General features: G+C 35.8%; 6 protein-coding genes across 6 annotated transcripts in view; 4 read left to right on the plus strand and 2 right to left on the minus strand.

Annotated features, from left to right (window-relative positions):
- Positions 1 to 13,605: 13,605 nt before the first annotated feature.
- Positions 13,606 to 32,912, plus strand: LOC120114275 (QWRF motif-containing protein 2-like). The gene is made up of 6 exons (XM_039135241.1): positions 13,606 to 15,290; positions 16,333 to 16,452; positions 17,216 to 17,332; positions 17,466 to 17,555; positions 32,084 to 32,191; positions 32,292 to 32,912. Exons 1-6 carry the CDS (start codon positions 13,803 to 13,805, stop codon positions 32,409 to 32,411), a joined length of 2,043 nt encoding a protein of 680 aa, XP_038991172.1. The 5' UTR covers positions 13,606 to 13,802; the 3' UTR covers positions 32,412 to 32,912.
- LOC120114277 lies at positions 15,406 to 34,352 on the plus strand. The gene is made up of 3 exons (XM_039135242.1): positions 15,406 to 15,411; positions 23,171 to 23,176; positions 33,961 to 34,352. The coding sequence occupies exon 3, from the start codon at positions 33,963 to 33,965 to the stop codon at positions 34,278 to 34,280; it is 318 nt and encodes a 105-aa protein (XP_038991173.1). The 5' UTR covers positions 15,406 to 15,411; positions 23,171 to 23,176; positions 33,961 to 33,962; the 3' UTR covers positions 34,281 to 34,352.
- Positions 34,353 to 34,653: 301 nt separating this feature from the next.
- Positions 34,654 to 37,063, minus strand: LOC120114278. The gene is made up of 4 exons (XM_039135243.1): positions 36,930 to 37,063; positions 36,534 to 36,804; positions 35,734 to 35,794; positions 34,654 to 35,484 (listed from the first exon to the last, which is right to left on the minus strand). The coding sequence occupies exons 1-4, from the start codon at positions 36,986 to 36,988 to the stop codon at positions 34,889 to 34,891; spliced, it is 987 nt and encodes a 328-aa protein (XP_038991174.1). The 5' UTR covers positions 36,989 to 37,063; the 3' UTR covers positions 34,654 to 34,888.
- Positions 37,064 to 44,472: 7,409 nt separating this feature from the next.
- LOC120114240 lies at positions 44,473 to 45,652 on the minus strand. The gene is made up of 2 exons (XM_039135205.1): positions 45,109 to 45,652; positions 44,473 to 45,017 (listed from the first exon to the last, which is right to left on the minus strand). The coding sequence occupies exons 1-2, from the start codon at positions 45,592 to 45,594 to the stop codon at positions 44,832 to 44,834; spliced, it is 672 nt and encodes a 223-aa protein (XP_038991136.1). The 5' UTR covers positions 45,595 to 45,652; the 3' UTR covers positions 44,473 to 44,831.
- Positions 45,653 to 49,155: 3,503 nt separating this feature from the next.
- LOC120114209 (endo-1,4-beta-xylanase 5-like) lies at positions 49,156 to 52,202 on the plus strand. Its single transcript, XM_039135185.1, has 5 exons — positions 49,156 to 49,216; positions 50,409 to 50,572; positions 50,648 to 50,746; positions 50,834 to 51,613; positions 51,831 to 52,202. Exons 1-5 carry the CDS (start codon positions 49,156 to 49,158, stop codon positions 52,191 to 52,193), a joined length of 1,467 nt encoding a protein of 488 aa, XP_038991116.1. The 3' UTR covers positions 52,194 to 52,202.
- A 90,409-nt stretch (positions 52,203 to 142,611) lies between these two features.
- Positions 142,612 to 144,179, plus strand: part of LOC120114259 (protein SOB FIVE-LIKE 6-like) — a gene marked incomplete at its 5' end in the record, with an annotated part of 7,901 nt that continues 6,333 nt past the window's right edge. The window contains one exon of the mRNA XM_039135226.1: positions 142,612 to 142,628. Coding sequence (XP_038991157.1) covers positions 142,612 to 142,628 — 17 coding nt within the window. The remainder of the gene's footprint in view (positions 142,629 to 144,179) is intronic.

The raw sequence follows: 144,179 nt of genomic DNA on the forward strand, positions 1-144,179 counted from the left end.
TTTGTTTCTTTTTGTCTTTGCTCTATTTTCGTTACACGATAATGGGCAAAGAGGGGCAACTTTAGTTACTTATTTTAGTTCGGGGTTTTATTTAGTGTATATATATATAGATATAATATATAATTTTTTATAAAATAAAACTAATATATTTAGTTTTTAAAATATTTGGAAAACATATATATATATAGTTTTAAAATATTTTAAAATATATATAATATATAGTTTTCAAAAATATTTTGAAAATATATAATATATATTTTTGAAAATATAATATATAGTTTTTGAAAACATTTTAAAACATATATATAATATATTTTTCGAAAATATTTGAAAATATATAACATATAGTTTTTGAAAAATTTTGAAATATATATATATATATATATAGTTTTTGAAAACATTTTGAAAAAATATATATATATATATATATAATATATAGTTTTTGAAAACATAAAAAATATTTTGAAAATATATCATATAATTTTTAAAAATATTATATTATATTTAATTATTTATTATTTCATTTTCATTTTATTTTTATTTACTTATTTTTTTTCCTTTGTTTTGTTATTTGGTCCAAATAGGGAGTCCAAAAACAAGATCCAAGTCCAACAGTCCAAAAGGCCCAACAGGGAGCCCAATCAGGCGGGCAAGCCTGACCCAGCAAACCGACCCGGCCAAGAGCCCAGCAAACCAACCCGACCCAAGTTCTCTTGACCAAGTGAATTAGGGTTTTCAATTCAAGCAAAAGCATCGCAACACCAGATCCATTTAGCACCGCACGGAGAAACATTGGTCAGCCTGAGGACTTTTGGAGAGTCCTCGTTCCAGCAACAATAATAACACAAATAATTCAGCAAAAAACAACAAAACAAATCAATGTTTCAGTCGAAATAGAATTCTAAATCAACCCAAAATAGTGGGTTCATAAAGCTATAAATGCATGTAAGTGTAAAACAAAACAAAAGTAAGATCGAAGCAAGAGAGCACTTGTAATATTCAAAAGAAAAGCATAAATAAACAAGGTATTTTTTATCCTTCTCGGTTGGTTTACATGTGTTTGTGTTTGGAGTTTATACTGTTTTATTTCAAATTTGAAAAAAAAGAAGCCAAGGATCGAAATGGGGAATATTTTTTTCGAAAGATCTTTTTCAGATCTAGCCTTCCCCAAGGCTTGTTTGTGAAAAAAATGGATTTTCTAAGAAAGGAGATAGAAAGCTTTCGAAAAATGGGTTTTTTTTGTCTCACCACCGATGAACGGCGGCCGGCCAGAATATGGGTTGAAGGATGAATGTTCTTCGTGTCATGAAGAACACGAAGAACAGTTGAGAGAATTTAAGATTTTTGGTTTTGATTCGTTTGAGGGGGAAGGAGAAAATTAAAAAATGTTTGTGAATTTGAGCTTTATAGTTGACCCGAAACCCTATCGTTTTCACCCCATGATCTGCGTGTTTTTGATCGGGTAAGGGCTTATTGCAGCCCTGGTCCCTCTATTATTTTTAAAATCCATTTTGTCCTTTAAATTTAATTTTAGTTCCGATTTTTCTTTTAAATTCACCACTTACTTTAATTTTTCTTTAAATTCAATCCTTTTTAAATTCAATTCACATTTTTCACCTAATTGTTTTTTTAAGTTACTATATTTTATGAGTTTTTGATCTAATATTTTTTATTTATTTCTTTTATTTTATTTTATTTATATTTATATTTTTATTATATTTTTATTCATTTTATTTTTTATTTTAATTTAATTAATTTTCATCTTTGTTTGTAATTAATTTTGCAATTGACCTTTTATTTTTATTATAATTCAATTAACTTTTTCTTTATCTTCTTCATCATTTTGTATTTTTAATATATACAATCCTTCTCTTTATTTGTCATTAAATTGTCCTATTTATTTTTTAACATTTTATTTTGTTAATTTTATGTCCATTTATTTTTCAGCATGTATGTACCTACGTATCTCTTTTCCTTTCTTTATTTAAAGTATTAAAATTTAATTTTTGTTAATTATTCCTTTTGAATCACTCCATATTTTATTTTTATAATCTAACCTCTTTATGATCCTTTTTTTGGTACTTTAAATCAATTAAAGGTAAGTAATTTGGATCAAATTTTTACTTTTTAATTTAACTTGTAATTTTCTTAATTTAAGACAATTGGAATTTAAATTAGTACCGAAAGGGCAATATAAGGGTGCTAATCATTCCTTGAATGCAACCGACTCCCGAATCCGACATATTTATGATAAAACGCAAATCAAGTAAGATGGTGTCCGATCAACCTAAATATTTTGTAAATGATTGGTGGCGGCTTTAACCTATTTATTCAAGTCGAAGCCCCATTCCGAACCCAACTCTAAAGAAGACTGCGACAATAGTTTTACATTTACTTAGAGTTAAAATAAATATATTTTGATAGTCAAAACAAACTATCTCCTCTTCATAATTTACACAACAAAATAATCCTAATATATATATCCAACTAAGGTTGTAAAGTAGTAGTGGCTCCATGAACCTACACATCTACCCAAATTCTAACATTGGAACCATCTTCAATATTAGGGATGGACACTAGAGCCGAATCCAACAGGTTCATATCTGATTTGAATTGATCATATTAGATTTAAAAAAAATTAAATTCGGGCTGAGTTGAGTTCAGGTTTATGGTAAAAAAATATCCGAACCGACTCGACCCAAAAAATAATATAAATTTACCTTATATATTTAGGGATAATTTCAATAATAATTCTCTATATATGATTTTTTTCAATTAGATCTCTATTTTTATTGAGTTAAAATAATATTTTTATAAATATATTTATTTTGAGTGAGATTCGGGTTTTATCTCAAAAAATGAGTCGGATTCAGGTGGGGTGAAATCATCCCTAAACTCCAGTCGAATTGTGTTTCGGATGGATGGTATATATTTTCGAGTCGTGTCGGATTGGTCGAAAACCCAACCCGACCCATGCCCGGGGATTTAAATAGCGGTCCTTGATCGCGATAGCACCCATTATTGTATGACCGTGGTAGTGGTGCCCTCCGCTATCGTTATTGTATGATCGCGATATCCGCAATCATAATAATAACGTCCGCTATGTCGGCAATCACGATAAACACGATGTGACAAAAAACACGACCGTAACCGTAATTTGAATCCCTATCCAATATGTCTATAAACTTCGACGTAAGAATCTTTTAACATCCCAAATGCTACACCAACTCAACGAGTGGTTTTGAGGTAGTTCTGTTTTGCGTCGAGAAACTTAAGATTTGTTTGTAACGGATTTTAAATTAAAATATTATTATATTTATTATAAAAATTACATAATTGATAATAATTTAAATTATAATCGAGAATATTATACTACAGTAGATTTTAACCTAAAATATTATCATATTTATTTTAAAAAGTTGTACAATTGAAAATATTTTTAATTAGAAAATGTTACATGAATTTCTTGACAATAATTTTTTACATTATAACCATAATAGTTATGCAATTTACATAAATTATTATGAAAATGTAATATTATCGGATTCAACGTAAAATATTACCTAATTTACTCTAAAAAGTACTCACTTAATAAAATTTTACATTACAAACGATTACACATCCTTTTCGACCTATATAATTAATCAATTATACTTTAAATTCCCAAATTTCGCACCCAACATGTTTACACAATAATATACAATTAAAAGCTTTAAATTCCCCCAACCCCACACGGCAACATCTTTCACCTTTCACAACACATAACCTGGCGTAATTATATTAAAAACCCTATTAATTATTTTTTAACGGTAATTTCTTTAGCATATTTGTTAAAAAAATACCCCAAATTGCACACGTAAGACTATCTCGCGTTCTATCTAGCACGAGAATTTGTCTTGCATTTTATAGGATGTGAGGTACTGTGCACTTTTCAGATTACTCAATTTAATATGATTATTTATTATATCATGTTTCCTATAACATGAGGTCCTCGAGATATTGGAAAATTATCGTTTGTAGAAGTTTCGATATTTAAAATTTGAAATATTCTCCCGTACCTCACGCTTTGTATAACACAAGATACCTTTTACCCCCCACTTCGGGGCAGTGCAAGGGCCACTATAAATAGGCCCCCCATCCACCCAATTTCCTCACGCCTTCATTAAAAAAACTCTCTCTCATATATTCTCTCTCATATTATTATGGCATGTGTCATCACCGTTTTTTGCCTGGGTGAGGAAAAACTTGTACGACTTAGGGTTTTTCTTTGAAAAGATTTTGAAATTGTGAGGAGTCACCACCAATCATTTTAAGGTGTGATCGGAACACCATAAAAATCAAGCAATTTTAATAAAACATTTTATTTTATCAAAATACCAAGTTTAGGGTCAACAAAAACCAGAAAATGGGTTTGAGAGTCAGTTACACGTGGGGAAGGATTAGCACCCCCACGACGCCCAAAAATTAGTACCTAGTTGATTACCCTATATTTAAGAAATTGGAAATCTTGTGTTCGAACTTTATTTAATCGAATACTCATTATGGATGCACAATTTAAAAGGATGTTTATTTATTTAAGCCAATAATATTGCGGGAGATAAACTATTATGCCCAATAACCGGACATTGCCTTGATTTTAAGAAAACATGATGCGGTCTTGAAAAGGATGTTGACCTACTTCGGAAATCGCTAGTAGTCACCACCTAAGCATACTTGCGGGAGATATACCATTGATTCCTTGGTAAATAAACATTGCCTTAGTTGTGAAATAGAAATGCAATCAAATAATCAATTATTTCAATCTAATTATTTTAGGTAATTAGTTCAGGCTTCTCCTAACCTAAAGTGTCAAATTTAAGAAGCTTAGAGAGCCTAAAAGTCTAGACCTAAAAATAGAGGTTCTAATATTAACCCTAATTCATTTTTACAAATTACTTTTGTGGCATAATCGAACTGGTCCTCCGAGTATATTAAATGCGGAAGCCAATTCAAATTATTTCCTAATTTAAAGACTAAGTGTAGTTCTATCTAAAATGGAGGCTCTTATTAAAAATACTAATTAATTATGATCAACTAATTATTAGAAGTTCAACGACTAAAGTTTGAAAATACTAAGGTTAAAACTCTAATTATTAAACCTAATTAATTATCCTTTTTAATTAGATAATCGGAATGAGCCCTCGAGCATCTAAATGCGGGAGCTAAAATCAAAATATTCCCTAAATTAGAGTCTAGGAGTGGGAAATCTAAATCTAAGGTTTGATTTCAAAATCAAATAAATTAAGGAAAACATTAAATTTAAATAATATAAATTAAAAGCATCAAAATAAAATAAAAAGAAATTAACAAGCATACATAATAGAAAATTTAAATGTACTAAAATTAACAGTACAAGTTTAATAAAAACTAATGAATAACTAAAAAATATAAAACTAAATTTATTAAACAAAATTAATATTAAGTTAATCAATAAAATTAACCCAGGGATTAAATTAAAACATGCAGAATAATTTAGGGGCTAAGTCAAAAATAACCATACAAGTTCAGAAAAGAGACCAAATTAAAATAATTTAAAATTAAGCATGCAATTTCAGAAATAAGCAATGATATGAACATAAAAATGAGGGTAAACTAAGGGGATTTAAGAGCAATTTTCCATTTTATAAGCCAAATATGCACTAATAGACATAAATGCAAAAATTACAGGATCAGATCAGTAAGATTAAAATAAAACTAAAACAATCACTGCATGTGACCAAAATGCAAAAACACGCGTAAAGTAGAGGGATTAAAGTACAATTCTTCCTTTTTTAACCATAATACACTCAATAAAAACAAAAAATGGCGAAATAGCACTAGTATGACATTAGAATCAAAATAAAATAAACATGCACGAAATTAGTGACCATAATGTAAATTCAATCATAAAGTAAGGGGATCTTAACATAAATAACCCGTAAATTTAAACCAGCATAATTAATTAAATGCATAAATGTAAAATTACAACCTAAGTACATGCATTCAAACATAATTATAAAAAATGATGAACTTGTGACTTTTTTTTTGTAAAAACATGGTAAATGTAGGGGGATCTAAGTGCTTATAACCCTTAAACTTTTATTATAAAACACATCTCTTTTTTTATTCATTTCTAACTTTATCCCTAAAAATGTCTTCAAAACTCTCTCAACTATCCTTCACTCACTCTCGGCCGACCCCCTAAACATGGCTTTCATCGTCGCCGACCTCCCTCAACAGTGGTCGGATGACCACCACCCGAACCCAAAACACCTAAACACTCCGATCTATTCATCTAAGCCAAAATTAAAGCCTTTAACTACCAAGAAAAACCCCTAAACACTCACAAAAAACTCGACCCCTCGACTTCCCTACTCCGACCGACAAACTGACCCATCAATTTTGACTACCCCTCCTCGGTAAACTCTTCAACTTCCCTCCCTTTTTTTATATTCGAAAGCTTGATAAACGAAAAAGAAAACTTTTTTTACCTTGAAGGTTTTTTTGTTGTTGTTGTTGTTGTATTCCTCCGAAAAATAAGGGGAGATACCCTTTTTACATCTTTCTTTTTTCGGGTTTTATACCCAATATTTTACTATGTTATTGGGGTGATGATTGTGAAACAGTGAATGTGGCAGATTTCACGGGCGACAGGCGAAGATGACATGATGAGGAAGACAAAGAGATTGACACATGTATCGCACGTGCCGGTAACGCATCGATGAACGGCGGTGATGCATCGTTGGAGGGAACACCAATGGTCATATTTGGTGGAACAATCATTGGCCATTGGATCTAAATCTACATCCAATGGTCCACATGGATTTATGCTTGTTGGTATGGATTGATGACATGGCATCATGGGAGCCTTTGGATCCAATTTTTAATCAAGGGTGCATGTCACTTTGTGTTTGTTTGACAATGATCCATGGAATAAGAACCCTTAGATCAAGCCTTATCAATGAATGAGATTGATTTGTGTTAGTTGACTTGGATTGATAAGGTGACCTCCTCAAAAGTAACACCAATTAAATGCCTTATCCCCGTTTGAAATTTCAACTAAAAAAATATCTCCCCCACCAAGAACAAAAATCGGTTTATTTTGTAATAAATAATAATAATAATAATAATAATAATAATAATAATAATATTATATTGGTTGAAAAATGGTGACTACAGCGGGATTACTGAGGGCTGCTTTTCCGCATGTATGCACCTACCGGTGGGATTGCCTCACCATATTTGGAGGCTGCTTTGAAAGATTGGAGTGTTAACGCTATATTCACGGAAAATGCAGAAAATACAGACTGGTCAGAAATCAACCCTTTGCCACCTAGGTCGGTGCTCAACAACTGGACGACTGAAGAATTACCTGTGGTTTTCAAATATCTTTCAGAGTAATACTCAAACTATCCCTATTCGCCTGCACTCGGGGCAATAGGTGATCTTTGTAAGGGTGAATAAATGTTTTTTAAATTCAATAAAAGATGCAGTTTCTTTCATGACAAACATTTTTCTTATTTCATTTCTTTTAAATTCAATTTTCTTTCATTCAATACTTTTCTTTTGAATTCAATTTTCTTTCGTTCTAACCTCTTTAGAATTTAACTTTCGATCATTCCATGTGGGATATTGTCCTCTCACACATACACATTTAATTTCTCCTTCAGGTCTCAAGATAATGATAATGTAGGCATTGATTATCCTAACCTAGAAGTGAATTTTGAACAGTCTGTTTGTGTAGGGGAAGTTGATGAATGTGATAATGAAGACGATTGTGGTTTACCTTCTGAACTGTTAAGGATGGTAGAAAGAGAAGACAAGAAAATATTTCCACATGAAGAGAAAATCAAAGTCCTGAATCTGGGTACAGAAAAAGAAAGAAAGTAAGTCAAAATTGGCATAACTCTCTCGACTGAAGCAAGACAAAACTTAATATTCTTACTTCAAGAATACAAAGATATATTTGCATGGTCATATCAAGACATGCCGGGGCTAGATACATATATGGTAGTCCACAAACTGCCTATCAAACCAAAATGCAAACCTGTGCAACAAAAGTTAAGGAGAATGAGACTGAAAATGCTCCTTAAGATCAAGGAATAGGTCAAGAAACAGTTCGATGTTGGCTTTCTTCAAGTGGCCAAGTATCCGGAATGGGTAGTTAACATAATGTCGGTTCTAAAGAAAGATGGGAAAATACACATGTGTGTCGATTACCGAGACCTTAACAAGGCGAGTCCCAAAGATAACTTTAGTGGATAATACTGTCGGGAACACTTTCTTCTCATTCATGGACGTATTCTCAGGATATAACTAGATTAAGATGCATCACGAGGACATAAAAAAATCACATTTATTACAATGTGGGGAACTTTCTGTTACAAGGTGGTTCTTTTCGGATTAAAGAATGTTGGGACAACAAATCAAAGAGCTATGGTGACTTTGTTTCATGACATGATGCATAAAAAAATCGAGGTTTATGTCGATAACATGATTGTCAAAGCATAAACCGAAAATGAACATGTCGAGAATCTAAGAAAGCTCCTTTAAAGATTAAGAAAATTCCAGCCGAAACTGAACCCTAGCAAATGTACCTTCGAGGTAACATCTGAAAAGTTGTTAGGCTACGTAGTCAGCAGGAGAGGTAATGAAGTCGATCATGATAAATTCAAAACCATCCAAAATTTACCTCCCTCACAAATAAAGAAAGAGGTTCGAGGTTTTCTGGGCAGGTTAAATTACATAGCGCGGTTCATATCTCAACTGACCGACAAGTGTGACCCAATTTTTCGCCTTCTTCGAAAAAACAACTCTGGACATGGGATGAGGAGTGTCAGACTGCATTCGAAAAAAAATAAAAAATACTTATCTCGCAATTCTATCTTAATGTCCTCCATCCAAGAAAAACCTCTATTCTTGTATTTATCCATATTCGAGAATTCAATGGGGTGTGTTCTGGGTCAGCATGATGAATCCTGGAGGAAAGAAATTGCCATTTACTACCTGAGTAAGAAGTTCACTGATTGTGAGGTCAGATATCCTCCCATCGAAAAGGTTTGTTGTGCTTTAGTCTGGGCTACACATAGACTCAAACTATATATGATGTATCACACCACTTGGTTGATTTCCAAGTTAGACCCACTAAAGTATATGATGGGTGTGCCTGTTCTCTCTGGAAGGTTAGCCCGATGGCAGATGTTGTTATCTGAATTTTACATCGAGTACGTAAGCCAAATATCTATAAAGGGAAGTTCCATATCAGATTTCTTGGCAAGCAGAACTTGTTGAAAATTATGAGCCGTTGGACTTTGACTTCCAGACGAAGACTTAATGGCCATATCCTTAGAAGAAACAAGTACTTCCACATGTGATTCCTGGAAAATGCATTTTGAATGTGCATCAAATGCATTAGGATATGGCATTGAGGCAATACTGATCTCCCATGAAGGAAATCATTGCCCATTCATTAGCAGATTGAATTTTAATTGCACTAACAACATGGCTGAGTATAAGGCTTGTGTTTTTGGGATTCGAGCTGTTATTGGATAAAATATAAAGACCTTATGGGTCTATGGAGATTCGAATTTAGTGATCTATCAACTCTGTGGAGAATGAGAAACTGGTGGAGTACCGAAAGCTAATATTAGATCTACTCGAAAAATTTGATGAAGTCTCTTTCCATTATGTGCCTAGATAAGAAAACCAAATGGTCGATGCTTTAGCTACCTTGGCAGCCGCATTCAAGGTTGGTGGGGAGTCTGATATGATGCCAATTGACATGTAGTCATATGAGTACCCGACTCATTATTATCAAATCAATGAAGTAATAAACATTAAACCCTGGTATCACGACGTTCTGTAATACATCAAAAATCGAAGTTATCTAGAGAAAGCCACCGAAACTGATAAAAGAACTATTAGAAGGATCGCAATTGGATACATTCTTGATGGAGAAATCTTGTACAAGAAAAGCCATGATCAGATCCTGTTGAGATGTGTAGATGCAGAAGAGGCAAAGATGATATTAGAAGAGGTACAAAACAGAGTTTGCGAAACGCATGCGAATGGACATATATGACGTCAAGGAAAATTATGAGATACGGATATTTTGTGTCCACATTGGAAAGCGACTATATCAATTATGCTAGAAGATGTCACAAATGTCAAATTTATGGGGATAAAATCAATGTTCCACCTCAACCTCTTCATGTAATGACCGCACCATGGCCATTCTCTATGTGGGGCATGGATGCTATCGGGCAAATTCATCCGAAGGCTTCAAATGGTCATCGTTTCATTCTTGTGGCAATTGACTATTTCACAAAATGGGTATATACTGCATCATATGCCAATGTCACTCAGTCTGAACTGCTTGTGAATAATTTAACATAAAGTATCACAACTCTATTGTTTATATACCGAAGATGAATGAAGCAGTAGAAGCATCAAACAAAAACATCAAGAAGATAGTGGAGAAAACAACTTAAACATACAAAGATTGGCACAAGAAATTACCTTTTGCATTGATTGCTTACCGAACCTCGGTACGAACTTCGACTAGGGTAACCCCATTCTCATTAGTATATGGGATGAAGGTAGTACTGCCTATTGAGGTAGAAATTCCGTCACTCCGGGTCTTATCAGAAGTTAAACTAGATGATGCAGAATGGGTCCAGACTCGATATGATCAGTTGAACTTAATAGAGGAAAAAAGGTTGAAAGCCATTCATCATGGTCAACTCTACAAAAAACGAATGATCCGAGCACATAATAAAAAGGTGTGCCCAAGAGTATTCCACGAAGAAGATATTGTACTAAAGAGAATTTGGCCAATTCAAAAAGATTTTAGAGGAAAATAGAGGCCAAATTGGGAAGGACCTTTTATCGTAAAGAAGAATTTCTCTGGAGGAACACTGATTCTGACTGAAATGGATGGGTTGAAACTACCAAATCTCGTTAATTCAGATGCAGTCAAAAAATATTTCTCTTAGGGTGAAAACCTGAAGGGCACCCTAAGTTGAAAAAAACGTTTAGGGTGAAAACCCGAAAGAGCGCCTTAAATTCAATTAAAAAAATGGGTCCAAGATGAAAACCCGCAAAGGGCGTCTTGAAACCAAGGATGGATCCAAATTGAAAATCTGAAAGAGCAATTTGGATGAGGATTCAGGAAAGGTACTGCGTCACAACATCCAAATCTTCTGTAGACCTAACGATTTAGGGAAATATGGCACTTTCGAACATTGTAACATTTTCAAAGTCCCCTGACAAAGGATGTACTCAAAAGTCATCTAACGACGTATTAGTTCAAAGGTGCCCGCATTATTGAGATCTAAGGCATCTAATTATATTTCTTTTTTACTTTCCAAAATGTTTGTCATATACTTTGTTTCCTTTTACCTTATAAATAAATATGACCATTTCTCTAAGTTAATTCATTTTAAGCATCTTGGTTTGAATTTAAACTTAATGATTTATTCACTTTTGAAAATATAATTGTGTATTATTGTACAAATATTTTCTTAAAAGGTACATATATTCGGAAGCCGATCAGGGCTTATGCACTATAGTTGAGATAAATGAAAGGCATTGCCCGAACCAAGACTAGAAATAAAATTCTATACATCGGATTTAAACATAGTGAAGAATCCAAGATCAAGATCAGAAATTCAAGATTTCATAATCAAGAGTCATCAGGACTGACAACCAGAGATTGAAGATTTCCCTCCAAATCCTAAAATAACATATTTCACATATACATTTTAGGCACACATAAGAACATTGCATCCATAGCATCACATATGTGAATAATTTTACAGATTCTTGTTAGAGTCAATTTCAACTTCACAGCGAAGGATATTAAACTCGAGATAATGCAATTTACAAGACAGGGAATGAGCCATCCACAATTTCAACTTCACAAAGAAGGATATCGTATGGATTGACCTAGTGTCACAATAAATGAGTCATCTACAACAATAGGGGGTTATCTCCCAACTTAGTAAAACATAACTCAAGGCAAGAAGAGTTATCTGTTAATAAGAACTTTCGAGTTCGATTCTATTCAGCTCAAGGGCATATCAACCGCATGGTGTACTTTTCGGTGGAATTTTAAACTAAGGTCTTTAAGCCAAGAAGAAGACTAAGGTTGACTACAATTTAGCAACAAGAAGCCACCTTCCGATTTTGAACTACAATTTCAACTTCAAAACGAAGAATATCATGTTCAAAGGCATCTCAAGAGTCATCCGTAGTACGGCTCAACAACAGGGAGCCGTCCTTTTTTCTTCAAGTCTCAACTTCACAGCAGATGGTAGTTAATAAAGATTCAACGGCAACATGGATTTCAAACTCAGAAGTCGACAACTCATACAGGAACATGCTTGTTTCCAAGCTCATATGCCAAACGAAAATTTGTTTCTTTTTGTCTTTGCTCTATTTTCGTTACACGATAATGGGCAAAGAGGGGCAACTTTAGTCACTTATTTTAGTTCGGGGTTTTATTTAGTGTATATATATATATAAGATATAATATATAATTTTTTTATAAAATTTTGAAAACATATATATAATATTTAGTTTTTAAAAATATTTGGAAAATATATATCATATATAGTTTTTGAAAACATTTTAAAAACATATATATAATATATAATTTTCAAAAATATTTTGAAAATATATATAACATATAGTTTTTGAAAATATATATATAGTTTTTGAAAACATTTTAAAAACATATATATACTATATAGTTTTCGAAAATATTTTGAATATATATATAACACATAGTTTTTGAAAAAGTTTTGAATATATATATATATATATATATATAGTTTTTGAAAACATTTTGAAAAAATATATATAATATATAGTTTTTTAAAAACATTTTGAAAACATATATATAATATATAGTTTTTGAAAACATTTTGAAAAAAATGTATATATAATATATAGTTTTTGAAAACATTTTAAATATTAATATAATGATATTTTAATAAAGATATTAAAAATATATTATTTGATACTTTTTAAAATATAATATAATAATATTATTTAAATAAATAATTAATATAATTTATAATATTTTTATTTCAATAGGATGCACTAATCTTAACATGCCATTAATAAAATTATAGAAATAATAATTCAATAATAAAAAATAAATTATTATAATATTCAAAAATAAAAATATTAAATTTTTGTGATAAATAATATTATTTATTATATTTAATATTTGTAACAAATACTTTCTAAAAAAATCCTAATGGAAAATGGTTTACTAACTCTCCTCAAAACACCGTAAAACAGTTTATAGAAAATATTTTCAAAAAATATAATTTATTTTTAAAAAATATTTTTAATAAACAAATAAACTCTTAATAATATTAATCCTTAATGATGTTCAACTATACTCCTCGAATTTCTTATAATTTTCCTAAAGATTTATACTTTACAAGAGTAATACTCTCATTAAATTAAAAACTAAAAAAATGTAATAATTAATTAACCTACCGTCTTTCTAAAGATTAACAAACCCCAAATCCAAGCGAGCAGCTGAATCTGTTCCTTTTCCTCTCTTTCTATCAAGTTTTACTTTTCCCTCTGAGAACCCAGAAAATCTGAGTGGGTTTCACTGCTGTTGAAGTAAAATCCTGAATCCTTCAGAGCCCCTTTATGGGTTCTTCTCCATTAGCCATGGAATTGAAGACTCATTACTCCTAACAAAACAAAATTTGTTTTAATGGCAATGTAGAAGAGAAAGTAGATTCCTTTTGCAGTCTCAGATGATGGTGGCTGCATTTTCTCATCCATCTACTCCTTCACGGTCCCCTGTTGAAGAACCAAATACCTATCAAGAAGAAACCTCAACCTCAACAACAAAAAGGCATCCTCTAAAAGATAATGGCTCTACTGTTACGAGAAAACCCAGAGGGAGACAAGTTTCTTCGAGGTATATGTCTCATTCTCCTTCCACTTCATCTTCATCTTCCTCTTCTTCTTCAGCAGCAACGACAATGTCAGCCAAAACGACGGCAGCATGGAGCAAAACGACTGCGAGATATCCTTCTCCGCTTATTTCTCGTTCAACAAATGTTACCTCTACTTCAGCTACGTTGCCTTCGGTTCCTAAACGGTCTCAATCTGTGGACCGGAGGCGGCCCGGAGGTCAAGTGTCGCATGGAAACAATGCTAATGCCACGGAATTGTCAGATGCTTCCAATATGTTGATTACTTCAACAAGAAGTTTGTCGGTTTCGTTTCAAGATGAAGCCTTTTCGCTTCCGATTAGCAAGACAAAGGCTCAAGTGGGTCCTTGTTCTACTAGGAAAGTAACGCCTGAAAGACGTAGAGCCACTCGAGTGAGAGATCATGGGGATAACTCAAAGCCAATGGATCAGCTCCGCTGGCCTGGGAGAATCCGGCAAGGGAATCCGGTTTCGGGTTCGAATTCGTTGTCTATAAGCTTGGATTCTAGTTGTGAAAGGAGGATGGCTGGATCTGGTGCAATGCTGGCTAAGTCATCGCAACAATCAATTATGCTTGATGACAGTAGTAGGAGAGCTTCTTTTGATGGGTCTAGTAGGTTCAGTTTGGATTTGGGAAGTGCTGCTGAGTTCTTAAAAGAGCCTAATAAGCAAAATCCAGATGCCAATTCTATAAACGATGCTACTTTTTTCCCTTGTGATCTTACTGCTTCTGATACTGATAGTTTGTCCTCTGGGAGCACCAATTCTGGCAAGCAAGACTATGGGGGAAGTGGGATTTCTAAAGGAAGGATTGTACCCCGTAATATTGCTGTGTCTGCAAAGTGTTGGCAGGAAACTAGCAGCTGGTTGAGGCGATTACAGGATCCGAGTTTACCTTTATCTACAAGCCCTGGTTCTAGAATTGGTGCTTCAGCTAAGTTCACCCAGTCAAAAAGTTTTTCTAGTGACTGTGCAGTGTCGTCTCCGCCGACAATGGCTTCTACTATCAGGGGAGGTACAAGACCTGCTTCTCCTAGTAAGCTTTGGATATCTTCAGCTTCATCTCCATTGAGGGGGTTAAGTCCTGCTCGTGTCAGAAATGCGGTTGGCGGTCATATGATTGGTAATTCCGTTAATTCCCCTTCGATTATTAGCTTTTTTGCTGATATTCGAAGAGGAAAGTTGGGGGATGATCGGATTGTTGATGCACACATGTTGAGGCTTCTTTATAATCGCTACTTGCAATGGAGATTTGCAAATGCAAGGGAAGATGCTACTTTCATGGTGCAGAAACTGAGTGCAAAGGTATACTAATTTTCCCTCTCATGGTTCTCAATATGATCAATGCACATGCGTACTTGTTTTTTGTTTGTAATATTTGGCGAATCCTCAAATTTAGTTCATAGTAATAGTTTTCAAACAAGCTGTAAGCTGGCTTTTAATGCTAGTGGAAGCTTACATTTTGCTTGATTTTAGTGAAGATCATAGTCTTCTCAAATATGGCATTATAAATTTTTTTGTAGGTGCTGTTTTTGCCGAAGTTATATACTGAAAGTTTGCATTTCATTTTGTTAACCTTGCCATTTGGAGTTTCGCATAGTTGTAACGTAAGTGTTTTTCATGTCCGTTTTATATCTACAAAGAGATTAGATTTAGAGATGGAAGGATCTTGAGTCTAAATATAGCAATCAATGATTTGCTACAGGCTGAAAATAGAGCTAGTACACGATGCAAAATCACGGAGAAAGATGTAATACTGAATGAATGTTCATGAGCCTGTTTTTCCTCTACTTTGATTGTACTAGAGTACTTAGCTTTGTTATCTTAAAATTTAATAGAATTTTGCTTAATTTTATGTATTGTGCTTGTTATGACCATGAATTGTAAAGAGCTTTTCACTTTCTGTCTGCTGTTATAAAATTTGCACAATGGAAGGTTTAGTGGACTTGATGAGCAAAGGTGGATATTATAGATACAGTCTATGGAATTACATTACTAAACGATAGATTTGATTTGCATCAGTGTCTGTCATCAACTGCCCCTTGATACTCTTATTCTGTTATCAACTTGAGAGAAGTGAATGATACCGACTATCTGTCAGTTAAAAGGGCCTACTCAAAAATTAGAATATTGGTAGAATTAGATATATTGCTTGGATTCTAATAATCTTTAATATGTAAGTACTTCTCTGGTAATTGAGAATTATTGTTGGGGAAGTTGATCGACTGGGTTTTGATATATGATAAACAGGAATAATTCAGCTTTATCGATAACAGTGATTTGAGTTAACATGATGAGTTCTAATAAGTCCAGTATGTAAAAATCTCTAGTGTTCCTTGTATACCAGAAAAATCTGTGGAATGCATGGGTAACAACTTCAGAAATGCGACATTCTGTTACCCTTAAGAGAATCAAGCTGCTATTGCTGAGGCAAAAATTGAAATTGACTTCCATCCTAAAGGGACAAGTAAGATTCAAAGCTTCACTTTTCTAAAGTATCGAATCGAATCCTTGTTGACCTTTCAGTATGCACAAGCACTTACAGCTATCTGATTATGTTTTTTACCTTCTTCATATTATTGCTTTGTACATGTAATTCAACTCTGTGGATATGCTTTCATAGCTGAGAACAGAACTGCTTTGGTTTTGATTGACATCCATACACATGAAAGTGAAAAAGTCAACAGTTTTAGGAATACCGTTGATTATAATGAAATTTATCAAAATTAGGACTTTGGTGTTGTATCGAGGAATTTATTATTTTTCGGCAATTGGCCTGAGGGAGCTTCCTGGCCTTAGAAACATGCTTTAGAAGAGTAGTCACCAGTCATTTCACGACATGAGTAGGTACTGAATATTAGTCCTAATTAAGACACGTAAAAGATGGAAAAAAGGAAAATTGGATTATTATTCTTGTATGTAGTAATGAATGGCTAAGTTATTAAATTATGTTGGAATTTTGTTCACTTCTGGAGTCGGAGTAAGACAGATAGAAATCAATCAAATAAGAAATCAAAGAAAGTCAAGAAAAGAAAATTTTGTTCTATTGTATTTAATCCTAGAAGAAAAATAGTTGTTTGCTTCAATTTGGTGTCATTGATTCTCCGATTACTGTGTGGTTCTTAGAACAGATCTAGTTCCTTTTTGTTCTCAATTTCTAGATACCGGCTTTTACAGCATGAATTTTCTTTTCCTTGGGACTAAAAATTCACTATAATTGGTGACTGCAGATAGCTTATTTAGAAGAATGGGCCATCCTTGATAGACACCACTCTAGCGCTTTGCTAGGACAGACCGAAGCTTTAAAGGCCAGTGTTCTCCGTCTTCCGGTTATTGGAAAAGCGATAGTAAGTTTCTTCCAGTTTTTAATTTTGCAACTTTTCAATATTCAATCTATCAACGATTCAGCACATGACTATCAATATGGTTTAAAATGTTGCTCTTTTTTCTCTTCCCTTTCTCTGTTTTCTCTCATGATAGGCAGATATCCAAAATCTGAAGGATGCTGTCAGCTCTGCGGTTGATGTGATGCAAGCAATGGCATCCTCAATATGCTTACTATCATCAAAGGTGAAATTCATTTACTAAATCTTGAGGTATTTGTATTACAAGAAAAAGATGATTAAATTCATTCGTGTGGCAGTTATTTGTATTTCTACTACTTTGGTGAACTTCATAAATAAAATGCTACTAATACAAGAAAGTTCTGGAGCTGTGTTCTTGCTGTTGCCTATTAGTATGTTCTTGATTTGCTAGTTTTCTTCAACACTTACAGTTGTATGATTATGCCCATTGTAACTTGTAAAGGCTTGATCATAATAACTTTATAACAAAGTCCTTCACTTGGTTTTTGACATCAAGCAAAATAAAAAAGAATTGATTATGTCTGCTTAACATGGATGACTGTCTCAAGCAATATAGTGATTTTTGCAGATGACATACTTTCCCACTGTATGTATACCTCCTCCTAAATATCACATGAAAAAGGCATTCTTTATGTCTAATTGATACAGAGGCTAGTCGAAAATTGATGCGAGGGAGATAAATAACTTGACAGTAGCAAGTTTAGCAATAAGAGCATAAAGTGTCATCATAGTCCACTCCATAAGTTTGAGCATATTTTTTAGCAGCAAGTCTAGCTTTCAATTGAGAAGTGAGAGGGGAGGAAGGTAGGCAGCAGGGTGGTTTGGAGAAGCTGAATAGCCCGAGGGACGGCAGAACGTATAAGGAGGTGGTGAATGTGGAGGATAGAGCGAAGCATGATAGGGCGGGAAGTTTTGAAAGATTGCTTAAGGAAGCGGTTGTCTCTGTTGATGGGCAGAAGGAAATTCCAGCGAGCAAAGAGATTCAGGAGGGCTTCTTAGGTGAGGTTACTGGGAGGAGGAATTTGTGGGAGATGCATATTCCCCCGGATGATTACAATTGGGTGAAAAGATCTTTGACTGGGATTATCAAACCTCATTTAGATTTGGAGATAGTAGTGAAGGGGCTGGCTGGTGAGGGGATTAAGGTCAAGGGTGTTAAATGGGGTTACACTTGGAACTCCTGTATTCTTATTTTTAGTTCGATGGAAGATTTTGAAGAGGCATGGTCGAGCAGGCAGGAGGAATTGTTCTTTTGGTTCGACTGGTTAGATTCGGTTATGAATGCTGACGGTGTTCCGTTGGCATTTTGCTCGGTTGATTTAGTTGGAATCCCTTTACTTTGTTGGGATGTCCCATTTCTGGAAAAGCTTGTATCAAGGTGGGGGAAGCTGGTGTGTTTTCACGAGATGACGGTCAATAGAGAGGATATAGCGGTGGCACGAGTTTTATTGAGGGTGGCCAGTCCTTTTGATATTCATGAAACTGTTACATTGGGCTCGTATGGGAGATCATTTAAGGTTAAAACTAGTGTGGGATCGATAAGCATTAAACAAGAGAGTTTTTCTGCAAAAAACTATACGGTGGCCGGTGATCGGTGATGGTGAGTTCAGAGATGAAGCTTCTTCAGAGGAGGTAGATGATCGGAACTCAGGCGGGGTAGGTGGCCTAGAATTGCTAGCTGTGGAGTCTAGGGATATAGTAGACAGGAGGCTGGTAGGAGAAGTTGGTACATCAGAGTCGGGGGGTAAAGAGTTGGTAAGGGTGGATGTTTCAACAATGGGAGGCGGCAAAGGGGGGTAGCATTTAATGTTGCAGGAGAAAGAAGGTCAACATAGTGGTGCAAAGGTGTCAGAATTTCCAAGGAAAAATTTGAATTTGGAAGGGGATTACCGAGGTCTTGGGTTAAGGAATGACTTGTTTAATGATTGTGATAAAGCCCAGTCAGAGGACTTCAGTGAGCCCAACTCAATTAACTCTAGAATTTCTATTTCTGGGCCAACTATGAAATTAAATAAATTGGGCTATGGTGTTCTTAAAGAGTCTTGGGTGGAGGCAGTAGGAGAGCAGCAACCATCTGTTTTGTTTGAACCTAATTTGCAGAATTTGGCTATTGTTTCATCTGATCACAACACAATTTCGACAAGTGATGGGGATAAGGTAGGATTACAGTCTCAGCCGAGTGGTATTTTAAAAGAGTCAAATAAAGACATGTTAGGAAAGTCAGAAGCTCTGGTCAAGGAAGTCGGCAGTGCGGAGGAAGTATTGGTGGTTAGGGAAGCAAGGTCAGTTCCCTCGGGCAGTAATCAGGGGTCAGGTACAACAATGAGTTTTTTGTAAATGGTCTTAAAAGTTGGAGTCCATTAGAACATTTATCTAGGAGTATGCATATTAGAAATGCATCGATTGGAAGATGGAGCTGTGGTGCTATATCTAGAGTATATAGAAGATCTAGAGAAAGAAAGGTATGGTTTAACCTGAGTCGAGAGGAGGGGGCAATGCAATCTTTGGAGTTGATGGATCTTAACAAGAATATCAGTAAGCCTCTCTTAAGTATCCAATCTTTCCCCACTAATTTGGAGGGAAGACCCTCAGAGGTGGAGGTGGAAGGTGGTACAAGGTACAAGTCAGTAGTAAACAACCTTCAGCAAGCTAGGAGTGCAGCAGAAGTTGGTTCAGGGAGTCGGTGTGAATCAGTGGTAAGGAAGGAGTATAGAAGAAGGAGAAGGCTTTTGACTAGGGAAGCTTTGGATGTGGCTGGTATTCTTACGGTGTCTTCTTCTAATTTCTCGATTTTCTTGGAGGAAGCTTTGACTTCATGGGAAGTTAGTAAAATTCTAGGGATTTCATTCAAAGAGGGGAAGAAGACATTTTTGGATAAAATTGTTAACCTGGAGAAAGGTTTGAGAGGGGTTTCCTGATTTCGTGGATGTAGCTTGGTTCTGTTTGGGCTTTTCATTTTTGCTGATGTCAAAGTTTATTATGTTGTCTTGGAACGTTAGGGGGTTGGGCAAAAAAGAAAAAAAGAGTGCTGTTCAAAAATTAGTTACTGAGAAAAAACCATCGTTTCTTTTCTTACAAGAAACTAAATGTGAGTCTTTACCAAGCTCTTTTCTTAGGAGAAGTGGGTTGAATAAATTGCAAGGACTAGCTGTGTCTCCAGCAGCAGGTTCTTCAGGAGGCTTGTTAAGTTGTTGGGATGATAATTTTTTTGAGCTAGAAGATCAATTTATCCACAGGAGGTTTATTGTTGTTTTCGGGAAGATCATATCTAACCATGCTAGATGTGGTTTCATTAATGTTTATGCTCCATCTGTGGAAGAAGAAAAGGCTAGTTTTTTTTGAAGAACTGGGTCTGTTTTTAAACAGGTATAGTATTCCTCTGTGTGTGGGAGGGGATTTCAATGCATATTTAGCAGAAGATGAGAAGGAAGGTCGTTTACAGAACAGAAATTCCATGGATATCTTCAGGTTTTTTATTCAGCAATCGGGGCTAATTGATTTGCCTTTAATTGGGGGAAATTTTACTTGGAGTAGCAATCGGGACTTTCCCATTGTTGTTAGACTTGACAGATTTCTAGTGAATGTTAGTTTCTCTGCAGCTTTTATAGGCATAACCCAATCGTTATTGCCTAAATCTATCTCTGATCATAATGCAATTAGTTTGGAGTGTGGGGAAGATAATTGGGGCAAGAGGCCTTTTAGGCTGTTTAGCTATGTTATGTCTGAAGATGGGTTTGAGGAGGTGATTACAGACTCCATTAAGGAATTCAAGAAGGTCAAGAAAAGTGCTGGTATTTTGAGTATTCTTAGGAATACAAAGGGCGCGATAAAGAGTTGGTCGGGGAATAGGAATCAGTTCCCTCGTGATGCTATCACTGCTTTAGAAGACAAGATTCACCAGCTGGAAATTATGAGTCATCAAAACCAAAGTCCAAACGTCAATGGTTGTTTAGCAGATTTGAGGTCTTGCAGGATCGAACTTTGGAGACTCTACAGGATTGAGGAACGAATCTGGCTCCAAAACTCAAGAGAGAAGTGGGTTAAAGATGGAGACCGTAATTCTAGATATTTTCACACATGTGCCAGCATTAGAAGGAGGCTAAATTCTCTAAACGCTATTAAAGTTGATGGTGTTACTATCAAAGATCCTTCTCTTATTAAGACTTCTATCAAAGAGCATTTCTTCAAAGCTTTTAATTGTTGTTCAACTTTGGAAGTGGAGGATATTCAGTTGAATTTTGCTAGAATTTCTGTGGAGCAGTCTCTTTTGCTAGAGAAGGAGTTTACGGAAGCTGAGATTTGGGATACCATTAACTCGTGTGATAGTAACAAAGCGCCTGGGCCAGATGGGTTGAACTTGGGTTTTTTCAAAAAAAATTGGCCAACCTTGAAAGGTGATATCCTGAAATTTTTCCACAATTTTTTCTTGGGAAAAAATTGGGAACACGGCATCAATCATTCTTTCATCACTCTTATTCCAAAGGGTTCTAATAATGGGGGGTTGGATGACTTCAGACCTATTAGCCTAGTAGGAGGGATGTATAAAATTCTGTCCGAGTGCCTTTCGAGAAGATTGAGAGGCTGCATGAATGATATTATTAGTGATTCTCAATATGCTTTCATTCCTGGGAGACAAATTCTAGATTGTTCTTTTATTGCAAATGAAGGCATTGACTTTTGGAGGAAGAAAGGTTTAAAGGGCTGTGTGTTTAAGGTGGATTTCAAGAAGGCTTATGACACCGTTGATTGGGATATTCTCTTCAAAGTTATGTCTAAGATGGGGTTTGGTTCAAAATGGTGCGGCTGGATTCGTAAATGTGTTACTACAGCTTCGGTGTCTGTTTTAGTTAATGGGGTCCCTATGGATGAATTTTCTATGGCTAGAGGTCTTAGGCAGGGCTACCCCCTGTCCCCTTTGCTGTTTAATTTCGTTAGAGAGCTCTTAAACTTACTGCTGTTAAAGGCAGTTGCTGAAGGTTTGTTTTCTGGTCTGGTGGTTGGCAAAGATGAGGTTGTTCTGAATTTATCTCATTTGCAATTCGCAGATGATCTTATAATTTTTTGTACTGCTTCGAAGACACAGCTCCTTAATGTGAAGAGGGTTCTTCGGGTTTTCGAAGTAATGTCAGGCCTTAGACTTAATCTCACTAAGAGCAAATTATTTGGTATTAATATCAGTGAGGATGAATTATCGCAGTGGGCTAATGCTGTTGGGTGTTTAGTTGGGCACTTCCCTTCGGACTATCTGGGATTGCCGCTTGGTGCTAGGAGGAACTCCATTCTTTTGTGGGATCCGATCGTCCAGAAATTTCATAAAAAGTTAGCCGGATGGAAAGCTAAGACTTTGTATATGGCAGGGAGAGTGGTTTTATTGAAGTCTGTCTTGTGTTCCCTACCCATCTATTTCATGTCTTTATTCAAAATTCCCTCCTCGGTAGTGACAAAACTAAATTCCATCATGGCCAGTTTCTTATGGGGAGGAGGGGCAGAGGTTAAAAAAATCCACTGGATCAATTGGTCTACAGTATCCTCTGCTAAAGAAGTTGGTGGTCTTGGCATTTTGGATCTCAATCATATGAATAGAGCCCTACTAGGTAAATGGTTGTGGAGGTTTGCAAATGATAGGGAATCTGTGTGGAAGAAGGTAATTTGCACTAAGTATAATATGGACATTGGATCTCTGTTTTTCAAGGATAATATTCCTTCTCATTCTTCTTGGATCTGGAAATCAGTATTTCACAATCATTTCAATGAGGATCAGTTTGGAGCCAGGTTTCGAAATCAGTTCAAAGTTAGAGTGGGGAATGGTGAGAGAATCAGGTTCTGGTTTGATAGTTGGGCGCTTGACTTCCCTTTAAAAGATGTTTTCCCGAGACTGTTTGTCCTCTCTTTAAATAGGGATGGGAAACTTAATGAGTATGGACAGTTTCGATCTTCTATTTGGTCGTGGCATGTTCAATTGAGAAGAAATTTAAGCGACTGGGAGCTGAGTCAGTTTACCGATCTATTGGCTATAATTCACAACATAACTCTTTCTTCTGAGTTGTCTGATGGGTTGGTCTGGAGAGGGAACGGAGAAGGAATTTATTCTGTTAAATCCAGTGTGAAGTCTTGCTGTCCTGTTTCGACATCAAACCCTTTTTGGATGAATAATATTTGGATGGGTTTGGTGCCTCCTAGAGTGGAGGTATTCTTGTGGAAGGTGGTGCACAACAAACTGCCTGTTAAACAAGAACTTCTAAGGAGAGGAGTCCTCTATCGGTGATGTTGCTTGCCCCTTATGCAAAAAGGAGGCCGAATCTCTTTCACATTTATTTTTCACTTGTGTAGTGGCTTGGACTCTTTGGAACAAATTTTTGAAATTCTGGGGAGTGTTTTCGGCTTTGCAGGACAATGCTAAAAGTTTTATGGTTGCTTGGAATGATATGGTGTTAGACTCTAAAATCTGGCCCTTCATTCCGGGAGTGGTTATATGGACCATTTGGAAGAGTAGAAACGACATTGTGTTCGATGGGGGAAGGGTAGATCAGACTGATCTGTTCTTTTTGGCAAGGTGCAGATTGGCGAATTGGTTTTTAGCAAAATTCAACGATGTTTCTATTATGAAGGACTCTCTTATTTCGGATCCTACTCTTGGGGATTATTGTTCCTTTTCAAGGTCCTCGATAATCAAAACTGTGTCTTGGTCCCCCCCTCCAAAGGGTTTTATAAAACTTAATGTGGATGCAGCAGTGAGTGGTGATTGGAGGAAAAGTGGTGTGGGTGGCATTCTTAGATTGGAGGATGGCTCGGTGAAGGGTTCTTTCCTAGAGGCGGCTGGTCCAGGTCCTCCGCTGTTGGTGGAGATTTTGGCAATTAAGAAGGGTTTATCTTTCTTTGAATCTTTTCTTCCGAGGGTTCAGGATCGTCTTATTATTGAATCTGATAGCAAACTAGCAGTGGGGTGGGTCAAGAACTATGATCGATGTCCTGTTGTTTATAGAGTTTTAGTGAGAGATATTGGTTTTTTGTTAAGAGATCTAAATGGTATTATTAGATGGGTTCCTAGATCAGCTAATGTTGAGGCTGACAGCTTAGCTAAGGCCGGTATCGGTTAGTTCTCAGTGTGTATGGATTCTTTCAGCATTTGGGTTTATAGAGTTTTAGTGAGAGATATTGGTTTTTTGTTAAGAGATCTAAATGGTATTATTAGATGGGTTCCTAGATCAGCTAATGTTGAGGCTGACAGCTTAGCTAAGGCCGGTATCGGTTAGTTCTCAGTGTGTATGGATTCTTTCAGCATTTGGGTTTATTATTGTAAGGGAGAGTTCTGTTGTTAAACATTATGTAACTCTTGTTTATTAATGGTTATTAAGGCACTCTTTTTCTCTTTCCGCTGACTAAGGAACATTTTTTTGTTCCATTAATCATGAAGGGGGTTTTTAACGAGGCCTATCTTCTTATCAAAAAAAATTGAGAAGTGAATCATCAGGATTAAGTTTGATAGTATACTCCCGTTTTCACCCAATAGCTTACTTATAAGTAGGTAAGGTAATCAAAGTCCACATACCATTGACATTTAGAGTTTTCATTTACTTGTGACTCACGTGCTGACATGTGTAGAATCAGCGAGAATTTCTGGTGATACCACTTGGATTCTGATGACCGGCCGCTGGGTTCAAACCGATTGGCACACGGCCTACCTGCTTGAGTTGGCAGTTTTGATAGTACCTCCAAATCCTGCCCCTTAGAAAAAGAAAAAGAAAATATTTTAGAGCATCTGATACCATGTAGAATGACAAAAGGGAGAATACTTTGTGGTGTATATATACAATGTAATAGTTAATTTTTTGATAGAAAGGCCCCATTAAAATCCTCCTTCAATCCCTCCATGTTATGAGAGTAACATGAAGGAACAACGAAGGAGGAAAAGAGAGCCAAGAAAACTTTTATTCATAATAACCAGATTACAAGCTTGAACAAACTCCTACACTTCCAACGGAAGAACATAAAACTTAACACAAACATCCAACAAAACAGGGAGGAACAATTCCTGTTAAACAACACAACTATAACCAAAATCACCCTATCCCATCTTTAGCAAGTTTATCAGCTTCCCAGTTTGCCGCCCTTGAAGTATGCCTAAAAATAATATCCTTTCCAATCAAAAGTGAAATTATGTCCTTCACCAAGGATAGATGCAAATGAGGGGTTAGACCCGGATTCTGAATCCACTTCAGAGCGTTAGAAGAGTCTGATTCCAAGATAACTCTTTGATTTGCGACAAAATCCAACTCCTCCATAAGACAAATCCCTCTTTTGATAGCCAACAGCTCAGCCAAAATAGGAGGACCACCCCCTACTGCTTCAGAAAACCACTGAAGCAATAGACCTCTGCTATCTCGAAACAGACCACCAATACCTCCTTTTTCCCAACCCGAAACCATCGCTCCATCAACATTTAACTTTAGAAACCCCTCCGGTGGAGGAACCCAGCAAGCAGGTTGAGAGCAAACCTTTCTTGATCTACCAATCGAGTCAGCAATTTTCAAGTCACCTACTAGAGAATCTAGGGGAATACCCACATCCTTGAAATGAGCACTAAACCAGGAAGCCACTCTAAATCTAACAATGAAAGATAATCTGACCAAATCCAGCTTGCCTTTCTGAAAGATAATCTCATTTCTACATTTCCATACTGACCACATCACTGCCCTAGGAATGAATCTCCAAATCAAAGAGTTAGTCATTAAATCATCCCACAAAATTAGAAATTCCATTGTACACTTTGGAGTCACCAATGACACATCCCACATTTTCAAGAAGGAGGACCACAGACCCCACACAACCCTACAATGCAGAAACAGATGAGAAACTGATTCCACCTCCCTACCACACAGAACACAACGTTGGTCAACAATCTCTGCAACACCTCTCTTTACTAACTCCTCTTTAACCGGTACTCTATGTTGTACTAGTTGCCAGACAAACAATTCCACCCTTGGAGGAGCTAAACCAGACCAAATAATCTTATCCCAATTCACTTGATTTTGCTCAGAATCACGTTGTACATAAAAAGCTTTTATACAAGATTTAGCTGTAAAATTTCCTTCACCATTCCCTAACCAAATCCAACAATCATCTGCAATGGGAAAAGGAGAGGTATTATTCAACATAGAAATCAATTGCATCCACTGTTCTACTTCCCAATCAGCCAAATTCCTTCTCATTTGGATGTCCCACACCCAACCCGAAGCATTCTGTTCCCTAAACTCTTTCACTTTACCCGATTTATTAATTGAGAGAACATAAAGTCTAGGAAACAACGATTTGAGGGGAACATCACCCAACCATACATCATTCCAAAACTGCACATCTTCCCCTTTCCCCGCCTTCAAACGCATATTCCTTTTAAGACATTTTCCAAAATCATCACTATTGAAGAAGTTTTTCACCACACCTTTCCAAATCCACGATGCACGAGCTGGCACCGAATTCTCCAAAATAATAGATTTGGGATCCAAATTGTAGGCGGCACAAATCACTTTCTTCCACCAAGAATTCTTTTCAGAAGAAAACTTCCAAACCCATTTTCCTAATAAAGCTCGGTTCAAAAGTGCTAGATTAGGGACCCCTAGACCTCCCATATATCTTGGTTTAGAGATCGACTTCCAATTGACCCAATGGATTTTCTTCTTATCAATCGAATCCCCCCACAGAAATGAAGCCATGATAGAGTTAAGTTTGAGTATCACCGTAGCTGGGATTCTGAACATAGACATAAAATAGACCGGAAGAGAGCATAGCACCGATTTGACCAAAACCACTCTTCCCGCTACCGATAGAGAATTAGCTATCCAACCAGTCAATTTAGCATTAAATCTCGCCACTATCGGATCCCACATAGCAGCCGAATTCCTCTTGTAACCCAGAGGCAGACCTAAATATTCAGATGGAAGATATCCAACCGAGCAGCCAATAACTTCAGCCCAATTAGTTAGCTCCCCTTCTTCAACATTGATTCCAAAAATCCTGCTCTTACCTAGATTTAACTTCAGCCCCACCAGAAGTTCATAAATCAGTAACACTCTTCTAATATTCCTCAACTCACGAATGGAACCTTTGCTGAAAATTATAAGATCATCCGCAAATTGAAGGTGTGACAACTTGAATGCTCGGTCCTGCAGTCCTAACTCGAACCCCGAGAACAATCCCATATCTACTGCTTTAGATAACAGTAAATGCAACAATTCCGTAGCCAAATTGAAAAGCATAGGTGAAAGTGAACAGCCCTGTCTTAACCCTCTGGCAATATGAAATTTCTCCGTTGGAGATCCATTTAACAAGATCGAAATCTCAGCAGTTGACATGCACTGGAACATCCACGACCTCCACTTTTCACCAAACCCCATTTTGCTCATAATCTGAATTAAAATTTTCCAATCTACCGAATCATAAGCTCTCATAAAATCCACCTTGAAAACTACTCCCTTCAGCCCTCTCTTCCTCCAAAAATCAATACTCTCATTTGCAATGAAAGAGCAATCCAAGATATTCCTCCCCGGAATAAAAGCAAATTGGGACTGACTTATAATATCGTTGAGATACAAACTCAATCTTCTAGCTAAGACCTTAGAGATGACTTTATAAAGACCTCCCACTAGGCTAATTGGCCTAAACTCTTCCAATCCCTCCGGATTTGCCTTCTTTGGAATAAGAGAAATGAAGGAGAAGTTAACCTCCGGCTCCCAAACCTTTCCCACGTAGAAATCCCTAAAAAACCTCATCATATCATCCTTCAAATTAGGCCAGAACTTCTTAAAAAATCCTAAGTTCAGACCATCCGGACCCGGAGCTTTGTTGATATCTGAATGAGCAATAGCTTCCCAAACTTCCTCTTCAGAAAAAGGCTTCTCCAAAGCTAAACGCTGACCTTCGGACAACTTGAGAAAATCCAGATTTAATTCCTCTGCCTCCAGGGTGTTTGTTTGATTATACAACCCCTTGAAAAACTCCACCACTGAAGCTTTTACTGACCTTGGGTCTTCAACAACTTCACCATCAACTTTGATAGCTTTTATGTAGTTTATCCTCCCTCTAATTGCTGCACTCTGATGGAAAAACCTTGTGTTCTTATCCCCCTCCAATCTCCATTTCAATCTAGACTTTTGCATCCAAATTGATTCTTCCTTTTTTTGTAACTCCCATAATTCTCTCTTTGCTTCAACAATAGAATTCATTGACACCAAAGAAGACCCTTGTTGCAATTTTATTTCCATATCCTGTATCTCAGTCTCCAAGGTTCTGATTCTGCTTGGTAATTGGAGAAAACCCTTACCAGCCCAATTTATTGCGACATCCTTCACCCGGTTAAGAGTTTTGGAAATGGGTCTCGAGTTTTCCTGTGTACCCCGATTGAACAGTTCTTTTGTCAACAGTTCACTAAACCCTTCCTCCTCCAACATATAATTAAACAATCTAAACGGCTTTGGCCCCCAATTGCACTCCCTATTCTCCAGCAGAATAATATTGTGATCAGAAATGGACCTAGGCTGCAGATTTTGATTGATCATTGGGAATTGCGAGAAAAAACTATGATCAACTAAAAACCGATCCAATCTCTCAAAGGTGGGAACTTCCCTGTTATTACACCACGTGAACTGACCTCCCACTAAGGGTAAATCGATTAGATTTGCCTTAGAGACAAAATCTCGAAAAATATTCATCGACGTCAAATTCACATCACCACCCCTTTTCTCTTCCTTCGTCAAAAAGGCATTAAAATCCCCACCTAAACAAACTGGGCAGTCCACCTGTTCCAGAAAGGAAAGTAAATCCCTGAAAAATGGCTCTTTATCAGCCTCCACACTTGGACCATAAACATTTATGAAACAACAATGGTTTGTCATACCATCCAACCAACCCTTTAACGCCACAAATCTAGTTCGGATGACCTTATCCTTCACCACAAATACCTTCTGATTCCACATTGTTATTAGGCCACCAGCAGAACCTACAGCAGGCGCAACTGCCCACCCATTAAGGATTTTACCTCCCATTTTCCTACCTAACATAGTGCTAACAATTTCCAATTTGGATTCTTGCAAAAATAGGATAGTTGGTTTTTTCTCCTCTACAAATCTCCTAATGGCACGTGCTTTAACCTTCCTACCCAGACCCCTAACATTCCAACACATAATGGACCATTCTACCATCAAAAGCATTTTATGACCATACCCCCTAAACCAACTACCACCCCTCAATCATCTCTATCCTTCACCAAAGGGACAACTTTGGTCAGGAATTCCTTTTCTCCGCCTTTAAACCTTACCCCCAATAAATTGGATACTCTCCAACACTCCATTGCTTCTGTCCTCCTCTGATTCTTTTCTCCTGCTCCAATACCATCATCCATACCATCACTACTTTTGGCAGCCCTCCTCCTAGCATAAACTTTATTCTGATATCCTCTCTCGACATTATTCCCCGATACACTCCCCCCCAAAGGTCTTCGCATTGATAGAGGCACGGCCCCATTCTGCATACCATATCCAACCTGTGTATCTGAAATTGAAGGCTCAGACTTCTTACCATTCTTCTTTGGTGATGAACTAAACTGTTCAGGCCCAAATACTTCCCTCCTTCCCATGTTGGAAATAAGCCCATCCTCTTGAACAACTTTATCTTTCCCCGAGGAGTCTCCTTGCAAGCTGGCCACCTTTTTTCCCCCATCAGAAAAAGTCCCTGACACAGTCTGCTTGCTGCAACCTTCACCTAGTACTGTCCCCTCGATACAAAGGTCAACCTTTGAACTTTCCTCGGCTTCAGCGCAATATTTCAAACTCCCCTCGTTCATTGGTCCACCTCCCTGTGAAGAACCTCGGACCCACTCTTCAACCCTGCTTCTAGAGTCTGACATCTGCTGAGAATTAACCTGCCCTTGCAGACCACCTCGATTCTCCCCTTTGCTCCCCTCGGACGAATCCCTCTCCCAAGGAACCACTGTTCCTCCTTGAGAACCATCTTCATCAACCCTTTCATCATCTTCCCCTTCCTCAAGCTCAGGGAAGAAATCATCACTGCTTTCTACCTTAATCTTGATAGTAAAGGACCTTCCAAGAGTATTAAAAATGACATATGGAGGGATGTCAAACGGACTTTCAACTCTTAATAACATCTGAGCCACCCTGCAGTCGACTCTTTGAGCTGTCTGTTCTTGAATCTTCACTAATTTGCCCCATCTCGATGCCAAACTAGTAAAAAAAGCAACTGACCAGCAGTTTAACGGAACGCCCATCATGGATACTGAGCAGTAAGGTAATGGAACACCCTTCTCTTCGATCACCGGCTCCAAACTTTCAAACCAAAAGGACAAAACTTCCCATTTATCTTCTACAGCTGCTTCCTTCTCCTCCACCGACCGGAAAACTACCAAACATGCATTTCTCGCATAACCCCATCTAACTACCTTAACATTGATTCCCTCTGTTCTCAATGCCCTTTGCACAAACTCAACCTCAAATATCCCTTTAACGATACCTGTTAATGAAGTCCTCAGCCATGCTCTTTCCTCCAAAGGAATGAAGAAATCCATGTCGTTCTTCTCCTCTCTCCTGTCCCCAAGGTTTCTGGATTGCTGACCCTCATCTTTTTTCACACCTACTACCGTATCCTTATATGTTCTGCCATCCTGGAACCTGTTCATCATCTCCTTCTTCCTAGCCTCAACCACTTGGCTAGCTGCATTTTGCCTTTTCGTAACCTCGACACCTGCACCTCCAGCCTCCACTACTCTATTGCGATTCAAGTTCCTCGGACCACTACTCCTCCGATATTTCGCAAAAGATACTAATATCCTCCTCCCATCAACAAGGGTGTTGTTCATCTTCTCCTTCGCAGCAATCAAATCCTCCTTACTCGCAAAATGCACAAAAGCAAACGTCTTGTTCTTGTAGTTGGGTCTGCTATTAACAAACGGTATAAAAACTTTAATCACCTTACCAAAACGGCTAAAACGATCCCACAATACCCTCCTATGCACTCTCCTACTAAGATTATCAACGAAAGCAACCCACGATCCTATTTCTGACATGCTGCGAAACCAACGAAAGGACTACTACTTCCTTAAGACTGCAGATAGTTACAATGTAATAGTTAATAAAATATCCTATATTAATTACAATTAATTAGTCATCTAAGTCTTAAGATTTGGCCTACAAATCAGTAATGATATTATTCTACCGTCGTATCCTTTGTAAGTTAAGATAAAAGGAGAACCCATCAGGCGACCTCAGTGATAAAAGGGAGTATGGCTCTCCCTAAAGGTCCTAGGTTCAAGCAGCTATGTCTGTAGGGTGTTTGTCTGTTGTCAATGGCTAAGAAACTCTTACTATGGAAAACTCAATTGGACATTTTTGTGGGCACAAACTGTTGTTGCTAATATAGTTACTAATTTTCCATTGGAAGCAGATATTGTATGGACTTTTCCAGCTTTCTTGCCACTCATCCCTGAATTAAGGTACCATAGTATAACAATGAATACTGCATGCTGGGGCATCTAGTTTTGCAGCTGCAAAACTTTGTTTTTTAAGTTTGTAATAGTAGTGTTGCACCTCGATGGAAGCCTTCACATCGAAAAGGGAAGAAAGAAAAATCTTGTAGTTTGGTTAAGCCTGCTTTTTTCATTTTACCTGAACTTGCACTTTTAAAGGAGAGCACATACTCAATTGTCTAAATGTTATTTATCCTATGTAGGTGGAGGAATTGAATTCCTTAGCGGATGAACTTGGGACTGTGACTGCAAAGGAAAGGGTTTTGCTTGAACAAAGTAAAGATTTTTTGTCTGCGTTAGCAGCCATTCAGGTAAATATAGCGTTTTGTTTTATGTTCCGAGCTATTCTCTGCTTCATGTGCTGCAATGGCTCATTATTTAAGGACGTTTCTTAAACTTCTCTTTCAATAGGCCAAGGACTGTAGCTTGAGGACACATATGATACAACTAAATCGGGACACATATAATACAACTAAATCGTGTATCGGCTCCCAGCAGCCTGACAACTCGTGTAGAACTGATCCTACTTGACTATCCACCATAAACATTAACAGTAGCCTTAAGCTTGTGTTGTTCCGATTGGGGTGGAGGCAGCACCGAACAGAACAAGAGTGGATTGAAAATATCTCTTCTTGTCTTCTATCTATGATCGTGAATGTAACCTTTTGCATCTGAAAGATCAGGTGATGTTGGCTTTTCCTCTCAACCGTTATCTGTATACTAGGAACTCTTGTACTGTTTTTTCTTTTATTCTCATTTTAGGAAAAAGAAAGCAATGTATATGTAAATATGTTTAAAGTTCATCTGATAAGCAATTAACATGTATCTCATGGCCTTTATTGACTGATCATCGGAGCTGGATAGCTATATGCCGGAATCCTTTTCAGCGTTTTATTGTAAATAGTCTGGCATAAGGAAGATTTCATGGACCTGAAACGTTTAGCTTGGTAAGTCGTATGCATGTCCTAAAGTTGCGGAAAGAGCTCCTAGTTCAGATGGGTGCCGGCGAATGCTGTTGTTTGTGATTTATTATGGTCGTATTTCCCTACAGTTGTTGAAGGTTGGAGGATCAATTGCTTTTAAAAAGTTTCATGTATTATTCCGAACTTCTCTCATTGTTGAGAATGATCACAAGCATCCAAGAAACAGAATCCAACGGCTATACCTGCCTGCCCGGTACTGACACTTACATGTAAGACGTCTAACACTTGTTTCTCTAATTTTTTTTATGGAACAGCTGGTGCATTCTAATTACTGTCCATCCGATCAATCATCATAAACAGAAGTATTAACATCTACCGCAATAAGTGAATCATGATCGAAATCAGAAAAATTGATAACGACAGCAAAAGAATCAAATGATGAACACAACACGCCAATCAATAGAAGAAACTCGACCGAGTGAAATGAGTAATCAACTGCTTCCGATTTCTCATCCAATCAAGAACAACATCAACCTCTTCAAACATTCGTACGCATCAAATGTTGAATTCCAACTTTAAAGATTGCTGGTGATGCTTTGTGCAACAGTGGCAACCTGAGCTTTTAAACCAGATGAACAATGCAAAAGAATTATATATATATATATACAAGAAAAGATAGAGATTTTTTTAAAAATAAAATGCGGAAAACAACAAAATTAGTCGCTTAATACGTGGTGGAAAAAGAATTCTACTTGTAACAATAGAACTTGTTAAAATGAGAAGAAACTCATAACTGATGATTAATGTTATTCAACTTTGATATCATAAATAATTAAATTTTTGAAAGAAAATAATATAAATATAGAAGAAAGTGTAACCAACATTTTATAATTATATAACAAAATTACAATGAGTAATGATTAAAATTTACACATTTTGGAATGGGAGGCCGGAGGCCGCAGCCGTGGTGTGATAAAGCAGTTAAAGAAAGTTGCTTGCAAATGGTTAATAATATATTACTGTGCAGTTTGCACCTACAGTTCAGTTCACAAAACAAAACAAAAATCTGCTAAGCTGTCCCCCGCCTCCCACCCCTATAAATATATCATCTTCTTCCAACCCCCGTTCATACATATTCTTCAGGTTTCAACAAGCAGTCATGGAAGGCTTAATTCCTTACCTCATCCATGCCATGAGGAAGCAAAAGCCCCGCCACCATTACAGGTCGGCGTCGCTTGGATCTAGCAGCCGTACCTACCACTTGTTAATGGGACTGCAGCAGTCGGTGGAGGGATCTTCTCACCGCCGAAAAAGGTCCGAGTTCCAGCCACCTGCAACTGTGAAGCTCTTCCAGCAGAGGTCAGGTCTTGGGTACAAAGACGGTTCCTCTTCCTACGTGGTGGGTGGCTCAAATGCTCATCATAAGGCGTCACTGGGGAATAGTACTTTCCATGTTTCCGATGTAGGACGAAGATGATTGTGTTGTTTTAATACTTCAAGCAAAGAGATGTTTTGTTTTGTTGGGGGTGTTGTTAAATAGTGTAAAAGTTCTGAATGGCAAATAAAGCAATGGCTTTTCCTTTAATTGTATTTACATTCAAACAATTTATTATAGTCATCACTGATTAGTATGAATACCTTTAACTTGGAATCTTCATGCTTTTATAAGAAAACTGTTAATATCCCAGCTTTAAATTTATTTGATAATAATTGTCACCTTTAACTTTGTCATCAACCTATCAATTTTCCCTAGATGTCACATGTTCGAATATTTGCATCTATCAGCTATTCTATAAGGTGTAGGTGCATATATAGTGTCAATTGATTAAAAAAATTCTGAACCACGTGATAAACACTGAAGCATCTATCGAACTGCATTTAAAAGCCTCCAAAGAAGGCCAAATTGTTCAAATTCCATCATTCCACTACTAAAATAGAGTTGCAATCATTCACATATAGACAAACTTTGTGCATAAAATACAACATAATCGTAAAGAAAGGTAAAAAAATGGGGCACTAAAAAGATTTCACCGCTAACCTTTTGATAATTAAATCAAAGGGCCACTTAATATCATAACTTGAGCTCTAAGATTCCAAGAGTGATTCCACCTTGGCGATCTGGTCCTCTTCGTTCTGTCTGGGAGGGCTCTTGTTGGCCTCATCAAACAAATCATGCTTCCACTTCTCAACACGAGGGCCACCTGCGCGATACCCCTGTCTTCCACTGAATCTATCTCTTCCATTGAAAATGCTACCACCACCACATCCATGCCTTTCATGCGAAACAAATCCACCTCTCGGTACTTCTCTTCTGCTCACGACCTGATCTCTAGCAGTGAGTCTGTCCAAATGCCGGGGGTTGTGGTCCCTTTCCACTCTTCTTTCACTTCCTAAAGCATGGTGGCGAGAAAGGGTCAACTTTTCTGATTCCTTCTCTGCATGGTCAGTCGATTGAGTTGCTACTGGGACCACCTTCTCGCTAAATACAGGTCGTTTCCTGGTAGGTGGTGGATGTGGCAGAGGATCAGCCTCCATTTCAAAGAATCTGTCATGGCGCCAATCATCTTTGCCATCCCTTTTGGCTTGTGGTTTCTTATCTCTTTGCCTCATTTCAAATGGTTTAGTTTGCCTTTCACTATGATGATCCTTCGCATCCCCACTCCATCCACGATCTCTACGCTCTGGACAGATAATGTAATCATCGATCAATAATTTTCAAGAAAACCCTACTTTTTCTCTTCTTGATAAGAAAAAAATGCTGTTAAAGCTTCCCCAGAACCCACTTTGTCAATGTAGACAATCCCAGAACTCTTTCGACAAGTTAATCTATAACCTGAACGTGAAGGCTCTGACATGACAAGGCAACATGATCTCATAAAGTGAAGTATAAGGGGGTAGGATACAAAGCCAAAGTAAAAAAAAAAACTAACCAGAAGCCGCTCTCCGACCAAAACTTTGACCAGCTTGTGCGGCACTACGACGTTCATCATGCTGTTAAAATACATGCACACGCAAGCCTAAGATGGTTATATACCCTGACCATAAAAAGTGCAGAACAAGAATTCTGCTTACATCAACCAGAAGAAAAGGTCTACGGACTCTGAATAATAAACAAACTACTAAACTAGACACAAAACCAGGTTGTTTATTTGAGCTAGTAATCATTATTCCGTTCCGGTATGGATTCATGCTTCATACAAGAAAAATGCTATGGGCTCACAATCCTATGAAAATCAAATCCCAATAACTTCAATAAATCCAAAGCCACATACAACGCGGTAAATTTCCTTTCCAATGCCCCCATTAACATTTCATTAAGAGAATTAAACCCGAAACTGCAAATGCGATAAATACCATTCAACACATATACTATAAGACCATGGGACTGAAAGTAAACGCTTGTGGACCCTAGGACGGCAAACAAACATAGCACTAAATTGCAGTTGCGATGTCAACGTGATTTGTTTCCTAAAAATAACTAGGACTGCAGTGACCTTGAAAAAGGTAACGATGCAGCCGTTACACAGAATTGCAGCTGCAATTTTAATACTATGCAAACAAATGACATATCTTCAGCTTGTTCACAATCTTCCTACAATAAACCAATTGCTATTGGCACAATTACGACATTGCAGGCAATAGACTGGGGAAAAGATTAGACCAAGAACATGTACCAAGCAATAAAAGGAATTCATGAAGATGAAATACCATAATAATAGAATATAAAAACCTGAAAATAGGACCGGGAGCGGGGCACGTCAGTTGCATCAGAAGAATGTTTAGTTCCTTGGTGGTGCCCATTGTTTTTCCGATCAGATTCCTTGCTCACGATTGCATTTTCAACCTTAGAAGAATCACGAGCTGTCGGCGCCACTTCAAGAGGCACAGCAACTTGCAGCCGACGGCGCTGTTTCTCATCGTGGTCGGGCCTGTCTGCAACATCAGCGTTGGACACAACTCTTTCGGTCTGAGGCTTCCCATCTCTCCTAGACCTCTTAGGACTAAACAACATAAACAAAAAATGGATCACTTTCGACAAAATTAAGCGATACAGAAAACCCAATTGAAATGCATTCGTATAATGTTATACGATTCATGGCTACATTTGGGGAACCAAGGGGAGTACCCGGGTTCACGGTCAAACCCAGAACGGTGTCGTCTAGAGTCCGAATCTCGACGAGACATTGCACTGCTCCACAACTTTGGAATAGTGAAATTTTCTAGGGTTGCCTTCCGGTAGAAGAGGATGAATAGGGGGGTATGTTCTGCTGCAACCCCGTTTTGTTTTTAATCCTACAATTTCATCATTTCATATTCACCGTTCGGTTACTATATAACAATTTATCAGAAGTTTGAGGATGATTTTATCTACAAGTAAATTCAAACCAGTAATATTATCTTTGTTTTTCTTAATTATATTAATTTTATATTTTAAAATTATTTTATTATATTAATTTTATTCTTTTGCTAATGTTAATTGTTACGATATCGATGAAATGATCAATAGTACCGAAACGATGAGTCATACGTAAATAATAATGTGATAGATAAATAATAATTATTCTTTTTTTACCATGTTCGAGGGTATAATAAGTCTTCTGACCGTGTTTGAAGAAATAATTTATTCTAATTAAAAGTTTAAAAATGTGAAGCGAAAGATGAACCAAATGGATATCAATGATGATAGAGGCAACCCATATTCATACAATTCTTATGTTACAAAAAAAAACATTTTTTAACCTCGATTATAAAAGAATTAAAATTCTTATAACATCTAAAAAAACACATTTCAGAAGAAGAGCATTCCTCCTCGGCAGATACAAAAAAACTTGTACATCCATTAAATTTAGAACTTCATAGTGGGGTGAAAAAATATGTATTATAATACACAACGATCATATAATTGTTACTACAATTTTATCCAATTTATAATTGATCGATTATTATTATTAAAAAAAAATTCACTCTCGTTTATCAATATGGGTTAATGATTGGAAGTTTATTTCGTTACAAGCCTGACCTTGATGGCGTTGAGACCACTTTATTCATTGAACTAGGACGTCACGTTTGATATGAAATATGAAAGGATGACTCTAACGATGAAGTAAAAGGGCGTTTTTATTATTAAAAAAAAATTAAAAATTCATTTATGGGACAAATAACCTCAAACGGTATTAATTGAAAAAATATCTTTTAAACCGTACACGTAGGACTACCTCGCATCCTACAAAACATATATAAAGGCCTCACGTTCTATAGGGCGCAAGACTCTACCAACGTGGAAATACTTTTCAGAGAATGTAATTTAATATTAGGTTAAACGACCTTGTATTATACGAAACACGAGATACACAAAAATTGAAACGTTTCATCAATTTATCGCAGGTAGTATTTAACAAACCTCGAGTACTACAGAACGAGTTATAGGTACATTCAAGGGTATTTTCAGGTAGTTAATCTATTTTTTTTTGTAATTTATAAGATTAGAGGCGTAATATTGGAATTTATCTTTCAGTTGAGGCCACTATCGACACATATAAGATGTTGTAAGCAAGTTAAAAATCGCGTTGAAAATTGTTCCAAAGCTTGTTTTGTGCATGAAAAAAAAAGCTAAAATCGTTTGATAGGCATATTTGAGGAGTTTTTTTAGGGTAGTTAATCTAACAATTTTCACAATTTATAAGATTAGAGGCGTAATATTGTAACTTATCTTTCAATTGAGGGTAATATCGGCACATACAAGATATTGTAATCGAGTTAAAAATTACGTTGAAAATGGTTCCAAAGCTTGGTTTTATACATGATGAAGAAACTAAAATGGCTTGATAGGCATGCTCGGGGAGTATTTTTGGGAAGTTAATCTGAACTTTTTCTTCTTAATTTATAAGATTATAGGCGTAGTATTTTCGTAATTTATAGTTTTGTACATACAAGACATTCTAAGCAGTGTAAAAATCGAGTTGAAAATGGTTCGAAACAAAAAGAAATTGAAAAAACTAATATATTTTGTTAATTACAAAAGTAGTACAACGAAAAAACACAATTAATCAATACGAGGACGTGACTACTTAGGATATTTGTTTTTCATGTGTTCAAGATTCCTACAAATAGTGCATAGTTTCGGCTCTCCAGTTCATGAGATAAGTGAGTTTGATAAACATATTTGAGGAGTTTTTTTAGGGTAGTTAATCTGACAATTTTCACAATTTATAAAATTAGAGGTGTAATATTGGAACTTATATTTCAATTGAGGTAATATCGGCACATACAGGATATTGTAATCGAGTTAAAAATCACGTTGAAAATGGTTCCAAAGCTTGGTTTTATATATGAAGAAGAAACTAAAATGGCTTGATAGGCATGTTCGGGGAGTATTTTTGGGAAGTTAATATGAACTTTTTCTTCTTATTTATAAGATTAGAGGCGTAGTATTTTCGTAATTTATAGTTTTGTACATAAGAGACATTCTAAGCGGTGTAAAAATCGTGTTGAAAATGGTTCGAAACAAAAATAAATTGAAAACTAACTAATATATTTTTTTAATTACAAAAGTATTACAATGAAAAAGCACAATTAATCAATACGGGGACGTGACTTCTTAGGATATTTGTTTTTCATGTGTCTAAGATTCCTACAAATAGTGCATAGTTTCGGCTCTCCGGTTCATGAGATAAGTGAGTTTGATGGAACAAGAAGTTTCCCCAAAAGGCAAGGTTTTGATGGAAAGAGAAATCTCTTGAGAAGTTTCCCGTATTCCATGTACGAGGGAAACCCTTGGTTCTCGAGTGGATGAGTGTCATTTGTCCTATCAACGTCATAAGTGATAAGAAGATGATGCCATCATTAGAGGATGCCTTTTTAGAAACAATAAGTTTATCGAGAAGGCCAAGTTACTCGTGTTGAAGAAGGTTCATGAGAAAGAAGAATTTGATTGAATAATCGAGCAGAAAAATGGAATTCGGAACCACACCACTACTTCAACAGCAACAAACACCCTCTAATGACTTGTTTGTTCGTGTTGAAGAAGATGCCTTTCTAGAAATGATAAGTTTCTCAAGAAGCCCATGTTTGACAGAAGAAACTCAAAGGGCGACGTCTTTATAAAAGGCATTCTCTTCGGGTGACATAACTTATAGCACCAATATTGGCATAAGCATCTCTAATTTTCATGTCAAGTCACGCCACTCGAAAAGGAGTCCCTTAATGTCACTAGAAGATAATACTTATATAGGAAAGGACCTCACGCTATGCAAAACACGTTTTTCATTTAGATTTCTGACTTGGCATGGACCTCGCGCTCTACGACACGAGAGGTCCACAGAGATTCGTGATGTGGTAGCACCCCAACGTACACATTTGATTTGACATGTCAAGGGCCTTACGTTCTGGAAGGTACGGGATTTGAAAAAAATATCCATAAATACGAACGATAACCATGTTGGATGGATAGTCTCATAACAAAAATATTCAATGGTAAGATTTTCTGCGACTAGGTTCCATTGTGGAACTTATTTTTATACTCCCTTCAATGTCAAGATCAAGAAAGATGAGTTATATGATTTGATTTCAACGGAGCTTAAAATATCTACAACATGGCAAGTGTCTTCGTTGCAAGTGAAAGTTTTCGTTGATGAGCCCAACCCTGAAGCATATTACGCGTTGACCTTATCAAATGCAAGCGACCTTCAGGAGATGTTTAGGACTTACACATGTGTCGGTGGTATGAACATCAAGTTAACTGTAAAATTTGAGGAAATCTTCATCAAGTAACGTAGAAGCAACTCAGTTGTCAGAAGACCAAGAGGACAAAGGGCAGTTCTTCTACGTTACACCTGTAAACGTCGGGAGAAAGTACAAATAATTGAGGAACTGAACTTAACATCAGTCATTTCTATAGACTACGAAGCAACGAAAACAGACTCCTCTTCTATTCATTTTAACTAACCAGAACTTCGTGTAGTTCTTTTTTTTATTATGTTTATAAATTAGTATTAAAATAAATTTCATAAAATATAATGGTTTCTAAAGTATTTATTCATCGAACCAAACAACTAATCATCATATTTTTGAAGGATAACTTACACAAATTAATAATTTAAACTTAATTAATAATTTAAATAAATTTTAACATTATATTTGATTTGATCCGATTAGATGATATATTCAAAACATAAAAGATGCATTTTCAAATATTATTATATTATTTTATTACAACCACAAACTACATAGTTTTCATATTTTTTAATTTTATTTTTATATTTTTATTTTTTTCATTATTCTCTCGAATTCGTTTGCTACGTTGGATTAGTAAGTCTTCATACTTCTTCTTTTCCATTTTTACCTTCTTATGATATTCTTCAAGTTTAATCTTATGATACTCAACTATCGACTTTATTTCCTTCTTTACCCACTATTTCTCATTTGAAGACGAGCTTGAATCCCAATCATCATAGTCAAAGTCGGAATACCCAAAAATAAAGTTTGGAATCATAATTTTTTCCCACATATACATGATTTTGAATAACTCAAAGAAAATGTGAGGAAAAAACTTGTGGGGTCATATTTATAGAAGTCATTGCACCCAGTATGCACGATATTTAATAGATCTCGTGTTACACGAAATGCAAAGTCCACGGGGATTCTTGACTAGGATTCCTGACGTGGCATGATTTTGCTTTCTACCAAACACGAGGTCCTTTATTTTGTATAAAAATATTTTGAAACCATAAGTTAGGTGAAGTATTGTATTTACTATATTTTATTTATCTGATTAACTGAATATATTTTTGCAAGTTTGATTAATCGAATATAGAACTGGAGTTCGATTAACTAAAAATACACTACAATCAAGTTTTTCAAACATTACATAAGTTTTCATTTCAAGAAAAAAATAACTAATGATGCCTATGTCTACCCCATCATTATCATCAGCATCATCACCATCATCATAATCATCATCTTTGTCATCGCCATCTATATGTGCAGTACCACCACTGGTACTGGGAGAAAGACCTGTGTAGAATATGCTCTGTGACAACGTCTACTTAACACTACCAGATACGAAGTTTGTTACAAATGGTGGAAACTAAAATACCGATGGTGGAACAAATGCAGACGAAAGTAATGGATAATGTGGTTGAACTGGTACAATAAGGCAATACAAAGAGACAACCACTGACGGACAGAAACGAAACGCGTCGATGAAAAAATCTTCTATCGGAGGTGACATATGTTGAAATGCTAATTGAGTCAAGCGGGTGAATGCAGGTGGTGCCTCTAGTATCTGATGCTCTGCTGTTGACTGTACATGCACTTATACCGTTCTTGATAGTGAGGCTAAAGCGTGTTTTCTTCTTTTCTGGCGTTATTTCCCTTTACCTCTAACACCACGTTACGTCGATGGAAATTTCGTCGGCGGTTAGTTTTGGGGAGACACATAAATTTCTCGTGCTCGCTCCTCTTTGGTCAGTATATGTGGCTTTCCATATTGTTATTACCACAATATGTAATCATTTGAAACACAGTGGTTCGAAGATGGGTTGACAAATGGGTTTCCTATCCAATCTCGTCACCCACTGCAACACCCATGTTGAATAATGAATCTCTTAATTAACATTCGTCTTCCTCTATTGCGTTACGTGATGCAAGTCATCCAATTTTGGTCGTGGTAACAAAATTGTTTGGACATAGTTAAATTGCTGTAGCATGCGATCGGTAGTACGTCACTCGACTATCTCATAGAGTATCAACGAGACCATCAACATCCAAACGCCCGAACTGAGACCTATTTCAGTCGAAGTACACGATCCAATAGCATCATCATTGTACGATGTCCACTAGAACTACAATTTTTTAAACTAAGTTAGATAAACTCAAATTAAAAATGATATTTAAAATAAAAAATAAAAATCGGTTACAATTATTACATCGTATTTCATCTTATCGATCAACACTTTAAAACCACATAGAGTTTTTGGTAGGTGGGTGTGAATTAGCGTACCAATCCACCTACCATTCATATAACAAATACAATTATTTGTAAAACCCAAAAATAATTTATAATAATCTAAATATATAAATGTAGTTTATTTTTAAGTACCTTCGAAGTAGTGAAAATTGAAATAAGGTTGTGTATTTAGGAATCAGGCGTAAAATTGACATTCACAACCAAATCCACAATTGAAAGAACATTAGGCACCCTCAAATAACTTGTTTTGTCCGTATTGACAGTTGTACAAAACTTCCGAAATAGAAAAGCCAACATTATTGATCCTCAACTCTTATATTTTGAGCCCTACAAAATGCGTAGATGATACAACCATATTAAATGCACTTTGTTCCAAGATTTTATCTGACATCAAGATCTTCCAATAACTCGTAAAATATGAGTACGTACAAATCGTTGCAAAATAAAAAAATTATCATAAATTAAAAAATTATCATAAAAAAATTACAATAACATAAAATAAAACAAAAGTTCAATATTATAAATAAAAAAATCAAAATAAATAATCATAAATTTCAAAAAATATCTTTTTAATTACTGGAGCAGCATTGGGGGTAGCTGCGTAAAATTATCGTCCAAAAATTTAATCTTGATCTTCCCTCCATCTAAATCGAGATTGTTTGGAGGAATTTAAAGCAGTTCCTCACACGTCATACCAGAAGCCATCGACAATACCGATAATAGTCGTTCCGTCAACAGGCAACCCAAGATAAAATGCAACATCTTCAAGGGTAATAATCACTTCTTCACAAGGAAAATGAAACGTGAGCGTATCCGGCATCCAGCTTTTCTAGCAATGCATTTATTAGGGAGGATGAAATTTCGTACCACCAATTATAGTGATAACGTGACCAAAACCGGCTTCGTGAAAATACAAAAGAATATCATCATGAGGGTTCGTGAAACAGTTGATATAACACATCAATGAACGTTCATACCCCTTCAAATAAATAAATAAAAATTATCTCTGGATTTGTCCGTCAGTAATCAAACACATGCATTCGATCAAGCCTTAGTAATCCTGCCATAATAACCAAATAGTGGAATATATAAAAGAAAGAAGCAGAGAGAGAGAGATAATTGGGGAGAAAGGTGTGATGACTTTGGTTGAGGAGGGGCCTATTTATTGGAGTCCTCACACCCCTTCCGAAGCGAGATTAAAGGTACCTCACGTTCTACAAGACGCGAGTTCCGTTGAAAAATACGCGTGTTTAGACCAAACACGTGCTATGTATGAGTGAGGTTGTTGAATCTAATTTAAAAAAATTTTAAGAACACGATAAATTGGTGAAACATTTCAGTTTCTCGTGTACCTTGCGTTTCATATAACGCGAGGTCATTTAACCTAATATTAAGTTGTATTCTTCGAAAAGTGTTTCCACGTTGGAGGAGTCTTGCGCCCTATAGAACGAGAGGCCTTTACATGCATTTTATAGGACATGACGTAGTTTTACATGTGTAGTTTGAGGGATATTTTTCCAATTAACGTCGTTTGGGAGTTATTTATCCAATAAATGAATTTTTGAGGGTTTTTAATAAAAAAAAACCAAGTGTAAGTGACCAAAATTTAATAAATTTATAATATACATGATTTAAACATTATTTTTTAATTTGATGAGTAAACATACAAATAGTAAAAGAAAATGATCAATTTACCCTAATTACAATGATTTCTGCAAGCATTGTTGCAATTGACCTCTACTCATTTCAGTTTCTAATCCCAAGTTGAAGTTGCAATGCTTCAATCACTATATCTTGCTATGCTTGAAATTGCAATCAGCATGACGAAATCCAACGTATTGTTATCACAATTTTGCGGAATAAACTTGTGTAACTATTGGATCAGAAAAGGGAAAAGAAGTAGTGTAACTACACTCTGCCCCTTGATTCTTGAAATGTAAATTTGAGGGCTGAAAGGAGGTTTCAAAACCCAAAAACTTCCATTGCAGCTGTAGTATAAAACCATTGATGCATCAACAAATTCTGATATGTTTATGCACTTGGGCTTCGTTTAACAAAAATTCAGTCATTCAAAACATCAGATTGGGACTTGAACCTTGTGCACCATTTTACTAGAAGCTCATCTATACTGGCATCCATCCGAGTCCCAATTCCTCCCCACATTAGCATATGGGCCATATCCCCAATTGTTGAACCAGTCACTTCATGCACAGCCTTGAACCCTAACCTTTTGTAGAACCTAACAAGCTGAAAGTTCAAAAGATTATAAAAAATCCATTATTATCCACTACTCAAACACGAAAAGAAGATCTTTTTTTTGTGTGTGTAAAGAAAGAACCTTGGAATGATAAAGATCCGAGTCATTGATGGCAAGCAACTCAGCAGTCTTGCAACCGCACTCATAGCCGTATCGAATACCTACAGCCCCAATAAACAAACCGATACCAAAAATCGATCTTTCCATGCCAAGGGTCTCCCTTTTGAGTCTAATTGAATCAAGGTGCAGAATTTTACCTCCAAACCAGACCCTTAAGAGCCCCTCGGCTCTTCCAAGTTCCATGCTGGTCTCCAGGCTTTTAGCTGTGATCCTGAAAAAGGGTCCTAGAGTTTGGAGCTTAATGTCAAGGTTCTGGGCTTTAGAGGATGCCATTATATCGGACATGGATGGTGTATTGAAATGGGTTCTGGTGGTCTTAGGTTGGTTAGAGGATGATTGGAGTGGTGACACCGAGAGCTGAGATGATGAACTGCTTTGGGTTGTACACGAATTTCTGGGATTTGGAACGAAGAATTTGGGAAGTGCAACCATGTGCGGTAATTCCATGTGAGCAGAGAAGAAGGAAAGTGTGTTTGAGTTGGATTTGGATAGTTCTTGGTTTCAAATAAAATCGGGTGGTTTATGCTAGATTGGAAGGCTAGCTATTGTGAAACGTGGATTTCTATCCACTGCGGGTGTTAACCGGACCTATCCAGAACTTCTATAGTTAAAAAATATTATCGATTTTATTATTATTTTTAATAAAATTGATAAAAAAATTATTTAAAATATTATTATTTTTATTTAAAATATTAATATTTTTAATATTTTCGATAAAGTACCAAATAATAACAAAAATATGTTGAAAAAATAACAAAATCGATAGTATTTTACCGGATATGTTAACAAAGCCGCTAAGCGCCCAATAATAACAAAATTGGTTGAAATAATAATGTTTATGATAATTTTTTACCGGTTTTGTTAAAAAACTAATAACAAAATCGGTAGCGTCTTTTCTTAGTCGTATATTAAGGTTGTCGTACATGAGACTTTCTCGACCTATCCTCGTTTGGAAAAAATATTAGATGATTCTGGTTCATCATGTCATTCGTAATCTCAATCAATAATATTTTTTCATATCATTTTTTCTCAAGATGATCTTCACCTCTTTTCTACATGTAAATAAGAGGGGAGTAGTAATTTAAAAATTATTTTAAAATTTGTAGCTCTTGCTAACTGAAACCACAGATAACATGATAAATCAAATCCATCAAATAATTTCTCCCTCGTTTGGGTTGGCATAAACAATTTAGTCTCACGATTATAAAAATGATAAACTATACTAAAGTATCCTTTTGTTTTCTATTTGATATCTAATTTGGCCATCGATTTAAACATTAAGCGTGTTTGGTCTCTTACGTTATTAATTCGTTTGGTTTAAATCTTTTGGTTTGATTCATTGGTCAGACCAAAAACAAAAGAGATTATTCAAATAGTTGATTCTTATAAATATTATGATCAGGGGCGGATGTACATGGCTCCATAGGGGAGTTATTGCATACCCATTATTTTGAAAAAAAAATGTTAAATTTAGTTTAGTTTACTAATGATAATAGGAAAAAATAAGAAAATTTGCACACTCAATTTTTTTTTAGAATCAAGTATTAAAATTTTGAATCGAATTTTTCAATTTCTAGATCTGTCACTGATTACGATGTGATTTATTTTCTAAGAGTAAATATGATATTATGTTACAAATACAATTTGTAGTATTATTAATCGTAAAAACATTATGATACTATCATTATATTGTGTTACGACCGTAATTTGATATTATGATAAAAAACCAACTCTAAAACGCTTGTTAGTAATCATAATTAGGGAGAGAGAGGACTGGAACACTTGTTAAATAGCATAATCGTGGTTAGGTTATTAAATTTACGAAAAAATAGTTTTAGTCAATTTTTATTATTGATTTTGAAAAATATGCATTTCATTTCAATCTTATATATTATTAAAAATTTATTAAATTTTGATTATATATGATATGATTATTATAGTTTGATTACTAAATTATTAACTCTTGTTAGTTTGATGATATAACAAGTTAAATAAAAAAGATTATTTTTAAATATGATCCCTAGACTTCATATGAAATATCACTTTTGATTTTAAATTTTAGATAAAATATCAATTTGACCCCTTGATTCACCAAAATATCATGTCACATGCCACCATTCACCACTATCATTGCTTCGACTCACACATTTTTCGGTGATATGGACATTAGATTCGGTGAATTGAAAATTATGGGATCCAATAGTCGATGATGACGGTGATGGTGACTAGGGGTGAGCAAAATTCGATTCGACTTGAAAATTTTAATACTTTTTTTTTTAATTTTGAATTATTCGAGTCGAGTTATTCAAGTTATTCGATTCAACTCAAATTATAAATTCGGTTTTCGAGTTCAAGTCGAGTTGAAATTTTGATTTACTCGACAATTTTATAATTTAGTTCATGATTTCATTATTTTTTCAATTCCTCCATTTTAAGTCAATTTTTTAACCAAATTTGAACCACATGCTCCTAAACCATCATAGAATACATATGTACTTTCAATTCCTCTTTTTGATAACAAAATTTCTATTTTTTAATCTAGTCCCTCAATTTTTCATAATTTCCTTATTTCTTTAGTTCATCATTTATTTTAAGTCTGTTTTTTTACCAAATTTGAACCACATGTTCATATACAACAATGAAATACCCATGTGACTTCAATTCTTAATTTTTTATTAAAAAAAATGTACTCTCTTTTTTTTATTTAGCACATTAACTTTGCATTTTACTCAATTTGGTCTTTTGACTACAATTGTTTGCAAATTCTTTCTTCTCATCAATTTTTTGACTCCTTTATACTCTCATCAATATTTTAGCCTCGAAATACTTTCTTTAAAATATAATATTATGAATACATTTTATAATTTTAGATTGCGTTTGATATATTAAATAATTTTTTGATGTAAAAGAATATAATATCTATATATATCTTATATGGTTAGAGAAAGTAAAAAAAATTGGAACAAATACTTTCCATAATACTATAAATAATTATAATAAAATTAGTATAGAAACTCGAATAACTCGACTCGAATTTCTTAAACTCGACACGATTCCAAAAAAAAAATCAAGTTAAGTTCGAGTTGTAAAATACGACTTTCCAACTCGAATAACTCAAAATTTTTGACTCGACTCGACTTGACTCGATCGAATGCTCACTCCTAATGGTGACTGACGACGACAACAATGAATGATGAGAGGAACGAGGGACTTTGGTCGAATTTCGAGAATAAGTTGATATTTTGCCTAAAGTTTAAAGGCCAAATGATATTTCGTCTAAAATTTAAAATTTTAGGTCATAATTAGTATTTTATCTAGAGTTTAGTGGTAAAATTAAAAATTAACCTCTTTTGACTAACATATTATTATTGATCATCGAACTTATAAGAATTAATTGTTCAATGGGTATTATAAAAGTTAATGAATAAAAATATATAAATATAAAAGAAAAATGATTAGCATGGAAGTTAACCTTTTATTTAATTATTCTTAATAAAAAAAATAAAATTTGACAAAGGAGTAAAAAGGAAAAAAAGTATTGTCTCCTCTAAATAGGTGATAAATGTCTCCTCCAAATAGGTTATAAATGTCCCCTCCAAATATGTAATAAAATCATTTCAAGGATGAGAACCAGCAAATACCACTTATCATTTTCCTAAATATATTTACAGTCTTAAGAATAAAAATTAATAGCTTTCCTAAAATACATAACCATAGTATCACTCTAAAACTATGCACAACTGTGTTCCCAAACCGTTTAAGATTATATAACCCTCCGCTCTTAAAGCTTCACACTCAATTCCAGTCTCGGGTACACACTATTAGTATCGAATATATTATCAGTCAAAAATGGTCTCCTTTTTAATATAATATAAAATTATGTATCTTGCTAATCCAATTATGAACCTTTGATTACATTGTTTCTCACACATTGGAAGCCTTTGTTTTATTTTTCTCCCACTGAAATGGTTTCAGGTTTAGAGAAAAAAGAAGAAGAAAAACTCTGCAATGGAGATTTGGAAGAAGGAGAGTCTGCTTCTGTTGTTACCATTATGGATCCTTTTTGCAGGTTTGATCTTCAGAGATGACGAGTATTGCCTAAAAATATTCTTTTTAATAATCTCATATGATTATAAAGTGGTATGTTCAGATTTTTTTAATAGTTGACAACACACACGGATTCGGTCAAAAAATATTTATTTGTAGTTAAAATACCCCAAAATTTAATTTTTTATGGTTTGATAGATCGAATATTGATAATGAAATTGCTAAAGAAATAGAGCCCATCTCTTGCAGGAGTCATACAAGGGAAGTCATTGTCGTATGATTATACAGCCAGCATTGAGGTAATTAGGTTTGTTCTCACTAAATTTATTTAATTATAAATTTCAGGCTCAAATACTAATGATTTTTTAATATAAATTTTGGAAAATTTAAAACCACAAGTGTTTGGCACAACCTCACAAGGCTCAGTATGGAGGAGGCATAATTAAGAACCCAGAATTAAATGAGGGTTTGAGAGGATGGTTGACGTTCGGGAATGCCATAATCCAACACCGAAATGATTCAAATGGCAACGAATTCGTCGTGGCTCGAAAACGAAGCCAATCCCACGACGCTGTCTCTCAGAAGCTTTGCTTGGAAAACAATAAACTCTATACCTTCTCCGGTATTACTTTTTCTTTTGAATAGTTTAGGGTAGAAATGAAAGCATGATCTTAACCTGACGAATTTTGATCTAATCCGATTTTAGTTGCTCATTTTTTTTAAAACCTTAAGTTTGGATTGAGTTTTTTTGGAGTATAAGTTCGGGTCGGATTGAGTTCGGATTTAGGATAAAAATTATGTAATTATATATATTCTATATTTGTATCTGGTTGGGTCAAGTCGGGTGTGAATTTTATCTTAAAAGATGGGTTAGTTTCGGGTCAGGTGAAGTCATCTTAAATCCAGTTTGGGACGAGTTTCAGGTGGAGGGTGCATTTTTATTGAGTCGGGTTGTGTTGATTAGAAACTCAATTCGACCCATGCCCGTCCCTAATCTAAGATTATTATAAGATGGTGTTTATTCACATTTTTCTTATTCTGTCAATAATTTACACTAAACACACTACTTGAACCAGAGTAATAACAACATTTCTCTATAATTTACACTAAACACACTACTTGAACCAGAGTAAATAACAACATTTCTCTATGCAATATTTATATTTGACCCATATCTATATTATAAATTTCAATTTTTTTTTGTGATAATGAAGCTTGGGTACAAGTGAGTGAAGGAGAATCAGAGGTGAGGGCAGTTTTCAAAACTGTGACCGGGTTGAAACGTGCTGCTTCAACCGTTGCTCGGTCCAGATGTTGGTCCATGCTCAAGGGTGGCCTCACCGTGAACGCCTCCGGCCCTGCCGAGCTTTTCTTTGATGTAATTATCAATTTCATCCCCTTTTTTCTCCTCAATATTTCCAGATTTCTTTAATTCACAATGTAATTTCTTCAGAGCCACAACACCTCTGTCGAAATCTGGGTCGACAGCGTCTCCTTGCAACCATTCACGCATGAAGAGTGGAACTCTCATCATGTTGAACACATTGAGAAGGTCAGTCACTCATAATATATATATATATATATACCATTTTCAGTCATCCACCCGTTTTAAATCTGTGTAAAACCATATATATTGCAGACAAAGAGAAGGGTAAGAATCCGTGTGGATGCACAAGGGAAACCCGTGGCGAACTCCAAGATTTCCATCAAGCAAAAGATTTCAGGGAAACCAGTGGGTTGTGCTACAAACAAGAACATCCTCAGCAACGTTGGCTACCAAAACTGGTTCACTTCGAGGTTTTCCCACACAACCTTCGAGGACGAAATGAAATGGTACAGCAACGAACCGACCCAAGGTAGAGAAGACTACTCAGTCTCGGATTCCATGATGGCATTAATCAAACAGCACAACATCGCGGTTCGAGGGCACAACATTCTGTGGGACGATCCCCAGTATCAACCTAGTTGGGTCCCCTCTCTCGGTCCAAACGACCTTTCAGCAGCGGCCACCAAAAGGGTTAACTCGATCATGACCAAATACAAGGGTCAAGTCATCGGTTGGGACGTTGTGAATGAGAATCTGCATTTTAATTTCCTCGAGAGTAAGCTCGGGCCAACTGCTTCTTCCACGTTCTACAAAATGGCGTCCGATATTGATAGTTCTGTACCTTTGTTTATGAATGAGTACAATACCCTGGAGGAGAAGGGAGATACTGCAGTAACACCAGATAAATACCTCGCAAAACTGAAAGAAATTCAAAGTGTATTGGGTGTCAAGGCTAACCAAATGGCTATTGGACTAGAGTGCCATTTCGACGTCCCGGACCTTCCTTACGTAAGATCTTCTCTTGATACTCTGGCTGCCACCAAGTTGCCCATTTGGCTGACGGAAATTGATGTGAAAAGCAACCCCAAACAGGTAATATTTGGAGTTCAACATACAATTATACTTGAGCTTTACAAAGTAATATATGTTAAGAGTCTTTCTTAATCATTAACAACATGTAACAATACAAATGCAACTGCTCAAATCTGGAATCTCTAGAGAGAATATCACTCACTTTTACCGTAGAGTCAAAACATATATATATATGATATATATACGTACTTAAGCTTATATGTTATTATATTATCAGGCAACGTTTTTGGAGCAAGTTTTGAGGGAAGGGCATGGGCACCCTGGTGTTAGCGGGATGGTAATATGGGCAGCCTGGAAACCAGAAGGATGCTACCATATGTGTTTGACAGACAATAATTTCAACAACTTGGCAACTGGGGATGTTGTGGACAAGCTGTTGAAAGAATGGGGAATCACTGCCACTTTACAAGGTCAAACCGATGCCCATGGTTTCTTCGAGGTTTCTCTTCTTCATGGAGAATATGAAGTCAAAATCAGTCTTCCAGTTGATGCAGCCAATACTTCACTGTCTCACAGATTCAAGGTGGAACCTGCACATGAATCCCAGGACCAAGCTATGATTGTCCAAGTTTCTACGTGATGTATTCTGCCATTTTAACTAGTTAAGTGTAGTGTAGTTTTTGTAATGCAGAATAATAATTTCATATTACATTTTCTTTCAATTTTGTTTTATTGAGTTAATTAGATACAAACATAACGTAAGAGCAATAAAAGTTTGTCAAATTTTTTTGAGTAAAAATAATAATATTTTCAATCCACGTTGTAAATGTAATACAATCTAGTTATAATTAAATTTTTTAATTAAATAATTTTCATGAATTAATCAAACATTGACTCAATTATAAAAAATAGAAAATAACAATTTAAAACAATATTACTTGTAAAATAAAATAGGCTTCAAAGGGAATTTAATAACTAAAACATCATTTCTTTTGAAAAAGATTTGGATCCATTTTATTAGCCATTGAATCGGTTTATTAGATAATTGTATAAATCATGAATCGTGATGCTTTCTAGGTTCGGCTTCTCGTGAGCTTTTATTTCATTTGCTATTCTATTATGATGTCTTGCCATTATTAATAAAATTGTAACATTCTAAATTTTTTAAATATTTTTTAAGTATATGAGTGGAAAATATTTTTGAGGATTAATATATCAATTTTTTTTATCAATCTAGGGTAAGTATAACACATCATATCTGTTAAAAGATAAGTCTTAATTATTTGACATTGAACGCTCACATCACTGACATTCTTAGTGATTGATCCATGGACCTTAAAGAATAACAACAATTAATATATTAATTCTGAGCCTTTGAATACGTGTCTAATGATTAAACTTAAGGGTTAACTACATGATTGATCATTTATGTTTGTATTTTATCTATTTTTTAACTGATTTCAAAAAGTATAATATGGTCACTTTTGTTTTATTTAATTATGATCATTTTCGGTTTTATTTAATTAAGATGTGGGCATCACGGGTTAACTGCCGTTAACTAGGTGATGTGATATTTTGGTATAATCACACATTCGATCCATTTTATTTATATATTCTCTCAATTTAGTCTTACTTTTAATAAATTAACATAAATTTAATCCTCCAATCAAATGATGCCACGTGTCACTAGTGCCACTATTCACCATACGGTTGTAAGATTAAATTTATGTTAATTTATTTTGTAACACCCCTATCCCGTATATGTTTCCATATAGAAGCTAGAGACGTCACATCAACCATATAAAACATGTGCTATTCAAATTTCAAAAAAAAAATTGTTACGTTTAAAATCGACCATTGTAATTAAGAACACTATAATAATAAACCTAATTATAAAACTAGAATATGAGATTTATCTATACGAACTTAAAATACTATTAAGGTTTAATTTATAAAAACTATTATTTTTCCATATTAATATTACTATAATTTAATAGTACTAATTATTATATTACAAAACCATATTTAAAACTTCATATCAGAGCAGTTAAAAAAATTATATTATACATACCACTATTTAGATAAAATATCAAAATATATATCCTTACTGATTCGGACGGTAGCCTAATTTTCCAATGTCGATGCTGATTTGCTCCCTACTCGGCATTCTTTTCCTTTTTTTTCTTACGTGTGAACCGATCACACACTAAGTATTTACTTAGTGAGACGTTAAGAAAAATTAAAATAAATCCAAACAATATACAAAATATCGTGTAAAAATCAAATATAGAAAACTCATCAACATAAAATTAAAACACGTAAAATTCAAATATTTAAGAATAATTCACATGTAATCATATAAAAGCAAATCAAATATCTAATAAAATTCTTGTAAATTTCTAAACTTAAATAACTTGTACTATTCATATTTAAACCATGTAAGCTCTTAGTATCTTGAACTTTTCATTATTTAAATTATAGCCTAAAGTATTATAATCGAGAATCTAAGGTACGTGAGTCTCGTCGAGTATGAGCACTATATGCACTTTAAAAGTACCTCGTAGATCTAGTTTTGCACTTGAAAATGCCTCGTAGGGTTGTACTCATAAGTGCCTTGTAGAATTACACCATAGGTGCCATATAAACATGTATCATATAGTCACTCCACCTCATAACATGCCATTTGTACCTCACGCTCTTAATATATATACATTGGGCATTTTATCAAAATTAAATAACATTCTCATGAAAATTTCATTCGAACATATCAATAAAATAAAAAATCAGAAACCATCATATTCAAAAGTATATAAACACAATGTAATGAAAATTATATAAAAATATAATTTGTAAATACGTTATATAAAAAATTATTTTTTAAATAGTTGAGGTTGACTCATCGCAAGTCTTCCTCATCGTATTAATATATAAAATAAGTTAAATACACTCACCTTTGCCTCACTAGTAAATATTAGCGTTACTTTTACTCTGGTCCTTTGCTTTTCTCTTTCTGCTTGGATTGACTTTGATTGCGATCACAATTTATCCGAGAATAAATTATCCGAAAAAATAATTTCAAAACATATGTTAATATCTAACTAACATAATAAATATGCATTCACCTAAATTCAAAACATAACATTTATATATTCAATACAACTTCCACAATCTAACATTTAGCCCTCAATAAATAATTTATTACTCTCAACCCTTATGTTTTGAAAATTCTCACATTAATACCTTCATGAATACGTTCATTCCAATTTAATAAACATATTCACCATTCTTCATTAATTCCAACTTAGTATCTCAACCTGGCAACTTTGCAATTTCATCACAAATATTTTTCCCAAGCCTTTCAAATTGATTCTCAATCTTTCATCACTTTCCAAAATAGCCCAATTTAACATTCTAATAAAAATTTCCAGCATAGCACTTCACTTTTCAAAAGCTTACATCTTAAACCTTTAACTTTCCAAACATTGCAAAATGGCCCCTAATAACTCAACCAAGATCCAATTAATTCAAATCATCATTTCAAGCATACAAAATCATTCTAATACTCAATCAAACCCATAAAACATTTTTATAAAAATTTTCTAATTAATCCCCATTATGGCTGTTTTTTTTTCAAAATAGTCCCCTAATGGTTTCTAATTTGCTTTCAAGTTTGAATCTCCCTCCATAATTCATTTCCAATCCACTCCAACCATTCTCCATCAATAACATATAAAAATCAACTAAATTCAATATTTCTCCATCAAACCCCATAATGGTAAAAAATCACAAATAAGTCCCTTTAATTGTTTTTCATTCATTTTCATGCTTGAATAAGATTCCATTACACTCCTAACACCTTGATCCAATCTTATTTCATTGAATTTACATCTTCCCTTCATCGACCATAAACACCCATTTTCACATTTCAACATGAAACAATGCAATACTTACACAAATTTGTAAAGAATTTAGTGTAAATGGTTTTCTTATTTCACAACTTTGTCCTAAATCTCACTAAAATAGATCAAAAATGAAAAAGAAAATTTTCCTTACCTTGTATATGGTGTTTCGTCCAGCTGATGGAGAAGAAGAAACAATTCAAGAAATTTCTTACCAAATATCTCCTCATTTTACCTTAAAAGGCCATTTAAAATTAATTAAAAAAATTCATTTTGGCCCAAAAGTCAAAATTGCCATTAATGAATCCTAAAATTTACCCCCATGCCATCCTTTTATCTCTATTTTAATATTCTTAAAAAAATATAAAAATCTCACTTATCAATTTCCAACTTTACCATTACAATTTTCCAAAAATTTAATTTAGTCACTAAATTCCACTATTCCACTTTAACACTTCAAATTCCACCAACCCACTTCAAATTTTACTGATTAAATTTATCAGTATAATTTTTCTAACCCCAAACTACCTTCCTTAAAAATTTTGTAATCTTTCGATTCAATCCGGTTATCCGAATATTATACCGAACTTCATCCTTTAATAGAATTTTATACAAACTCCAAATCAAAATTCTAAAACCCACTAAAATATTATTCTTTGGTTGAAAAACTCATTTATAGGACCAAAATATAACTTTTAAAAATTTATATTTTTAGTCCCAAATTTTACAATTTTACACTTTATTCCCCAAACTTTTGAAATTTATATTTCAATCACTAGTCCAAAATTTGAGATATTACATATTTGGTTGGTGGAAAATAAATACAATAAATTAGGCACTAGTGACAAATGACACCAATGACATGTGGCATCATTAAATGGAGGATTAAATTTATGTTAATGTATTAAAAGTAAGACTAAATTGAGATAATATATAAAACAACATGGATCAACGATGTGATTATACCAAAATATTTAATGACAATTAACTCGTGGTGACCACATTTTAATTAAATAAAAATTAAAGCGACTATATATTATGTTTTTTGAAACTAGTGAGGAAAAATAGAAAAAACACAAACTTAAGTGATCAATCATGTAATACCCCAAAATTGTATTAGTGACCAAAATGAATACATTGAAAGTTTTGTGACCAAAATATAAATTTGGGAAAAGTTTAGGGACTAAAATGGTAATTTTCTCAAAATATATATTTTTTATCCCATGAATGAATAGTTTATCCCCAAGAATGAAGTTTTAGTGTTACTCGAATTTTTGTTACGAAATTTGTGTTAAAGGCTATAAAGTGTTAAAGTTAGAGAAAAATTCAGATAATCGTATCAAATCGAAAATTCGAGATATTTTGTTAGATGATAGAGCAAGGTCAAAAATGTCATTCCATGCTTTAAAATGATAGGACTTAATATGGACCATTGGATTTAAGTTGATTTTCCATTTTAAATCTAAGTCGTTGGATGAAAAATGGCAAGATTGTAATTATGGAATTTTATAAGGGAAAAGTTGGTAACTACTAACTTTATGTATTAATCTTTTCCCTCGGATGAAGATTTTGACATGTGACATTATGGTAAGCATTAGTTTTTAAGGGTAAAGTGTTCATTTTGTAATAAAATGAATTTTAAATTCATTTTATTTCAAAGATGACAAATGACTTTATTAATTATTTTGGAAATTTCAAGACCTTCCCTATATTTTCTCTTCATTGCCATGAGTTGCTAATGTAAGTGGAAAACACTTTCTTTTGATCTTTCAAGTATTTTGGTTAAGATTTAGGGTGAAACCATGAAATACAATTTTGTTCTTTGAATTCTTTTCAATTTGGTACCGATAATTTATGGTTTTGGTTAGTATGAGCTATGAAATTTGAAGAAAGAAAAATTAGGATTTTATGGATTAAGTCTTGAACTTTAAGGATTAATTGTTTATATAGTTTTTCATGCTTGAATCAATATGAATTTCATGGGAAGTTGATATACAAGGTTAGGCCATCAAAAAGAAAATTAGAGAAAACTTATTCAAGCTTGTTTTGAAGTTTATCATGGAGGATTAAATGTTGTATAAGCTTTAGAAATGTCGTTTGAAGCAAAAACTCAAGTGTGAACACAGCATGGTATATTCGGTTATTAGGATTTTCAATTAGGGGTTTAGGGTTTTGATGATATTAAAGTGTTCATGTTGGTTGCCATCATCTAATCTTCATTTTGATGGTAAAATCATTAAAATTTGGAATTAAAATGTGAAAACCCCTAATTTGGTCCTTAAAACTCAAGTGTGAACACACCATGGTATATTCGGCTATCAGGATTTTCAATTAGGGGTTTAGGGTTTTGATGAAATTGAACTGCTCATGTTGGTTGCCATCATCTAAGCTTCATTTTGATTGTAAAATTATTAAATTTGGAATTGAAATGTGAAAACCCCTAACTTGGTCCTTAAAACCCTAATAGAGAAAAAAAAAATAAGGTTTTAGTGAAATCTTGGCATTCAAGGTTATTTTGAAGTGTATAAAGTGTAATTAGTTTTGATTGAGTATCAAAATAATTTTTATAGTCGTAAAACATTCTTAATATATAAGTAAATTTGGACATTAAAACAAAATTTAGTACTATATAGTATAAAAAAAGTTTCAGACTCTAGTATAAAAACAATTAAAACCTACATGCCACCTAATTACATGTGTCGTACTCCATATGCAACGCTAGTGGAACTCCCAACTAATGCTGATAAGAGAACAAAATCATTTCCTTTAACCTAAAATGGTAAGTGAGAGAGTGAGCATTGGGAAAACTTAGTAATACAAAACTACCGAAATATGGTAAAGACAAATAGTTATATGGTAATACATGAAAAAATTCTTTAGAGATACTGGTATATACAGGCTCTAGAAAAGTCTTATAAATTTATTTATTAATATTTAGAGTAATAGTCGAAAAGTATCTAGATTGGAAGATGGCATGTAGAGATATATCTCAGAAGCTGAATTGAAGAGTTTAGTGTGTTATCATTGCAAAGAATAATGTATATATAATTTATTTCAATAAAATAGACTTTTAAAGAGACGGTAAATTATAGTTTAAAAAACATCTGATTGTCCTCCATCCGAATGCTAGAATGTGTAGGTTCCCCTAAACCATACACCACATGTACACCTGAAAATGAATGCTAGAATGTGTAGGTTCCCCTGAACCATACACCACATGTACACCCGACAATGACTTTATACTTACAGCATAATGGCCTATGGTAAGGACTTACCTTGTGCACAAAGCAAAGGAGTCTACGGTAAGGACTTACCCTGTGCACAAAGCAGAGGAGCTTGCGGTAAGGACTTACAAGTCATAGACTAAGCCTAAGACACTTCTTCCAATAGTAAACAACCCATAATAGTAAAACAGTAATATCAAAAAATCATGATCGGATACATTTTGTATCAGAAAATAGAAATCATAGATTAATTTTTATTCAGATAACAAAATCATACATTTAAATCAAAAAAAATAGATTCAGTTTTAAATCAGAAAAAATATTCAGATGGATATGGAACACATTAGAGGGCCAAAATCATTTCTCGGAAGTACTTAATAATTTATAAGAAAAATGGATGCAAGACTTCAGATAGATTTCGAACCGATTTCATAAATGAGATCCTTATTAGAAAGGGGTTCAATAACTCACAACCAGGGTAAAAGTTTTAGATCGGATACATTAGGACCATTTAGGATTCAGATAACTCAAGGTTACTCAAGAACTGTGACCCCAGAGTTATCCTATATTCCAGTATTTAAGCTAGTAACGCATTTTAGTCATTTCAATTTTTGACGAAATCTTTGTGAGACGACCTATTTAGTTCCCAAGACAATTCGAACTAACAAATCCCATCACTGTAGTACTTATGTCAAATTCTGGTAGAAACTCTTCACGGATGACGATTCTTTGATACCGACTACATTAGGAAGTTGAACATTTCACCTTCACACTTCTTCCTTAAACGAATCCCAAGGAGATGAAAAATGACTTATAATATACGATTTTAACCAACTTTTTTTGGATTTGTCAAAATGACCAACTAAATCGCAATGCGATCGATAATTCGCAACGCGATCTCCGGTATCGCAAATCAGTTTCCAGATTCGCACGCGAACTTCGACTATCGCATTGCGATAGTCCAAGTTCGCGTTGCGATAGTCGAAGTTCGCGTTGCGATAGTCGAAGTTCGCGTTGCGAATATGGAAACTGATTTGCGATAGTTGAAGTTCGCGTTGCGATTTATTACAAATTCGTTGCGATAGTCTAAGTTCGTTGCGATAGTCGAAGTTCGCATTGCGATTTATTCCAAATTCATTGCGATAGTCAAAGTTCGCGTTGCGATTTATTCCAAGTTCGTTGCGATTTATTCCAAGTTCGTTGCGATAGTCGAAGTTCGCGTTGCGATTTATTCCAAGTTCGTTGCGATAGTCCAAAATCGCAACGACTGGTGGTATTGCATTTGTTTCTTAAGAATTTTCTCTAAAAAGATAGTATTCGCGCGGACGTGTCAAAGACACGTTTTACCACGACCACGACCACGACCACGACACGACACGACACGACCCGAGACGAGACGAGACGAGACGGACGGCGGCGGCGGCGGCGCACGAGAGTCCCCCTTGTTCTCTCTCAACAAGGAAGTGGGAAAGCCAAGCCTTAAATACCATTCCCAATAGTGTTTCCAATACTATGTGGGATTGAGCATTACCAACACTTGTTTCCAATACTATGTGATTATTCAGGAAACAATTAACAATCATGCACCTTAAAACAACTGAATCAGCAACCAATTGCATTAGTATTATACGATTAAATATGTCATAATTAAAAGTCAATCTACAATCAATCGCGATTATTGCAATTTTAAGCAAAACATTAAAAAAAATTGCATCACTCGCGAGAATAAAAAAAATCGTTATCGTGCAATTACAATCAATTGAAAATAAATTAGAATTGCATTAAAACTAAACGAACCACAAATACTTTTCATACAAATACTAAAGTCATTAACTATAATTCACAAATAATATCACTATTTAAGGCTCAATCCCACATAGTATTGAGAACAAGTGTTGGTAATGCTCAATCCCACATAGTATTGGAAATACTATTGGGAATGGTATTTAAGGTTTGGCTTTCCCACTTTCTTGTTGAGTGATAGAGAACAAGGGGGACTCTCGTGCGCCGCCGCCGCCTCCGTCCGTCTCGTCTCGTCTCGTCTCGTGCTCGTGGTCGTGGTCGTGGTAATACGTGTCTTCGACACGTCACTATCTTTTTAGAGAAAATTCTTAAGAAACAAATGCAATACCACCAGTCGTTGCGATTTTGGACTATCGCAACGAACTTGGAATAAATCGCAACGCGAACTTCGACTATCGCAACGAACTTGGAATAAATTGCAATGCGAACTTCGACTATCGCAACGAACTTGGAATAAATCGCAACGCGAACTTTGACTATCGCAACGTAAACTTCGACTATCACAACGTGAACTTCGACTATCGCAACGAACTTGGAATAAATCGCAACGCGAACTTCGACTATCGCAACGAATTTAGAAAATCGCATTGCGATAGTCGAAGTTCGCGTTGCGATAGTCGATGTTCGCGTTGCGAATCTGGAAACTGATTTGCGATACCGGAGATCGCGTTGCGAATTATCGATCGCATTGCGATTTAGTTGGTCATTTTGGCAAATCCAAAAAAAGTTGGTTAAAATCGTATATTATAAGGCATTTTTGGTCACTGAGGTTATTTTCTCTTTCATAAATGAGATCCTTATTAGAAAGGGGTTTAATAACTCACAACCAGGGTAAAAGTTTTAGATCGGATACATTAGGACCATTTAGGATTCAGATAACTCAAGGTTACTCAAGAACTGTGACCCCAGAGTTATCCTATATTCCAGTATTTAAGCTAGTAACGCATTTTAGTCATTTCAATTTTTGACGAAATCTTTGTGAGACGACCTATTTAGTTCCCAAGACAATTCGAACTAACAAATCCCATCACTGTAGTACTTATGTCAAATTCTGGTAGAAACTCTTCACGGATGACGATTCTTTGATACCGACTACATTAGGAAGTTGAACATTTCACCTTCACACTTCTTCCTTAAACGAATCCCAAGGAGATGAAAATTTTATTCATATGCTATCAATGCTTATTCATTTTAGTGTAAGAGTATTTAGAGAAGCTGACATGTTCACGTTGTACTCCATAATCCTTATGTTCGTTATAATGTTTCAAGTTTTACCGGTATTTTCAGAACTTATCCAAAGTCATCCACTCAATCAAAGTCATGAGGATATTTCGATCATTTTAAAGCTCGTGTGTAATTTAGGCATTTTAATAAATTCATTCACATAGAGAGCTTTCGGTAAAATACTCTTCAGGTGTTGCTCAGAAATCAGAAATTTAGATCATGCCTTTTTGGAGGTTAAAACTGACTGTCAGAAATTTTTCAAATAGATTAGAAATTCAATGGTAAAATTGGTAATCCTATTATAATCCTATTAGAACGTACAATCTGTGTCTTTTTTAAACCTTAAGGATATTTTTGTGATTTGTCATCCAAATATTAACGGTATAAACTCCTAACAAAAAAATCAAAATTTATGGTTAAGATGTTAACTTTATTCAACTAAAAAATTATATCATTCCTTTAGTTCCTTATACTGTTCATACAAGTCATAATTAGTTTACCAGCATTTTACCGAAATGAGAGTATGTTTAGAATAATTGACTATAATATAAATTCAACTCATATTCAATCACGCACTGACTAATTACCAACATATGTCGTAAAGCATGAATAGGGTAGTAAAGTATTACCTCATTTTTTGTGCCACACTGAATGGTCATTTAACACCACTCGATCACTCTTGAACTTGAATTTGACATCCCATAATATGTTGGATACATGGAAAAAAAGAATTCCATTAGAAACAGAGCTTAAACGAGAAAATCATATCGAATTAGAAAATAAAATTCTAAAAAACAACTTATTGGTTTGAATTTGGTGAAACTGACCCTAAAAATAAACTCAAGACATCGAGAAACATCAAAATAAGTGGTTTAAAAAAGTTAACGATCGATCAACGCCCGATTAACGGTTAACTGCTCAACCTAGTTTATCGGCTTGGTTCAATGTCTTTGCTCGGCTTAGATCTGTACAACCATTTTAGACCGGTCCAACCGATTCATCAGACCCTCCAAGTGGTAGATGAAGCCCACGAGCAAGAGGCAGCGCGTAGGGTGCGTCTGGTGATGACAAAGTCAGAAATTCACTAAATTTTGCAGAATTCATGGTTTCATGATTTTGAGTCACTCACCGAGGTTACTTCACAATAGGGAGCGATGAAGGGATGATTTTTATGACTGGCTGAAACTTCTCTACGCTCACCCCCTCTCACGTCGGTGTCGACGATGGAATTGAGAACACCAGCTGACTCACCTCAATGTCAGAAACACCAATGTGTCAGTGATTTCAATAACGGAGGATGGGACTGTGATGAAAATGAATTCAAAGTTCAACGGGAGAGAGAAAAGGAAAGTGAAAAATAAAGAGAAATGTAAACTTTATAATTTTGGAAAGTGGCAGAGAGAGGAAGGCTTCCAAACATTCGAGGTTTAAATCCCCTAAAAATGGTAGAATTGCATAATAAGTCCTTTATTCCAATAATTTATTTCAATTTGAACTTCAAACTTCAAACTTTTACAATTTAATCCTTTACCATTAAAAGTAGAATCTTAACCCCAATTTTGGGGTATGACAATTCTTCCCCTCTTAAAAGATTTTCGTCCTCGAAATTTATCCCATTATAAGATACATGAAAATTAAACTTTCAACGGTTCTTCAAGCTCTCAGAGAGTTGCATGACCATGATTCCTTCATTGAACCTTAATCATCAGATTATGTTTACTCGTTGGGACTTTTTCTTATAATAAATCTAAAATCTGAGCAGACTTCTTCGAGAAGAACCAATCAGACTTCAATTAATATCCCAAATTGAAAGTAAAAAATGTATCATTTCAATGTATACACATAAAAGACATCCAGAATGCACAAGTTTTCATAATCAACTTAAGTTGCTATACAACATATCTTATTATCTCAAGTATTCAATGTAGTTCATAAAATCAGCAATTCTGCTCGTCCTTTATGCCAGTGTTAATACTTTCTTCCATGATGATAGTTGGATACTACATAATCTTGAATACAAAACTTGGTATCACAATCCTTGAGATCAACATAAGACATTTGTTCATCAGAAGCCTCACTTAGATAATCACCGAAAATTCTTAATCCTTTGGATAGTTAGGAATGACTTACTCATCCACACATAATTACTTTTACATAATCTGTTTTATACACATCATTTGCAAAGCAAATTTCTCATTCATGAGTGTCAAAAAATATAATTGGAGTTTCGAGCAGATGCCACTTTTTTACCTCTAGTGCAACCACGAACATAATTGCTTCTTTCAGACATAACACAACCACAATGAGATTTATATTTTTACCATGTACATGAACACTTTCCTTTAATCTTTTATTTATTCCAAAGGTTCTCTAATTTGGTTTATCGAAGCAGAAATTAAAAAGGATATCATTTTATCTGAGCTTTAAACAAGATATTGCTCTAAGACTTCCAAAACCAAATCAAATTCAACATGAAATATTGATAAAATCTGTTACACTCTCTCATCTTACACAATCAAACCTTTATTCTGAATTTGAATCAAATCTTGAGTTTCATAGGCTTTAACTAGTTTAAGTACTTTATTCGAATGCATATCTAACACGATAGTCCAAAACCCTTTAGTGATTTACAACCCTTATACTTGCCTTTAATTTACGACATCCTTGAAACTAAACCACTATAAACCCAATTCAGGGTACTTCTGCAATAATGAATTCAATTGGTAGGAGATTGCATCTCTTAGACATTTTACTTGACTTGCTCCATTGGATCCTTTGAAGACCGACTTAGATATTTTCAACCGTCACACCGTGTCCTAAAAAAATTCTATTGGTTACACCTGCTTCTGAACTTATAATTACAGAATGTTAAATAACTAACCAAACTCATATTTATATCAAAAATCATGTCAAAATTCTCAAACAAGTAATCTACATGTTACTTGCAAGGCAACTTTCAGAACTGGGATGAATGTTAATGATAATAATTTTTTTCCTTCATCGAGTATACCTTGATGGTCAGAATACTGAAGTGTACTTATTACAGAAGAACGATTTGACATCAAAGTTCTGACTCTAAAAAATACAACTATAATATAGGGGCATGTACTGATCAGACATCTCATGATAGTCGATAGACTAATCTACCCATAAGAATCGACTCAACCTAGACCCTGATACCACTAAATAAAACACCATCAAACCGATACAGGTGGCCTGATCCGATCTATGGAGCCACATTATGGCCACCAGATCGACCCACTATGAAAACTGAGAAAAACAAAACTTTAGCCAATCAAATTTTAAAGTCGTAAAATAATCTTAGTATATAAGTAAGACATTAAAACATAATTTAGTACTTTATAGTATAAAACAAGTTTCAGACTCTAGTATAAAGACAATTGTAACCTATATGCCCCTAATTACATGCGCCTTACTCCATAAGCTACGCCAGGAACTCCCAACTGATGTCGATAAGAGCACAAAATCATTTCCTTTAACCTAAAATGGTAAGTGACAGAGTGAGCTTTGGGAATGCTCAATAATATAGAACTACCAAAAAATGCTAAAGGATAAACAAATATATGGTAATATGTGAAAAATTTCTTTAGTGATACTGGTATATACATGCTCTAGAAAAGTCTTATAAATATATTTATTAATCAAAAGCTCTAGAAAAGTCTTATAAATTTATTTATTAATCTTTAGAGTAATAGTAAAAAAAAGTATATACATTGGAAGATGGCTTGCATAAGTATATCTCAGAAGCTGAATTGAAGAGTTTAGTGTGTTTTATTAGTGCAAAGAATAATGTACATATAATTTATTTCAGTAAAACAAACTTTTAAAGAGATGGTAAATTTTAGTTTAAAAACATCTAATTGGCCTCTGTTCGCATTTTATGAGTACTAAATATAGACACGAAATATGTAAAAGTATACACAATCGAACAAGTAATAAAGTGATGAGTATGTATCGTCTCCACAGGGATTGGTAGAAGTTATAAATTTTATCCAAAGTAACGCACTACTCTATCTAAGTATAGTTAGTAATGGCATGTACCAATGAGAAATGTCAAGGCAATATGTATTGGTGAGAATGAAATGATGGTGTGATGTGATAACAAATGGCGCCGTTGCCAGCAAAATAGTGCATAGTACAATGATGAAAATGATAAAAATGTCAAGACAATGAAAAATGGTAAAACATTAAATAAATGATAGTTTGATAATCCACACACAACAAGCTGCAACGAGAATGAATGATAGGAGTCACTAGGATACTTAAGCCTAAATTCTCAAGATAATCGTATTTTTATGTTATACTTTCCCGACAGAGTTTACTAAAAGTACCATATGCTATCTCTAGTCAAGGGACTCGACAGGATGACAATGCCAAGGTAATACTTATTGGCATTAGCAGGTGCAATGATTCCATCAGTGGAACATAATATTTCACGACAATACCATTCAATATTCTGCACTAACATCTAACCTCTCGACCAAGCACTACTCTTTTTAATCGATTGAATAGGCTTAGTTGCTATATAAAATGTATTATTTATGTAGATCCTCTTTAGTTTCTCTTAAATACTAAAGATGAGCTATTTAGTTTTTCTCGAACACTAAATATTTTCCGAAGGAATGGCTACTCTCATAGCTTCTACAACCTTAAGACATTAGGATCCATAAAAACAAATAAAATCATAGAAAATAACAATCATCCATTAAAGTAAAAACTTAAACATCCTTAATGAACTCCTACCAAATAAGGTTAGTTTATGGTGGGTTCGAATCATCCATAAAAAGATTCATAAAAATCATTCGTTCCAAAAACCCAAATCAAATGAGAAATAACAACAAAGGGGAAGGAGGAAGAAGCCTTCGATGAGCACTGTCGGAGCTCTCCTCAACCACCACAATTCGTCTTAGCTTACTAGCTACTCTCGGACACCTAGTTCGCCACTCCTTGGAGCTCGTTAATGGATGAACACCACTAAGAATATGAAGGGAAGAAGACGGTGGAGAAGATGAACAAAATCAAAATGCCAAGTGTAAGTGTGTAATCTCTTTCCTCTCTCATGTGAGGTGTATTAAATAATTAAAATATCTAAGGGTATTCATGCGATTTAGAACTCCAAAATACCCATCATACCTCTAGAGTCACTTCTTGGGCGTGATGTCTATCCTCACAGGTGGCAGTGGTCCCCAGCAGGTGGTTATAACCATCATACACGTGCCTTGCCAACTATTATTTTGTTAAAAATATCTTTTTGTCCTTTTATACACCAGAAATGCCAAGGCATTTCTATCTGCTTCATCAATGTATGATGCCACTACATTCTTTCCCAGCTAGCCCTTGCTTGTTATTTTCCTGCATATCACTAAAAACCACACATTCATTCTCATACAACATCTTAACAACATAAAGTAGCACACCCACCACAAATGCAATTATATACAGCTACATGCATCTAAAATGACCTAAATGAGCCCTTAAACAAACAATAACTTAAGTGAAAAAGGCCTTGAAAGTAGCCTTTTTAGGGAATTATCACCCTCCATCTGAATGTCAGAATGTTTATGTTCCCATGAACTATACACCACTTGTACACCCGATAATGACCTTATACTTACATCATAAGGGCCTACGGTAAGGACTTACCCTGTGAACAAAGCAAAAGAGAATGCGGTAAAGACTACCCTGTGTAAAAAGCAAAGGAGCATGCGGTAAGGACTTACAAGTCATAGAATAAGCCTAAGACACTTCCCTCAATAATAACCAACCCCGAAAAAGTAACATGGTAAAATTACAAAATCATGATCAATATATATTTTCTATTAGAAAAAATTAGAAGATTATGTTTTTATTCAGATAACATAATCATACATTTAAAATCAAATAAAAGAGATTTATTTTTAAATCAGAGAAAATATTCAGATGGATATGAAACACACTAGAGGGCCCAAATCATTTCTCGGAAGTACTTAATAACTTTAAGAAAAGAGGGTGCAATGCCTCAGATAGATTTCGAACTGATTTTATAATTGAGATCCCTATTTGAAAGGGGTTTGATAACTAACAGATCAGTTAGAAGTTATTAGGACCATTTAGGATTCAGATAACTCGTAAGTTTACTTAAGAACTGCGACCCCAGAGTTATCCTAGATTCCAATACATTACCCAATAGTCACTTTGATTTTTGAAGAAATCTTGGTGAGACAACCTGTTCGGTTCCTAAGACAATTCGAACTAAAAGATCCCATTACTGTAGTATTTATCACGAATTCTGGTAGAATCTCTTCACGGATACAATTCCTTGATACCAACTGCATTATGAAGTTGAACGTTTCACCTTTACAGTTCTTCCTTAAATGAATCCCAAGGAGATGCAAAACTTTATTCATATGCTATCTATGCTTATTCAGTTTAGTGTAAGAGTATTTAGAGAATCCGACATGTTCATGTTGTACTCTAGTTATAGTTTTTAAGTTTTATCGGTATTTTAACAACTTATCCAAAGGCATTAACTCAATCCAAGTCATGACAATATTTCGACCATTTTAAAGCTCATGGGTAAAATAGTATTCATATGTTGCCCATAAATCATAAATTTAGATCATGCCTTTTCAGAGGTTAAATTTGATAGTCAGAAATTTTCAAACATATCAGCAATTCAATGATAAATCTGTAGTCTTATCAGACCATAATTTAATTCTTACGTTAATTTCAATATTAGAGGCAACATGCGTTATTTTTTAAACCTTAATGGTATTTTCATCATTTGTCATATGATTATTAACTATATAAACTCTTAACGTAAAAATAAAATTTATGGTTCAGAAGTTAACTTTACTCAACTTAAAATTTATATTGTTCTTCTAGTTCTGTAACATCTCAATTTTAAGGGACTAAATCAGAACATTTTTAGAACTTAGTGTCATTTTGGAAATTTTTAAAAAGTTGAAGGGTCTATGTTATATTTTGCGCGTGAGTTGTTTAAAAACCCATTTTCTCTATTTTTTTCCATTTTTTGTTTGTGCATTTGTTTTTCATATCGATTTTTTCTTTATCTCAACTGGTGTTGTGCTTTGCTTTTAATTGGTTTCTGTTCCGGCCGCTGTAACTCTTACCTTCGATGTCATTGTGTCCGTCTTGTCGTCATCATTCACCTAATACCCTTGGTTTGTTATTTTTCGTTGTTGTTAGCATCAGGTGAGGGTGTTTAGTTTCAAGTTTTCAAATAAATTCAATTTTGAGGTAAATTTACTAAACACTTATCAATAAACTAGGATAATTCCCTATTCAAGCCCTAAATCAATACAATGGTCTGAGCTCTTGATACATTTTGTTGCTACCAGGATGAACGGTGAGGGGACTATAATATGCTTTGTGAAGAATCTTATCATGCAATTGCATGTCTAAAGGCATGCGCAACTGACCTCTAAAGTATATCACGTTCTCATCATGCAACTTGAAACCTAAGGCCTTACGTCGGAGGACATGCTATACTAGGGTCTTCATTCGATCGTTTAAACTTAACAACCTTTTAACTTCACTTACAAACTCATGTTCAACATGCAGTTCGGCTAACAAACTACTCGAGTAATTCAAACTCAAACACGCTAGCAAAGCTCACAACTCTACCACAATTTTCCTACTCAACACATTGACAACAATGTTTTCTTTGCCTGGATAGTATTTGATCACACATTCATAGTTGTTTAGTAGTTATACCCATCATGATGCCTCAAGTTCAACTTTCTCTAAGTAAGCAAATACTTAAGGTTCTTATGGTCCATAAAGATGTTACATTTCTCCCCAAACAAGTATTGCCTCTAAATCTTTAACACAAAAACCACTATGACAAGCTCCAAATCATGGATAGGATATTTTCGTATGTGAGGCTTGAGATGATGAGACACATAGGCCACTACTTTCCTTTCTTGCATCAAGACACATCCTAAACTATTTAGTGATGACAATACTCTTTGAGGCATAGGAAGTTTCGCACTTCAGACACATTCCTAGGCAGTTCACACTCTAACACTGCCTTGATTTTATGAGGATCCACTCGAATACAATCTGTTGCTACCACATGACCTAGAAACACAAGTGATGCTCCCGAAGTATCTACAGAACGATGTGAAAGTGCTGGTCATGCTCTTTCTCTGACTGAGAATACACAAGAATGTCACCGATGAATACACCATAAACTGGTTAGATAGGGATGGAAGACTATGTTCATCAAATCCATGAATGTCGTCGGGGCATTGATGAGTCCTAAATTCATTACGAGGAACTCATAATTGTTGTATCTCGTCTTGAAAATTGTCTTGGCTATGTTAGAATCCTTGACTTTCAACTGATAATACCCAAACCTCAAGTCTTTCATAGAAAACACACAAGCTCCCTTGAGTTGATCGAACAAATCACCTATCATAGGGAGAGGGTAGCGGTTCTTAAAAGACAACTTATTTAGCTGCCAGTAGTCGATGCACAACTTCATTGACCCATCATTCTTCTTGACAAAAAGGACTGGCGCTCTCAAGGTAAAATGCTCGGTCGAACTAAACCCCTTTCCAACAACTCTTGCATCTAATTCTTTAATTTCTTCATTTTCATCGGTGCCATGTGATAGAGTGAAATAGACACCAGAGCTGAACATGGTAATATCTAAATGATAAACTCGACTTCTCGATTGTGTGACAACCCTAGTAACTCCTCTAAAAAAACGTCAGAGAAATCTCGTACTGTACGAATATCCTTAAGCATCGAAATAGAAGCTTGTATGTCTACAACATAAGCCAATAAGGCTTAGCATCGTTTACTCAATAATCTCTGATCCCTAACTGTAAAAACAATATTGGTGGTGCAACCCGATCTCTCACTAATCATCACTACCTTGGTCTTATAATCCTGGTAAAGTTTTTATCGTATTGTCTTGCACATCAAACTTGCATCACGCTCTATAAGACAATTCATGCCCAAGATCTCATCGAACTCCCAAAATGGTAGCTCCATCAAATTGGCTAAGAATATCTCACCTTGAAGCTCTACGAGGCATTGATGGTGAACCTTGTTAACCAAGACGTCTAAACCTAGGGGACTAGACACTCGAACCCATATCTTTAAATCCTCAATAAGAATATTTCTCTCTCTAATTGGATCATAGTAAACGTTAGAGTAGGTGGAATCCAAATCTTAATACAACAACAGAAATAGAGAAGACTGTAAATATACATGATATCACATCAACAGCATTGCACTCCTCCTAGGCTCGCACGACATACTAGCGCAAGTCTATTCTAGGCTCATAACTGGTCTCTAATCTGACGGTACCCCTACTATACAACTTTAAAACAGTTATGTCACCTCTCAAGGACCCACGACCTCACTGAATAGATGGCGTAGATCTCTACAATGATGCATAGGTCGACCTCTAAGCTCTAGGACAATCTCTGACAAAATGGTCCAAAAACCCACAACAAAAGCAACCTTCTTTATCTCGATAACACTTTCCATAGTACTTTCAGCCATAATTCCAATACACTAGGTAAATTGGTACCCACTCTGTCATACCGACGCTCAATCCAAAAGTTGACGACAAATGTCTCCTACGAGAGCCAGATCTACCTCTTTGGTCTAAACTGTGAGCTACTCTGTTAGACGATCCTGATGGCGGTCTCTCTGAACTCTCACTTCTCTGATGATTATAACAGCCTAGCTGTCTCTTGGGCCATCCGACTTTTTCCCAATAAATTGTTTATCGCTTAAGCATTCTTATATATAATCCTTCTACCGTTTTTGTCTGTCGGGTCAGCTCCACAAAGACACGAAGAGGGTCAGCTGCCAATTGAGTGAGGATGTCCAAGTAGAGGCCCTCCTTGAACATCCTACAGTAGTGAGCCTCGGTCGACACGAGCTATGCCACATGTATATTCAATCTAAGGAACTCCTATATACTTCTCTTTGAACTCTATCAAGAAGTACTCCTAGGTGGATCTCTCTGGCTCCATTACATTTCTACAGTCTCCCACCAATCGATTGTGTCACCCTTCAGAAGGACAGTGATGCACTCTAGCTTGTCCTCATGGGTGAGGTGCAACTAACATAAGGTATGGAGTGTATCCCTGAGCCACTAATATGTAGAGATGGGGTCGTCATCCCCAGATCCATATAAGTAAATAGTCATGTACCTATGGAGTCTCTCGACTGAGGACTCCTAAGGCGCTACAACAGGATGAATTAGAGGTATGGGTGGAGGAAGTGGCATAGAATATGTATTCGAAATGGCGCGAACAATCTACCTAAGGGTCAAAGTCAGGTCACAAAAAAAGTCACCTCATCGACTTAAGCGTCCGCATGCATCTCGTGCCCTGAGTCCGAGGTAAAATTGTCACTGAAATCCATATCAAGGGAGGTGCGACTCTACTCCTGACCCTCGTGAATAGGAAAGGTGTTATCGACCATGATTTAAGTATACAATTAGAAAAGAAAGTGAGGTTACTATCGTCATTCCAGAAACTTAAGTATTCTTGACAGGGGCATGTACTCACATGGACGTTTACTGACTTTGACCCGCAGGTCATAGTAATGAATAAACCTGGATGATCGAATCAAATTAAAAATATGAGATATTTTGTTAGATGATAGAGAAAGGGAAAAATAGCATTTCATACTTCAAAATGATAAGATTTAATATGAACCATTGGATTTTAGTTGATTTTCCATGTTAAATCTAAATTATTGGATGAGAATTGGCAAGACTGTAATTATAAAATTTTACAAGGGAAAAGTTGGTAAATACAAACTCCATGGATTAATCTTAGCCCTAGGATGAAGATCTTGACGTGTGACATAATGGTGAGAATTAGATTTTAAGGGTATACTAGTCATTTTGTAATAAAATGAAGTTTGAACTCATTTTATTTAAAAGACGAGAAATAGTTTTATTAATTATTTTGAAAATTTCAAGACTTTCTCCATATTTTCTCTTCTTTTTCATAGGTTTCTAAGGTAAGAGTGAAAACACTTTCATTTGATTTTTCAAGTATTTTATTTAAAATTTAAGGTGAAACCACAAAATCAATTTTTGTTATTCTTTGAATTCTCTTCAATTTGGCACCATAAATTTATGGTTTTGGTTGGTATGAGCTATGTAATTTAAAGAAATAAAAATTAGGGTTTATGGATTAAATTGGATTAAGGTTCAGACTTGAAGGATTAATGATTTATATAGCTTTTTCATGCTTGAATCAAGATGAATTTCATGAATAATTTGATATAGAAGGTTTGGCTATAAAGAAGAAAATTAGAGGAAAATTATTCAAGCTTATTTTAATGTTTATCGTGGAGGATTAAATGTTGTACGGACTTTAGAATGTTGTTTAATACAAAAACTCAGGTGTGAGCACACCATGGTATATTTGACTATTAAGGTTTTCAACTACATGTTTAAGGTTTTGATGAAATTGAAGTGCTCATGTTGGTTTTCATCATCTAAGCTTTGTTTTGACGGTAAAATTATTAAATTTGGGATTAAAATGTGAAAACCCTAATTTGGCCCTTGAAACCCTATAAGAGAGAAAATAAGGTTTTATGAAATTTGGTATACAATGTTAATTTGAAGTGTATCAAGTGTAATTAGTTTTGATTGAGCATCAAAAGAATTTTTAAAGAATTCCTTATATTTGTACGCATGGCTAGAATGAATTCTAACATATGTATTTGATTTTAGTTTCTTTAAAATTGATGTGTATGAAGCATCTAAGTTCAACCTAGGTGAAGTGATTAACAAAGGAAATACTATATTTGATTGATTTTTAAATTGTCGAGGTGAGTGCATGTTTATGGTATATTTATGTTAAATCTAAACATTGGCTTACGATGGGCTAATAACTGAGTTATAATGGTAAAAAGTGACTCTTTAATATTATTTGATTTTATGATTCATGCATTTAGGTTAAATTTGTACTTAGAAGATTAATAGAATTAGTGGATAAGTTAAAGATGACAAATAATTAAATCTGCCTAGATTTTATGATCTTAATAGTTGATTTGGAAAAACACCATAAATTATATAAAAAAGATTAGAATGTGATTCTTATATCATTGTGTTTGTATGCCAATCTAGTTTAGTGTAAAATAAACAGAGACTAGTTTTGAAGTGTATACTAGAAGATATAAATTTTATGTCGTTGACCAGTAAGAAAACAGGGGGCAACAGATTCTGTAAGTTGGATTACAAAGTTCACCATAAATTGTACAAGTCAAACTAGAAAGAGTTCTTTATACGGATACATTCTTATTAGAATGTAGTTTCTAATAGAAAGATTAGAAAGGGTAGTGAAAGATTCCATAATAGAAAGATTAGTGGTGAATCATGCAATTTATGTTACCTTTAAATTTTTTGTCATTGTAGATGCTTAAGATGAGCCAACTTTATTATATTGGCATTATACTTATTATATTTATCATATGATGGCATGTTACTTACGTGTAAAAAAGTAAGTGATGAATAATATTTTCATGTTATGTGGAAATGAAATATTTAGGGTATGAATCGCCTATTGTATTGAGTACATAATATAGTGTTTATGGTACTATCGTACTCTTAGGAATACAATACATGGTAGAGTGATAATGATACTATGGTATTCCTGATTATTGGTACATTGATACATTATTGATAGTATTTGTACAAGTAACTGGCAATAAAAATGCTTTCTCAGTGACTCAAATATCTTGCATTCTCATTTTTATACCGTGGGTTATGACATTTAGAAATTTTGAAAAGTGCAAGTTATAACAGATAAGTGAGAAAGTTAAACTTTCTATCATTTATAAGTAATTTAGCATAAAATATTTTATATTTGACTTGATTATTTCAGCTATCGTTGAATTGAAAATGACTTTGGTATAAGTTCATTTTATATGTTCATATAGTATCATATGATTTGTTTCGTATCTCCATTATATGATTTATTTTATATCATCGATATGTTTTACTTTGTATTATGGATTATGCCTCACTAAGTGTATACTTAGCGCATGATGATTTTCACATCTAGGTAAAGAGCAAAGATCAGAGTAATGAGTTCTTGGCATCTTACCTATCGAGAAGCAAATCTACATTATCAATAATGACATCCATCTGATTTATTTGAGTTTCTAGCTAGCATGTACATGTTATTAGTATTTGGTATAACCTTTGCATAGACATAGTTTGTAATAAGTTATAAGCTAACTTCTGTTGGAAATAATAGTTTTAAAGACACAAATTATTATTGATTTTCAATAAGGGAAGTTTTGTAAGTTTCATGTGAAAACTCTAACTGGTGTTAGGTGACATATATGGGAAAGGGGTGTTATAGATCATGTAGTTAACCCGAGTTTAAAGACTTGTGGACACTAATTTTTGTCCCTACATATTATATATATATATATATATTATTTTTAAAAAATAATAATACATGTTTTTTTACAGGCCCAAAAGCCCGAGTACAAAATCAGCAGCCCATAATGTCTACAACCCGAACCGGTTCCAGCAGAACCCGACCCGAACCGGTCTAGCTAGGGTTTGCAACCCTAGCTTCCACCTTTTCTCCACAGTGCCACACCGCAACAAGCCCCACGCCTCATGCACGCCAGCCATTTCGCTTGGTTCAACAAACACATAGACATGTGTTAGTAGGACTCCAAGCAACCAACAAACCGAGTGTTTTACTCGGAATCAAACACTAAAAATAGGCATTTTTAAGGCCATAAAATCATATGTAATATCACACACGATTAAACTAGAAATTAAGCAAAACAATACGAAGTAAAAACGCAAAAGATCGAAGCTTTTTGTACAAATTCGAAGCAAAATAAAAGGTGAAAATTTTACCTCATATTTTTATGTTTGCATGTGTGTAGCCTTGCTTATTTTCCTTGTTTTGGCTCGAGAAACCCCCAAAAAGCCAAATTAACGACGACCGGGGAGGGATTTTCGAGATCTTTTTTTAGATCTAGCCCTCCCCGAGGGTTATTTTTGAAAAAAAAAATTTGATTTTTGAGAAGAGGGGTAAAAAAGCTTTCGGGTTTTCTAAAAAAAAAATTTGCACCGCCGATGAACGGCAGCCGACGTCAATCAACGGTGGGCAGCGAGCCACCGAAAATTAGGTTTCACGGTGGTTGTTCTTCGTTCTTGAAGAACATGACGAACAAATGAGAGAATTTGTGGGGAGGCATTTTGATCCATTTTGAATCAAGTGAAAAAAATGAGGCTTGTTTCTAAAAGTTGCGCTTTATACCCAACCCGATGGGTGACCCGAACCGACCCATGACCCGAGCGGATCCCCTGGAGATCCGCGTGTTTTCATTTAACAATGGGGAAATCCCCTTTTCAATCCCCCTTGTTTTTAAAATCTCATTTAAAGGTCCCAAAATTCGGTTTTCACGCTAATTAACTTTTAAATTCGACACCCAATTAATTTTTCTTTCAATTTAGGCCCTTCACCTTTTAATTTCTTTTTTTTATATTTTTCATATTTTTACTTATTTAAATATTATATTTTATTATATATATATTTATCCCTATTATTATTATTGTATATATTTTATTTCTTTATTTCTTTATTTTTTCTCTCTCTCTCTTATTATTATCATTATCATTATATATTTTTATCTTGTTTTACTTATTTTTTTATTTATGTTTTTACTATTTTTTATTTGTTTTTCCTAGTGTTCTATTTATATATGTATTTTTATATTTTTATGTATATATATTTTTATTAGTTATTTTTTTTCTTTTTTGGTGTATGTTTTATTTAATTTTTATTTAGTTTATTAGTGTTTTTTTCAACATTTTGTTTGTATATATATGTATATATATTATTCTTATTCTTATTCTTTTTTTTGTTTTTTTATTATTTTTCTTTTATTATTATTTTTTCATTATTTTGTTTTATTTTATGTTTATTTATTTTACCATGTTTTATTTTTATTTTTATCCTTATATTATTTAACTTGTTATTTTTCTCTTTTTTTTTATCTTTTTCTTGCTTTGTTTATTATTTTTATATTAAGCATTTTTTATCTTAATCTAATTCAGCTTTTCATTTCAAATCTAACATTTATGTCCTTTTAAGGGTCTTCGTTCAATCAATCATAGGTAAGTAATTTGGATCAATTTTTACCTTTTTAATTTAACTTTCAACTTTCTTAATTAAAGACAACTGGAAATTAACTAGTACCGAAAGGGCAGTTCAAGGGTGCTAATCCTTCCTTTACTGTAACCAACTCCCGAATCTGACATATCTTTGGTAAGATGCAGATCAGGTAAGAAATAAGGTATTCGATCAACCCATTTGTTTTAAAATAAATGATCGGTGGCGACTCTAATCCGCTTTATTCAAGTCGTAGCCCAATTATGGGCCCACCCCAAATACGTTTCCCATAGCTTGGCGACTTTGCTGGGGACAGGTAAGCGAGTCAGCCTAAGGTAATTTCCAGTTTTCTTTTTAATGAAAAGGGTAAGTTTAAATTTTAAGGTAACATTTCGATCCTTATTACTTACTTTTCATTATCTTTTCAAATAAATAGTTGTACTAATGATTTCTTTCAATGATTTCAGTCTTTAAGTTTTTTTTCATCTAAGGCTCTATACCCGAGCTCTAAACCAATTTTAAGTGGGGGTGAAAGCGACGCTCTCGTGAGAATTTATTCTCCGTATGGGCCTAGCAAGTAACCTTCGGGATTCATATACCTTATGCCTTCGTGTAAATTTATTCTCCGTATGGGCATAAGGGAATGTTTCCTCTCGAGTTTAACTTAGTCCACATAAGCTTGTAATGAGCTTAGGACTAAGGGTTTTGAAAGCCCAAGGGGGCACCAGCAAGGAGAACTCGGGTACCTTTTTTAGAACCTAAACTGAGAGACCATGGAGAATTAGAGCTACCCTGAAACCCTATTTCAAAACCTAAGATGTTTTTACCCTAACCATGCATGCTTTTCTTTCTACCTTTTTACTTTCATTATTATTATTCTTATTTTACTAACATTTTGCTTTTGTGTTTGTCTTTTTTTAGCATTTGCATCATAAAAAGAGGCTATTGATCCCTAAAAAGGTATTAGTTACACATAAATAATCTGAATTAATAGACAAAGGGGTTGTAATGCAAGAGATAAAAAAACACCGAGGTACGACTATGGTCCGAGAAGACTTAGAAAGAGAAGGGAGACAGTCTTCAGCGAAGCTATGTGTCAGAACTGGTTAGCTACGCCTCTGTCAGCCTAAAGAAGAACGATGTCCAAGAGCAATGGAGCATTTGGGACAGTTGGAATGGTGACCGAAAACAGAAGTTCAGCCAGCGGTATAGTGATATCGTACTCCTTCTCTATGTCAAGATAGACGAGCCCTTAATCAGAGCCTTGATTCAATTCTAGAATCTAGGATACAGTTGCTTCACCTTTAACCAGGAGGACATGGTGCCCACGATCGAAGAGTATACTACACTACTACACTGCGAAAGTATCAGGGTGGAGTAAGCCTATATCAAGCATATCAAAAGTCAGCCCTTCGAAAATGGGTTGGCAAAAGTTGCGGGAGCAGACGAGAAATGGGTAACTGACCGGACTCAACGCAGAGGTACTGGGGAAGGAATTGCTTGGGCTGGCATCAAGCAACTGATGAAGAATCACCTTGATGAATGGAAGACTATAGATCTTTTTGCACTAGGCCTTTACGGTTTGATTATCTTCCCGAAGACTTTGGGGTGCATCGACGCAACCGTGGTAGAACTATTCGAACAACTCCCGAGACGAGTAAATCCAGCACGAACAATCTAAGTTGAGACCTTCCGCTCTCTCAACCACTGTAGAAAAACTGGCGAAGAAAGGTTCATTGGGTGTGCTCAGCTTTTTCAAGTCTGAATTCACAACCATTTATGGAAAACTAACAGGATTACCTACCGCCGATTCAGTACCACTTATTCACCCTTAGGTGAATTCATCACTCTGAAATGGCATGAAGACGCCTCAAAGGAAAAATGGATGAAAATCTTCACACATCTTCAGGATCGGGATATTGCCTGGAGAGCCCTTTGGTTGACGCACAGTGACATCCTATTCCGTTATAGGGATTCAGACATTATGACACTGCTTTGACTATGGGAGGAGTTGGGTATTCTCCACTTCTGGCACTTCGACAGCATTGGGCATGTTAGTTTGTCCCATTGACGTATGAACTAGCTGGATCAGAATTTGTATACCATTGCGACAACTATAAGAAAAGTCTCAATGAAGTAGTCGAGTCATGGAAGAAAGTGTTCCGAATGGATGTCGTGGCTGCCAAAGACATGCTCACTCCTAACTATTTGGAGTGGAGAAGATTAAAGAAGAACGACAACATCCCAGCGCCAAATTGTGAGGACACCTGGACCATGGAGGAACATCTCAGGCCTGTCCCTTCCAAACTTGAGATAGCAAAGGAAGAGTTTGAAGCTGTGAAAAATGAACTGAAGCAAAGAGTAAGGGAACTCGAGGCTGAATGCTACCAGTGGAAGTTAGATGCTGACACTAAAAAAGATTAGGCAGACAAGCTAGAGAAAGAACATAAGAATGTTTATTTTGAGTTTGAGGATTTGAGAAAGGGGTACAAAGAGCAAGTCCAGAATAATTCCAATCTGAAAAGGACTTCCGAATACTGAAAAGATGAAGCTCACAGCCTGAAAAGGAAGTTTGAAGGGCCAGATGAAAGAGAGACTCTGAAAGAACATCTAAAGACTACTCAGAGGCGTTTGATAGGCAACCAGCATCAAAACAAGCATTTGAGAATCTAGGTAGATTACTTAGAGAAATCTCTCCAGAAACAACAAGAGCGGGATAGCAAAACCATAGTTGAGTTAGAAGCCATCGTGGATGGATTCAGGAAGCAAGCATGCAAGCTTTAGATAGCGCCCTTTTATGGAGGGTTACAGTGGCGTTTTCGTTGGGATCAAGCTTAACAGAGGGTGAAGGATAGAGATGTAGTCATCCGTGATTTCCTGGAACAAGTACAGAAGGCAGCTCTTCATTTGCATGGCTTAGCAAGGGAAGCTAGAGTGGTTCAACAAGGCATCCAACCAGTGACAGATGAAGGGAGAAGACTTGTCAACCAACTAGAAGTTGTTCGAGGTCTAGAGGATTTAGTCCGGATGTACCTTTATATTCTTTTATGTCTCTTAAAAAATAAAACACTTTTGTTTAAATAAGGATTATTTATAATAACATACACTTTTCTGGATCAATGCCTCGAAATTACATATATCATACATCATCCTTTGCATTTTATATTACATGTTTATTTTTAAATTTTCAAAGTTTTTACATTCATATTAACTAACAGAACATGTCTCATCAAAAGAAAGAACAAACACCGAGTTTACCTCCACAAGCTCTAGACACACATCATCTGCACAACACTCGAACAAAGAAAAGACAAATGGAGGCCAGAATCGCTCAAATCGAGGAAAACATGTTGAATTTGCAGAAAGAACCGGAAGATAAGATAACTCAGAACAGTCAGAATACCCTAGATTCTATTACGAAAAGCCAAGAGTCCTTGGTCGACCAAATCGTGGCCAAGTTATTTGGTTTACAACAAGCAAAAGCACCAGGGGTAGGTACGTCTGAGGGGGTAACTATATCACTGACCCTACAAGTGGTTATCTCACCCGAGGTCTTACTCGAACTACAAGGGGACTTATCTGCGACAAAAAGAAATAGGTCCATCTGCTGCAAAGATGCAAACTTCTACAACCAATCGTGACAATCATCCGGATGATTACCGTATCCCGAATTTTGATGAGGAGGACAAAGTGAAGAAAATGGAAGAAAATATTAAGATGCTGGAAGACCAGATGAAGGTGGTCAAAGAGGACCACAACTACCATGGAGTGGATGCAATGGAGCTGAGCCTAGTTCCGGATTTGGTTCTTCTACAAAAATTTAAAGTCCCCGAATTTGAGAAATTTGATGGAAACAGTTGCCCCTCAGCCCACATCACGATGTTCTGTCGAAAAATGACGGGCTACGTGGGAAATGATCAACTCCTGAGTCACTGCTTCCAGGAGAGCATGTCCGGTTCAGCTATCCGGTGGTACAATCAGCTGAATCAATCTCATATCAAGACATGGAAAGACTTAGCCAAGTCTTTCTTGGAGAAGTACAAGCACATTAACTATATGAGACCAGACCGAGTTATGCTGCAAAGCTTGGAGAAGAAGCATAACGAGAGTTTTCGACAATACACACAGAGATGAAGGGATTTGGATGTGCAAGTTCATGCACCCTTGGATGAAAAGGAAATAAGGAAGCCTTTTGTACAGACCTTGAAGGCACCTTACTTCGGGCACATGGTGGAAATCACATCAGGAAGCTTTTCGGACTTAGTTATGGCTGGTGAAATGATCGAGTTTTCCATAAAACAATGCAAAATAGATGGAGGGGAATCAAGAAAGAAGCCTCCTATGAAAAAAGATAGAGAAATTAATAACGTTAACACCTACGACGTTAATAAAGGTATTACAATCTCTAGCCCAAAATCAAATATAGTTGTACCGTCTGGTACTTCTAGACAAGATTCCAGAGAACCTAAGAAGGAAAGGGAAAGGGAACATTTCGACCCTATTCCCATGACCTACAAAGAGCTTTACCAACAACTTTTTGACACTCACGTAGTGTCACCATATCTGGTGGAATCCATTAAGCCCCCATACCCTAAGTGGTATGATAAGAATGCTCATTGCGAATATCACGGCGGTGTCCTGGGGCACACTATTGAGAACTGTTACGCATTCAAGAGAATCGTGCAGAAGATGTGTGACAAAAACTGGATCGACTTCAACAACTTGGGGGCATCCAAGTAAGGAGGAAGATCATTTCATCATTTGCAACACTTTGTTTTAATTTGCTTTTCATCATTTCTCAAGTTTTTTAAGGACATTTAAATAAATTTATGTCACTTTAAAGATAGCAAGCAATAAATCAAATTTGCAAACGTGTGATTCTTTGAATATCGAATGAATTAAAAAAAACTATGTAAATGATTCTGAGTTGCGGATCTTTGACAAAGTAACATGATTTAAAATTGGTAAAACAAGGACTTTGACCTTACCCAAGAAGATACGCTCAAACATCGTACCCTTCTCTTGTACATAACCAATATAGCCTTCTCCTCTCATAAGGAAAAGAAAAAGAGGCTTGGTATTTAGGTGTACATAGGCGCGGATAACACGGGGTATCTTTTGCATTACTATACTTTTTGTTTAAGAAGTCATTATCTTTACAGATGGAATAGTCGAGTAGGTAATCTAGTTTAGGTCAGTTGATTGGAAATTGAACTCTAAAGATGAAATTTTTAACTTTCAACAAACACCTAGACTATAACAGATTCCTCTTGACAATCTTAAGAAATGAAATCCGTAAAACTGAGCTATTCCACTAAGGCAATTGGTTATAGAGGAAACTCGAGAGCCTTGGCTTTATGAATAGATTTCATTCAAACCATGACATTGCTCGAACGCTTGGCAATTCGGTGTTTGCTCCACTGCTATTGTCATGCTGAAGACTTTGTGATGAGACGACCCCTTCAGTTAACCTGATAAAAGTGATTATAATATTAAGCTGTCCCTCTAAAGCAATTGGTTAAACGTCCCGACTTTATGGATTCAGCTAGCCAGACAATGGCAAATTAAATCAAATTTATCTAAATTAGGAGTTTCTGTAAAAATGGACTAAGAGAGTTAAGGAACATATGTTATAGTCAATTTCACACGAGTACTCAGGAATTTCAATTTTAGACCGATATTTTTGCACTACCTTTGTTAGAGGAACCTATGAAGCTTGAACAAATGAAAGAATTCAGAGGGCCGGAATAGAAGGTCTAGTAATTAATCATGCTAGTTGCGTCATTTTGTCCGCATCCAATTAAAATGCCAAGCCAAGAAAAAGGCATGTTGTAATGACCAAGAAAAAATGACGTTTTTTTATGGCTGGAACCTTAGAAATTAGTAAGCCAACTTGGAGTCAACTCATCAATTCAGATATTTGTTAAAGAGCTATAACTCTTAAAGAATTAAAATAGATATTGATTCCTTTAATATACTTTGAACTCAAGTTTATGATTTGATTCGATTGCAAGCCTGAATTTAGGAGCAATAGTTTACAGAATTCTTATATCTTTTTCCCCTTCTAAAATAAGAAAAATGAGAAAAAAACCATTTTCAAGCAAGACAATCTCAAATGTGAAAGGCTGCAACCCGAGAAGAAAATGGGGCATGGTCGATTCCGAGTACAAGGAGTAAAAGACTAGGGGACAAAAATGAGACTCCATCCCGAAGATAAAATAACCAATTCATGTTGCATGCATCTTAAACATACTTAAGAGCTTTACATTCATCATTTTTTGCATACATATTTTTTTGCAGCTTTTAGAGTCAATTTCGACTTCACAGCGAATGATATTGGACTCAACAAACAACTTTCCAGTTTCATTCAAAGTTAATTTCAACTTCACAACGAAGGATATTTGACTCAACAAACAACTTTCCAGTTTCATTCAGAGCCAATTTCAACTTCATCGCGAAGGATATTGGACTCAACAAATAACTTTCCAGTTTCATTCAGAGTCAATTTCAACTTCACAGCGAACGATATTGGACTCAACAAACAACTTTCCAGTTTCATTCAGAGTCAATTGCAACTTCACAGTGAAGTATATTGGACTCGAAACAATGCAACATACACAAGATTGAATTTGAACTTCACGAAGAAGGATATCCAACTCAAAGCCAATTTGGTGAAACAATCCTTGGATTTTAACTTCACAACGAATGATATCCAATTCAAAGCTCAACATCACAACGAAGGAGCCATCCACGATTTCAACTTCACAACGAAGAATATTGTTCCCACAAGTAGCATCCATCTCTAGATTGGATTTCAACTTCACAACGAAGGATATCCAATTCAAAGCTCAACTTCACAACAAAAGAGTCATCCACGATTTCAACTTCACGACGAATGTTATCGTGCCCACAAGAAGCATCCATCTCTAGATTGGATTTCAACTTCACAACGAGGGATATGCAATTCAAAGCTCAACTTCACAGCGAATGAGCCATCCACGATTTCGACTTCACAACGAAGGATATCGTACCCAAAAGATTGACCCAACTTCACGACGAATGAGTCATCTGTAACACATCAACACCAAAGTCTTCAGGTCAAGTTTCAGCTTCGAAGAATCTTGAGCTAGAAGACGATTCAGGAGCTACTTAGCAAAGCTTTGAGTTCGGTTTCAACTTCGCAACGAAGGATATCGTGCTCAAAATTTTCCAGTTTAGACTCAACCTCACGATGAGGGAGTCATTTCGTGATACAGTCCCGATTAACAAACCAATCATAGCATCAGATTTCAACTCTACGACAGAGGATATTCGATACTAAACTCAGGGATATATTCATGGATGAAAATTGTGTCCTGTAATCCTTGCCCTATCCCGTTACACGACTATGGGCAAAGAGGTGCAACTAAGGACACTAATATTTGTCCCTATATATATATATATTAAAAAAAAATACATGTTTTTTATAGGCCCAAAAGCCCGAGACAAAATCAGCAGCCCATAACGTCTGCAACCCGAACCGGTTCCAGTAGAACTCAACCCGAACAGGTCTAGCTAGGGTTTGCAATCGTAGCTTTCACCTTTTCTCCACAGCTCCGCGCCGTCACAAGCCCCACGCCTCATGCACGCCGGCCATTTCGCTCGGTTCAATAAACACATAGATGTGTGTTAGTATTTACTAACTCAAAGCAACCAACAAACCGAGTGTTTTATCAAATTCAAACACTAAAAATAGTCATTTTTAGGGCTATAAATCACATGTAACATCACACACGATTACACTAGAAATTACGCAAAAAACATACGAAGAAAAAAATGCAAAAGATCGAAGTTTTTTGTATAAATTCGAAGCAAAATAAAAGGTGAAAAATTTACCTTTCTCGTTTTTATGTTTGCATGTGTGTAGCCTTGCTTATTTTCCTCGTTTTGACTCAAGAAACCCCTAAAAAGTTGAATTGTCGATGACCGGGGGAGGGATTTTCGAGATCTAGCCCTCCCCGAGACTTATTTTTGAAAAATATTTTTATTTTTGAGAAGAGGAGTAAAAAAGCTCTCGGGTTTTCTAAAAAAAATTACGCCGAGGCGACGGGCCACCGGAAACTGGGTTTCGCGGTGGCTATTATTCGTTCTTGAAGAACATGATGAACAAATGAGAGAATTTGTGGGGAGGAATTTTGATCCATTTTGAATCAATTGAAAAAATGAGGCTTGTTTCTAAAAGTTGGGCTTTATACCCAACCCAATGGGTGATCCGAACCGACCCACGACCTGAGCGGGCGTGTTTTCATTTAACAATGGGGAAATCCCTTTTCAGTCCCCCTTATTTTTAAAATCTCATTTAAACGTCCCAAAAATTGGTTTTCACGCTAATTAACTTTTAAATTCGACCCCCAATTCATTTTTCTTTCAATTTAGCCCCCTTTACCCTTTTAATTTCTTCTTTTTTATTTTTCATATTTTTACTTATTTAAATATTATATTATATTTTATATATATATATATATCTCTATTATTATTATTATTGTATATATTTTTTTCTCTCTTATTATTATTATTATCATTATAAAATAAATAAATAAATATTATTTTATTTTTTGAGCATTGTTTTGGTACCAATATTTCAAATAGGAGTATCGATGATATTTATACTACTATTGATATTCAATTAGGAGTAGCCATGTTTTGCATTTATAATTCAAGTATAAACAAAAAAGGCAAACAGCAAATAAAATTTGAAAAAGAAAAGAATAGAAGGATCTAATATAACAAATCTAATTATTAAAGAAAGACGAACATTTTTCAATGGCGGACAAGAGTTGACTGTTCCTCAAAAGCATGCATCCAGAAGACAGCAACAGCAAACAGCGGCCAAACTGCCAAAATCAATAATATATACAATTAAATAATTTACCAAAACATAAAACAATAACCAATATATTAAACCATTTCGTAAAACTACTGCATGTCTTGTGAATTGAATCTCATACACACGGTTCCACTCATGAGAACACCGTCTCTAAGAACCAGCTATATTTTTTGTTCACAAGAGACTTGAAATACCCAAAACGCCCCAATATTTTCAAATAATTATATATTTTAAATATTACTTTATATTTCTTACTAATAATTCATCCTTAAAATTTTATAAATTAATATTTTCTTAAAATTTTAAAAATTTCGTCCCTCCTTGCCTTCCACGGACTTTATCATGCTAAAATCCGATCACGTGTTCATCGATAACCACGATTAGCGGTTGTGATTTTTAATTGCGCAGAAATCAGAATTATGCTCTTTTTATCCTTAGATTAATAGATCTGACATAGATACCATATGCAGTAGATATACCCGTACAATTATACTAAACAACAAAACTTATGCGATTAATATACATATATATATATATATATATAAAGAGAGAGAGTACCAACCAGCCCTCTAGGAAACCAGCACTCTGTTTTTGCTGAGGCGGCGGCTGAGCATATTGAGGAGGATATCCCTGAGGCGGGTATCCCTGAGGATAGCCTTGCGAAGGATATCCCGGCGGTGGATAAGTATCCTTTGGAGGATATCCTTCCGTTGGATAACCTATAATTCTCAACCACGAAGAAAACGATGAAAAAAAAATTCTCGATCAGATCCGACATACAATTGATTCGCAGTACACCAAAAACGAAAGCAAAACGCGTATATAAACAAACAGAAAGGTAAAAGTGAAAGATGAAGAGTTGTAGACCTTGAGGAGGGGGAACGCCAACAGGAGGCTGTTGGTGACTGTAGTAACTGAGTCCCTCAATTATTACAAGTTATAAAATGATCTTTCGACTATTGGTCGTTACTTTGTTGAGTCATTCGTTTATTAAAAGTTACAAAATGATCACTCGACTATTTATATATTCCAAACTCAGATCTTTTTGTTAAAAAATTGAAAATTGTTTGAGTTGGACATTAACTTGTCGACTGAGGTTAGGATTGTTCGAGGACGATTAATCCTACTTGTTAACATAAACTGTCGGTTAACTATTATAACGATTATGAGATTTTTCTAACTATAATCTAACCGTTAAGAATTGTTATACAATCCGAGACGAAAATAAAAGAAAATAAAAGATTAAATTTTTTATTATTAAAAAAGGAGCATATTAGTGTGAACCCGAATAAACACAAAGTATCGAACTTGAAACTGGTTGAGGCTTGCAACTACGCAGTTTCCTTAAGACAAATTTTCGGCCACTCCTTGGTGCTCGAGATATCTTGGTCGTCTGTCTCCCAGGATACAACAACGATATGATCAGTGCACAATAGCAAAACTTGCGAGATCACGAACTTTATCTTGCTAGAGAATATTATCGAAAACGAAGAGAAAGAAAAGAGTTTTGAATAGTGTTTAACCTAGTAGGTTAGCATGGTATTTAAAGTGTTTCACAAGAGATATGAATTGGAAATAATATATTCGGTCCATTAATTAGTATTCAAATAAAATTGGAAATAATTAATTAATATCGTCTTAAAAATATTTTTGGTTGTTAACTAGTATCAGAATAAAATTGAAAATAATCAACTAACAGCGTATCATATCAAATATATTCATGAATTGCAAATCATATCATATTTAATATTCATAATATTAAAAAAAAGTTGCCCACATCGTGCGGGTGCACCCCCAACCTCGAAGGGTTCGGCAAGCTTAGACTTGCACCCCCTGCGCCTGCGCGCGAGGCACAATTTTAACCCAAGTCATTCAATTACTAGCAAGTGGGTTTGTCTATATAAACAATTTCCTTACTTAATATCCCACCAATGAGGGATATGAGTTTTCCCATTTTCCTTACACAACACAATTCACATGTACCCTACTTTGAGTATCAATTTCTCATTCATCACTCAACCATTTTTGAGCATATGAGATACCGTTGTAAATATCTCACGTAGTAGAATATGAATCAATAAATTCATTATCCGATTCTTCATCTTTACACTTAGAAAATATGCTTTAAAGTTTCCAATTTATCATATTTTTTCCAATAATCCCCCACATGAATGAAAATGATCATTTTGTCAAAACAATTTTACTCGATATGGTGATAGACCCTACAGACTATAGTTGAATAGGATAGGTAGGTGTCCTCCTTTGAACCTTCCCTTGTGACAGTATATTTACTTTATTGGCTAATCAGTAGACATGATGTCCTTGAGTTGTTCTACTGTTTTTGTAAACAACGATATACTTCACACAACTATCTTTCTAACAAGCATATTAGTTCTCATGGGTATGTCCATATAGTCATTAACATTGCTTGGTTCTGCAAGAGTTTGAAAGATTATGTCTTATAGTCTCATTGAGGTGGTCTCACATTCCTTTAGATGTTTTCTCAACTAGATCTCTATTTAACCCTTTAATTAGTAGATCCACAATATTATCATTTGATTTCACAAAATCAATAGAGATAACTTCTTTTGAGATCAATTGTCTAACAGTATTATGTCGACGACACATATGTATCGATTTACTATTATACATAAAATTTTGTGCTCTAACAATTGTTGCTTGGTTGTCACAATATATACATACTGTGAGAACAGGTTTTGGCCACTCAGGTATGTCCTCAAGAAAATATCAAAGCCATTCTACTTATTCTCCAGACTTATCTAGAGCTACAAACTCAGATTCCATTATCTAGTTATGACTGTTTGTCTTGAGGATTTCCATGACACAACTCATCCTCCCAAAGTGAATACATATCCACTTATACCTTTGGTGTTTTGAATATCTGATATCCAACTAGCATCGGAGTATCCTTCTAGGATAGCAAGTTTTTTTGGAATAATGCAAACCATAGTCTCGAGTATGTCTAAGATATCTCAATATAATCATTGTCATTTTCAAGTGATCTTTTCTTAGATTGCTTTTAAATCTACTTAAATTGCTCATAGTAAAAGCGATGTCCGATCTAGTGCAGCTCATAAGATACATTAGAATACATATAAACCTTGCATATTCCACTTAATGAACACTTTTACCATGGTTTTTAGACAAATGTGAACAAGAATCTATTGTATTTCTGGCTATACCAGAATCATCCTTGTTAAAACTTCTCAAGAATCTTATCCACATAGTGTGACTGAGTCAGTATGAGACACTCATATGACCTTTTGATTTGGATGCCCAAAATCATGTCAGTAATTATATATCTTTCATGTCAAATTTTGAATTTAACATATCCTTGGTATGTTTTACCATTTCATTTTTACTTCCAATAATGAGTATATTATCAACATATAAACAAAGAATCACATATCCTATGTTTGTGTTTTTAACATATACACACTTGCCACACTCATTTATCTTGAAGTCATTTGCCATCATTACATTTTCGAACTTTCCATGTCATTGTTTCGGTGCCTATTTAAGTCCATACAAAGACTTCATCAATCGACATACTTTTCTTTCTTGTCCTGAAACTACATAACCCTCAGGTTGTTCCATGTATATTTCTTTATCAAGATCTCTATTTAGAAAAATAGTTTTAACATTCATTTGATGTAATTATAGATTTTGTAAAGTAGCAATTGCAAGTATCATTCTTATGGATGTTATTCTTGAAGGAGAGTATGTATCAAAACAATCAAGGCCTTCCATTTGTCGATAACCTTTTATTACCAATCTATCCTTATATTTATCAATTGTTCCATCCGCTTTTATTTTTTGTTTGAAAATCAATTTTGCACTTAGTTGTTTCATTCATGAAAGAAGATCCATTAATTCTCATGTGTGATTTTTCATGATGGAATCGATCTAACTTTTAATGGCTTCCTTCCATAAGGTGCCTTCCGAAGATCGTATAGCATCATTATATGTTTGAGGTTCAACCTCTAGAAAATAAGTTAAAAAGTCTGATCCAAAGGATATTTCCATTCTAGCTTGTTTGCTCCTTCTTGGCTCTACTTTAGTTTCAGCCTCATGTTGATCATTTGGACTATCTTCGTTGTTAGTCTCTATGGTTTGTTTTATTGAACTATGATCAACCACCCTAGACTTGAAATGGAATACATCTTCAAAGAATGAAGCATTCTTTGACTTCATTATCGTGTTTTAATGAATCTCAAGATTCTTTGATTCATGCACAAGAAACCAAAATACATTGCTATTTTCTGCATAGCCAATGAAAATGCAATCAACAATTTTAGGACTTAATTTAATTTTCTTTGGTAATGGGGCCATTACCTTGGCAAGACACCCCCACATTTTCAAGTGTTTGTATGAAGGCTTTCGGCCTTTCCATAACTCATATGATGTCTTTTCATTTTTCTTCTGGGGTACCTTATTGAAAAGGTAATTTGTTGAAAGAACAACTTGCCCCCACATATTCTGTAATACCCCAAACATCGGGTCAGTGACTATAATGTAATAACTTAAAACTTTAGTGGTTTAATTTGAATAAATTGAAAAGTATAAGGATTGATTTTGAAAATTATGTTTAAGACTTATTAGTAAGAGTGGAAGAATGGAGGGGCATTATGGTCTTTAAGAAGGAAATAAATTTAATATTCATTTCTTTTATAGATATTTATTAAGTGATAAATAGGAAAAATGAAAGAGTCTGAACTTTGGTTCTCTACTCTTCTTCTTCTTCTCTTCCCTGTAACTCCATTGCTAAGGTAAGATATGTTCAAGTTGGTTTTTGCTTTCATTTTTGGGTTGGGTTTGAAGCCTTGAGTGATATAGAAGCTTAAGAAAAGTTTAAGGATAATTAAAACTACGAGATTAATGATTTATTAGTGAATTAGTAAAATGAGTTTTTAAGTGATTTGATGAAATTTGGTCAGTAATTGGATTTTAAAAGCATATTTGAATTGTCAAAGATTTAAGTAAGAGATTTGGAGCCTTAGAATTGATTGAAAACATGTTTGAATATTTTGAGTGATTTTTAGTTTTAAGTGTTCTTTGGAGAATTTGGATGTTATAAGGAGATCTATAAATGTAAGTTAGTTGGGATAAGTGATAATGAGTTTGATGGCATGGTTGGAGATAGGAGGAAGAGATTTAGGTGAAATTTGTGTAAAAATCGAAGTTAAATAAGTAAAATATGGGTAAGGGTATCGGTACTGGAAGAACAGTACTGATACTATAAGGTTAAATTAGAGGAAAGAGTATAAATATGATGAACAGTATCGATACTGATTGAAGTAGTATCATTACTGTTGTGGAGGTATCGATACCAAGAGGAAGGTATCGATATTGTAATTGAAAAATGGGATTTCATAATGGAAAAATGGGATTCCATAATGCAAAAATGGTATCGATACTGAAGTGGGTAATAGTATCATAGAATAGAAGTATCGATACTGTAGTTGGGGTACCGATACTATTCAGTCTAAAATTTTAAGTGGATGGTTTATTTCATTTATGTAAATGTGAATTTGCTAATATTGATGTCTACTACTAGAAATTATTATTTGAGAGCTGAAATTGAAGTTAGAATGTGAAATTAAGCCATTTTGGAAAGTGGTAAAGTTTAAGTACAAATGGTAAACATTTAGAAAGTTAATAGCTTAAGTGGTATTTAGAATTAGTTTGTGAATTACCATTTCGGCACTATATGTGCATCCATGGTATAATGAGTTTGTGAATTTCTGTTTCGTTACTTTAGTATAGTGTTACTGTCACCACAAAACCTATGTTTTCGTTTAGCACTTAACTGCAACTCATGTACCTTTCATTCTCATTTGACATACATTAGACAAATAAATGGATACCTTGGAAAATTACTTATTTATGGGTATGTTGAGCATGCTAAATATTGTTTCGCAGGTTATGTGAAAAAAATTTGGCTTATCAAATAAGTTTTATGTATTACTATTATTTATACGATTAAATTCATATTTTGATATTTTATGATATGATTATGTTTTGATTACACTTCTTTTATATTATTATATCTCACTAAGTGAATACTTAGAGTGTTATGGTTTCACGCGTAGGTAATAACATACGATCGGAGTAAGGAGTGCAGCTGACATCGTGAATCAAAGGTTGCCTCATCAGTAACTGTATGAAAATTATGTCTACTTTTGATATTACTAGATGACATATAATAGATTTATGATAATGCTCTGGAATGTATTTAACTTATGATGTTGTAGTATTTATTATGTTAGAACTTTAAGGCTATTTTGCATAATATTAGTTAATGATTTTTTTTATTATTATTATAATAAAATATTTTATTTATAGAAACAAAATTTTACTGATTTTATAATACATAAATATTTTAAAAGTCATGTGACATCTGTGACTCGTGTACTGGGACGTATACGGGAAATATGTGTTACATGTTCTGTGATAACCCATAGCTTCCTAACAAAGTGTTTATCGTTTCTTTTAGAGTCTAATTTTTACGTTTGACTACTCAATCAGATTGAAGAGAATAAGGTGGAGTTACTTCGTGAATAATACCATGTTGTGAACAAAATTCACCAAATGGCTCAACATATTCACCACCATGATCACTTCTCACCATCTTAATCCTTTTGTTAAGTTGGTTTTCAGCTTCCTGCTTATAGAGTTTAAATTTCTCTATAGATTCATCTTTGCTCTTAAAAAAATAGGCATATCAGTACTTCATGATATCGTTAATGAAGGTAATAAAATATTTATTCTCACATCTCTTTTGTACAAATTTTAAGTCACAAACGTCACTATGTATTAGATCAAGAGGTTCATTATTTCGTTCAACTGTTTGAAATGATGATCTTGTTAACTTTGCCTCAACACATGTTTCACATTTATGTTTATAATCAATTTAAAATGAAGGGACGTGTTCCAAATTAATTAACCTACGCAAGGTATCATAATTAACATGTTTAAGCCTACCATACTATAAACTAAATTACTCAATCATATAAAACAAAAAAAGAAACGATATTCTTATTCATTCTTTTGCCTTTTACAGAGATTGCATTTAGTTTCCACATATCATTGGATATAAACCCTCTGCCCACGAACATTCCCCCTTAGACATAATCAACTTTTAGGATTTAAACACCATCTTAAAGTTGTGAACACTTAAGAATGTCCTAGATACAAGATCATTTCTTATGTCAATAACATACAATACATTATGCAGCTTGATTTCTTTGCCAAAATTCATCTTCAAGACCACAACACCCTTTCCCTTGATCTTCGAAGTCGCAACATTGCCCATGTAGAGCTTCTTCCCATTGTAGTAAGGTACCAACTTAGAAAATGAATCATTGTCGCCACATATATGACAAGTGGCTCCAGTATCAAGCCATCATTCTCTTGGGTTAGAGTCAACCAAGTTGACTTCAGAGATCACAACACATAGATCTAAGTCCTCCATGGTCTTGACTATTCATTCCACAATATTTTCCTCGTAAGTCTTGATTATCTTTGCATGTATGCATTTAGTAGACTTGTGTCCCATATTTCCACAGTTATAACACTTTCCCTCGAACTTTTCCTTCTTAGAAATTCTACCTTTAGGTTCTACCTTTGACATATTCTTGGGATGTTTCCTCTTCTTGAAGTCCTTGACTTCAACCAGGTTTGCCTAGCCTCATTGAAGGATTCTTTGTTAAGCTTTTTGGTATTAACTCTATTGTCCTCTTCAATACAAAGTCTGACAATAAGTTCCTCCATGGTCATCTCCTTCCTCTTATGATTCAGCTAATTCTTGAAGTTATTCCATCCGGGAGGTAGCTTTTCAATAGTAGCTGCCACCTAGAATGATTTGCTTATGACCATATTCTCAGGGAGAATTCCATTAATAATTAGTTGGAATTCTTCCACTTGATTTACTACTGATTTGGAATCAACCATTACATACTTAAAGAATCTGGCAACTAATTTTTTCATCTCTAGCATCTTTGGCTTGATATTTGTGATCCAAAGCCTCCCACAATTTCCTTATTGTCTGATACATAAAATGCATTGGATAAAGTGAATCATGTAAATAGTTCAGGATATAATTCCTGCATATAAAGTCAGCGTGCTTCCAAGCTTCAACCATATTGAAGGCGGTGATATTATCCACCTCTCTTTCTCTTTCTCCATCTTTAAAGGCAGGAGGATCTTCCTTCATGTACTTAGCATAATTCATCGTGGTTAAATAAAACTACATCTTTTGCTGTCATATCTTGAAATTTTCTCCAAAAAATTTTGATGGCCTCTCGATGTGGATGACTGCCATAGTTGATTGATTCACATTCGGATTCTAAACTAAAATCATCATTCTAGTATCCAAGCTGAGCAACCCATTGGAAACTGTTGCTTCCATCGTTCTATAAAAGAAACAGAAACTGAATTAGTAACCAATATTACTACACCGACAATTTCTATCAAAATAGATTTGTCCAGTCTAAGCAAACCTGTTAAAACGGCATGATAATTCCTGTAAACAAATTAACTTGTTTTGATTTTCACAAGTTTTCTGACTAGCCTCAGATTTTTTAGAAATGTAGAAGAAGATCTGTCTTAAGATTGTTATACAATCCAAGATGAAAATAAAAAAAAGAAAAGATCAAATTTTTATTAATAAAAAAATAAGGAACAAATTAGAGTGAACCCGAATAAACATAAAGTATTGAACTTGAAACTGGTTGAGGCCTGCAACTACGCAGTTTCCTTAAAACATATTTTCGACCACTCCTTGGTGCTTGAGATATCTTGATCTTCTGTCTCCCAGGATACAATAATGATATGATCAACGTACGAGATCACAAACTTTATCTTGCTAGAGAATATCACCAAAAACGAAGAGAAATAAAAGAGTTTTGAATCGTGTTTAAACTAGTAGGTATGGGAATTAGATATAATATATCCGGGTTGTTAATTAGTATATGAATAAAATCTGAAATAATCAATCAATATCACCTTAAAAATATTTGGATGTTAATTAGTATCCAAATAAAATAAAAAATAATCAATTAACACCATATCATATTTTATATATTTTTGAATTGCAAGAAATATCATATTTAATATTCATAATATTAAAAAAAGCATCACCCACATTGTGCAGGTGCACCCTCAATCTTGAAAGGTTCGACGAGCTTGGATTTACACCTCTCTTTCTCCTTCTCTATCTTTAAATGCAGGAGGATCTTCCTTCATGTACTTAGCATAATTCATCGTGGTTAAATAGAACTACATCCTTTGTTGTCATATCTTGAAATTTTCTCCACAACATTTCGATGGCCTCTCGATGTGGATGACTACCATAGTTGATTGATTCACATTCGGATTCTAAACTGGAATCATCATTCTAGTATCCAAGCTGGGCAACCCATTGGAAACTATTGCTTCCATCGTTCTATAAAAGAAACAGAAATTGAATTAGTAACCAATGTTACTACACCGACAATTTCTATCAAAATAGATTTGTCCACTCTAAGCAAACCTGTTAAAACGGCATGATAATTCCTGTAAACAAATTAATTTATTTCGATTTTCACAAGTTTTCTGACTAGCCTTAGATTTTTTAGAAAGGTAGAAGAAGATATCTCTTAAGATTGTTATACAATCTGAGACGAAAATAAAAAAAGAAAAGAACAAATTTTTATTAATAAAAAAATAAGGAACAAATTAGAGTGAACCCGAATAAACAGAAAGTATTGAACTTGAAACTAGTTAAGGCCTGCAACTACACAGTTTCCTTAAAACAGATTTTCGACCACTCCTTGCTGCTTGAGATATCTTGGTCTTCTATCTCCCAGGATACAACAACGATATGATCAATGTACAGTAGCACAACTTACGAGATCACAAACTTTATCTTGCTAGAGAATATCACCAAAAATGAAGAGAAATAAAAGATTTTTGAATCGTGTTTAATCTAGTAGGTATACGAATTGGAAATAATATATCCAGGTTGTTAATTATTATATGAATAAAATCTGAAATAATCAATCAATATCACCTTAAAAATATTTGGATGTTAATTAGTATCCAAATAAAATAAAAAATAATCAATTAACACCATATCGTATTTTATATATTTGTGAATTGCAAGAAATACCATATTTAATATTCAGAATATTAAAAAAAGCATCACCCACATTGTGCACGTGCACCCTCAACCTGGAAAGGTTCAACGGGCTTGGATTTACACCTCCCTATGCTTACACGCAAGGCACAATTTTAACCCAAGTCATTCAAAAACTAGTAAGTGGGTTTATGTATATAAACCATTTCCTTGCTTAATATCTCACCAATGTGGGATATGAGTTTTCTCATTTTCCTTACACAACACAATTCACATGTACCCTACTTTGAGCATCAATTTCTCATTCATCACTCAACCATTTTGAGCATATGAGATACCGTTCTAAAGATTTCACGTAGCAGAATATGAATCAGTAAATTCATTATTTGATTCTTCACATTTACACTTAGAAAATATGCTCCAAAGTTTCCAATTTATCACATTTTTTCCAACAAAGAAATGGTTAACTGCTAACGATTAACCTCTAACAGTTAATCGTTATTTATGTTTCAATTACATGTTAACATATGGTTAATCTATTATATTTTTATCAAAAAATTTCATAATTCTTACTACAAAAGAGTGTAGCACTTAACACATACTTACACTGGTATAAGTGGATAAAATAAAAAGTATAGCACTTAACACCTATTTATATCATGTAAGTATGTACATCTCCTAATATCTTAATACCTAACAATAAACACACAGGTACATTGGTGAGTATGTTCTTGTATTTTCAAAAAAAGAAATAATGAAAAATAAAAAATATATATATTTAATTATTTGTGTACAAATTTTATTATATATATATATATATGTTAAAAATAATAAAAAAATTATATAAAATTATTTGTTAAAAATATAATATATTAGAAATATAATTACAGATTTTAACTGTTTATCAAAATTTGTAATCATAACCTTAACCATTAACCATCATTTTTTAACACTCCTAACTGAGGTATGATAGTCGTTTGAGATTTTGAGATAAGATTTTATCATATTACAGTAAGCAAGTTAATATTTAGTTTAGACTGCTATCAATTTTTAATAGGAAATAATGAGTTTGAAACATATGAATAATTGGGTGATCATTTTGTAAGTTTAACAGTCGAGACACTCAACAAAGCAATGTCCTATAGTCAAGGGATAATTTTGTAACTTATAATAGTTAAGGACTCAACAAAACAACATCATATAGTCAGAGAATCATTTGAATAATTTATCCTATGATATTAAAATCCAAAATATTATTCAAACTAAAATTATATATATATATATATATATATATATATATATATATATATATATATATATTTAAATGCACAAGTCAAACCCCTTCCATAATGCCCCTTGTGACTGAATATAGCTACATACCAAAATAGGAGACGCCAAATGGATAGATTACAGGACAAATTGGAATAAAAGTATTAACAACTAATATTTAAGTATATAATAACAAACACAACAAGTGTATATAATAAAAGTATAAACAAATGAAAGATTTGAAATAATTGTATAGCAAGGAAAGTGAGAAGTAGGAATTAAATAAAGTTAGAAAAAAGATATATTAATTAGAGGAAATTATAATTGATTTTAAGTTGCTATAACTGTATGATAATGATTCTGTAACATATCATTTGCTTAATAATTGGATGACATAATAATAAAATTGTTTTTAATGTTTGCGTAAGTAGTCACTTTGTCCCCAATAATATTTTTTGAGTATTTTAACTTTTAGTGTTTTATTTTGGAGCAAAATGTCCTATGGATGGATGAAAATCATTAGTTGATTAAAGTTTAACGTTTTCTATTGATATTATAGGTTCACATGTGATGTCACATCATTAAAATTTATTTTAAAACTATTTTAAATATATTTTCATAAGTATATATGTAATTAATTATAATTATAGTTTATTCTAAATTTTTTTTGCTGAAGTATCATCACACATGGACTTACAACGTTCGCATGAAACATTGAAAGTTAGTCAACTAATAATTTTCATCAAACTAGAGGATATTTAGCTCTAAACTAAAATATTGAAGGCTAAAATGCTCATTAAAAAAAGATAAGGGACAAAGTGACATTTTGAACAAACAATGAGAGGTAATTTTATTAGTATGCCAAATAGGATCGAGTCATCAAATTATAAAAGTTGCTTTATAATTTTATAAGTAATAATAAATATTTGTGTTGGGTGAATTACTATTTATTAATATAGTGTGTTTATAATAGAACCAAAGTTGTATGACTGCAACTCATTTAACTATTTTTAATCTATAATAAATTTATATCATAAAAATATAAAATCGAATTAAAATTAATTTTTTTAAACTGTCAAAACAAATCTTTGATAATTTGTTTTTAAAAAAGAACTCTTAAATTTTTTGATAGATAAATAATGTATTTAGAATTAAATAAAAATTTATCGGTAATTTAAGAATAAAAAATAATTACAAAAATTATTAGGCTAAATGTATATCATAAAAGAATCGGAATCATTGGTATTTTTGAAAGTATTAAAAGGCTTAATATATATTGAATCCCTTGTGTCAACTATCACCTACAACAAGACAATTCCATCCCTCTAAAGTAAAAGAGACCACTTTCTTGCTGGCACATTAATTTTGTAGTTTTATGTGTGTCGCAGCCGTCTTTCGGTTGGACCCGGAATTGGGTTTCGACTTGGATTAAATAAATTGGAGTCTCCACCGATCATTTATTTAAAAATAAATAAATAGGCTGACCGGATACTTTATTTCTTACCTTATATGCGTCTTACCAAAGATGTATCAAGTCCGGGAGTTGGTTATGGTTAAGGAAGGATTAGCACCCTTGAATCGCTCTTTCGATACCAATTAATTTATCGGTTGTCTTTAATTGCAAAAAGTTGAAATTTAAATTAAAATTAAAAAAATCGATTCAAATTACTTAACTTTGATTAATTGAAAAGTATCCCTAAAATCAAAAATATTATTAGATAATAAATAAATAATAACTATTAAATAAATTAAAGGGAAAAAATAATAATAAAAAAATAAAAAAATAAAAAAATGAATATAGTGGAGTGACAATACTCTTAAAGTTAACTGACAAACAAGACACAAATCCATAACCTAAAACATGCATGTGGCAACCTGGCTTTCATGTTGTTGTGCACGTGTAGTTAAATGGAATAGGAGGATTTGGAATCACCAAGCTTGAGAGTTTTGTTGAATCTTCAGTAAAGAGCAGGTCTACAAACTACAAGTACAGGGATGAAATGATTGATGGCCATAAATATGAAATTAACAGCTTCAGCTGCCCTTTTAATGTTCTCATTCCCACGTTTTTCCATTAAAAAGTTGAATAAAAAGAGAGTCAAATTGCACTTCACTGCTTCCAAAATCCATGGTTTAGGTAGATTCACCGACGCAACGAATGAAGTCTATGTAGGCGCCGGCCCATATACAAATTCCTTGGTATCTCCTTGGGCAGTGGTAAAACACTCGGTTCGTGCTCTGTGTCATGAATATTCCAGTGTAAACCTTCATCTCCAGGTTACCAAAGCTGATCAGATAGTTCGTTGGAAGCCGCCTCTAAACCCAGCAGTGAAAGTGGATTTTGACTCGGCCTTCATGGTTGAAGCGGTGGCAGCATATCACGCGTTGGAGTTTGCAGCAGACTTGGGCTTTTTCATTTGCCATGTTCAATTTCATCTTCAGGTCTGGAAACCTTGTTGCTCATTTGTTAGCCACCGACATATATTATGGGGAAGAGGAGCGAATCAGAGAGATTCATGTATTTACGTTGACCATGGGCTTGGACCTCGGCTTGGTGTTCCAGATGTTAAACAAAGGAAATCAAAGCTTAAGAACTGAGCTCCCCCCTTGGATTTGAAGGTCGAGTGGCGTTTTATCGCTTCTGTAGATGGAATTGAAAGAGAGAAAAGAGCCGAGAATCGTGGAGAGGTGGGTGGTGAGGTTATGGACGTTGTGGGGGTATTGAAATGGTGGAGATAGCAATAGAGGTTCCCTTAATTTTGGGTAGTGGGTAGTTTGATGGAAATGGGGGCCTACAAAAATAAAAAATAAAAAGTAATTATTATAATAACAATATAATATACATTTTTAAGCCCGGTCAAAAACAGGTGTCTACATCTGCCCCTCTTTGCATATTCTTGTGTTAACAAGAATAGAGCAAAGACGAAAAAGACAACCAATTTTTGTCTGATCTTCTTTTTTATTTTGGGAAACTTGATATGTGACGTTGAAACCGAGCTTCAAAGCATTGGGAAGAAGCTCTTGGATTGTCTTCTAGCCCAATATACTTTGTTGTGAAGCTAAAATTTGACTTGAAGATTTCGGCTTCAACCAGAAAGTAGTTTCTCGATGCTACCGTGTGATTATTGTGTCATCGAGCTGAATGAAATCGAGCTCGACAGTTTTTGTTTGACATATAACCCTTCTCGCCTTGGGTTATGCTATAAATTTGATATGTCCTTGAGCTGAATGTAATCAAACTCGAAGGTCTTTGGTTGGCAGATAGTCCTTCTCGGCTTAAGCTATTCTGCAAATGATGTGCCTTGGAGATGAGCGTAGTCGAACTCGAAGGTCTTTTGGTTACAAATAACCCTTCTAGCCTTGAGTTATGTTGTAAATGATGTGCCCTCGAAGCTGAGTGTAACCGAACTCGAGGGTCTTTGGCATATAGCCCTTCTCGACTTAAGCTATGCTGCAAATGATGTGCCTTGGAGCTTAGCGTAGTCAAATGTGAAGGTCTTTTGATGGCAGATAACCCTTCTCGACTTAAGTTATGCTGCAAATGATGTGCCTTGGAGCTGAGCGTAGTCGAACTCGAAGGCCTTTGGTGGGCACGATTCCCTTCGTCGTGAAGTTGAAGCCGTGGATGGCCCATTCGTTGTTAAGTTGAGCCTTGAATTGGATATCCTTTGCCGTGAAGTTGAAATCCAAATATTTGTGCTGTTTCGAGTCCAATATCCTTCGTCGTGAAGTTGAAATTGACTCTGAAACTGGAAAGTTGTTTGTTGACAGCCAGCCGCCCCTTCGCAGTAAAGTTGAGATTGTGTTGTCTCGAGTCCAATATCCTTCGCTGTGAAGTTGAAATTGACTCTGAATGAAACTGAAAAGTTGTTTGTTGACAGTCGCCTCTTCACTATGAAGTTGAGCAACCACCATCAATTTCCGAATGTGCTTTTGAATCGAGTATATTTCATCTTAAAGTTGAAATTTGACTCTAAAAGTTGTAAAAAATTATGTGTACTAAAAATGATAAATGTGATGCTCTTAAGTATGTCTAAGATGCATGTAACATGAATGAGTTATGTTTTAGCTCTTGGATTAGAGTCCCGTGTTTTGTTTTCCAATCTGGTCCTTGGAATCGATCGTGCCCCATTTGCTTCTCGAGCTTTGGCTTTACAAACCTTTCATGTCTGAGACTGTTCTGTTTGAAAATGTTTTTCCCCTTTTTCTTGTTTTAGGAGGGAAAATGATAAAAATTCTGGAAAATATTGTTCCTTAATTCAGGCTCGCAATTGAATCAAATTGTAAACATGAGTTCAAAGTATATCAAAGGAATCAATAGCTCTTTTTAATGTTTTCAGAGTTATAGCTCTTTGAAAAATGTTCGAAAGGATGAGTTGGCTTTAGGTTGACCTCCTTTCTAAGGTTTCAGTAACCTCAAATATCATTTTTTGAAATAGTGCAACATGCTTTAGCATTTTAATTGGATACGGACAAAATGACGCAACTAGCATTATCGATTACTAGACCTTCTATTCCAGTTCTCTGAAACCTTCCATTTGATCAAGTTTTGTAAGCTCCTCTAACAAAGGTAGTGCATAAATATCATCTAAAAATGAAATTCTTGAGTGCTCGTGTGAAATTGATTATAACATGTGTTCCTTAACTCCCTTAGTCCATTTTACCGAAACATCATGCTTAGATAAATTTGATTTAATTTTCTGTTATCTGGCTAGCTGAATCCATAAAGCCGGGGCGTTTAACCAATTACTTTAGAGGGACAACTTAACATTATAATCAGTTTTATCAAGTTAACTGAAGGGTCCATCTCATCATAAAGTCTTCGGCCGGACAATTGTACTGGAGCAAACACCGAATTGCCAAGTGTTCGAGCAATGTCATGGTTTGAACGTAATCTACTCATAAGGCCAGGGCTTTCAAGTTTCCTCTATAACCAATTGCCTTAGTGGAATAGCTCAGCTTTAATTTCTTAAGATTGTCAAGAAGAACCTGTTATAGTCTAGGTGTTGTTGAAAGTAAAAAATTTCATCTTTAGAGTTTAATTTTCAAGCAACTGACCTAAACTAGATTCACTTACTCGACTATTCCATCTGCGAATATCATTATTATCACTGAAGGTCTTAAATAAAAAGTATAGTAATGTCATATGCAAAAGGATGCCCCATGTTGTCCGCACCTTATGAAAGGAAAATGTTATATTGGTTTATCGCAAGAGCAGGGTACGGTGTTTGAGTGTATATTCTGGGTAAAGTCAAATTCCTTGTTTTAAATCATGTTACTTCGTCAAAGATACGTAACTTTGAACCATTTACAGAATTTCTTAATTCAGATGATATTCAAAGAATTGCAAGTTTGCAAATGTGATTCATTGCTTAACATTTTTAAAGTAACATAAATTTATTTAAAAGTCCTTACAAAAACTTGAGAAAAAAAAGAAAAAACAAATTCAAACAAAATGCCTCAAATGATGAAATGATCTTCCTCACTTGGATGCCCCGAAGTTGTTGAAGTCGATCCAGTTCTGGTTACACATCTTCTGCACGACTCTCTTGAATGCATAACAGTTCTCAATAGTGTGCCCTGGGACATCACCGTAATATTCACAATGAGCATTCTCATCATACTACCTGGGGTATAGGGGCTTCATGGGTTTCACCGGGTATGGTGACACTACGTGGGTGTCACAAGTTGTTTGTAAAGTTACTTGTAAGTCCTGGGAATAAAATCGAGATGTTCCCATTTTTGATGATACATGTAATGTAATAAAAAAGAGAAAAATAATGTGAAATATCAGGAACGCATGATGCATTCAATGTTCGAGGCATTGATCCTAAAAAATGTGTATGTTATTAGAAATAATCCTTATTAGGGACAAAAGTGTTTTATATTTTAAGAGACAAAAATATCCTAACAACTTCTGATATGTTGACTAGTCTTCTGCCTTCGTATGTAACCGGTTGAATAACCTGTCGAACCGCTCTGGCTTCTCTGGATGAACCGTGCAAATGTCGAGTTACTTTTTGTACTGGCCCAAGAAGTCTCGAATGACTGCATCTTTGGCATTTATCTTTTGTTGAACCTGTTACCAACTAATACGTCATTGGATCCCTCAATTAATTGGAACTATGTGAAGTTCATTTGTCTGTTTCTTGAATTCGTCAGCAATATTCTCCAATTTCAGCTATCATTTTGCCATTGTTGTCTTTGAAGGGACTCCCAGGATCAGTAACCATCATTTTTCCCCCGCAACTTCTACCAGTCAGTCCTTCAAAGATAGACTTTTATTGTGCTTGATGTAGACCCGGTTCATTTCGAGTCCTTTATAATGCAGCAAAGTGATATAATCTTCAATTGTGGGCAACACGTCTTCTGGATTGAATGTGACACCTAGTCGCCTTGTAGACTGTCCTCTGTATTTTCATCTCTTGTATTACAACTCATTTGTCCATTAATGCAGATTATTCATATTTAGCAAACACATTTTTGGTGAATCAACACCTCTTTTAAATGATGCAAGTGATGAAAATAAAAGAAAATAAAACAAAAATGAAAAATAGTTAGTGAGGTGAAAATAATAAAAAATAATCATGAAAAATAAAAGTCATACCCCACATGATATTTACCCCACATGCTTTAATTCTTACCCGGACATGATCTCTATCCCGCATGTTAATTTCAAACAAATCTTAACCGCATATTTGTCTAGTTCGCATGCTTTGAACAGAAAGTAAAGCAGGAAACAAAGCAGCCTAGGGTTTGGAATGAGGTTTTGGGGTAGGCTCTAATTCCATGTACTCTCACGGTTTAGGTTTTAAAAAGGTACTCGAGTTCTCCTTGTCGGTGCCCCCTTGGGCTTGCCAGACCCTTAGTCTTAAGCCCATTACAAGCTTACGTGGACTAAGTTAAACTCGAGAGGATACATTCCCTTATGCCTATGCAGTGAATAAATTCACACGAAGGCATAAGGTATATGAATCCCGAAAGTTACTTGCTAGGCATGTGTGGAGAATAAATTCTCACGAAGGCGTCTCTTTCACCCCACTTAAAAGGGTTCGGAGCTCGGGTATAGAGATCGAGACGAAAATTTGAAAAATATGAAATCATTAAAAAACGTTAGTACAACTATTTACTTGAAAAAATAATCAAATATAAATAATTAGAATCGAATAAATAAATTTAAATTTGCAATTTTCGCTCAAAAAGACAACCGAAAATTAATTTCGGCCTGACACACTTACCTGTCCCCAGCGGAGTCGCCAAGCTGTCACAGCCGTCTTTTGGTTAGACCAAGAATTGGGCTTCGACTTGGGAAAAACGAGTTGGAGTCGCCACCCATCATTTTATTTAAAATAAATAAATAGGTTGATCGGATACCTTATTTCTTACCTGATCTGCGTCTTACCAAAGATGTATCGGGTCCGGGAGTCGGTTACGGTTAAGGAAGGATTAGCACCCTTGAACCGCCCTTTCAGTACCAATTAATTTGTCGGTTGTCTTTAATTGCGAAAAGTTGAAATTTAAATTAAAATTAAAAAATTCGATTCAAATTACTTAACTTTGATTAATTGAAAAATATCCTTAAAGTCAAAAATATTGTTAGATAATAAATAATAAATAAATATTAAATAAATTAAAGGGAAAAAATAATAATAAAAAAATAAAAAAAAAATGAATATAGTGGAGTTACAGTACTCTTAAAGTTAACTGACAAACAAAACACAGATCCATAACGTGAAATATGCATGCGGCAACCTGGCTTTCATTTTGCTGTGCACATGTAGTTAAATGGAATAGGAGGATTTGGAATCACCAAGCCTGAGAGTTTTGTTGAATCTCCAGTAAAGAGGAGGTCCACAAACTGCAAGTGCAGGGATGCAATGATTGATGGCCATAAATATGAAATTAACAGATTCAGCTGCCCTTTTAATGTTCTCATTCCCACGTTTTTCCATTAAAAAGTTGAATAAAAAGAGAGTCAAATTGCACTTCACTGCTTCCAAAATCCATGGTTTAGGTAGATTCACCGACGCAACGAATGAAGTCTATGTAGGCGCCGACCCATATAAAAATTCCTTGGTATCGCCTCGGGCAGTGGTAAAACACTCGGTTCGTGCTCTGTGTCATGAATATTCCAGTGTAAACCTTCATCTCCAGGTTACCAAAGCTGATCAGATAGTTCGTTGGAAGCCGCCTCTAAACCCAGCAGTGAAAGTGAATTTTGACTCGACCTTCATGGTTGAAGCGGTGGCAGCATATCACGCGTTGGAGTTTGCAGCAGACTTGGGCTTTTTCATTTGCCATGTTCAATTTCATCTTCAGGTCTGGAAACCTTGTTGCTCATTTGTTAGCCACCGACAGATATTATGGGGAAGAGGAGCAAATCGGAGATATTCATGTATTTACTTTGACCATGGGCTTGGACCTCGGCTTGGTGTTCCAGATGTTAAACAAAGGAAATCAAAACTTAAGAACTGAGCTCCCCCTTGGATTTGAAGGCTGAGTGGCGTTTTATCGCTTCTGTTGATGGAATTGAAAGAGAGAAAAGAACCGAGAATGTGGAGAGGTGGGTGATGAGGTTATGGACGTTGTTGGGGTAGTGAAATGGTGGAGATAGTAATAGAGTTTCTTTATTTTTTGGTAGTGGGTAGTTTGATGGAAATGGGGGCCTACAAAAATAAAAAATAATAATAAGTAATTATTATAATAACAATATAATATATTTTTTTAAGTCCGGTCAATAACGGGTGTCTACAATGTGCACATGGACGGACGCAAAAATTCATGTCAGATGATATAACTTAAAAATTTATGTTAAAAATTTTAGAGAGTGTGGACTTATAAAATTTTAAGGTACGAAATTAGATAATCAATAGAAAATATAAAAAAATATAAAATATAAGAGAATTTAAAAATTCTAATATGCACCCAAAGACCCTCAATTCATCCTGATGTGCACTGCTCTTTGCAATATTAGGGAGGTCCTTGAATATCTATTAATTGGTCCGAGAAAACTGCACCAATACCATCAACTACTTGGTCACACAAGAGCTGCAAATTAGAAGGGTCCACAACTGCTGGGGGAAATATTATATTGATTTGAAGGCATGTTTCAAGTGAAAAGATGAGGATCAATTGCATTGAAGTTTGCATAAAACTCCTCGACTTGATGGGCAATTTCTTGTTCATCTGAATCAGCTAAAAAAATGAGTTTTGAGTATCCTTCAACATATTTGAAAGAAAAAGAAAAACAAAAGTGGTAATAAAGCCTACAAACGGGATAAACCAATATCAAATACATAGTGAAATAACTAGATAAAAACTAAACAAATTGAAACACGCCTAAAATCACAGATAAGCTATGGAAGTGAACCTAATTACGCAGCTAACCAAAACCTTTTCGGCGAAAGACAACCGGATATCAATGGCGGATGCAAAGTATTTGACAGTTGGTAGAGCACAAGGTTCTTAATCTTGAGGTCGTGGGATCGAGTCCCACGGAGGGCATTTCATAATTCGGAGGTCTTCCACGAAAGCTGCTCTTAACCTGGTGTTGGAGACAGCCTACTATCTTACCTCCCCTTACCCCATTACATATGGGAACAAGGAACAACCATTTGTCTATCTTGAAAAATATTTTTGAATCTACCACTGTCAAATACTATAATCACTCATAAAAAAATACTCTCCTCGGATGATAAATGCCATTGTTCACGTCAAAATGACTCGAATCAATGCTCCGCAAAACTTCAGCACATTAAAATAATCAAGAAGCAACACATAAAAGATCCGCTTATGCTCTCCTAGGTTTAGATAGTTGACGTCGTTTATAATGAATATCTTTTATGTAGGCTGAAGGAAATAAACTGCCTTGAGATGCGACACATGGTCTCTTTCATTAGGGATGGGCAAGGGATGGATTAGGCAGTCTGATTTTTTAGTTACTCCGATCCTAATCTGAAAATATATTATTTATATTCAATCTTATCCCGTTCTAATAATTGTTAGCTTTTTTCGTTCGGAATTTGTCTCGATTTTTAGATTAAAATCTCGATCCCAATCCGCTTCGACATGATCTGAATATATTAATATTTTAAAATAATTAAAATAATATATTATAATCATTTATTTATAATCATTTATTATATTTTAAATAATTAAAATAATATATTTTATAATAATTTAGTATATTTTTAATAATTAAAGAACATATTTTAACACTATAAAACTAAAAATTCCTAAAATCTTAAATATATTATATATATATAAAGATAAATTAATTATTTATACCGGGTCGGGTGAATGATTTCCACCTCAAAGTTATATATTATATAACATGTACTGCTCTAAACTCCGAAATTTCAAAAATAAAAAATCGTCCCTATAAGGTGAGTAGGATTGGGACTCGCTGTGAGTATTTTTACGATACCTACTTTTTGACTTTGAAATACTAATTATTGTATTTATGTTTTGGATAAGTGTCCTGTTGTTCAATCTACCAATAACTAATCGAAGAACGAACACAGAACAAGAATCCAGAAAACAAACCAGAAAATCAAGAACACCAAAGTATTTACGTGGTTCAGTCAGTGTGACCTACATCCACAGGAAGGAATCAATTTCACTAAAGAAAACGAAACAAGATTACAAGATTTAGAACCAGAAGTAAGAACTCTCTCTAAATCTCTCAATACAATCTGATCTCTCCTTTTGAACCCTCTCAACTCACTTACATCTTTATTTATAACTAAAGACCCTCTCCAAGTTGATCGGTTCAACAACCAACTGTTATAGTCAATGACAGTTATAACTGAGTTAGTTTTTGGCTTCCAACTGTCACAACCACCTTTTGATTTATGCCATTGCCTTAGTCCAGTAAATTGTGAGTCATTTCAACAATTCTCCACCTTGACTCTCAATTACAAACCTCCAAAAAAGATTCCCTCCTCTCAGCCCCAAAGGGCTTTCACTTCTCAGTTGAGTTCAGTAAGTCCAGACAGTGTCTGAACTTAGCTACTGGCAGAGCCTTTGTGAGCATATCAGCTGGATTTTCTTCAGTAGGTATATTCTTCACTATTATCAAACCTTTAGCGACAACATCCCTCACAAAATGGAGTTTCACGTCTATATGTTTAGATCTCTCGTGGAAGACCTGGTTCTTTGTCAAGTGGATTGTGCTTTGATTGCTATAATAGCCTCCTTAATTTCTTCTGTCACAGCAATGTATTCAGCCTCAGTTGTTGAAAGAGCTACAACAGATTGGAGATTGGATTTCCAGCTGACTGCAGTACCAAAGACTGTGAAAACGAATTCGGTTAGTGACTTTCTAGTGTCAATGCTCCCTGCATAATCAGAGTCCACATAGCCAACCACTTTCTCCCTTTCATTTTCTTGTTTCTTAAACAACAGTCCTAACTCAATAGAACCCCTTAAGTATCTCAGGGTCCACTTCAAAGCTTCCTAGTGAGCTTGTCCAAGATTTTCCATGAATCTTCTTATAACACTGACAGCGTAAGCCAAGTCTGGTCTGCAGCAAACCATTCCATACATAATGCTACCAACCCCACTAGCATAAGGGACACTCTCCATGTATTTTTTCTCATCTTTACTCTCAGGTGCTTGAGAGTTTGACAATCTAAAATGTTGGCCAATTGGTGTTGTAACCTGCTTGGCCTTATTTATGTTGAACCTTATTAATACTTTCTGAATATATGACTTATGGGACAAGAACAGTCTGCTTTTCTTTCTGTCTTTTGTGATTTCCATCCCTAAGATCATTGTAGCAGGCCCCAAATCCTTCATATCAAATTCTGAGTTGAGCATATCTTTAGTTTCTTGGACTTCCTCCTTGATCTTGCTAGCTACTAACATATCATCCACATATAGGAGCAGAAAAGTACTTATTTCACAATCTTCCTTCTTCATGTATACACAACTGCCATAACTGCTTCTAGAAAAACCAATCCTTAACATAAATTCATCAAATCTTTTATACCATTGTCTTGGGCTTTGTTTAAGTCCATACAGTGATTTCTTTAGTAAGCAGACTTTTTCCTTGGTTTCAAGAGTGCAATACCCATCTGGCTGGTCCATATAGATAGTTTCTTCCAACTCTCCATGTAAGAAGGCGGTTTTAACATCTAATTGCTCCAGTTCCAAGTCATATTGAGCAACTAGTGCTAAAATCAACCTGATTGAGCAATGTTTTACAACTGGTGAAAAAGATTCGCTAAAGTCAATTCCTTCAACCTGTGTAAATCCCTTTGCAATAAGCCTGGCTTTATACCTGGCCTTTTCAACACTTGGTATGCCCTCCTTCTTTTTGAATATCCATTTGCAACCTACTACTCGTTGGTTCTTTGGTCTGTCCACAAGCTCCCAGGTTTTATTTTTCATCAGAGAAGCTATTTCCTCATCCATTGCTTTAGTCCACTTATGTCTATCCTTACTTTTCAGTGCTTCTTTGAAGTTGTTTGGTTCAGCCTCTTCAATCTCCTTTGCAACGTTCAATGCGTAAGAGATCAGGTCTGTATGGCCATATCTGTCTGGTGGTCTGATGGTTCTTCTTTGTCTATCTCTCACCAGATTGTAGTCATCCAATCTGGTTTTCGGTTCAGCTTCTTGTTGGTTTTCTCCATATTGATCATGCACTCCAGTCCTTTGATCAACCATTGTTTGTTGTTGATGCAGCTCCACCTCAATTGGAATGCCCTCCTTAGTAACACTGTTCTTAGTAACATAACTTTGCAGGTTCGCCATTTTGGACTCATCAAATACTACATTTCTACTAACGATACATTTCTGTTGGCCAGGCTCCATACACCACAGTTTATAACCCTTGGTTCCTTGTGGATAGCCAATAAAAATACACCTCAAAGCTCTTGCCTCCAATTTATCTTGTTTGATGTGAGCATATGCTAAACATCCAAAGACTTTGAGGTTATTGTAGTTAACTGGTTTCCCATACCACATTTCCAAAGGGGTCTTCATTCCAATAGCTGTCGATGGGCATCTGTTAATAAGATAACAAGCTGTTGACATAGCTTCAACCCAAAAACTTTTGGGTAAACCAACATTCAGTAGCATGCATCTCACTCTCTCTAGGAGAGTTCTATTCATCATCTCGGCTAATCCATTCTGCTGAGGAGTATTTCGAACTGTCTTTGCCTTGTAATGCCATTTTTCCTACACAACTCATTAAATTGCTCTGAAAAATATTCCAGACCATTGTCAGTTCTCAAATGCTTCAATTTTGTTTCCATCTTGTTTTCAGTGAGAGTTAACCAGTCCTTGAACCGTTCAAAAGCTTCATCTTTTGTTTTTAGAATGAAAACCCACACTCTTCTAGTGTAATAATCTATGACAGACAGAAAATACTTCCCACCTCCATGTGTTTGTGTTCTAGCAGGACCCCATAGATCACTGTGTACATAGTCTAATGGTTTCTTTGTTGTATGAGTTCCAGTGGAGAACTTTACTCTAGTTGCCTTCCCCAACACACATTGTTCATAAAATTCCAATTTATTAATCTTGTCATCACCTAACAGGTTCTGTTTAGATAGTTCTTGTAGGCCCCTCTCGCTTACATGTACCAATCTCATGTGCCATAGTCTAGCTTTGTCAGTTTTAGATTGAACTACATTTGACGAGTTACCAATCACAGTTCTTCCAATTAGTGAATATAGACCATTACTTGTAACTCCTTTTATGGCAATTAAAGAGCCTTTAGTTACTCGTATACAACCATTTTCTTCCTTAAAAGAATAGCCACTTGATTCTAACATTCCTAATGAAATCAAATTCCTTTTAAGTTCTGGTATGTACCTGACATGTTGCAGTATTCTTTCAGCTCCATCAAACATCCTTATCCTGATTGTCCCACTACCAACCACCTTGCATGCTTTATTGTCTCCAAGAAGTACAGTTCCACCATTTACCAGTTGGAGTATCTCAAACCAATCTTTATGAGGACACATATGGAAGGAGCAACCTGAGTCAAGAATTCATTCTTTGCTTGGTTCTGATTCAGTAATTGCCAAAGCTTCAGCGAATCATAGCCATAAGAGAGTACACTTACTTCTCCTGAATCTTTTGGCTTTTCTTGATAATTTTTCTTTCTGTCAGGACAATTCCTTTTGAAGTGGCCTTTTTTATGGCCGCGGTAACACTTGAACGGTCCTTTTCATGACTGATTTCCATTTTTCTTTCCTTTTCTCGACCTTGATCTATTCTGATTGTTCCTCGTGTCTCTTCTATCTGATCTTCCTCTAACAGTAAGACTATCTCCACTGTTCTCCTCATTCATATCATGTTTCTATTGAATCTCTTTTGCTCTAATCAGCAATTGAACCTCATCTAGTGAAATTGTCTGCACTCTTCCATAAAGCATTGCATCTTTGAAATGCTCATAACTCTTGGGTATAGAGTTTAACAACAGTAAAGCCTTATCCTCGTCCTCCAGCTTGACATCAATGTTTTCAAGATCATCTATGATCTTAGTAAACTCATCAATATGCTATGCGATTAATTTCTCTTCATGCATCTTAAAGGAGTACATGCGTTGTTTTAAGAAGAGTCTGTTGGCTAGAGATGTAGTCATATAGAGCAATTCAAGTTTAGCCCAGAGAGCTTGAGCCGTTCTCTCTCTTGATGCTTCCCTCAGAGCTTTATCACCTAGGCTCAGAATTATCGCGCTGTGAGCCTTTTCCAAGATATTGTTTCTTTCTTTTTCGGACATCTCAGTAGGCAACGCTGTTGGTCCTTGCAGTGCTTCCACAATTCCTTGTTGTACTAGAAGGGCTCTCATCTTCACTCTCCATAGGCCAAAGTCATTCTTTCCGGTGAATTTCTCGATATCAAACTTGGTAGATCCCATCGTCGTTGATTTGTTCCCACAGATGGCGCCACTTGTTGTGCAATCTACCAATAACTAATCGAAGAACGAACACAGAACAAGAATCCAGAAAACAAACCAGAAAATCAAGAACACCAAAGTATTTACGTGGTTCGGTCAGTGTGACCTACATCCACAGGAAGGAATCAATTTCACTAAAGCAAACGAAACAAGATTACAAGATTTAGAACTAGAAGTACGAACTCTCTCTAAATCTCTCAATACAATCTGATCTCTCCTTTTGAACCCTCTCAACTCACTTACATCTTTATTTATAACTAAAGACCCTCTCTAAGTTGATCGGTTCAACAACCAACTGTCATAGTCAATGACAGTTATAACTGAGTTAGTTTTGGCTTCCAACTGTCGCAACCACCTTCTGATTTATGCCATTGCCTTAGTCTAGTAAATTGTGAGTCATTTCAACATGCCCCTTATTCTCAAATTTGATATCGTCAAATTATCACAGGGCTAAATTTATTAAATTATTTTGAATTAAATTAGGGATCAAATTGATAAGGCTTTTAAATAATAAGATTTTATTAAATTATGATTAATTTGATATAAATGCATAAGTTTCAGAACTACAAAAAAAAGTATGTATCATCATTTCAAACCTACTTGTGAAATCTAAACATTTCGTTAATAGTGTATCAAATAATTACATTAAAATTATTTAAAGATTTATTTTACCTTATTAATTCAGTTCATATAATTAAAAAAAATAACATGCATGTATGAGTGAGATGATTTCCCATTACGACATGAATATGAATGAAATGAAGATATCAAGTATAAGCTAATTGGAATTCTTAGCATGGATTGGAGTCTCAGAGGTTCGAAATGGTTTTCTGTCTTCGTTAACAATGTGAGTAAGAGGATTCAACCGGAATCCCTAAAGGAATCATTCCAGGCTCATGGAGTTGTGTCCGTCGTTTTTATTGCGTAAAGAAATAGAAGTAGGCATCCTGATCGTTCTACTTTCGCTTTTGTTCGCTTTAGAAACTGGTCCGATGCTGATAAAGTTGTCTGAATGGCGGACGAGAGGATTTTGGATGGGTTTAGGATTAGAGTTTTTCATGATAATAAGGGGTATGAAAAATAAAAGAAGGCTGTTGCAGGAAGATGTTAGGAAAATAAACCGAGTAAAAGTAATTTCCCTATAACCAGATTAGTGAGAATGCAAAATAAAAGCGGAAAAATAATACCCGAAAATTGATAACGGAGTTCAGCCAATTATGCTTACGTCTCCGGGCTACTGCAGATCTTTTACTAAGAGAGAAAATTTACAGGTGTTTACAAAACACTCACTACTCACAAGAAAGCTCTCTAGTATAGGAAGAAAGAAATGTTTTGGGATGATTTTGAAGCTAAATGGGTAAGGGTATTTATAGTAGAAACTTAGGGACTAATCTTTGAAAATACCCTAAAGTGCAATGACTAAAGTGAATTTACCCATTCCTATTTTCAACAAACATCTACCAAAATTTTACCAAACTTTGAAAAACATTTTCCAAAGTTGGTTGCCAAACTTTGAAACTTTTAACAATCTCCCACTTGAAGACTGATTTTAATATGTCTTCACACCTCGATCAATGCAGCAGCATGTCTGGTCTTGTTATTCTAGCATGCCAACTGAAGTTGAACACAACTTCAGTTTATCCATAGTCACCGTCTTTGTCAACATGTCTGCCGGATTTTGAGCTCCACTAATCTTTTCAAGTTTCAAAATCCCATCTTCCAGAAGAGACCGGATAAAATGATATCTCAATTATATGTGCTTTGTCCTGGAATGAAAAGACGGATTCTTTGCTAGATGGATAGCACTTTGACTGTCGCAATACAAGATATTGTTTTCTTGTTTCTTGCCTAACTCTTCCAAGAAACTTTGGAGCCAAACCATCTCCTTGCTGGCTTCCGTAACAGCGACATATTCTGCTTCAGTTGTGGAGAGAGCAACTATCTTCTGTAGTTGAGAAACCCAACTCACTGCAGTTCCTCCTAGAGTATAGACATACCCTGTAGTGCTTCTTCTGATGTCGACATTTCCGGCTAAGTCAGCATCTACATAGCCTGTCAGTATCATATCTCCACCTTTGAAACAAAGTGCTTTGTTTGTGGTACCCCGAAGATATCTGAGGATCCATTTGACTGCTTCCCAGTGTACCTTGCCCGGATTATTCATGTACCTGCTAACAGCTCCCACTGCATGAGCAATATCTGGTCTGGTACAAACCATGGCATACATCAGACTTCCAATTGCTGAGGCATACGGCACCTTCACCATGTGTGCACGTTCTTCCTCCGTCTTTGGTGATTGGTCTTTGGAGATTCTGAAATGAACACCTAAAGGTGTACTTACTGGTTTAGCATCTTGCATGTTGAACCTGGAGAGTACTTTGTTGATGTACTCAGCCTGTGATAACATCAAAGTCCCCGACTTTGTGTCTCTCTTGATCCTCATCCCAAGAATCTGCTTTGCAGCGCCCAGATCCTTCATAGCAAACTGCTTCGAAAATTTTTTCTTCAAGTGTATAATCTCTTGCATGTCTGAGCCTGCAACGAGCATGTCATCAACGTACAATAATAAAATAATGAAGCTGTTGTCGAACCTCTTGATGTAGCAACAATGATCTGCTTGGCATCTGATAAAACCACTGCTACTCATGAAACTATCGAACTTCTTGTACCACTGTCTAGGAGCTTGTTTTAAACCATACAAGCTCTTCTTCAACCTGCATACCAGGTTTTTCTTGTCTGCCTCTATGAAGCCTTCTGGCTGCCTCATATAGATTTCTTCCTCCAAATCACCATGAAGGAAAGCTGTCTTTACATCTAACTGCTCAAGATGTAAATTCTCTGCAGCTACAATTTTCAACACCAGTCTGATTGTAGATAATTTTACGACTGGAGAGAAAATTTCATTGTAGTCAATACCTTCTTTTTGCTGAAAGCCTTTGACAACCAATCTTTCTTTGTAGCGTTTGCTCCCATCGTGCTCTTCTTTGATCCTGTAAATCCACTTGTTGTGGAGCGCTTTCTTGCCTGGTGGTAATTCAGCTAATTCCCATGTCTGATTTGACATAAGCGAGTCCATCTCATCTTTCATGGAAAACTCCCACTTGACTGAATCTTCCACTTGCATTGCTTCATCATAGCACTCTGGTTCACCATTGTCAGTCAGCAACAAGTAGTGTAAAGAAGGAGAATACCGTTGGGTTGGTTTAGGAATTCTGGAGGAGCGTCTCAGTTCTGGTGTGCCTGGTTCTTCTTGAACTGCTTCAGGATTGATCTGAACATCATTTCCAGAAATCTCCTCGAACTCAGCAAATTCCTTTGTTTCAGCTTTGGTATTACTTGATTCTGCGGTTGACCTATCTTTGTACATCACATTTTCATTGAAAATGACGTCTCTGCTTCTGATGATCTTTCGATTTTCGTAGTCCCAAAACCGGTAACCGAACTCATCACCACCGTAACCAACAAAGACGCATTTGTTGGACTTGGCATCAAGTTTACTTCTTTCAGCAGAGTTTATGTGTACATAAGAAATACAACCAAACACTCTTAAGTATGAAAGGTTTATTTCTTTCTTGCTCCAAGCTTCCTCTGGTATTCCGCCATCCAAAGGAACTGAGGGCCCACGGTTGATCAAGTAAGCTGCAGTGTTGATAGCTTCAGCCCATAGAAATTTGGGCAATCCGGCATGTATCCTCATGCTTCTGGCACGTTCATTCAGAGTTCTGTTCATGCGCTCTGCTACGCCATTCTGCTGCGGTGTTATGGGAACTGTTGTCTCCATCTTGATCTCATTGTTTGCGCAGAAATCTCTAAATCTACTGTCTCTGTATTCTCCTCCATTGTCAGACCTCAACCGCTTGACTTTCAAACCAGTCTCATTTTCCACCATGGCCTTCCATTTTCTGAAGGTATCAAAGACTTCTGATTTCTTCTTCAGAAAATAAACCCACACCTTCCTTGTTGAATCATCGATGAAGGTGACATAATATAGTGAGCCTGCAAGAGATGGAACTGGGGATGGTCCCCATACATCAGTATGAATCAATTCTAACCTTTCTGTCTTGGGTGTCTTGCTAATCTTTGCAAAACTGACTTTCTTTTGTTTGCCAAAGATGCAATCCTCGCATAGTCCGACATCTACATTCTTTAGATCCGGCAGCTTCCCTTTTGACAAAAGTGTCTTCATCCCTTTCTCGCTCATATGGCCAAGCCTTTGGTGCCATAGGTTTGATTTTCCATCAGCATCTGCTACTGCAATGATATTCTCTAAATTTGAGGTTACATAGAGAATACCAGTCTTCTTACCACGAGCAATGACGAGTGCTCCTTTGGTAATCTTCCATTCACAGCCTGAAAAGGTTGTGCTATATCCTTCTCCATCAAGCTGTCCAACAGAAATCAGATTTCTTTTGAGGCCAGGAATATGTCTCACTCCTGTCAGCTTCCAGGTGGTCTGGTTTGGCAACTTTAGTCGGATGTCTCCTTTTCCGACGATCTTTAAGGTTTCATCATCAGCAAGATGAACCTTCCCAAAATCACCACTGACATAGTTCTCCATGATTTCTTGGTATGGGGTGGAGTGGAAAGATGCCCCTGAATCCAAGATCCATGATTCAATCGGACTGTTGACGCTTAGAATCATGGCATCACCTGTCTCCTCTGTCACGTTGGCAGATTCCTGTGCACCGGTATCTTTCTTCAGTGCTCGGCAATCTCTTTTGAAGTGACCCTTCTTGCCGCAATTATAACAGGTAAAATCTTTATTTCCTGTTCTTGATTTTCCCCTTCTGGATTTTGATCTGCCACGATTTGAATTTCTTTCTGAAGTTCTCCCTCTAGACTCGGTGTGCAAGGCTGAGGAGGTTGATGCTTCACCCGATTCTCTTCGTCGAATTTCTTCACTCAATACCAGATCCCAAACATCGTCGAATTTTAATTTGCTGTTTCCCGACGAACTGCTGACTGTTGTAACAGTAGCATTCCAAATATCTGGTAGAGATGATAAGAGAATTAAAGCTCGAACTTCATCATCGAACTCAATTTCCACTGAACTCAACTGGGTTGTGATTGTGTTGAGTTCATTTAGGTGTTGTGCCATCGATGCCCCTTCCGCCATCCGCAAATTGAATAATCGCCTCATCAAATGAACTTTGTTTGAGGCCGATGGCTTCTCATACATACTGGAGAGAGCCGCCATAAGACCCGCCGTGGTCTTTTCCTTTGCTATGTTGAAAGCAACATTGCGGGATAACGTCAGTCGGATAACTCCGAGGGCTTGTCGGTCGAGAACAGCCCAGTCTTCATTCTTCATGCCCTCTGGTTGCTTTCCTGAGAGAGGTTGATAAAGATTTTTCTGGTACAAAAAATCTTCAATCTGCATCTTCCAAAAGCCAAAGTCCGCACCATCGAACTTTTCAATTTTCACCTTCCCTTCGTCTGCAGCCATCGCTTCCACTCGAATCTGGCTTCTTTTGGATCGTTTCTGACAATTCTTGCGAACCACCGTGTATTAGAACACCACTGTCGACAAACTCGTATCGCCGACCGAAATTTCACTATTCACGAAATTCACTATTCACGTGAATAGTAATGAATAGTAACCTCGCAGAAAAATTGACAAAATTCACAACCAAAAGCTCTGATTACCAGTTGTTAGGAAAATAAACCGAGTACAAGTAATTTCCCTATAACCAGATTAGTGAGAATACAAAATAAAAGCGGAAAAATAATACCCGAAAATTGATAACGGAGTTCAGCCAATTATGCTTACGTCTCCGGGCTGCTGCAGATCTTTTACTAAGAGAGAAAATTTACAAGTGTTTACAAAACACTCACTACTCACAAGAAAGCTCTCTAGTATAGGAAGAAAGAAATGTTTTGGGATGATTTTGAAGCTAAATGGGTAAGGGTATTTATAGTAGAAACTTAGGGACTAATCTTTGAAAATACCCTAAAGTGCAATGACTAAAGTGAATTTACCCATTCCTATTTTCAACAAACATCTACCAAAATTTTACCAAACTTTGAAAAACATTTTCCAAAGTTGGTTGCCAAACTTTGAAACTTTTAACAATCTCCCACTTGAAGACTGATTTTAATATGTCTTCACACCTCGATCAATGCAGCAGCATGTCTGGTCTTGTTATTCTAGCATGCCAACTGAAGTTGAACACAACTTCAGTTTATCCATAGTCACCGTCTTTGTCAACATGTCTGCCGGATTTTGAGCTCCACTAATCTTTTCAAGTTTCAAAATCCCATCTTCCAGAAGAGACCGGATAAAATGATATCTCAATTGTATGTGCTTTGTCCTGGAATGAAAAGACGGATTCTTTGCTAGATGGATAACACTTTGACTGTCGCAATACAAGATATTGTTTTCTTGTTTCTTGCCTAACTCTTCCAAGAAACTTTGGAGCCAAACCATCTCCTTGCTGGCTTCCGTAACAGCGACATATTCTGCTTCAGTTGTGGAGAGAGCAACTATCTTCTGTAGTTGAGAAACCCAACTCACTGTAGTTCCTCCTAGAGTATAGACATACCCTGTAGTGCTCCTTCTGATGTCGACATTTCCGGCTAAGTCAGCATCTACATAGCCTGTCAGTATCATATCTCCACCTTTGAAACAAAGTGCTTTGTTTGTGGTACCCCGAAGATATCTGAGGATCCATTTGACTGCTTCCCAGTGTACCTTGCCCGGATTATTCATGTACCTGCTAACAGCTCCCACTGCATGAGCAATATCTGGTCTGGTACAAACCATGGCATACATCAGACTTCCAATTGCAGAGGCATACGGCACCTTCACCATGTGTGCACGTTCTTCCTCCGTCTTTGGTGATTGGTCTTTGGAGAGTCTGAAATGAACACCTAAAGGTGTACTTACTGGTTTAGCATCTTGCATGTTGAACCTGGAGAGTATTTTGTTGATGTACTCAGCCTGTGATAACATCAAAGTCCCCGACTTTGTGTCTCTCTTGATCCTCATCCCAAGAATCTGCTTTGCAGCGCCCAGATCCTTCATAGCAAACTGCTTCGACAATTTTTGCTTCAAGTGTATAATCTCTTGCATGTCTGAGCCTGCAACGAGCATGTCATCAACGTACAATAATAAAATAATGAAGCTGTTGTCGAACCTCTTGATGTAGCAACAATGATCTGCTTGGCATCTGATAAAACCACTGCTACTCATGAAACTATCGAACTTCTTGTACCACTGTCTAGGAGCTTGTTTTAAACCATACAAGCTCTTCTTCAACCTGCATACCAGGTTTTTCTTGTCTGCCTCTATGAAGCCTTCTGGCTGCCTCATATAGATTTCTTCCTCCAAATCACCATGAAGGAAAGCTGTCTTTACATCTAACTGCTCAAGATGTAAATTCTCTCCAGCTACAATTTTCAACACCAGTCTGATTGTAGATAATTTTACGACTGGAGAGAAAATTTCATTGTAGTCAATACCTTCTTTTTGCTGAAAGCCTTTGACAACCAATCTTGCTTTGTAGCGTTTGCTCCCATCGTGCTCTTCTTTGATCCTGTAAATCCACTTGTTGTGGAGCGCTTTCTTGCCTGGTGGTAATTCAGCTAATTCCCATGTCTGATTTGACATAAGCGAGTCCATCTCATCTTTCATGGAAAACTCCCACTTGACTGAATCCTCCACTTGCATTGCTTCATCATAGCACTCTGGTTCACCATTGTCAGTCAGCAACAAGTAGTGTAAAGAATGAGAATACCGTTGGGTTGGTTTAGGAATTCTGGAGGAGCGTCTCAGTTCTGGTGTGCCTGGTTCTTCTTGAACTGCTTCAGGATTGATCTGAACATCATTTCCAGAAATCTCCTCGAACTCAGCAAATTCCTTTGTTTCAGCTTCGGTATTACTTGATTCTGCGGTTGACCTATCTTTGTACATCACATTTTCATTGAAAATGACGTCTCTGCTTCTGATGATCTTTCGATTTTCGTAGTCCCAAAACCGGTAACCGAACTCATCACCACCGTAACCAACAAAGACGCATTTGTTGGACTTGGCATCAAGTTTACTTCTTTCAGCAAAGTTTATGTGTACATAAGAAATACAACCAAACACTCTTAAGTATGAAAGGTTTATTTCTTTCTTGCTCCAAGCTTCCTCTGGTATTCCGCCATCCAAAGGAACTGAGGGCCCACGGTTGATCAAGTAAGCTGCAGTGTTGATAGCTTCAGCCCATAGAAAATTGGGCAATCCGGCATGTATCCTCATGCTTCTGGCACGTTCATTCAGAGTTCTGTTCATGCGCTCTGCTACGTCATTCTGCTGCGGTGTTATGGGAACTGTTGTCTCCATCTTGATCCCATTGTTTGCGCAGATATCTCTAAATCTACTGTCTCTGTATTCTCCTCCATTGTCAGACCTCAACCGCTTGACTTTCAAACCAGTCTCATTTTCCACCATGGCCTTCCATTTTCTGAAGGTATCAAAGACTTCTGATTTCTTCTTCAGAAAATAAACCCACACCTTCCTTGTTGAATCATCGATGAAGGTGACATAATATAGTGAGCCTGCAAGAGATGGAACTGGGGATGGTCCCCATACATCAGTATGAATCAATTCTAACCTTTCTGCCTTGGGTGTCTTGCCAATCTTTGCAAAACTGACTTTCTTTTGTTTGCCAAAGATGCAATCCTCGCATAGTCCGACATCTACATTCTTTAGATCCGGCAGCTTCCCTTTTGACAAAACTGTCTTCATCCCTTTCTCGCTCATATGGCCAAGCCTTTGGTGCCATAGGTTTGATTTTCCATCAGCATCTGCTACTGTAATGATATTCTCTAAATTTGAGGTTACATAGAGAGTACCAGTCTTCTTACCACGAGCAATGACGAGTGCTCCTTTGGTAATCTTTCATTCACAGCCTGAAAAGGTTGTGCTATATCCTTCTCCATCAAGCTGTCCAACAGAAATCAGATTTCTTTTGAGGCCAGGAATATGTCTCACTCCTGTCAGCTTCCAGGTGGTCTGGTTTGGCAACTTTAGTCGAATGTCTCCTTTTCCGACGATCTTTAAGGTTTCATCATCAGCAAGATGAACCTTCCCAAAATCACCACTGACATAGTTCTCCATGATTTCTTGGTATGGGGTGGAGTGGAAAGATGCCCCTGAATCCAAGATCCATGATTCAATCGGACTGTTGACGCTTAGAATCATGGCATCACTTGTCTCCTCTGTCACGTTGGCAGATTCCTGTGCACCGGTATCTTTCTTCAGTGCTCGGCAATCTCTTTTGAAGTGACCCTTCTTGCCGCAATTATAACAGGTAAAATCTTTATTTCCTGTTCTTGATTTTCCCCTTCTGGATTTTGATCTGCCACGATTTGAATTTCTTTCTGAAGTTCTCCCTCTAGACTCGGTGTGCAAGGCTGAGGAGGTTGATGCTTCACCCGATTCTCTTCGTCGAATTTCTTCACTCAATACCAGATCCCAAACATCGTCGAATTTTAATTTGCTGTTTCCCGACGAACTGCTGACTGCTGTAACAGTAGCATTCCAACTGTCTGGTAGAGATGATAAGAGAATTAAAGCTCGAACTTCATCATCGAACTCAATTTCCACTGAACTCAACTGGGTTGTGATTGTGTTGAGTTCATTTAGGTGTTGTGCCATCGATGCCCCTTCCGCCATCCGTAAATTGAATAATCGCCTCATCAAATGAACTTTGTTTGAGGCCGATGGCTTCTCATACATACTGGAGAGAGCCGCCATAAGACCCGCCGTGGTCTTTTCCTTTGCTATGTTGAAAGCAACATTGCGGGATAACGTCAGTCGGATAACTCCGAGGGCTTGTCGGTCGAGAACAGCCCAGTCTTCATTCTTCATGCCCTCTGGTTGCTTTCCTGAGAGAGGTTGATAAAGATTTTTCTGGTACAAAAAATCTTCAATCTGCATCTTCCAAAAGCCAAAGTCCACACCATCGAACTTTTCAATTTTCACCTTCCCTTCGTCTGCAGCCATCGCTTCCACTCGAATCTGGCTTCTTTTGGATCGTTTCTGACAATTCTTGCGAACCACCGTGTATTAGAACACCACTGTCGACAAAATCGTATCGCCGACCGAAATTTCACTATTCACGAAATTCACTATTCACGTGAATAGTAATGAATAGTAACCTCGCAGAAAAATTGACAAAATTCACAACCAAAAGCTCTGATTACCAGTTGTTAGGAAAATAAACCGAGTACAAGTAATTTCCCTATAACCAGATTAGTGAGAATGCAAAATAAAAGCGGAAAAATAATACCCGAAAATTGATAACGGAGTTCAGCCAATTATGCTTACGTCTCCGGGCTGCTGCAGATCTTTTACTAAGAGAGAAAATTTACAAGTGTTTACAAAACACTCACTACTCACAAGAAAGCTCTCTAGTATAGGAAGAAAGAAATGTTTTGGGATGATTTTGAAGCTAAATGGGTAAGGGTATTTATAGTAGAAACTTAGGGACTAATCTTTGAAAATACCCTAAAGTGCAATGACTAAAGTGAATTTACCCATTCCTATTTTCAACAAACATCTACCAAAATTTTACCAAACTTTGAAAAACATTTTCCAAAGTTGGTTGCCAAACTTTGAAACTTTTAACAGAAGATCTGTCAAGAAAACTTGGAAGTCTTCGTTTAGGGATTCTAGGTCTTTTAAGAAGGTTCTGGGGGGTTCACAGTCGACTGAAGGTCGGAATGATAACTTTGCTGATAAGGTTCAATATTCTATGGTGCCAGGTAGGGATAATGTGATTCACGTTTCGATTTAGAAAGCTAAAGGCTCAAGGTCTCTCCATTTTTCCGATGAGGAAAAATCGTCTATTTGCATTTTGGAGAGGAAGGTTTCGTGGAGGAATAGTTGTTTGGTTGGAAAAATAAAAAACATGTATAATGAATAGATTATCCTATCAGCTTTCAAGGCAGAAGGGTTTGATGTGAAGATTAGCTCTTGGCATGAGCTGTTGATTGTTATTTATTTTTAAAACGGTACTACTCGTCAAGGTTGCTGGTCTAACAGAGAGGCATGGATTCATCGTTGGTTTGACGAGCTGGAGAGGTTGGAAGGCTATGAGAATAAAGTTAGATTCAAAGTTTGGATGTTGTTGGTGGATATTCCCCTTGAGGTGTGGTGCGAGCGTTTCTTCTTGGATTTGGGAAGCCGATGGGGAAAAGTGTTACAGATTGATAATGATACCTGTAATCGGGCGAGATTTGATGTTGCAAAGATTCTGATGGAAGTCCATTATACCTCGGACATTCCTGATAAAGTTTCCATTGTCTTAAATGGAAGATTATTTTCCATTAAAATCTCTACAAAAGTTTTTGAAGAGACCCGAGTGTTCTTAGATGGCTCGCCGGTTGGTGGTGGAGCGTGGAGCACTGATGCCGTGGAGGGGGATAAAGCTATATGGATCGAAGAAGATCATGTGGAGGGTTTTGGTCTCGAGGCAGATCTTAATGTGGCAGACTCACATGCCCTTTCCTGTCAGAGGAACGACAACATTAATGTAGCAGGGATTATTGGTTTGGGGAACGTGGATATTGAGGTGGATAGAAGTGCAACATGTGAAGGGAACTTGCATGAGGTCCTGGTTCTGTTGAAGGATGGGCCTAAGATCCAGCAGATAGATAATAGTGATGGGCTTATTGAAGTGAATAGAGGAGTTGGTATACTCCGGCAGACCCAATCCTTTTCCAATTGTTCAAGACTAGTGGGCATTTCCATTGAAGAGGTGTCTTCATTAAGAGTTCTGGAGGAAGACCAGTTAGAGAAATCTCGACTGAAGGATGTTTCGCAATCCACAAAGATTCTCCAGGAAAACCCAAATTTGCCAAAAAATGGTTTTTGTCCTAGTATCGAAAATGGGGTGTTTTTGGTTGAGAATAGAAGCGTTATTAAGAGAAAGACTCCGAAAAGTAAGAAGAAGAGTGCGAGAAGGCAATGAGCGCTCAATATCATCAAAAGAAGTGTGGGTGTTCGAGCAAATTCTGAGGGGGAGAACTCTGTTGATCGAATGGGGCAAGTTAGTGAAGCGGTGGCAACTTACGAGGTTGGTGAGGCTCTGGGTGTAACTTTCAAAGCGTCGAAAGAGGATGTGATTAAAAGGCTGGAGCAGAATGCACCCTCCGGTTAGTTTCGAACTGGACTTGTGTATGATTGATTACTTCTCTGTTGTGTGTTTGAATTGTTATGGATTTGGGTTTTTCGATGTTTAGTTGGAATGTCAGAGGGATTGGTAAAAATATTAAATTAAGAGCTATTAGTCGGGTTTTAGAGTCAAATAAGCCAAGCATAGTGTTCCTACAGGAATCAAAAGTGACTGAAATTTCAGCTTCTGTAGAGCGTTTCTTAAAAGGTAAAGTCTATAGTGAACTGATTTTTGCTCCGGCAGTGGGTGCTTCAGGTGGTCTTATTTCTTTATGGGATCCTAATGTTTTTGAAATGGAGAGCTGCGTGAGTCTTAGGATAATGGTAGTTCAGAAAGGCAGACTGGTTTTAAACAACTCTGTGATTGGGTTGATTAACGTTTATGGGCCAAATATTGCAAGCGAAAGATCTGATTTTTTCGAGCTTCTTAGTAATTTCATTGTTGATCTCAATTGTCCAGTTATTGTAGGGGGCGATTTTAACGTAGTTAGGTCAGCATCGAAAAGAATTGGGGCAGTTCAGCAGATCTCAGTGAGTAATTTGCTTGAAGATTTCATTTCTAGGTGGCAGTTGGTTGATGTTCCCGTATTAGGCAATATTTGCACTTGGTTTAGGGGTGGTCCTAATGTGGCGGCAAGTAGATTGGATAGGATTTTGATTTCTACTGATATTGCCTGTCTTCTCCCTGGGCTGATTCAGTTTTCTTTTCCTCGAAGCTTGTCGGATCACAAACCGGTTGTGCTTAAAGAAAGGAAGCAAAGGAAGCTCATCAGCCCTTTTAAATGGTTCAATCATTGGGCTGACGATCCAATTCTGTTTGATCGTATTAGGCATATGTGGGAGTCGAACAGAGGAGAAAACATTATGCAGTCTTTGTTGCTTACCAAGGGTGTGACTAAAGAAAGGGAGAGATTTATTAGAGAATCTAATCCAGAATCTGCGGAAAAAATAGGGGAATTAATTGAGGATTTAGAAAAATGTGCATTTTGAATCCCAGTTTAGCTGTTCAGTCAGAGCTTATTGCCTTGAAGGTGCGTTTGTGGGATGTTCTTAGGAAGGAAGAAAGAGAGTGGCTTCAAAAGTCCAGACTACGGTGGTTTAAGGAAGGGGATAAAAACACGAAGTTTTTTCATTTATCTGCTTCTAAAAGAGCAAAGGTAAATCAGATTTCTAAGCTGAAGGTTCATAATTCGGTTTTAAAGCATCAAGTAAGGATTCAACAAGCATTTGTGAGTCACTTTCGGATTAATTATAATGATGTGAGATCTATTCCAGTTAAGAAAATGGATATTCCGCTAAAGAGATTATGTGTTGCCTCTAGAAGGTACATTGAGATGCCTTTTTTGAAGATGAGGTATGATTCGTTATTAATTCGTCCGATGGGTCAAGAGCGCCTGGCCCGGATGGGTTTAGCCTGGATTTCTTCAAGAAATTCTGGCAGATTATTAAGGTTGATGTTATGCAGTTCATGACTGATTTTTTTTGGGGCAGAATTGATGATCTCTCTTTTAATAAATCCTTTATTGCTCTAATCCCAAAGAAAGAAGAGGTTGTTTATCCTGAGGATTTTAGACCAATATCATTGGTGGGAAGCTTGTACTAAATCGTGTCCCGGGTTTTGGCAAAAAGAATGGCTACTTGTCTTCATGAAGTGTTGGGGGAAAATCAATTTGCCTTTATCTCGGGTAAGCAGATTGCGGACTGCATTCTAATTGCTAATGAGATCATTGATGATGTTTCTAAAAGAAAGAGAGAAGCAGTGATGTTTAAGGCAGATTTTAGTAAAGCGTATGACACAGTCGATTGGAATTTTCTCAACTTGATTCTAAAGAAGATGGGTTTCGGTAAAAGATGGAGAAATTGGGTTCATTTCTGTATTTCGACTCCGTCAATCGCTATTCTAGTTAATGGCTTCCCTTCAAACAGTTTTTCAATAAAAAGGGGCCTAAGGCAGGGCTGTCCGTTGTCGTCGCTGCTCTTTAATGTAGTTGGGGAAGCTCTTAGTGGTTTGTTAAAGAAAACAACTGCTGTTGGGTTGTGTGATGGTGTTGAGATTGGGGTAGGAAGGTTAGAAATTTCGCATATCCAATTTGCCGATGATATACTTCTCTTTTCAGCAGCTAATGAAAGAAGTTTGAAGAACTTCAATTGTGTTCTCAAAATTTTTGAGTTGGCAGCTGGTCTGAAATTAAACATGCAGAAATCCAAGATTTATGGCATTAATGTGAATGAAATCAGAATCAGTTACTGGGCAGATTCTTTGCACTGCGGCAGCTCTTCCTTGCCTACGATTTATTTGGGTCTTCCCCTAGGCCATAAGAAGAATTCTCAGGCCTTGTGGCAACCGGTGTTGGACAAAGTTAAATATCGTTTGCAGAGTTGGATAGGTAAATTTCTATCTTTTGCGGGCAGACTTACTATGGTTAGATCAATATTAAATAATTTACCAGTCTATTATATATCTTTATTCCCCATCCCCAAGACCGTTGCAGACTCGTTAAACAAATGTATAGCTTCGTTCGTTTGGAAGGGGAATTCGGATAGGGGTATATATTGGCTTAAGTGGGAAACAGTTTGTGGACCTAAGTCTCATAGGGGTTTGGGTTTCTTCGATGTAAGTACTAGAAATAGAGCCTTGTTTAATACGTGGATTTGGCGATTTGGTGCGGAGAATGACAGTCTTTGGAAAAGAATAATTTCTGCTAAGTATAATTACACTCCTGATGCTCTCATTCCAAAAGTGGGTAACTTGAGTAAGTCTTCTTGGGTGTGGCGTGCTATCGTCAAGCTGCTAGTTTCCAATGAAGGAAATTTGTTTTCGGATTTAAAGTGCATTATTCAGATTGGCTAAAAAACAATATGGGAATCTTATTGAGTTCGGGATTTGGGAGAACGGTGTATGGGTATGGAGGATAGAGTTAAGGAGAAATCTGTTTGTATGGGAAAAATTCTCTTTGGTCGAATTTTCTGTTGGTTCTTAACAGAGCAGTTTCTTCACATCCTACTCTTGATAGATTAACATGGGAAGGATCTAATGATGGTAGGTACACACCTAGGTCTTATTGTTTGAAGGTGGCTACTGTAGGCAAAGTGGAAGACACTATCTGGAAAACTGTTTGGTGCAAATTCGTCCCTCCTAAAATTTCTGGTTTCGTTTGGAAGGTGGTGTATCAAAGACTGCCAGTTACTTCAGAGCTGGAAAAACGTGGTGTGCGCTGCAATGATAATTATAATTGTTCTTTCTGCAATACTGTCCTTGAAACTATAAATCATGTTCTTTGCCATTGTGATGGTATCTGGAATGTTTGGTAAAAATGGTGTGTTGTGTGGAATATTAGCATTGTTTTTCCATCGAATGTAAAAGATCTATTGCAGGTGTGGATTTCTCAGAGGTTTAGAAAGAAATTTCGTTCACTTTGGATTATAGGGTTTTTTGGGTTGATCTGGAAAATATGGATGTCCAGAAATAAAATCAGGTTTGAGGGTAGATCATTTTCGACTGATCAGATGTTCCACCTTGCTTTAGTTTAGATTGGTGTCTGGGCTAATTCGATCTGGCCACTGTTGATCCCGAGTGTTCAAGATTTTGTCCGCTTTCCGGAATCCGTACTGCTTGGATGTTGAAGAAAGGTGTTCGAATTTGTGATTTGTTTTTAGAGTTGGTTACTATGTTTCGGTGCTTCTGTTCTCCTGTTTCCAAATAGCATTTGCATCGTGCGTCTTCGGATTGGCCTGTGCTCTTCAGTAGTTGATGAGGTTGCTGCTTTAGCAGAGTCTGTCATGGCTTTCTCGTTCTATGCTTTCGTTTAGGCATCTAAATGTATACGAATTGATTTCTTCGATTTTAACCACTACAAGGTATACTCTTTTTCCTCCAATTTAGGTTCTAGGGAGGTTTTTTTAATGAGATCCTTGTGGTGATATACTTTGTAATCCTTAATACAATGTACCATTTTTCAAAAAAAAAAAAAAAGTAGAAGCTAATTTGGGTGGTAAATTCATTTGGTGTACCCAACACTAACATAGGTAGCATATGTATTATTGATGCTCTTAGAGATTGATTAAGTGTCTAATATTTTCTTTAGGTGAGACATTTAGATGTAATTTGGGTGGTAATATTTTTTAACTGAACTAATTGGTGATGGATGTGGCAGTAATTTCCTCTATAAATTTTAAATTATTATATATTTTAGATGTTTTTTCTGTTGATAATTTGTTTTTTCGTTTAACTCAACATTTTTAAAACTCGCCCATTAACATAAAATTCTATGTTCATCCCTAGATCGATAGGGTAAATAGTAGATTAAAAACATTGAAAAACAAAATCATGTTTGCATAGGGATTGGAGAATACTTGCACCATGGTAAGTGTAGCACCAATAATTGGGGCATGAATGATCAAAGAAGTTTCACTCATAAAAACATAAAACTTTTGGGAGTGAAAAAAAAAATAAAGGCATTTGAATCAAGAGAAGGGAAATGGGGACCAAATTCATTTCCTCTTTATACCATTCAATGTACAAACTCCATGGGTGCCAACCTATTCTCCTTTTTTGGGTAAGTGAAAGGCCTTAAATTTAACTAAATGTTTGGATTCCAAGTTACATACATACCTTCAATTTTGTGTATATGCATCTACATAGTTTGCGGTGAAAAAAAAGAAGTAAAAATCATTATTTTTGTTTATTAAAATGTGAATTGACAATTGAAATCACATAAGATACATTGAAATCCGAATACCTTTTAACCCATTGAAACTTAGACTCGTGGATGACAATGGTACATAAGCAAACCACCATAAAAGATTCCTAGGGTAAACTTGATTGGGCTAACACTTTTACATAAACGGTCAATTCCAGATCAAATTGAATTGACTCGAACAGGGACAAAGCCAAGCTTTTAGTGTTAAGGTGATAAAGTATAATTAACAATAGAAAATGAGGAGATGATGCAAAATCAAAATTTAAAGGCTTACATAGGTACTTATCCCTATAAATTTTAATGGTAAAAAAAATTTAGGGAAGGGCCTACATGGCTCCGTCCTTGGACTCGAGCGTTTTATTAACATTAGCCGAAGAGTGAAGCAGGTAAAACTAGGAACATGACACTACACTACTCCAAAAACACGTATCTATATGTTTGGTTCTCCAAATTATGGAACTTATGTGAAACTGAGTCTGCTGTTTTTTATATTATTTATTCTTTTATCAGACTTATGAGAAACTAAAAAGATTTAGGAAAAAATTATGAAAATTTGAAAAGACTTATAAGATTTTATTTGTATTATTTATTCTTTTATAGATTTATATGTTAGGACTTTTGGAATATGTTTTATATGGTGATTTGAACTATATTTTAACATGCATTATTTCATAATATTACTGTATATTTATGAGTTTATTCACCATCATTTATTCATTTTATAACTTATCTTTGATGTTGTTAACTATGTCATGGTTTCATTATTTTTTTATAAATGTGATTTCCATGATTTGATTGTAACGTTTTTTCCTCTCTCTTTCACGAACTCTTTTGAATTTAGTCTCTTTAATGTTTATTATATTGTTAAGTCTATAAAACAACTATTTGTAACTTTCCGTTCAAATCAAAAATGCAATAGGTAATTGTTTCTCCTATCAACAAAACTCATTCCACTAACATAACTTGTCATGCACAAGAAGTGGAAGATTATTGGAACTATAGTTGACGATTATTTATCTTTATAAGAAAATGGTAATGACATTATTGACTAATACTGTCATTCATGTGATGTACTTTAGTCTATATAAAGACATGTGTTTCGTCTTTATTTGACAAATCACATGTGCAAAAATTAAAAATGGTTTACAGTTAAATATGGACATCCCTTGGTTTATTATACATTTGAACTTGGCACTTAGATTAAATGATTTAATTCATTCTAAAGACGCGTTAGGGCATATTGATTTGATCATATAATTAGGAGATTCCATAAGAAATAAATTGTTTATATTTGACTAAGTTATTGTACGAACATCTCCATTTAATTTGAAAGGTATTTTTTACTTTTAATAGTAAATTTTATTTTATTTTTCACAAAAGATATCTTTAAATATGGACTTAAGTTTTGTACTTGACTTATAAAATATTGCAACGTAATCAAGTTTTTGTACATGTGTTGGGAATCATGGTCTTTCTCGTTTCGTGAAGTTAAGATAGGCACTTAGAGATTAAGGATAATAATGAGAGCACAATAGTATAATTCTTTAATTTGTAGATTCTTTCACTATACAAAAGAATAGTAGGATTACAAGGAAGTGTTCACAAAATTTGACTCACACTTGGTGGCTCACTCAAGCTTGAGGATAAAAACTTCCCAAGCTATCTCTCTTCTCTCTCAAAGAGACTCTCTAACTCTCTAGTTTCTCACTCTAAAAAGTGGACTCTCTTAGTGTTTTTGGAACTCTTGGATGGTTAAGAATGAAGTCTCTCACCCCTATTTATATCACTCTACCTCCACAATTAATAGTGGAGTTTACTTACATCTAAGGGTAGAGATTAATTATCTAGAATGTTCCACACACTCTAGGAAGCTCTACACTCTTCCACTCCCTTTCATATTCTTACATACTCTTCTGTAAGGTTCTACATATCTCTAGAATATTCTAGAGGATTTCACACTCTTTCACAAGCTTCCAGAGAGTTCTACACTTCTCTAGAGTTCTCCGGAATGTTCTAGAAAATTCTATACTTTTCTAGAAAGCTCTAGAATTTTCTAGAACCTCTCCAATTAAGGAGAGATCCAACATGTTACAATAAATTCTCAAAATTTAATTTGTATGGGGTTGGAAGTTACGATAATGTATACTCTTAAATTTATTTTTCTTTTTAATATTCGTATAATATAAACTCATTGAATAACTTCGACAATAAAAGAGAATGATAATTTTCATAAAAGATTCGAGTTAGAGCAATTGTGTTTGGAAGTTATATACATTATCAATAAACTAATTTTTTTAAAACATATATTACTTTATAATTATCCCATTCTATTTAAGAAAAGGTTTTCATATAATTAATATCTTCGTATTTAATTCTTATAATACATACATAAAATAAAAGTAGAAGAAAAAGAAAGAAAACCTAAAATTTCAATTGTAGAGGATACACCATTTTCTTTCTTTTTTTGAATAGGCTACTTGTATGTTATTGAGCAGAACAAACCATACAAGCATCGGTAATGAACGAGTCCTCTTTAAAAAAACCTCCCTAAATCTAATTGGAGGAAAAGAGTACCCAGAACCACAACCTAAACACATAGATGTAAACAATCAAGGAGAATTACCAAGGCTCATCCTTAAGAAAACACTTTGAACATCAAACACCATCATCCAAATCTATTCCAAAACAAGTTCTCAGGCAATAGGCAATTCTAGGGTAAAGCACTATAACCTTCTAGCAAAGCACGTTTAGACACATGAACACTAAGCCAAAAGATGGTTACCAGCAAGATCCATTTGTAACATTGTGGTGGCATGCACTGAGCCAATAAGCGGCTGCCAGTCAGATCCAAATGCAGCAAACATGGTGACAAATTAAGGTACCCAACCTTACCTACGGTCGAGGAACGACTACTAACGAGTCTTCAAAAATTTGTCTACACGCACCTTTTGGTGAAGACTTATCAAATGTTAACCAAACAGCAACCCACAACAGCCGACATTCTTTCACACATTAGTCTGTCACAGTTGGAAGAGAAGAACATGGAAACGAAGAGGAAAACGGTGAAGTAGGGAGTGAGATGCGAAGGAGAAATGAAAAAGGGGAATTAGGGATTGAAGGGCGAGAGGAAAATGAGATTGGGGAATTAGGGATTATGGCAATTGAAGGGCCACGGATGTTACCTGATGAAGTGGAGCCGCACGTGACCAGTTCAAGCAATGGGGGAGCAGGCCAGAAAAGGATCCAAGAGGAGTCAACAGCCCAGTCAACCCAAATGGAGAAGGTTTAGCCCACGTGTTCATTCTAATAGCCTGCAAAGAAGAGAATCTAATATTGTTATAATCTGTTATAAGGACAGCCAGCTGGCATCCTTTCAAAAGACTGAATTAGCCCTGTAACTAAATAAAATATGTTGTATTGAGAAGAGGAACAATTTATGAAAGAAATGCATGAACTTTTTCTGTAAACTCTCTCAACTTCTCTTCTGAAATCCCTTTCTTCTTCGCTATTTCTTCTCTAATATACCTAGATCGTCACAATTGGTATCGAGAGCCTCGGTTCTGGCAAGTAATCAGGAGCATGACAAAGAAAAATCAGAATATGGAAGCTGATTTATCTGGGTTGCAAAAGCAGATGGAGGAGCTAACATCCTTGGTGAAACAAGGCCGTGATGAGACTAATCCACCGAAATGGTGGGAGACTCAAGAAAACAGGATTGCTGCACTAGAGGCAAGAATGTCCACTAATCAAGGTTATGTGGAGGAGCTGTTGAAAATTTTAACGGGCAGAAATGGGGAACAAGAACAGTCTGCAGGTGATCAGGTAAACACTCCTAATAACTCTAAGGATGGGGAGAAAAATCCTGTGTTAGTGACTGTAGTGAAGGATAAATCCAGATTCACTTATAAAACCAATGAACAGGGTATACTAAAAGATAAGCCTGATGCTTGTTTCAACCCTAAGAATAGTAGTAGACCTGAGAATCAAATGGGGGAAAATAGTAACAATAGACCTATTATGATTGGAATGGAAGCTGAAAACAGGGGACCAGGGGGTTCTTTTAGCAGTTATGGGTCGATGTGGCATAGACCTAAAATCGATTTACCATTCTTTGAAGGAATCAATCCTAGAGGGTGGCTTCAAAAATGTCTCAAATATTTTTCTATATGTAATGTTCCTACAGAGCAGAGAGTAGAAGTAGCCACTATGTACTTGACTGGAAAAGCAGAAGTTTGGTTTGATGGATATATTATGCAGAAACACCATGTAACATGGCATGAATTTGAAGCAGATCTTTGTCATAGATTTAGTGACAAGACTTTTTCTGATATTGTAGAGGAATTTACTAAGCTGACTCAGAAAGGGACTGTTGAGGCTTATCAGGAAAAATTTGAAGAGCTACAACCTTATATGTTATTACAAAATCCTACATTACATGAGGATTTCTTTGTGTCATTGTTTATCAGTGGACTAAGGGAGGATATTAAACATAGGGTGAAGGCTCTAGATCCTAAAATTTGCCTGAAGCATACAAACAAGCCAAACTTTATGAATTATCTGTTGATTATGAAAATAGAAGAATGAGGCCTTCTTTTAAAAACCCACCCTACCCAAACCCCATTGTTACTTCTAAATCAGTTTCTCTGCCATCAATTACCAAAAACACATCAGTTTCTAATCCTAAACAGAGTCTTATGGATTATAGAAGACAAAACAATCTTTGCTTCAAGTGTGGGGAGAAGTTTCTTCCAGGGCATCAATGTAAGTCAAGGAATTTAAATTTGATGATTGAGGAAGAGTCTGCTGTTCCTACAGATAATGTTATTATGGAATCAGATCAGCAATTGATGCAGGAAGAAGAGGCTCTAGAAATCTCGATGAATGCTATTACTGGTTGTATTAGCCATAATACATTAAGGATTCAAGGAGCCATTAAAGGTAGACCAATTAGTGTTTTAATTGACAGTGGAAGTACTCATAGTTTTTTGACTCCACAGTGGACTGATGCTGGTATATAGGTAATTACACCATATCCTTTGGCAATCACAGTAGCCAATGGACAGAAACTTTATAGTTCAGCAAGATGTAATCAGGTGGAGTGGCAGATGCAAGGGCAATCTTTTGTTCATGATTTCAGACTCCTAAAGTTAGGTGGCAGTGATATGGTGTTGGGGGTGGATTGGATGAAATTATTTAGCCCTATTTTGATGGACTTTAATCAAATGACATTGAGTTTTCAACATCAAGGGGAGAATATTATTATACAGGGACAACAACCATCTAATTTTTTACAGCAAATTTCTGGAGCTACATTATTGAAAATGACAGCATCAGATTCTCCTATTTTGGGTCATGTGGTTTTGTTGACTATGTCTACAGATTCAAAACCTGTTTCACCAGCTATTCAACCTCTTTTACAGAGATATCAGTCTATTTTTGAAGAACCTACTGGGTTACCACCTACAAGGACTCATGACCATGCTATTCCACTTAAGCCTGACTCTACTCCTATCAATTTGAGACCTTACAGATTTCCACACAATCAGAAAGATGAGGTGGAAAAACAGATTTCTAGTATGCTTTCAGCCTCTATTATTCAGCCTAGTAGGAGTCCATTTGCTTCTCCATGCCTTCTTATCAAAAAGAAGGATGGTACTTGGAGGTTTTGTGTGGATTACAGGAAATTAAATAGCATGACTGTAAAGGATAAATTTCCTATACCTGTGGTTGAAGACCTATTAGATGAACTGCATGGAGCAGTTTATTTTTCCAAGATTGATCTCAGATCTGGTTATTGGCAAATACGGATTAAGTCTGAGGACATATACAAGACAGCATTCAGAACTCATCAAGGACATTATGAGTTTAAGGTGATGCCTTTTGGACTTACTAATGCCCCTGCTACATTTCAAGCTTTGATGAATGAATTATTTAGTTCATTTCTTAGAAAATTTGTCTTGGTATTTTTTGATGATATCTTAGTCTATAGTACTTCTATGAATGATCATGTTACTCATTTACGACTGGTTTTCGAAGTACTGCATCAGAATCAGCTGTTTGCCAAGCTGTCCAAATGCTTCTTTGGACAGAATCAGGTTGAATACTTGGGCCATATTATTTCAACTGTTGGAGTTTCTACTGATCCTAACAAAGTGGAAGCTATGAGGAATTGGCCAGTACCTAAGTCATTAAAGTCTCTGCGTGGATTTTTGGGATTAACAGGCTATTACAGAAGATTTATTAAAGATTATGGGTCAATTAGCAAACCTTTGACTCAGATGCTTAAGAAAGACAATTTTCAGTGGTCTGATGCAGCTTTGACTGCTTTTGAAGAATTAAAGAGGGCTATGTGTGTTGCTCCTGTTTTAGCCTTACCAGATTTTGGTAAGAGCTTTTATTTGGAAACAGATGCCAGTTCTGGTGGTATTGGGGCAGTTTTATCTCAAGAGGGCAGACCTATTGCCTATTTAAGTAAGGCTCTCAGTCCTAGACATGCAGCACTCTCTATTTATGAAAGAGAGTATCTTGCTATACTTCTAGCAGTTTCCAAGTGGAGGCATTATTTAGAGAGTAAATCCTTTGTGATTAAAACAGATCATGAGCCATTGAAATATCTATTAGAACAGAAGCTGACTACTGCTATTCAAAAGAAAGGATTGACCAAGTTATTGGGGCTAGATTACACTATTCAATACAGGAAAGGTAAATCAAATGTTGTTGCGGATGCCTTATCCAGACAGTGGGAAGATCAGGGTGACTGTTTTACTATGAACACTACAATAATTATTCCAGGTTGGGTTCATGAAGTGGAAGGGAGTTATAAGGATGATCCTATAGCTACTCAATGGATTTCTGTATTATCTGTTACTCCTAATGATGATCTGCAGTGGAAATTTTCAGGAGGTATCCTTAGATTTAAGGATAGAGTTTATATTGGGGAAGCTGGATCTCTTAGACTACAGATACTTCAGACACTACATGATTCTCCTTATGGTGGTCATTCTGGCAGTCAGGCTACCTATCAAAGGATCAGGTCTTACTTCTATTGGCCTAGATTGAAAGCTATGGTTGTTACTTATGTAAGAGCATGTGCAGTTTGTCAACAGACTAAGGTGGAACATGTGCCTAAACCAGGGTTATTACAGCCTTTACCTATTCCTCAACAGGCTTGGGAAGTTATTACTATGGACTTTATTGAGGGATTGCCTACATCTTTAAGAAAAAATTGTATTCTGGTGATAGTTGACAAGTTTACTAAATATAGCCACTTTATGGCATTAGCACACCCTTACACTGCTGCAGAGGTTGCCAAATTATACCTAGATTGTGTTTACAAGTTGCATGGTCAGCCTAAAATGGCCATTTCAGATAGGGACAAGACTTTCACTAGCCTCTTTTGGAGAGAGCTAATGAAACAGTTAGGAACGAAGGCTCTATTTAGCACTGCCTACCATCCTGAAACTGATGGACAGTCAGAAAGAGTAAACCAGTGCTTAGAACAGTATCTAAGGGGTCTCTGTTTTTTCCAACCAAAACAGTGGGCAAAGTGGTTGCCTCATGCTGAATGGTGGTATAATACTACCTACCATACTGCCCTTAAGTTAACACCTTTTGAAGTCCTATATGGCTACAAGCCACCTACTATGGTATGGCATACAGACAGTCCAGTACAAGGCATATCAGAGTTAATGCAGAATAGAGAAGAGATCAGGAAATTAGTCAAGTCTCAGTTAGAACAAGCAAGTAATCGAATGAAGCAAAAAGCAGATAAACATCGATCAGAGAGAAATTTTCAGGTTGGTGAATTGGTTTACCTGAAATTACAGCCCTACAGACAGACCTCTCTTGCCCTGCGAAAAAATTTAAAATTAGCAGCAAGATTTTATGGCCCTTATAAGGTTACTGAAAGAATTGGAAAAGTTGCTTATAAACTGGACTTACCTGAGACTTCCCGTCTCCATCCGGTTTTCATGTTAGTTTATTGAAGAAACATATTGGGGCAACCGTATCGTCTTCAACAGATCCTCCTGTGATGGACGAAGTGGGTCAGTTCAAGATTGAACCAAGTCAGATTCTGGGCAGACGAATAGTTAAGAGACAAAACAAACCGATAACTCAACTATTGGTTCGTTGGACTAACCTGGATGCTACGAACGACACATGGGAGGATTATTCTGTGCTCCGAGGCCAATTTCCGAGTTTTGATCCTTGGGGACAAGGATCTTCTCCAGCGGCGGGTATTGTCACAGTTGGAAGAGAAGAACATGGAAACGAAGAGGAAAACGGTGAAGTAGGGAGTGAGATGCGAAGGAGAAATGAAAAAGGGGAATTAGGGATTGAAGGGCGAGAGGAAAATGAGATTGGGGAATTAGGGATTATGGCAATTGAAGGGCCACGGATGTTACCTGATGAAGTGGAGCCGCACGTGACCAGTTCAAGCAATGGGGGAGCAGGCCAGAAAAGGATCCAAGAGGAGTCAACAGCCCAGTCAACCCAAATGGAGAAGGTTTAGCCCACGTGTTCATTCTAATAGCCTGCAAAGAAGAGAATCTAATATTGTTATAATCTGTTATAAGGACAGCCAGCTGGCATCCTTTCAAAAGACTGAATTAGCCCTGTAACTAAATAAAATATGCTGTATTGAGAAGAGGAACAATTTATGAAAGAAATGCATGAACTTTTTCTGTAAACTCTCTCAACTTCTCTTCTGAAATCCCTTTCTTCTTCGCTATTTCTTCTCTAATATACCTAGATCGTCACATAGTCATCCACATGAACGAATGTTCTCTACTTAGACCTTCTTGAGCAAGCCAATGTGCTTCCATATTTCATTCTCTATAAACGAACTTGACTATCATATTTTACGTACAACATCAACATGAACTGATGGGATAGAAGTGGGATTTACAATCCAATTAACAGCTGCAGCACAATCAGATTCAATGAGTAAGCAAGAGTTGACCCATCTAGAAGCACCAAATAACTCACAGGCTTCGAGAAAGACCAAAAGTTCTGCCCCGCTAGGTCGGATAACCCAACAGGTCTAGAAAAGCGAATAAGAGTGTTACCATTATCGTCTCGGAGTAGACCTTCACTGTCGCATCCAATTTGAATTTAGCTCACCTGCCCGAGGAGCAAAGCACGAACCAACTACTGGACGCCGACTTAGTCTTTCTTTGAATGACACATTTTCAGGGCACCTGATGAACTCATTAATAGATACTGAAGATTCTGACCAATTGCTTTTGCACCAAAACCCAATTCTAGTCAAGGTAAGATCAAACAGCTGTGCTGCATTCCATAGCTTATTGTTGAAGATAGCTTCGTTTCGGGATAGCCAGTGGTCCATACAATACCCGAGAAGGCCAATCTCCGAAGAGGTTTTAGGGATGATTTAATTGGCAGAATCCTACATCAACAACAAGGCGTGTAAGGAGCTAGGACATACCAGCTTAATATTCCAGCAGCAACACTAGGATTGCCAAACTTTGCACATAACCACACATTGTAAGAATAAATGAGAGGATGTTTCTAGACGATCTTTACAAAATATGCAATGGCCTGAGTCCACATCTGGAATGCGATTCTGGACCGCTCTCTAAACAAAAAACTCGACCTTAGGGGGCGCCAAATTTGCCCAAACTAAATCCCAGATGTGGTCTTCGATATTTCTATTTGGAAAATCTTTTCGTAGAACGCTTTTGGCTGATAATAACCTGAAGAAGCACCAATCCATCTAACACTATCGGACTTACCACTGCTCATTGAAGCTTTGTTAAGGGTATTCATGAAGCTACTTCTGCATTCCTTTTCCCAATCAAAAATCCTTCTCTTAAGTGTAACAGACCAAACCCAAGTACCATTGAAACAATTCTCAAAATCACTCACCTTTCCATCTTTTTTAATGGCTAAAACAAAAATACGAGGGAAGTTTACTTTTAATGGTCGGAGACCAGCCCAGCTGTCTTGCCAAAAATCAATGAACCGACTGTCACCTAGTACCAACAGCAGGTTGCTAGTGAAAGAATCTGTCGGATCTTGGATTGGTTTGACAGTACTCCTCCAGATCCAGGAAGCATAACTATTTGAGTGAAATTTTGGAGTTAAACACCTCGACAAATCCCCAATTTTACCATCGATCACACGCCTCCACAAGCTGTTTGGTTCTGACCCATATCTCCATAACCATTTATTAAGAAGTGATCTGTTTTGGACGTTAACATCAAAAAGACCCAACCGCCCAAGTCTTTTAGGTTTGGCCATTTGCTCCCAACACACCCAGTGAATCGCACTCTTGTCGTTAGCTCCCCAAATGAAACTAGCCACTATCTTGTTCAACTTTGAAGCGATTGTCGCTGGAAGTTTAAAAAGATAGATGTAGAAGATAGGGAGGTTTGAGAGAACAGACTTACCCAATGTTAGTCTCCCAGCGAACGAAAGTAATTTGCCCTTCCACCCATCGAGCTTGGATTGAACTTTGTTAATAATAGGCTACCACATCGCTAAAGAATTTCGGCTTTGACCCAAATGAAGTCCAAGATATGATGTCGAGACAGCCTCTGCGCCACAGTTGATCCACTTTGCCCAAGTAGCCAAGTTGGTGCTATTAGTATTAATGCCAAACAACTTTGTCTTCCTCATGTTGAGCTTTAAACCCGAGGCAAGCTCAAATATTCTTAGTACTCTTTTAGTATTAACTATAATACGTTCTGAAGCCTCCACGAACATCAATAAATCATTGGTGAACTGAATATAAGTCACTTCAAGACCCTCTGATCCTACTGACAAACATTTGAGTATCCTAATCCTAGACGCTTTCATGATAATAACACTAAGATCTTCACCCACAATATTGAACAAGAAAGGCGATAGCGGCAGCCTTGGCGTAGACCTCTCTTGATCCTAAAAGTATCTTATGGACAACCATTTATTAGATGGAAATAGATATAGTAGATACACATTGATTCACCCAGGTGTGCCATATGAACCCAAACCCCATAAGGTGAAGAAAAAGATCCAAGAAAGATCAATCAATTGTATCGAACGCTTCTTTGAAGTCCGTTTTGATCATAACTACTTCTATATTGCTCATTTTCAAGTGATCTATGGCCTCATTCGCTATAAGGGTACAATCTGATATTGTTTGCCTGAAATAAAAACAAACTGAGTATCTCCCACAATCTCTCTAAAACAACTTACCAACTTTCTTGATAAGACTCGGGCAACAATTTTGTACAAGCAACTGACGAAGCTTATTGGCCTAAAATCACCAATCTTGTTCACTCCTATCACTTTTGGAATGAGATTTATGAAAGATTGGTTGATTGATCTGATAAAAATAGTCCCGCTGAAAAGGTGCTTGGAAAATATCATTTCACTTTTGAGTAATATCCAAAATTTCTTGAAGAAATCCATATTGTAGCCATCGGGGCCAGGGGCCTGAGAACCATCGACAGAGCTAATTCTAGCCCAAACTTCCTCTTCTGTGAATGCATTTTCTAAATTTTGTGTCGATACTTCATGGAGTCTCTTAAACTCTCCCACAAACGTTTTCACTGGGAATGTAGACACTTTATTATAAGTTTCTCAGAAGTGAATTTTAAATAGCCTTGAGATGCATTTTGAATCGGTGAAAATTTGATTCCCAAAGAAAATGGACGATATGTGATTGACTCAGCTTCTAATAGAAGCCACAACATGAAAAAACCCTGTATTTTTGTCACCTGCTTTAAACCACTTAAGACGGGACTTTTAAAGCCATTCTCGTTCTTCTGTTCTAAGTTTTGTCCACATAGCCGCTTTCATAGAGCAAATCTGTTCCCAAATCGCACTAGTGTCAGAAGCCCTAACTAGCTTTTTTTTCAATTGAACTAACATTCCTTCCAAACTTTCCTCACTCTCCTTAACTTTATCCCTAAGGTCACTGTACCACATTTTCGACTCTTGTTTGGCAGCCCTTAGTAAATTAATCACACCATCCCCTACTTTTTGGTGATGGTCTTCAAGATAAGTTCCTCATAAACTGGATCTTCACCCTAATATGAGAGGTATCTAAATGGATGAGCGGTCCAAACTAATTTCTCTAACTTTAGAATGATCAGTTTTATGATCAGAGATACCGCTATTCAGCATTGTTTATACCAACGAAGGGAAACTAATGAGGAGTGAGTGCGAGATTAGGAACCGATCCAGTCTACAAGCTGAAACAATCCCTCCTCCTCTAAACCATGTGAACGAATTGCCTAACAACGGAAGGTCAAATAAACAATTATGATTAGTAAATGCTCTAAAAACATTTATGACATGTTCATTGATTTGTGCCCCTATCTTCTCTTGTTGTGATCTCACTTGGTTGAAGTCTCCTCCCAAGATGAAGGAGATATTAAAAGAGTCTAATACTCTTGATAACTCTTCAAAAAATCCGTCTTTCTCTCGCGCCATTAGGAGCGTACATGTTCGGTAGGCCACAATGAATTTTCTGAGGGCCTGATAACCCAACAAGAAGAATAAATCTGGGGTGGACAATTGTACTTTCCATACTAAAGAAATTCGGGTCCCAAATAGATATGAGTCTGCCCGCTGCACCCTCCGCCGGGGAGAATACCAAATTACCTGGATTTACGCCTCACAGTTGCCTCACGAAGTTTGGTTTAAGCACTGATAGTTTTGATTCTTGAATAAATATAGCTCTTGGTTTATTTACTCGAATGACCCGATTTACAGCTCTAACTTTCTCATTTCTACCCAATCCCGTAACATTCTATGAAAGAATACACCAATCCATAAAAGCCAAATCAACTCACCAAAGACAAACGTCGCCACGAGACATTAGTTTCTATCTGAATCTTCCAGTTCTTGCAGCAGTCTCTAGACATCCCTGGGAGCATTGAATTCCAAACCCAACATCGCTGCAGTTTTTAGAATCTCATCAGCTTCCGAACATATATATTTCGTACTTGTGGGGGAAGTAGAGCCCACTTCCAGATTACACTGTTCTGGGATTGGAGCAAAACCAGACATCACTCCTTTGTCCTTTTTTGGACGGGTACCAGAGGACTCCTTAGCTTTCCTTGTATGTCTTCTTTTATTTTTCCTCAAATTTAGTTTGTCAATGCATGCTCTCATGTTGAACGTGAAAGTCAAAAAGGCAGGGGGAGAGGTTTTTCAACAAAGGCGCATGGGTTTCCAACAGGGGCACCAAATTTTTATTAAAAATATAATAGGATTAATTACATTTTAGTCCATGCACACTTTAGAGTATTTATAAGATTAATCCCTAAGCTTCAACTATAAATACCATTACTCATTTAGTTTCAAAATCATCCCAAAATCATTTCTTTCTCCTGATACTAAAGAGTTTAGAGAGTTCTCTTGTGAGTAGTGATTGTTTTGTAAACACCTGTAAATTTTCTCTCTTTAATAAAATATCTGCAGCAGTCCGAAGACGTATGCAAAATTGGCTGAACTCCGTTATCAATTTCAGGTATTAATTTTCCGCTTTTATTTCGTATTATCACTAATCTGGTTATAAGGAAATTACTCTTTACTCGTTAATTTCCCAACAACTGAAATCAGAGCTTTTGGTGGTGAATTTTATCGGTTTTTTTGTGAGGTTACTATTCATTACTATTCACATGAATAGTGAATTTCGTGAATAGTGAAAATTTTGTCAGTGATACGAATTTATCGACGGAGGTGTTCTAATACACGGTGGTTCGCAAGAATTGTCAGAAACGATCCAAACGAAGCCAGATTCGAGTGGGAGCGATGGCTGTAGACGAAGGGAATGTGAAAATTGAAAAGTTCGATGGTGCGGAATTTAGCTTTTGGAAGATGCAGATTGAAGATTTTTTGTACTAGAAAAATCTATATCAACCTCTCTCAGGAAACCAATCAGAGGGCATGAAGAATGAGGATTGGGCTCTTTTCGACAGACAAGCTCTCGGAGTTATCCGACTGACGTTATCCCGCATTGTTGCTTTCAATATAGCAAAGGAAAAGACCACGGCGAGTCATATGGCGGCTCTCTCCAGTATGTATGAGAAGCCATCAACCTCAAACAAAGTTCACTTGATGAGGCGATTATTCAATTTGCGGATGGTGGAAGGGGCATCAGTGGCTCAACACCTAAATGAATTCAACACAATCATAACCCAGTTGAGTTTCGTGGAAATTGAATTCGATGATAAAGTTCGAGCTTTAATTCTCTTATCATCTCTACCAGACAGTTGGAATGCTACTGTTACAGCAGTCAGTAGCTCGTTGGGAAACAACAAATTAAAATTCGACGATGTTCGGGATCTGGTATTGAGTGAAGAAATTCGACGGAGAGAATTAGGTGAAGCATCAAGCTCCTCAGCCTTGCACACGGAGTCTAGAGGGAGAACTTCAGAAAGAAATTCAAATCGTGGCAGATCGAAATCCAGAAGGAGAAAATCAAGAACGGGAAAGAAAGATTTTACCTGTTATAATTGAGGCAAGAAGGGTCACTTTAAAAGAGATTGCCGAGCACCGAAGAAAGATACCGGCGTACAGGAATCTGCCAACATGACAGGGGAGACAGGTGATGCCATGATTCTAAGCGTCAACAATCTGATTGAATCATGGATCTTGGATTCAGGGGCATCTTTCCACTCCACCTCATGCCAAGAAATCATGGAGAACTATGTCAGTGGTGATTTTGGGAAGGTTCATCTAGTTAATGATGAAACCTTGAAGATCATCGGAAAATGAGACATCCAATTAAAGTTGCCAAACTAGACCACCTGGAAGCTGAAAAGAGTGAGACATATTCCTGGCCTCAAAAGAAATTTGATTTCTGTAGGACAGCTTGATGGAGAAGGATATAGTACAATTTTTTTAGGTTATGAATGGAAGATTACCAAAGGAGCACTTGTCATTGCTCGTGGTAAGAAGACTGATACTCTCTATGTAACCTCAAATTTACAGAATATCATTGCAGTAGCAGATGCTGATGGAAAATCAAACCTATGGCACCAAAGGCTTGGCCATATAAGCAAGAAAAGGATGAAGACACTTTTTTCAAAAGGGAAGTTGTCGGATCTAAAGAATATAGATGTCGGACTATGTGAGGATTGAATCTTTGGCAAACAAAAAAAGTCAGCTTTGCAAAGATTGGCAAGACACTAAGGCAGAAAAGTTAGAGTTGGTTCATACTGATGTATGGGGACCATCTCCAGTTTCATTCCTTGCAGGCTCACTATATTCAGAGATTTCTGACAAGTCAAGCGGATGAGGTTTGACAATGGAGGAGAGT

The sequence above is a fragment of the Hibiscus syriacus genome, unplaced genomic scaffold (genome assembly GCF_006381635.1).
Source record: "Hibiscus syriacus cultivar Baekdansim isolate YM2019G1 unplaced genomic scaffold, ASM638163v2 tig00110221_pilon, whole genome shotgun sequence".
NCBI classification, from domain to species: domain Eukaryota; kingdom Viridiplantae; phylum Streptophyta; class Magnoliopsida; order Malvales; family Malvaceae; genus Hibiscus; species Hibiscus syriacus.

Coding starts and splice junctions, on each gene's coding strand:
- LOC120114275 (XM_039135241.1), top strand. CDS start 13,803: ATGATGGTGGCTGCATTTTCTCATCCATCTACTCCTTCACGGTCCCCT. Junction 15,291..16,332: donor TGCAGAAACTGAGTGCAAAG/GTATACTAATTT, acceptor CTTGTATACCAG/AAAAATCTGTGGAATGCATG. Junction 16,453..17,215: donor CTTCCATCCTAAAGGGACAA/GTAAGATTCAAA, acceptor TGGTGACTGCAG/ATAGCTTATTTAGAAGAATG.
- LOC120114277 (XM_039135242.1), top strand. CDS start 33,963: ATGGAAGGCTTAATTCCTTACCTCATCCATGCCATGAGGAAGCAAAAG.
- LOC120114278 (XM_039135243.1), bottom strand. CDS start 36,988: ATGTCTCGTCGAGATTCGGACTCTAGACGACACCGTTCTGGGTTTGAC. Junction 36,805..36,929: donor GGGTTTGACCGTGAACCCGG/GTACTCCCCTTG, acceptor TATGTTGTTTAG/TCCTAAGAGGTCTAGGAGAG. Junction 35,795..36,533: donor GCTCCCGGTCCTATTTTCAG/GTTTTTATATTC, acceptor GTATTTTAACAG/CATGATGAACGTCGTAGTGC.
- LOC120114240 (XM_039135205.1), bottom strand. CDS start 45,594: ATGGAATTACCGCACATGGTTGCACTTCCCAAATTCTTCGTTCCAAAT. Junction 45,018..45,108: donor CGGATCTTTATCATTCCAAG/GTTCTTTCTTTA, acceptor TTGAACTTTCAG/CTTGTTAGGTTCTACAAAAG.
- LOC120114209 (XM_039135185.1), top strand. CDS start 49,156: ATGGAGATTTGGAAGAAGGAGAGTCTGCTTCTGTTGTTACCATTATGG. Junction 50,747..50,833: donor ATGTTGAACACATTGAGAAG/GTCAGTCACTCA, acceptor TATATATTGCAG/ACAAAGAGAAGGGTAAGAAT. Junction 51,614..51,830: donor TGAAAAGCAACCCCAAACAG/GTAATATTTGGA, acceptor TTATATTATCAG/GCAACGTTTTTGGAGCAAGT.